Source organism: Medicago truncatula, chromosome 5 (assembly GCF_003473485.1).
Source record: "Medicago truncatula cultivar Jemalong A17 chromosome 5, MtrunA17r5.0-ANR, whole genome shotgun sequence".
Taxonomy (NCBI): domain Eukaryota; kingdom Viridiplantae; phylum Streptophyta; class Magnoliopsida; order Fabales; family Fabaceae; genus Medicago; species Medicago truncatula.
The window spans coordinates 13230033-13353506 of record NC_053046.1 but is presented as its reverse complement, the minus strand read 5'-3'; the positions used below and the strand labels follow the sequence as shown (position 1 = coordinate 13353506).

Genomic DNA, 123474 nt, shown 5'->3' with positions numbered 1-123474 from the left:
CCAATTAATGGCTTGGCACCCAAAAACCATGATAACAGAAATGGCGACTTCACTGGGGAACTTTTTTAGCGGGTCACGCCTAGCTTTCCTTAATTTATATTTACGCTTTGTTTTATTGCTTACATATGTGAATACTTGTTTACTTTCATTTGATGTGTGGGGTGAGAATATCAAAAGTCCTATACCCGGGCTGAGTGAACTTATGTTTAGGTAGAGATATAATCGACAATTCGATCCGGGGGTTGCCTCGTGTATTGGATTATGCGATCAATCTCACATAGCTGAGGCATTTTGAAGGTGATATTGTCGGCGTGTGTTGTCATGCTTAGGCACTTCACTTTCAATTGTTCGACGAAGCTATGAACCGTAGTTACCAAACCCATCCTAGCCTTTTTAGGACGTAGTGCGGTGGCTAAATTGAGTGTTGTCTCAAACTTTAGTCGTCACGCGATACTACACTCAAACTAGACCTTCTCACAAATAATCATGGAACGGGTGTCGTCCTGTACTACCATGATATATGTGAGAGAGGTTGCAGTTTGGGAACTGTGTTAGAACCTTGGTTACTACTATCCAAAGCCTTAGTTCACCGGATGCCGTGTCCATCCGTGGCCCTGTTACTTTGAATCTCAACCCACCTTGTTCTTTGTAACTAAACAAAACAACCATGCATACATGCATTCATGCATAAGTTTTTTTTCACGCATACATCGAAGATTTTTTTAGACAGATCGAAACATTGTAAGACACCGCAGGTGTGAACTTGTATTCATAAGTTTACCATTGTAAAACCTTATTTTGCTTGTTTAACAGTGTTTACAATGTTTCGAATTTGTTTAAAAAGTCCTTCGATGACATTAAAAAGAGTCGTTTTTGCATTTGCATCTGCATATCATGCATCATATGCATCATACATCGGTCACAAAGGCTTCCAATTGCTCACTACTTCCTGGTTCCTCTGCCACAGTTTGAAAAGTGGCTCGTGCTCAGAAGGTCTACGAACCTGATAGAATCAATCGAACCAGAGAGTACAGAAGAAGGAAAAAGGCTATGGAAGAAGAGAACGCTCAGCTCCGTACCGAGTTAGCCACTCTAAGGGAGGAATTGGCTAAAGCTAATGATGTCATGACTGCTCTGCTAGCCGCTCAAGAACAATCAGCTACGGCTATCCCTATAGCCACAGCTGCATCGGTGACTACAAGCGTGCTCCCAACCACATCTGCAGACGCTCGCTTTGCTATGACAGCTGGGTTTCCGTATGGGCTTCCACCGTTCTTCACTCCCAGTACTGCAGCTGGCGTTTCTGGTACTGTCAATAATGGCCAGATTCCTGGGAAGAACCATGTCTCTGTCAATACCACCTTGCCTCAGACAACGGCCACTCTGGATCGATTGAGCTATCGGGGAACTCCCTTGGGAATGAGCACCTTTCTGGTTAAAGCCTTCGACGGATCCCGTAAGAACATTCTTGGGGAGATAGATCTGCCAATAACTATCTGTCCCGAAACCTTTCTGATCACGTTCCAGGTCATGGACATCAATGCTGCTCAGCTACCTCCGTCGTACACGTATGCGCAATACTCTCAGCATCCCTTCTTTCCACCATTCTATCATCAGTATCCTTTGCCATCGGGTCAACCTCAGGTACCCGTTAATGCCGTCGTCCAGCGAATGCAACAACAGCCTCCAGCTCAACAACGACAGCAGCAACAGGCTAGACCTACCTTTCCTCTGATACCAATGTTATATGCTAAATTACTCCCGACTCTACTTCTCAAAGGGCACTGCACAACCAGACAGGGCAAGCCTCCACCTGATCCATCGCCTCCCAAGTTCCGTTCGGACCTCAAGTGTGATTTCCATCAAGGTGCTATGGGTCATGATGTCGAAGGATGCTACGCGTTGAGGTACATTGTAAAAAAACTCATAGACCAAGGAAAATTGACCTTTGAGAATAACGTCCCTCATGTCGTCGACAATCCTCTTCTGAATCACGCTGCTGTAAACATGATTGAGGTATATGAGGAAGCTCCCAGATCGGACGTTTGTAACGTTGCAACTCCTCTGGTGCCTCTACACATCGAGTTATGCCAAGCCTTTCTGTTTGACCATGATCATGCCAGTTGCCCAGAATGCTTCCATAATCCTTGGGGTTGCTACGTTGTTCAGAATGACATCCAGAGACTGATGAACGACAATTATCTGACTGTCAATGACATCCAAGAAGGACAAGCTGCCGGCTGGGGCAAGTTAATACAACTCCTTGAGAATAAGCATAAAGAGGGTCTCGGATATTCCCCAACTTCAGGAGTCTCCACAGGAACCTTCTACAGTGCTGAGTTTGTCAATGCAATTACTGAAAAGGCGACTGGATTTGATCCTAGGCCTATGTTTGTTATACCAGGAGGCATTGCGAGAAATTGGGATGCCATCATCATTCCTTCAATCATGCATGTTTCCGAGTAATGTGTCTTGTTGCTTAAGTGTTTTGTTTTTCAAAAATAACAATCCTCTCGCTCTGCCCGAAGCGACAGTGATATTTTCTGTAAGGGCATGTTTGTTTCGGCATCGCCGTAAAAATTGTCGTTTCTTTCACGACTTTTTTTAGTGCTTTTTTCCTTGGAAATAATGGTAATGCCAGAAAAAACCAAAACATCTGTATTTTTCTTATTAATTTCAAAAATCTGCATAAAAACCCTTTTTCTAAAATCATTCAACCATTCTATGCAGTTTGAACCATAATAAACCCGTTGAACACAGTAATCCTACGGTTCCTCCAAATTTTGAATTCCCTGTGTATGAAGCCGAAGATGAAGAGGATGATGATATACCATATGAGATCACTCGACTGCTTGAGCAACAATCAGCCTATTGTATGGAACGATGAATGCCAGGAAGCTTTTGATAGCATCAAGAATTACCTGCTGGAACCACCTATCCTTGTCCCACCCGTGGAAGGAAGGCCTTTGATTATGTATTTGGCAGTATTTGATGAATCCATGGGATGCGTACTTGGTCAACAAGATGAGACTGGAAAGAAAGAACATGCTATCTACTATCTAAGCAAGAAGTTCACCGATTGTGAAACTCGGTATACAATGCTTGAGAAGACTTGTTGTGCTTTGGCCTGGGCCGCTAAACGCCTGCGTCATTATTTGGTAAATCATACGACTTGGTTGATATCCAGAATGGATCCGATAAAGTATATCTTTGAGAAAGCTGCTGTCACTGGGAAGATTGCACGCTGGCAGATGCTTTTGTCTGAATATGATATCGTGTTCAAAACTCAAAAGGCAATCAAAGGTAGCATTCTTGCCGATCATCTTGCTTACCAACCTCTTGATGATTACCAACCAATTGAATTCGACTTCCCCGATGAAGAGATCATGTATCTGAAATCCAAAGACTGCGAAGAACCGTTGATTAATGAAGGTCCAGATCCCAATAGCAAGTGGGGTTTAGTCTTTGATGGTGCTGTCAATGCTTATGGTAAGGGAATTGGGGCAGTCATTGTATCCCCGCAGGGGCATCACATTCCTTTTACCGCCAGAATCTTGTTCGAATGTACCAACAATATGGCTGAGTATGAAGCATGTATCTTTGGGATCGAGGAAGCAATTGACATGAGAATCAAACACCTCGACATCTATGGAGATTCTGCGCTCGTCATCAATCAGATAAAGGGTGAATGGGAGACCCACCATGCTAAGTTGATTCCTTATCGGGATTATGCGAGACGTTTGCTGACATATTTTACAAAGGTTGAGCTGCACCATATTCCTCGTGATGAGAATCAAATGGCTGATGCTCTTGCTACTCTGTCCTCCATGTTTCGAGTAAACCATTGGAATGATGTGCCAATAATCAAAGTGCAACGCCTTGAAAGACCTTCGCATTTGTTTGCTATTGGGGATGTGATCGATCAGGCTGGTGAAAATGTGGTTGACTATAGACCCTGGTACTACGACATCAAACAGTTCTTGCTGAGCCGTGAGTATCCGCCGGGTGCTTCCAAGCAAGACAAGAAGACCTTGAGAAGATTGGCCAGTAGATTCCTGTTAGATGGAGATGTTCTGTACAAGAGAAACTATGACATGGTATTGTTAAGATGTGTTGATGAACATGAAGCAGAGCAGTTAATGCATGATGTACATGACGGTACCTTCGGGACCCATGCTACAGGGCATACTATGTCAAGGAAGTTGTTACGAGCAGGTTACTACTGGATGGCCATGGAGCATGATTGCTACCAGTACGCCAGAAAGTGCCATAAATGTCAAATCTATGCTGATAAGATTCATGTGCCTCCGCACGCTCTCAATGTTATTTCATCCCCATGGCCGTTCTCAATGTGGGGCATCGACATGATTGGAAGAATTGAACCGAAGGCTTCAAATGGTCATCGTTTCATCTTAGTGGCAATTGACTACTTCACCAAGTGGGTTGAAGCAGCATCTTATACCAATGTGACCAAGCAAGTGGTAGCTAAGTTCATCAAGAACAACATCATCTGTCGATATGGTGTTCCCAGCAAGATTATTACCGACAATGGTACCAACCTGAATAACAATGTGGTGCAAGCTCTTTGTGAAGAATTCAAAATTGAGCATCATAACTCTTCTCCCTATAGACCTCAGATGAATGGTGCAGTTGAGGCCGCCAACAAGAATATCAAGAGAATTGTCCAGAAGATGGTAACCACTTACAAGGACTGGCATGAGATGTTACCCTATGCTCTGCATGGCTACCGTACTACAGTGCGCAGTTCAACCGAGGCAACCCCTTTCTCTCTTGTATATGGTATGGAAGCAGTTCTTCCTTTGGAAGTGGAGATCCCGTCTCTCCGTGTGATCACGGAAGCAAAGTTATCTGAGGCTGAATGGTGCCAAAGCCGGTATGATCAGTTGAATTTGATTGAGGAAAAACGTATGGATGCCATGGCTCGTGGACAGTCATATCAAGCAAGAATGAAGACTGCTTTTGACAAGAAAGTCCATCCTCGAGAATTCAAGGTAGGGGAACTGGTATTGAAAAGGAGGATAAGCCAGCAACCCGACCCAAGGGGCAAGTGGACGCCTAACTATGAAGGTCCTTATGTTGTCAAGAAGGCCTTCTCCGGTGGTGCTTTAATCCTTACACACATGGATGGTGTAGAACTTCCAAATCCAGTGAATGCTGATATAGTCAAGAAATACTTTGCCTAGAAATATGAAAAGAACAGCGTGGTAGGTCGAAAACCCGAAAGGGCGGCCTAGGCAAAAATGCGCTTCCCGGTGGATCGAAAACCCGAAAGGGCGGTCCAGGCAAAAATAAGGGACAAAAAAAAACAAATATGAAAAGCTCGCTGAGATTGTACACAACTCAGGCAAGAATGAGCGTCTCGATGAGCCGAAAACCCGGAAGGGCGGTTCATGCAAAAATGAGATTGAAACAAAAGGCAAGTAACTATATCTGGCCAACCACCGTCTCCCTTGGGGCATCTGCAGCTGTTAATGACTATCTTCAATCAAAAGCTCCTATGCTTGCGAATTCAAAGTTTTCAGGAAATGTAATGATTGCTGTGTTCAATGTACCACCAACCAATAAAAATTACCATTTTCCAAGCTTTGTGAATCCGTGGAGTCACGCCTTCGGCTGACCACCACTCTTATACATCAATTTGAGCTTGTGCTTTTGTTTGAAACTCTATTTTTTCTTCTACTTTCAAAGCTATATACAAAACATTTTTCTTTCTATTTTGATAATGGCAACGCTTGAAACAAACATTTTTTTTGAAAATTGAAAACTTTTTGTCTATTTTGAAAAGCAAACCTGAGCAACAGGGTACATTCAAATGAAACATGCATGAGCGAGAGTATGTTGATGTCTATTTCAATATATATTACAAGCAGGTTCTCCTCCAGGATAGTCTGTGGTCAATGGCAAGAATGAAAAAAAAAACAGAATAAAAATGCATGAAAATAAATGAGCTCGCTAAGTTGAAAACCCGAAAGGACGACTTAGGCAAAAATGAGCACCCCGCTGGATTGACAACCCGAAAGGGCAGTTCAGGCAAAAATGGGGCATTGAAAAGAATTTATTTCCCCGGTGGATCGAAAACCCGAAAGGGCAATCCAGGCAAAAATGGGATGCAAAAAATGAAAAATGAAATTGAGAAAATAACATGCAAAAAGCATTGACCACAGATGCAATGTCTACAACATACCCAACGCTGAAATGCCCAGCACAACGGCGTTTTCCCCGGTGGAGTCTCTCAAGATTCTATCCCCAGCAAGTTGCATACCTACCAGCCCTCAGCCTTGGCTCTGATACGTCTCCCAATGACGTCATCTCCAAAGAGGATTTCCAAGAATGTGTAATATAGCACGAGCCACTACGTGCCCAATACTCTGATGTCTTGTCTTCCCCGTGAAGTCGTGCCTACAAAATGCCAACAGTCATGCATTACAAGCATTCATACATGCATAATCATGCATATTACGTGCCCATGCATTTAATGAAACTGTTATATCATCCGTGCATATTGCATTTCCAATGTCAACATCAGTCTCAATTCGATACTCATGTCAGGTTCTCTGTCAAAACCTTGTGAGCCAATAATATCGGTCAATTTCTACCTTTCAATTCAAATCGACGTCAAGTCAATCTCAATCTATATTTTGTCAAAAGAACAAACCAATCCCCAGTGAATATGTTCATGTTTGGTCAAGTGGCTAGTTCACGTCCAAGACCAGCTTGTACCTATCATTTTGCTTATGTTATCGGTCGAGTGCCTAGTTCAAGTCCAAGAACAGCTTGTACCCGTCTATCTGTTTCTGTTCGCTCAAGTGGCTAGCTCGATCCAAGAGCAGCTTGCGCCTGTTTATTTTGTATTTGTCCCCGGTGGAGTAACCAGTTCGCATCCAAGAACAAGCTCGCACCTGTCTATTTGCCTTGCTTTCAGTCGAGTAACCAGTTCGAATCCTTAAGAACAACTCGTACCTGCCAATTTTACATGTTTTCAGTCGAGTCACCAGTTCGAATCCATAAGAACAACTCGTACTTGTCAATTTTCCCTTTTTCCAGTCGAGTCACCAGTTCGAATCCATAAGAACAACTCGCACTTTCCAATATCCCCAAGTGAGTTACCAGTTCAAATCCATAAGAACAACTCATGTTTGTCCAGTAACCTCTATCCCCTGTGAAGTTACCAGTTCAAATCCATAAGAACAACTCGCAGTTGTCTGTTTGTTTCATCCCCGGTCAAGTGGCTAGTTCGAATCCAGGAACAGCTTGTACCTGTCCAACTCGTTTCTAGTTTCCCGTTACTCTGATATTCACTATCTTTGTCAATGTCTACCAATCCCGCAATGGATACGACATGTTTTGTTAATTCCAATCCCCATGAGGTCTTGCATTCATAATCCAAATGATGCATGGCATGCATATTATTTGAAAATGGGTAGGCGTATTTTTACGTCCAAACACAGCGCAAATGCTAATATTTAAGTATCTTCGTCCTGTCAAGCCAAAGATTCCGTCTCTTGACTCTCCAGACAAAGAAACTTAAATAGGGGCAGCTGTTATACCCCGTTTTTGGACCTAAAAATACTGGGCCCAATTTCATTTCAAACTTTGTCAATTATCAAATTTCAACTGTACAGTTCAAATTGTCTCTGCTTCGCGGTGTTTTCAATCACAATTTCACCTATGTTTTTCTTGCATAAAACCTTTTGAAATGTCTTTACTTGTCTTGTAAGTCATTCAAAAGTGTCTCTGAATCATTACATTGCTTTTTCTACAGTTTATTTCAAAATTCGCAAAAAAATCATACAGAAGGGTATTTTGGTCATTTCCTGCAGTGGGACCCATTTTCATCCTTGTGACTGTCTCTGAGCCTTTTCAGATTATTTTTAAACATTTCATCAGTAAACCTTGTTAAAATTCATTTCAAACTTGCGTCTGAGTCAGTGTCGGGTCAATTTAAATCTGTTTAGGTCGTTTTTAGCCCCAGGGGCATTTTGGTCATTTCCCACAAAATTTTGGCATAGAGAGGTTACTTTGAAGTACCTCATTTAGGTCATTGGTTCGTTTTAGTCCGTTTTGTCAATTTTATTTTAGTTTCACTTTACGTTTTGTCAGGTTGTCAATTTTATTCCAATTTTATTTTTATTTTACATTTTGGTCCCCAAAGAGGTCCAAAATTGCGTGTCAGTCCAGAATTTTCTTTTTTTTACATTTCAGTCCTTTTTGGATTATTTGCAGTTTAGTCCTTGAAGTTTTATTTTTTGCAGAAAGGTCCAAAGTCCATTTTAAGTCCAAGGCCGTGCCCCTCCCATACAAATCCAGATGTCACAATTCCATTGGCTCAAGTGTACACATGTCAACTATATAAACAGTGAGTCAGATTCAAAGCCATTAATCACTCGCCAACTCATAAACACAAACTCAATTTTCTCTTTCTCAGCTATTGAATCAAAACAGAAAATCTCTCAAAATTTCTCAAGAACACCAAGAACATTCAAACCCTAACCGTTTCTGAACCAACCCCAAATCAACTCAAATCAACAAAAGAACCACAAATCAGTGCAGAATCATCAAGATTCCTCACAATTCTCAGAGATTCTGCATCAAATCTTCATCACCGAATTGATTTCCTTCGCAATTCAAAGTGAGAATTCGCCATTGGCGAACTCCAGCACTGATCACGAAGGATTTGAGAGTTTGAAAAGAAGAAGGAAAGAAGCAGAATCTGCAGAATCTGGACCGGTGAAGCAAGCAGAAGAATCAAGAATCATCAAGAACAGAATCAAAGTTTTCCAAAGATTTCCTCCATTCAAGGTTTCAACCAAAACCTTAGGTAAAACTCATAATCTCTTTTCAAAAGTGTTAATCATAGTTTAAACCTGTAAACAATCACGCGAGCAAAGCATATCAAAAAATTTCCAGAATTCAAAGAAAACCGTAACCGTAAACACGAAACCTAGATCCATAAGGATCTAAGTTTTGAAAGCAAGAACGAGTACTAGAAGCGTAATCAAACAACGAAACGATGTAGATCTTTAAACGATCTAAACATTTCTTTTCAAAAAAATCAAAAATCAGTTTCAAAACCGTACGGAACTTTTTAGATCTACGTCGTTTCAAACCGTATTTGAAAAAACAGCTGCTGGATTCGTGTTTAGGGTTAAAGGACGAATCAAAAGAAGTAAGAATCTTTGAAATCTGGAAATTTAGGTCACCGGAAACTGCATGAACTCGCCGGAGAAGATGAAGTTTCCGGCGGACCTTCAAGGTCTCCGCCGTAGCTTCATCCTCGCCGGCGGCGAGGTTAGAGAGAGGTAGGAGATGAGAGAAGAGAGAAGAACTTAGAGAGAGAAAGGAAAGTGGAAAATGATTTAAACCGGTCCCCCTTCACTTTTATAGCCAGTGAACCGGACCGGTCCAGAACCGGTCCATTCCCCTTTGATTCCTGGCCGTTTGATCTAGGGTTTCAGGACCCTGGATCAATCGTGTGGCTCCTGTGCATCCGGACCTTGTAGTTTTGGGCTTTGGGTTTGGGCCTAGTCTGCTTTCACGTTTTTTGCTTTTTTGCTACTTGCACCATACTTGCCTGCTGTTTGCACCCTTTGTTCATGTTAATTTTTATCAATAAATTCCAAGAAATTTACTATGTCATTTTACTATTTTTCTTGATAATTTTCAGTGGTATTTTACTTGGAAAAGTTGATAAAAATTTTAGTGTTGTTTTGTCAAGGGTTTTTACTATTTTAAGTCATTTTTCTCGCATTTCTACCCGTTACTTCATGTGCATAATGTTCGTGTTCGTCATGTTTGATTTGCATACTATTCCATGTGAATTTTGCTACTGTTTGCTATGCATATGTCACTGTTTTGATGTGTTGAGTTTTATTCTTGCATCATGCGCATTATTCATCACATGTTTCCGGCTTATTTTCATCGTCACTTTACCGTCTTATGCCATACTTTCTTCTATCGCTTCATGCCATATTCTTTTTTTTACCATTTTCTACTAACATTTCCTTTCATGTTGATTACTTCATAGCACTTCATTATCTTCACTATTGTCTCCGTTAGTTTAGTTTTCTTTTTTTTTACAAATTGTAATTCATTCGGTGATGTAATATTTTACCATTGGTTTGTAGCTTGGCAAAGAGGCCATAGAATGTATTTAGGCAATGTTGTAATATGGACTATGGACACTATGACGCACCGACACGCACACACTCACCTTAGATGTATGCATAGGATTGTATGGTTAGATAAGCGTTTAGGTTTGAACACTTAGATAAAAATCCAACCTTTTTCCAAAAAGAACATGCAAATAACTTCACTTGAAAATCTTTTTTTTTGAAAATAAAATGGAGTCAAAACTCCTTATTTCCCCTTTTATCTTCTTAAGTAAAACTTTCAATGAATCTTAAACCCTTCTTGGACTTTATTTTTGCAAAATGACTAAATCCACCTCACACTTTCCAAACCTTATGCCCTTGAGGCCTCTCATCTCTATTCTTCAAAATCTCTTTTCAAACCTAAAATCAACCAACAAACACAAAAACTATTTTTGAGAATGAACTACGAACGGTTTTGATCCCTTAAAAGGGTACGTAGGCAAGGGACTTTAATCCCTCCAAGCCGAAATAAAAATCAAATTCTACTTCTTCTCACCCCCCATTCTTCACTAATCATACCTTCCTTTTTTCAAAAATAAGCAATAAAACTAAAGCGTAGAAATAAACTTAGGAGAGCGGTTCTTATGGAATACCATAATCGCTCCGGGTGCCTAACACCTTCCCGTAGCGAAAACGACCCCCGAATCTGGAAACTCAAGGGTTTTTCTCCTTTTACCCTTCCCAAGAAAAAAGAGAGATATCAACGGTCAAAAGGTTCAAGTCCAATTAATGGCTTGGCACCCAAAAACCATGATAACACACCCACACACCCTCTGTTCTTGGCTTCACACCATCACCCTCCACAATTCCCATTTAAAAACTCACCACCGTTGAAATTCAAAAATCAAGAGCAAATGAACTTTGTTTTAACTGTGATGACAAATTTATCACTAGTCATCGTTGTCGTGCAAAGCAATTGATGATTCTCTTGGTGGATGATTTGGAATCGACGACATTGATGTCTTTCAAAGCGATCAAGTACATTATCGAGGTGTCACTGCAACAAACACAACCATTCTTCTTTTTCACAATTATGAAGGTTCATTTTGTGTGATTCGGTGAACACTATATATTCTCTCTTTGTAACAAAAATTTATCCCATGACCTGCCTTCAATCCGATGGAACCCTAGGACATTGACACCAACTCACTACCTCTAGATATACCTATTTTTCTCTAGGGGTTTCCCTTGGTTTTCATCATATCTTTGGGGATTTATCCTCATTGTAATTAGGATCACCACATCCACTTATCTCAAGGGGAAACACCACTCGACATTAGCCCTTGTCGCGACCCACATTTCACAAAGAGGTCATGACACAAATGATCAAAGAGATGTTAATTAATGGAATACCTACCACAAGCCTTTTCTCTTCTATGGTGCTTCTTGTTTTGAAGAAAGAAGACTCTTGGATTTTTTGTGTTTATTATTAGAACCTCTATGAAATCACAATTAAGGATCAGTTCTCGATTCTGAATGATGCGTTATATGGATCCAAGTTCTTGTCTAAGCTAGAACTACGCACGGGATACCACTAGATCCTTCTTGCATCGGAACATACCTTCAAGATGCAATTTCAAACAATTGAAGGGCATTTCATATTCCTTGCAATGCCTTTTGCGATCTCTAACACCCCTTCAACGTTCTAACCACCATGAATGAGATATTCTATGACTTCTTACATTAAGTTGTTTTATTTTTACGATATTCTTTTATACAATAATGATGAGGGCTTCACTTTTGACACATATACGATTGGTCATGCAAACATTAGTGAATCATAAACTTTTTGCCAAACCATCTAAATTTTATTTCATGGTTTCAAAAGTTAATTATCACAGTCACATTATATCAGAAGCATGTGTTGAGTTTGACTTAGATAAATTCCAAGCAATTATGAAGTGGCTCATAATGAATCAAACTATACAAATCCCAACCCAACGATGATTGACAAAACTTCTAGGCTACGACTTTGAAATATTTTACTTCTCAGGTCATGGAAATGTGGTTGTCGATGGTTTGTCCCGCTGCCAACCCGTTGGTCATCTCTTTGCTGCTATTTCAACTTATCAACCTATCATTATCACTGAACTCCAGAACTTTTATGTTTCACATTTGGTGGTAACAGTTTTTGCTAGTAATTTCAGCATTCCAAATAATTGTTTGTTTTCTAGCAAGTGGTTTTGTATGACAAAGATAAGATTTTAATTCCACAATTGACAAGTTTGAAACATGTTATGCTTCAGAATTACATGGTTCCCCTCAGGGGGGTGACTTCGGCTCGCCTCATTGTCGCGTTTTCTTGTGCATGAAACAATTTATCAAGGAATGCATCACCTATCAAACCAGCAAATATAAAAATGGCTAAATTTGATATATGTTCCCTTCACTTATTTAATGCTTTCATATTCGTCCCTTATTTAATCAATGTTATGTTCTCCTTTAACATTAAATCTATTAGTCAAGTTGGTCTCATTTTATTAACTTTTAACTCTAATGTCTAAGATACACACACATTGTAAGTGGTCCACCAAAGACTTCGTTAGTTAACTAGATCTAATAGTACACTACTAACATCTAATTTTTCTTCACCTTTCTTCATCTTCTTTCCTCATTCTATTCTCCATCTTCATCATCATATTCATAAAAATCATCCAAGCAAACCCCAGAAAAAAAGATTATACCAAAGATTGATTCGACAACACGAGTTGATCCTTCACAACCTTTATATACCAAATAACATCAACAAAAATACAATATCCTTAAATCCAAACTAGCAACAATTAACATCCATCCATTTTTCCAAAAGCACATATGGAACAAGAAATCCTCTTGAATAAGAATTAGTACACTCGGAAACAAAAACTCCGACCGAAACATAAACAAACCACACGACAAGACCGGGAAAAACCAAAAAAAAAAAAAACAAAACCCCTAGCATTTGTCAAAAAAAAAAAAAAAAACCCCTAACCAAAAACTCCTAGACATGTATGATCTAATGATTGAATTTTCAAAAAAAAAAAAAGATCAAACAATTAACTTAACAAATTAATGAGGTCTTTTATGGATTGTCCATATTCGATATTGAAGTTAAAATTTAATGGAATTAGACCAAATTGACTAAAATGTTAAGGTACTTAAACATAATATTAATTAATTAAGGGACCAATATAACACAACAACAATAACAACAAAGCATTATCCCCTTGTCAAAAAAACAAAGCATTATCCCATTAAATGAGGTTGGCCACATGAATCAAATTAACCTATAAATCTTATTAACCTATAAATCTTTCATATTGTTTCTCTAATAATTTTTATAAGTTTTCCTCTACATTTTTTTATCTAACTCTCCTGCACCTGATCTACTTTTCATACTACATCATCTCCACCAGTTGGGGCCAGATATGAAAACACTAAATAAGTTAAAAGAGTACTATACCTGAAATGGGATATTTAAAAGACCAATATAAAAACACTAAATAAGTTCCTTAAAAAAGACACTAAATAAGTTAAAAGAGTACTATATATTCAATTTAGCTCATAAGTTCATGGGGTACCCATTGGTGTGGCCCGGTCTGGGATAAATGTTAGTGTCGATCGATTTTTCATAGGTTGGAGCGTTTTTTAGTGCTGGCCAGATCATCAAATGACAGATAACGGACGCTAAAAAATTTCTATGAATGCGTCTCAGAATGTCGGCCATGATTATGTACTATGTCGATGCTAAAGCCAATTTTTTATTGTACATGCATGCGTACGCTATTGCATTATTTTAAATCACATGTATTAAATTAAAAGTTGATAAAGATGTTATAGGCTGGACTGAATCAGGAAATAAATTATCAAATAAAAAAGAAGCAATCATGAAAATGTTTATAACTTGGAATATGTCTTTTTTTTTTTTTTTTTTGAAAGGATTGGAACAGTATGTTTATAAAAAATGTTAACAACTGTAATTTAATAACTTAACATTAAATATTAAATTTTTGGTTTAATAGCAGTTTTGGCCCCCTATATTTTAAGAAGTTGCAATTTTGACCCCTAACAAAGTAAAATACAAAACCATCCCTTAAGTATTGCCCCTTTTGTAGTTTTGGCCTCCAAACCAATTTTGACCAAGTCAAAGCTGACATGAACGCCACGTATGTAATTTATTTAATTTTTTTAAATATAAAAAAATAATTTTTTTATTTTATATTTTTAATAAAAAATAATAATTACACACGTGGCGTCCACGTGTGCATTGAGTTGGTCAAAATTGGCATGGGGCCAAAACTGCAAAAGGGACGATACTTAGGGGATGGTTATGTATTTTATTTTGCTAGGGGACCAAAACTGCTAGTAAGCCTAAATTTTTAGAGACATTTATGTTTTTTTTTTTTGTGTCCGGGATTCGAACCTCAAACATTGCATATATTATATGCATTATCGTTACCAACTAAACTGAAATAATCTCACATGCACAGAGACATTTATGTATTTAATCCAATAGAAATTAAATTATACATTTTTTTTATGAATAATATTAATTAGAAATCTCTACTGAGTGTCTTTATTAAATGACTCGTTAGCAACGCTTATTAATGTACTATATCCTTATACTTTGAATTTGATAAAGGAGCAAAGTGCATGTGAATTTCATTTCATGACAAAAGAAAAAGTAAACACAACTTTGACCAAAATAACATGTTATGATTTGATTATGTGCAACACGCTATAGATAACGTCATCAAATGCGTAAACACAATACAAATAGCCATTATAAATATCTCCAAAGTACCTCCCACATCTTAGTACTAAAATATTCCATAACTTTATACTATTTTCTCAATAAATACTACAGAAGCTAAGTTTTGTACAAATCATTGAAATAATAACAAGGATTTGAAATGGCAACAGAAGCTAAAGTATTCGAACATCCTAAGAAGGCCTTTGGTTGGGCAGCTAGAGATTCATCTGGTGTTCTTTCCCCTTTCAATTTCTCCAGAAGGTTTACTTCATTAATCAACTCATCTTTATTTAATGGGATGTTTTAATTTAATTAATATTTGATGTTTATATACATATATGTTTTTTTACTTAATTTAGATCTATGTTGTTAGCTACTAATTAATTTAACTTTGATGCATCAAAACTTTAGGGAAACAGGTGAGAAAGATGTAGCATTCAAGGTGTTGTATTGTGGTATATGTCACACTGATCTCCATATGATGAAGAATGAATGGGGCAATTCCATCTATCCATTAGTTCCAGGGTATGCTTCCTACTCCTACTACAATTATAGTTTATTTCTACGTTATTTGGATCAGAGTTAAGATCCTCTCCATTTATAACTCTCTCACTTTAATGACGAGAGAGTAAAAAGTTGAATGAGTCAATAAAAAGCAAGAGTATATTTGAAATTTTTATATAATTAATAAAAGATATTTTTTAATTTGTACAAAATAATCTTAAGAAATGAGTAGTAAATAATTATTCAATTTGTTTATACTAATTTATTTAAAAAATGCAGGCATGAACTTGCGGGTATTGTAACAGAGGTTGGAAGCAAAGTAGAAAAGTTTAAAGTTGGAGACAAAGTAGGAGTGGGATACATGGTTGATTCATGTCGTTCATGCGAAAATTGTGCGGAAGATCTTGAGAATTACTGCCCCCAACAAACAGTTACATGTGGTGCTAAGTATCGTGATGGCAGCGTCACATATGGAGGTTATTCCGACTCAATGGTTGCAGATGAGCACTTTGTGATTCGCATTCCTGATAGCTTACCTCTTGATGTTGCCGGTCCTCTTCTTTGCGCTGGAGTCACAGTGTATAGTCCTCTTCGTCATTTTCAACTCGACAAGCCTGGTATGAATATAGGCGTTGTTGGTCTTGGTGGACTTGGTCATATGGCTGTGAAATTCGCCAAAGCTTTTGGTGCTAATGTAACAGTAATTAGTACATCGCCTAGCAAAGAAAAGGAAGCGATAGAACATTTAGGAGCTGACTCGTTTCTAGTAAGCCGCGATCCAGATCAGATGCAGGTATATGATTCATTTGATTGATTTGCGAATTTCATTATTTCAGAAATCGAGAATGTTAATCAAGAAACTAATATTGTACAACGTTTTAATAGGCTGCAATGGGTACTTTGAATGGTATTATCGACACTGTTTCGGCAAGTCATCCTATCTTACCATTGATTGGTTTATTGAAATCTAATGGAAAACTTGTAATGGTTGGTGGGGTGGCAAAGCCTCTAGAGCTTCCTGTATTTTCTTTACTTGGAGGTAAGCATATGAAAAATATTTCCATATATACTCCCATAGTATAGTTTAAGACTAAAATACTAAATACGCAGTTTTAAATTCAAATTATGCAGAATGTTGATACTTGTATTAATTTCACATTATTTGTAGGGAGAAAGTTAGTAGCTGGAAGTTTGATTGGAGGGATAAAGGAGACTCAAGAAATGATTGATTTTGCGGCCGAACACAATGTAACACCTGATATTGAGGTTGTTCCTATTGATTATGTCAACACAGCAATGGAGCGTCTCGAGAAAGCAGATGTGAAATATCGATTCGTTATTGATATTGGAAATACACTAAAACCAAGCCCTTAAACATTGCAGGATATATCTCACAGAATGATTCACAGCTTTAATTGTATCACTTGTCAATAATGTTTTGGATTTCCCTCTTTATTGTATCTGTGTGATGTAATTTACAAGAGTAGAAATAATAAGTTTCGTATGTTTTCTAATAAAAATCTATGTCTTGTACTTGTTGTTTTTTTGACAAAACTTATGTTATCATCCAGAAAATTAGTTTTAGTCGTTTTGGACGAACAATCGAGTTTCCTTATCAGCCGAATCAGGGTCGGCCAATCTAAATTAGTCGAACTGCATCAGATGAGTCGAATCCAAAAGCAAATCATTATAAAGAGTTTGATCTTAAATGAGGTGAAATTATTAGTCAATCAAGTAGCCTTTGGGTGAGGCCTCTAGTTTCTTGGAACCACAGCATAAAGGAAATGATGTTGTCTAATTTAAAACTCAAAAAACAGAACTTACAGACCCATGATTAGAGGGACATTTTAGAATTAGCCAAATTACTACCAGCTGGGGCGTAGTTGTTTTTGAAAATTTCTCTTTAGCCACTTTGGATTGCTCACAAGCATATTAAACTTTTGAAAATACCCCCATTGAGACTTACGAACCGGTCGGCTGTGAACAGGAGCAAGGTTTTAAAATATGGTCCATTACCGAGAAAAAGACCGCGAAAAAAAGGTATAGGTAGCCGATGTTACTGTTTTTACGGAGTGAACAAAATTCATGACGAAATGTCGTTACAGCTGCAACATGACAGTAGACATAGAATCCGGATATTTTTTCAATTGAAATAAATGAAAATAATATTTTTAGTACATATTTGATCATAAATCACGTAAGTTATCTCCTTAATCTATTTTAGAATTCTAAATCTTTCTCTATTTTAAGTTATTTAAGTTTCATTATTTAAGAGTTGTGCAATGTTGTGATTAATTCACACCACGACAACTACAATCTGTATGCCACACCCATAAGAGTCGAAATTGCAAAATCTTATACGCGACTGCGACCTTGACCGCGACCGTTATTTAAAACTTTGAACACGAGTTAGGAACCTTTCGCTCATGAACGGGAGTTAGGAACCGTTTGGGATTTCGAAGCACATGCAATATGTCTTTGAAGCTTTTGAAGCATTTGCAAAACAATTACATCTAAGGTCGTCGTCTACAAATTGTGGCTAAAAAGCATAAGTAGGTGTTTACAAACTAAAACATTAAAGATACAACATAAATTCCATGTTTGTTAAATATAATGCACACAAGTCACACATGTCAGCCTTCATTAATATCAACGATCATCACATCAATGAGCAACTTTATTTTTGTTAAATTGAATGATTGAATCAAATACTACAATCTTATTGAACTTTGAGTACTTGCTTGTTAGTTCCATAAATCATAGACAAGAGGGCCGTCCCTGTGAAATAGGAGGCTCGGCTCTCTTTTTAAAATAGGTCTCTAGTAAGATAAAAACTAATTTTTTTGTGTAGTTAAATTTCATTAAAAAAAATCAGAATCAGAAGAACTTTTAAACATGAAAGGAATTAAAAAAAAATTAAGTGAAAGAGGTGAAATTTATCGAACGGTGTCGTTTAGATTTGTCACTCCTCTATTGTGGAAAAGGGTAAAACGAATGGTTTATGCGAAGAAAAAAATGATTGTTGTGATTCTTTCAATGAAATAGCTTTCTAAATTGATTGATTAAGTGATTATACAAATTAGGAATGGTTTGATAGGATCCGATTTATGTACAAAAAAGAGAACTAGAGTCTAAAAAAAAAAAACTCATACGTGTGCTAAAGAAAGAAAAGGATATAACATATATATTTTTTATTTAAGTGGGAGATAGGTATTAGATTTAATTTTTCGTTAGAGGCCCGTAACATTTGGAGGCCCCGCCTGGTTGAGCACCTTGCACACCCTCAAGGCGGGGCCTGATAGACAAGCAATCTTAGTGTCAAAGCTACAAAGGCATGTTGCAAATGCATCAAAGTCCCAAACAGTTCCTAACTTCCGTTCACATATGGTTCGTAATTCTCCATGGAGGTATTTTCAAAAGTTTGAGGTGCTTGTGGGTAATCCAAAGTCTCAAAAGAGCAATTTTCATTGTTGTTGGACACTACAACTGGGTCAGAATCACTTCAGAACTTGCAAATCTAACCAATTGCCTTAGTGCAATCTCCATTATACAAACACCCTTAATAATAACGTTACTATCGAGTAGAAGTTGAAACAGTCTTTGTAGATACGAATCTTATAAATTTTATTACTTCAATATAGTTTAGTACACTTACTAAAATTTGTATCAAATATAACACAACAACAACAATAACAACCAAGCATTGTTCCACTAAGTGAGGTCGACTGCATGAATTAAATTGCGTCGTAATGTTCTATCAAACTCAATAACTTATAAATCTTTCATAATTGTTTTTCTTCTAATTTTTGTAAGTCTTTCTCTACCATTTTTTGATCTAACTATCCTCCATCTGATCTACTCTTCATACTACAACGTCTCTATCAATTGTGGCCTGATATGAGATATTTCAAAGACCAATATAAAAACACTAAATAAGTTCCTTAAAAAAGACACTAAATAAGTTAAAAGAGTACTATATGTTCAATGTAGCTCATTGGTGTGGCCCGGTCTGAGATAAATGTTAGTTAGTGTCGATCGATTTTTGATAGGTTAAGATTTTTCTTTGAATGCGTCTCAGAATGTCGGCCATGATTATGTACTAGGTCGATGCTAAAAACCAATTTTTCATTATACATGCGTACTCTATTGCATCATTTTAGTTCAAATGTATTAAATTAAAAGTTGATAAAAGTTATAGGCTGGACTAAATCAGGAAATAAATTATCAAATAATAAAGAAGGAATCATGAAAAAGTTTATAATACCATCAGGCAATAAAACATATATTTTGAAGATAAATATAATTCTAAGAAAAATTATAAAAAAGAGAAGGAATCATGAAAAAGTTTATAATACCGTCAGGCAATAAAATTATTCCTAAATAGTACCCCTCCTCCATAATAACTGATCCTTTTGTAAAAAAAATATTGTCATAAAATAACTGATTCATTTCACTTTTCAATACAATATTAATTATTATTTTTAATTATAACTATAATTAATATTACTTTCATCACTCTCAATTCAATATATTTTGCATGTATGATAGTGAAGAATGCACAAATACATAACGAAAGCACTTAAACCATTTTTCTTTCTCCTTCATCAATACATTTTTCTTAATATGTGTGAAATGAGTATATTACCCGCTTAATCCGAGACAGAGGGAGTGATTACATACCAAATAACTGAATAGGAAGAATATGTTTTTTTTTGTTGACAAAAACAAAATGATATTCATTCATTCAAATTGATAGATACATCATATACAAACATCGCTAAAAACGTAAAGGATGAATATGCGAACAAACTCACAACATCCAAGTTAATAGCATAAAACGGAAAAATGCCTACATATAATATGATAAAATATAAGTCACCGAAATACACATGCTTCAGAATCTGCAACATTGACGCCCAAATCATTGATTGAATTTGTAATTGACTGATGTCGATCTTTCAATAGGAACTAAATGAACACAACGACAATACGCGAAATCAAATACCGCACAAGACGACGAACAACACAACATCACACTTAGACGAAAAAATCACAAAAAGAAAAACTTTATATATGGGAAAACCACTTATTTAGATTAAAAGAAAAGGGGGAAAAAGATGTAGAGGGTGATTCTATGTCAAAAAATGACCTAAAATCATTCATACTCATGAATGAAGAAGAAAGAAAGTTTAAAGAGAAGTTGAAGTTTCTCTCACTAGAAAAACTAGGATCGGCTATATTTGAATACATTATGTTTTTTTGTTTGTTTTTGAAAGGATTGAAAGAATACATTTATAAAAAATGTTTCCGATTGTCTTTAAGACATTGTTTAATAACCTAAAATATTAAATTTTTAGAAAAATTTATGTATTCAATCTATTAAAAATTGAATCATTTAATTTTTCTAATGAATAATTTCATAATTAGAATTACCTATTAAATGTCCTTAGATGACGGTTAACAGATGACTGTTAACAACGTTTATTAATGTATCCCTCAAAAAAAAAAAAAAAGTTTATTAATCTACTATATCCGTACACTTTTTTTGAGGGAACCATATCCGTACACTTGAATTTGATAAAGGAACAAAGTGCATGTTCATTTCATTTCATCACAGTGCATGTGAATCACAAAAGAAAAAGTAAACACAGCTTTGACAAAAATAATATGTTATGATTTGATTTGTGTGCAACAATCTATAGATAACGTCATCAAATGTTCTCTCAAAAAAAACGTCATCAAATGCGTAGACAAAGTACGGACATCACTTGTGTACCATTAAGGTATCAATGTTATATAACATTGATCAATAAGAGTGTATCAAATATCAATGTTACTTTATAAATGCTTTATTTAATATATGTTTTTTAAAGTGTATGCCACATGACACACCTTACTTGACTAATGTTATATAACATAATGGTACACAAGTGCTATCCAACAAAGTACAACTAGCCATTATAAGACCATCTCCATTGTAGGGTCGTAACTATTTAAAATTTGGTATTGTAGGGTCGTAACTATTTAAAATCCGGTATTTATTATGTAATAGAATAAGGAGAATCTTTTTCAGAATCTTATAAGACTTGGAGTCTTACTTAAGACCCACTTTTAATATTAAAAAATTGAAATATAATTATATAAAGTTATTGATAGTTGATTAGTGAGTCCCATTTAACAACTTTGTGTGAGATCTAAGTTGGAGTGATCGAGTGATTATTAAGTACCACTATTAAAAATTACAAATAAGTGATGTATATACGTGAAGACCCATTTAAGAACCCAAAAATAGGTGTCATTGTTGTGGATGCTCTAAATATCTCCAAAGTAGCTCCCACATCTTAGTACTAAATATTCCATAACTTTATACTCCCTCCGTTTTTAAATATAAGCAAATTTGATTTTTTAGGTTCATTTAATTAATGATGTATATGGTTTATATTATGGATCACATACATTATTAATTGAATGAACCTAAAAAATCAATTTTACTTATATTTAGAAACCGAAGGAGTACTATTCTCTCAATAAATACCACAGAAGCTAATTGAATTATAATAACATAGATTTGAAATGGCAACAGAAACTCAAGTGTTAGAGCATCCAAAGAAGGCCTTTGGTTGGGCAGCTAGAGATCCTTCTGGTGTTCTCTCCCCTTTCAATTTCTCCAGAAGGTTTTCTTCATTAATCAACTCATCTTTTATTTGATGGATTGAAATAATATTATATATATATTTATATATATATATATATATATATATATATATATATATATATTACTTAATTTAGATCTATGTTGTTGGCTACTAATTAATTCAATCTTGATGCATCAAAACTTTAGGGAAACTGGTGAGAAAGATGTAGCGTTCAAGGTGATGTATTGTGGTATATGCCACACTGACCTCCATATGATGAAGAATGAATGGGGAAATTCCATCTATCCATTAGTTCCAGGGTATGCTTCCAACTCCTTCTACTACAATTATTGTTTATTTCTACGTTACTTGGACCATATCTTTGTACTTATTTTAATGATGAGAGAGTAAAAAGTTGAATGAGTCAATAAAAAGTAAGAGTATATTTGAAATTTAATTTGTACAAAATAATGTTAAGAAATGAGTAGTAAATAATTGTTCAATTTGTTTATAATTTATTTAATAAATGCAGGCATGAACTTGCGGGTATAGTAACCGAGGTTGGAAGCAAAGTAGAAAAGTTTAAAGTTGGAGACAAAGTTGGTGTGGGATACATGGTTGATTCATGTCGTTCATGCCAAAATTGTGCTGACGATCTTGAGAATTACTGCCCAACATTTACAGTCACATGTGGTGCAAAGTATCGTGATGGCACCGTCACATATGGAGGTTACTCCGACTCAATGGTTGCAGACGAGCACTTTGTGATTCGCATTCCTGATAGCTTACCTCTTGATGCTGCCGGTCCTCTTCTTTGCGCTGGAATCACAGTGTATAGTCCTCTTCGACATTTTGAACTCGACAAGCCTGGTATGAATATAGGTGTTGTTGGTCTTGGTGGACTTGGCCATATGGCTGTGAAATTTGCAAAAGCTTTCGGTGCTAATGTGACCGTAATTAGTACATCGCCTCACAAAGAAAAGGAAGCAATAGAACACTTGGGAGCTGACTCGTTTCTAGTAAGCCGCGATCCTGATCAGATGCAGGTATATGATTCATTTGATTCATTTGTGAATTAAAATATTTTAGAAATTGGCAATGGTAATCAATAAACTAATATTGTACAACATTTCATAGACTGCAATGGGTACTTTGAATGGTATTATTGACACAGTTTCGGCGAACCATCCTATTTTACCATTGGTTGCTTTATTGAAATCTAATGGAAAACTTGTAATGGTTGGTGGAGTGGCAAAGCCTCTAGAGCTTCCTGTATTTTCTTTACTTGGAGGTAAGCATATGAAAAATATTTCCATATATAATCCCATAGCATAGTTTAATACACAGTTCTAAATTCAAATTATGCATAATTTTATACCTGTATTAATTGCACATTATTTGTAGGGAGAAAGTTAGTAGCTGGAAGTTTGATTGGAGGGATAAAGGAGAGTCAAGAAATGGTTGATTTTGCAGCAGAACACAATGTAACGCCTGATATTGAGGTTGTTCCTATTGATTATGTCAACACAGCAATGGAGCGTCTCGATAAAGCAGATGTTAAATATCGATTCGTGATTGATATTGGAAATACGCTGAAACCAAGCCCTTAAACATTGCAGGATATATCTCTGAGAATGATTTACAGCTTTAAGTGTATCGCTTTTGCCAATGATGTTTTAGATTTCCCTCTTTATTGTATTTGTGTGATGTAATTTGCAAGAGTAGAAATAATAAATTTTTATGTATTCTGATAAAAATCCGTGTCTTGAACTTGTTGTTTTTGAAAATTTCTCTTTAGCCACTTTGGATTGCTCACAAGCATATTAAACTTCTGAAAATACCCCCATCGGAACTTACAAACCGGTCTCGGTTGTGAACAAGAGTTAGGAAACGTTCGCTCATGAAAGGGAGTTGGGAACTCGTTCGGGACTTCTAAGCATTTGCAATATGTCTTTATAGCTTTTGAAGCATTTGCAAATCAATTGCCTCTAAGGTCGTTGCCTACATACAAACTAGTGGTGAAAAACATAAGTAGGTGTTTACAAAAAATACAACATAAATTCCTTGTTTAATTTGTTAAATATAATGCTCACAAGTCACAAATTTACAACATAAAAGGGAGATGGGGGAGAGACTTTGAGTTCAAGTTGGTTTAAACAGAAAGCAGAGAACATATAATGCACACAAGTCACACATGTCAGCCTTCATTAATCTCAATGATCATCACATCAATGAGCAACTTTATATTTGTTAAATTGAATGATTGAATCAAATACTACAATCTTATTGAACTTTGAATACTTGCCTGTTAGTTCCATAAATCATTGACAAGCAATCTTGGTGTCAAAGCTACAAAGGCATGTTGCAAATGCTTCAACGTCCCAAACGGTTCCTAACTTCCGTTCATAGATGGTTCATAACTCTCGATCAAGGTGTTTTTGAAAGTTTGAAGTGCTTGTGAGCAATCCAAGGTGCCTAAGAGCAATTTTCATTGTTGATAGACATGTAGTTACAACTGGGCCAGAAGTACGGCACAAGAAGGAACATTATATCATGTACCCCTACATTTAATCCTTCACTCCAATAAATTATTAAAAATGTTAAATTTACCATTTTTCGTTTAACTTCACCCCTCAAGAAGGCCATATCCAAATTCTCAGCAGTTGGCCCATTGAATTGGATGAGAAGAGGATCAGGAAACCTTTCATCAAACAAAAGGATTTCGTGTGATTACTGCAGCTTCTAGATACTATGGGTAAGTGAAGTCACTTAGAGCATCCACATCGGTAGGGTCTTTACCATTTAAGATCCGGTACCTAATATGTACCTCCAATGTGGAGAAAAAAATTGGGAGTCTCTTAAGACTCAGGGTCTAACTTAAGACCCCCAATGTTAAGTGGACCCCACACCACTTTTCAATAAAATAATCATTATTTGAATTGATTTGGTTGCTTTTCATTAATAAATAGTTATTGGTGGGACCTATTTAGACCTTTTGATAGATGATCTCTATTGGAGTGGTTGAGTACCTATTAGGTACTATTGTTAAAAAATAATAAAAAAGTGATGTGTCCATGTGGAACCCGTTTAAGACCTCAAATGTGAGGATCTCCATTGTAGATGCTCTTAGGATCCGTTTGGTGCGCATGATAAGGATACATGATATGATTAAATTATTATATCCTGACTCAATCCGCGTTTGGTGCACCAACAGAAAAAGATAAGTTTAACCTATTTCTAATCCTAACCTACTCCTAGTTTGTTATTCTTACTCCTCATCTATTCCCAGTAAAACCTTCGACTCCCACTTTTTCCATGTTTCTTCATGTTTTTTTTTCCTTCCCAATCTTCCAACTTCCAACGAGAAAATTGTTTCTTTGTTATTGTTTTTTTGTTCCCTGAATTACAAACATGATATCTTCCCAATCGATTTTCTTGGTTTTTTTTTGTTCCCAATCTACATCTTCCCAACCTGATAGCATAAATTACACCCTAGTTTCTTGTTCTTCCCAATCAAGTTTCTTCATGTTAATTTTCGTTTCTTTTTTCTTGTTCCTAATTGATTGAGAAAATTGATTTCAATTTTTTTGATACCAATCAATTTCAACCGGATGAAATTAAAGGATTTGAATATGATCTAATTATGTGTGTAAAATTAAAGTTGTGTATAGAAAAATGGGTTGCTGCACATGAATTAGGGATTTGACTGTTGAATCATGAACTATTTTGACACCGGCAACACGAGACCATTAATTGCACATGAATTGGGGATGAATCTGGTATGATCGAATGACAAAGGGGACAGACTTGTCATTCGATGGAAATGGATGTGTGTATCTAATTTTTTATTTATTTATCATATCAATAACAAACACATGATGAAATAAAATAATGCTATCATCTTTCTTATCATATGTGCACCAAACACATAATAGGATAATGTTTATCATGTCACTATCATATCATATCCTTATCCAGCTTTTTTATCCTATCTTGTTTATATCATATCATGCGCACCAAACGGGCTCTTAGTAGTTTCCTTAAGTTTTTGTCGATATAAATATTTTAAATTTTGATTTTCGTTTCTCTAAAAAATTTCATCAAATTTTGATTCTCTGAATATTTACTATTACTTTGTATTTTGATTCTCTCGAAGTGGCGGTCTCCCATGACTCCCCTAGTGACCCAACAGTGGTATCAGAGTCCCGTTCGTCGAAGGGTACGACCGAGGCAACCGGTCCGTTTGCGCAGAAAGCAGCAACGGCGGTGCAAGCAGTCTCGGTCCGTTTGCGGAGAAACCATCAACAGCGATACAAGCAAGTAAGAGCTTCCGCTTGAAGGGGGAGCATGCTGAATAGATGGACTCACACTTGAGGGGAGTGCTGTTGTGTGCAAGTGTGAGTTATATGTCCCACATCGGATAAATTAGTAAAGGTTGAACACCTTATAAGTAAGAGGACCCATAAACCTATTACCTTAAGGTTTTGGGTAAGAGTGTGGCGTCTCTCTTGCTTGTGCGGTTGTTCTAGCCTCGAAATGGCGGTCCCCGTGGCTCCCCTGGTGACCCAACAAAATCTAACCCTAAGACACTTAACCTCTAACCTCTAAGTTCCCTCCTTAGGTTTCTTAAATTGTACTGAAGTTGAATTTTTGGCGAACCTTCATCACCAAATTTTGTGCCAATTTTCAACAATATTTTTTAATGGGAATAATTTTGATGTTAGGTTTCTTACATAGTACTGAAGCTGACCATTGCAAAATTGTGTCATGATTCTCCTCAATCTTGTTGTGAAATTTTTGGCGAACCTTCATCACCAAATTTTGTGCCAATTTTCAACAATATTTTTAATGGGAATAATTTTGATGTTATGGTAGTGCAATTTCTCTGATTCAACAATCAGAATTCCTCTTATAGATGGTGTCCGGCGTCGCATTTGCATTAATCTATTGTCACTCTTATCAATCACCTTAAGATGAGTGTTTGGCAAGTTACTTTTAATCACATTTACAAGCCAAAAATTCAGATGACTAACTGACTTGCAATTTATGCTCATTCTCGACCTACATGTATTAGTTAATCGTCGTATTCATCTGTAATTTGGTTTAGAGGCATCTCTTTCATAAATAATAATAAAAAAGAAAATAAAGAAGAAGTCCTTTTTGACAAAAGTATAGTATATCCATATCACCCTATATAGTATTATATGATGGGGCCAGAGGCAGATGCCTTAATCGCCTTAGGAGTCAATGAGTCATGACCCAATAGCAAGGACAATGTGATCAAATTCATGGTCCCAATACAACAACCCTGACAGCTCTTATAAATATCTCATCCATAACTAGCACTGGTAGATGTTAGTAATAATATCCATAACTTAATGCTGTATCCATTTTTCTAAATAAATACCGTATAACACAACCTGAATTTGAGCATATCATTGAATTATCATAACATAGTTTGAAATGGCAACAGAAGGTAAAGTAGTAGAGCATCCTAAGAAGGCCTTTGGATGGGCAGCTAGAGATCCTTCTGGTGTTCTCTCCCCATTCAATTTCTCTAGAAGGTTTATTTCTTGATCACCTCTTCATTTATTTAATGCATATTTCTAACATTATTTGTTGCATCATATTCCCCTCTACTAGTTACAAGGAAATTAATATTTTTGCCTTTTCTTTTTCCACCGATAAAAGATTAAAAATAGGAATTGGATGGAATGTGCTAATTGAATGAATATATTTTATCTTTACTAGGGTTGTTCTAAAAATTAAAACCCTAAAAATCACTCAACTAATATTTCTTGAATGTGTCTAGACCAAAATAAACAAGAATAGATCTGTTCGGTTTAGTTTTCGGTTCATATAACTCTAATACTAAACTAAACTGCACCATTAAAAATTAGTGAGCTACCGCTACTAATTAACTTTTTGACACATATCAAAGGACCTTCTAACATCTCGATGTCCGTAATTAAAATCTGTTAGTTTTGTAATATATAATTTTTTAAAACTGTAATTTAGATAACCGAAATTACATCTAAATTAAGCCCACATTATCATATTCTTTTAAAGAGACATCGAGAATGAACCAAACTAGAAGTATTTTAATAGTATTTAGATTGAATTATTTTTTGTCTCATAATTAAACCAAACTTCAATGGGAACACCCTTAAATGTTTAGATCTTGTTTCTGGATACAAATTAATTCAACTTTGGTACACCAAAATTTTAGGGAAACTGGTGAAAAAGATGTAGCATTCAAGGTGTTGTATTGTGGGATATGTCACTCTGATCTCCATATGGCTAAGAATGAATGGGGCACTTCCTTCTATCCACTTGTTCCTGGGTATGTTTTGAACTCCTTTTATTGTTATCATTAGTACTACCCATGTTTGTAAATATACTATACTAATACTCATTCTAAATTATGAGATTCATCAACTATTTTTGCACAAATTAACAAGTAAAAATAATTGACTATTTTTACTGAGTCTTATCTATCCGATGTGGGACTTGGGTTTTTCCCAATACATCCCCCTTACGCCCAGCACTCTTTGGGCTTGGTGCGTGAATAGGTTTAGGCAGTCCTTGAATTCGAAAGCTCTGATACCATGTTGAAATTTGGGGCCTAACTCATCCTTACAAAACCGGCTTGTAAGGTGAGGATTGCCTCCTCTTTATAAACTCTTCTCAAGAGTCTTATCTATTTGATGTGGGACTTGGGTTTTTCCCAATAAGCGGTGCAGCTTGTTGCCCGCTTGTCTCCTATTGATGTGTAAGTAATTTTGATAGTAAATATACAAATATAAATGAAAGGACAATTTTAAAAAACTAAAACATAAAATAGATAATTTTTCTGTAATTGGTGTAATAAATACAGGCATGAGCTTGCGGGTATAGTAACAGAAGTAGGAAGCAAAGTGGAGAAGTTTAAAGTTGGAGACAAAGTAGGTGTTGGCTACTTGATTGATTCATGTCGATCATGCCAAGATTGTAATGACAATCTTGAGAATTACTGCCCCAAATTTGTAGTCACATGTGGTGCCAAGTATCGTGATGGAACCGTCACTTATGGAGGTTACTCCGACTCAATGGTTGCAGACGAGCACTTTGTGATTCGCATTCCTGACAACATACCTCTTGAATTTGCTGGTCCTCTCCTTTGTGCTGGTGTCACCGTATATAGTCCTCTTCGATTTTTTGGACTCGATAAGCCTGGTTTACATATAGGTGTTGTTGGTCTTGGTGGACTTGGCCATATGGCTGTGAAATTTGCCAAAGCTTTCGGTGCTAATGTTACCGTAATTAGTACATCGCCTAACAAAGAAAAGGAAGCAATAGAACACTTAGGAGCTGATTCATTTCTGATAAGTAGTGACCCAAAGCAGATTCAGGTGCCATACAATATATGATTCATTTGATTTTGAGATGCATTATTTCAGAAATCGACAATTATAATTTATAAACACATTATTGATAAATTTTTAGGGTGCAATTGGTACTTTGGATGGTATTATTGACACAGTTTCAGCTGTTCATCCTCTCTTACCAATGATTGGTCTCTTGAAGTCTCATGGAAAGCTTATAATGCTTGGTGTAATAGTACAGCCTTTGCAGCTTCCTGAATATACGTTAATTCAAGGTAAGCATATGAAAAATATTTCCATATATATTTTCCCTTAGAATAGTTCAGGAGAAAATGCTAATTATGCACTTCTATTTAATTAAATATTTGAACCATGTTAATTTTATGCTCACGTTGTGTTAATTTCATATTATTGATAGGGAGAAAAATATTAGCTGGAAGTCAAGTTGGAGGGTTAAAGGAGACTCAAGAAATGATTAATTTTGCGGCAGAACACAATGTAAAGCCGGATATCGAGGTTGTTCCGATTGATTATGTCAACACAGCAATGCAGCGTCTTGCTAAGGGAGACGTGAAATATCGATTTGTGATTGATATTGGAAACACACTGAAACCAAGCTCTTGAACTTTGCAGGATACATTAGCATGATTCACGGGTTAACAAATAATTTAACAAAAACATGAGCTTAAGTGTATCACTTGCCAAGGATAATTTAGATTTCCATCGTTATTGTAATGTTGTTATGCAATTTTCTATGTCCTGTGCTTAATGTTAATCATGCTATTTTTAATAAAAAATTCTTTTGCTTTTAATATATATATTTTTCAACCAAATATATCGTATGAAAGGGTTCTCCCCTAAGAACGATTCCCTAAATACTTCCCTACATTGTATGAAATGAATCTTTTTCAAGCCTTATTTTTATTTGATCTTTTAATTTGTAATGCCCACGTCTCATCATGGGTAACACTTGAATATAACGCAGAACAAAATCTAAAATATGTTTAATAAAATATATACCAAAAATCAATGGATTTCTGATCTTGTAGATAATTTCAACCAACAATAGCAATCATATTACAATAGAAATATTACAAGTAAAAACTTTGCAAATGTTTATTTGGAAAGATCTCAAATGTAGATAATTACTTATACTTATTACTTATTGAAATTTAAGGGCTTGTTTTAAGAGTGTTTCTAATGTCAATCACAAATCGATATTTAACATCTGATTTGTGGACACGCTCCATTGCTGTGTTGACATAATCCATAGGTATGACTTCAATATCAGGTTGTACATTGTGTTTAGCAGCAAAATCAATCATCTCTTGAGTTTCCTTCATTCCTCCCATTCCACTACCAGCTACCATTTTTCTCCCTGCAATACATCAAAACATTAATTTAAGTTTAATTTAATGTTATTATTATTTATTATCTAATGTCTAAGCATACGAAGTACACATGTTCTACAATAATATAAATTTCATAATGCTTACCCACTAGTAAAGGCCATGCTGGTAACTCAAGAGGCTTCTCTGGGGCACCAACCAATACAAGCTTTCCATGAGATTTTAGTAAATCAATTAGGGGTAAGAGGGAATGATCAGCAGAAATTGTGTCAATAATACCATCCAAAGTCACTACACCAACAATTTCGTGCCTGTATTTCTTATAACAATTGTTAGAATGGAAATGAATTTGTTTTGGCAACCGGTAATCCTTTGATAGTACTTATTCCGTCTCAAATTAAGTGGTTTAGTTTGATCATATGCATTATTCCTATAACATATTTCAATCATATTTTTCCGCTAATATACAACAAAGACAAATTGTAGTATATAATATGTTGGATTTATCTCGATGAATATATTCAAATTATCAACTTTTTACTAATAAATAATTAAAGATATTAAATATCAAAATAATGCATTAACGTGTGTTGAACAATAATCATGTCACTTAATATAAGACGGAGGAAGAGTAATGTTTAATTTATGGGAACTTCTACGGTACATCCGCAAATTAAGGTGTACCGGTACTCTCGCTTACAATTTTTATAAATTAACTATCATTTTTTATGAAAGAAAATTGGTGTTTGTTGACATATATATTTTAGAAAATATCATTTTATAAAAAAGAACATCATTTCATTTTTTAGAAAAATCGTACTAAATTTTTCTACATTTTATTGTAAAAAATAATAAAAATTCTCTATTATGAGTATTATGAATTCAGAAAAATTGAATTTTATTGTGTTGACATTTTTGGTAGATAAGATTTAGTTATTATAATTATAGGTGATGGAAAATATTTTTTCCTACAAAAAATAACTCATTTAACTATTAATTTAAGAATTTGGTGTACCAATACACTCAAATTGTTGGATGTACCATAAAATTTACCTTAATTAGGAGTGAACATTCATTTTAATACTATATGATGATTTGGTACACTCTTGGTACTTACCAAAATCATAATAAATATTACATGTAAGGTGGTCCTATGAATGCAAAAGAAGACAAAAAAAAGTAGTTCATTTATTGGGAAACAAATTTAATTAAAACCTTTTTCTGTTGTAAGTGACAGATTGTCAATTTTTAATTAGTGTTAGTGATATAATTATCCATTTTGTGATGGTAGTTTAGATTAAGTTGTAGTTTTTTTTGGTTTAATTACAATTTTTTTCCATCAATTTTCACTTATTCACGAATCGGTCTACTAGTTATATAAGTATTTAATTTTGATCTCTCAATCACAATTTTTTATTTAAAACTAATGATTTAAAATATTTTAAATGATGTGACATACGACCTTATGATTGCGGATTGATCGACATTCATGAAATTAGCAGAAAATCAATTAAAAACTTTAGTTTTAACATTTTTTAAAGTACAAAAATTTGATGGAGGACCAAAACTTGATGATTTAAAAATGGGGAAACCAATTTATGAATGAGTAAAAAAAGAAGATAAAAAGGGATAGATGAACGTTGAATTCACACTTTTTCTCATTTTCTCAAATATCTATCTATTAGAAAGGAGGGGAGCAACAGGATCGATAGCGGGGTACGTTACATCAAATTTCTCTATGTTTAGTCAATTATAAAATGGGGGACCAAAACTTTATGATTTCTCAAATATCTATTAGAACTCGAACTTTTTCTCATTTTCTCATTGACTAAAATAAAGTTTTCATTCAAATATTAGATAAAGAGGGATCGTTGAATTTGAACACATACACAAGTTTTAATTTGAGATATTGAGCCATTGTTTGTCATGAGTATGTATGTATGACTCATTTATTCCGTTAACTATATATAAATTTTTTTGGTCGGGGTTTGAACTCCGGACCTTGTATATATTATGCATTGTTCTTATCAACTGAGCTAAACTTACGAAGACATGGCTAAAACAATTAGCATACATTAAACAAAATGTTAATAAAGTAGGAAGTTTACTCTAGAACCCTGAACCTTGCATATATTATGCATTGTCTTTACTAACTGAGCTAAACTCATAATAAGATGGCTAAAACAATTAGCATGCATTAAACAAAATGTTAATAAAGTAGGAAGCTTACCTGGAACTAATGGATAGGTGGATGTGCCCCATCCGTTCTTGGCCATGTGGAGGTCTGTGTGGCATATTCCGCAATACAACACTTTGAATGCCACATCTTTCTCACCTGTTTCCCTAAAGTAAATTTAATAGGGTTCAAATTCATTCTTATGTTGTCTTGTAATAAACATAATGATTATAAGGGAGACCCAAGGAAAAATTTATCACAAAGGAAATCACTTTAGATCTAAATAATTTGGTGAATAAAAGAGTTACATCTTTCAAAAAAAAAAAAAAAAGAGTTACATGTGGAGGTATTAAAATGGATTATCCGGCCAACGTTAGACCGATCGATGTTGGGTTGGGACTTTTTTAGATTAGGCTAAGAAGGCTCGATTCAAACTGTATCTCAAACATTGTTATTTGTTAGCCTTGACAAAGATTAAATGATTTAACTTTATTATCCATCGAAAAATAAATGATAATTGTAATTTTTGCTAAAGAACTTTAGAGGTTTTGATAATAAAATCCAAACAAAAATGTAATAGTACCGGTTAAATGTTTATTATGAACTTTAAAAAAGCTCTATGTCAAAATTTAACTTATATTCCTCAAAATGTTTTGGTTAGGTATTCACATGAATATACTCCCTTTTTCATTTTTATCTATCACTTTCGTAGAAAAAATTTGTTCCTATTTACTTGTTACTTGAAATTTTTGTCACTAATAATCTTAAGTTGCTGAAATTAAATGCAACTTGGGTATTGTTTTGAAAGCTGCTGCAATTTGTGTTTATTAGTTTGCTACTATTGTATTGGTTTTTGCATGGCGTTATTACTGTATTCCTTGCAGATAGTGTGTATTTTCCACCTCTAATCTTTGCATATCTAGTGCTTAAATTAAAGAAAAAAGTATAAACAAAAATAAAATTATTTGACAATAATAAGGGTTAAATATGTTTTTGGTCCCTACAAATATAACAACTTTTCGTTTTAGTCCCTCTAAAATTTTCCTTCAAGTTTTAGTTCCTATAAAATTTTCAATCTTTATTTTTAGTCCCCCGTTTAAAGTAAACTCATATGTAAAATTCATATTTTTAAATAAAATTTTGCAGAAAAATGCATAATATTATAAGTATCTCTCCCAAAAAAAATTTAGAATTTTTTACCAAAACATGAATTAAATATGAATTTTATGTTTGGCGGTAAAAAATTCATATTTAATTCATGTTTTGTTAAAAAATTCTAATTTTTTTTTGGAGTGATTTTTACAATATCCCATACATTTCTGCACAATTTCATTAAAAAATACAAAAGTTTACTTAAAAATAGGGACCAAAAGTAGTGATTGAAAATTTTATAGGGACTAAAACTTGAAGGAAAATTTTAGAAGGACTAAAACGAAAAGTTGGTATATTTATAGGGACCAAAAATATATTTAACCCTAATAATAAATGTATAAAATGAATAGGTAAATGAAGTGAACCTTCTGGAGAAATTGAAAGTGGAGAGAACACCAGAAGGATCTCTAGCTGCCCAACCGAAGGCCTTCTTTGGATGCTCAAATTCAGGTTGTGTTGCCATTTCAATTTGTCAAAAGCAGAAAGAAAAAAAAAATGTATTTGGCCGGTGCCTTAGAACTCAAAGGACGATAATGTGAAGTTAAGATGCATGTGCCAAGCTAGAGAACTATATTTATAACGATTATCCTGAGAATAGTGCAGAAAATATAAATATAAAATTAAGGACGACTTCAAAAAAAGTGAAAACAAAAAAGTCTTATCGGTGTTTAATTTAGTTTAACTGACAAATATCGATATTGTTAAGTTTCACACTATGAAACTTTGGATACTCCAAAATGGAGCCGTACCTGTACCGGATATGTATTGGATACCGATACATTGGAATTAATTATTTTAATTTTTAAAAAATATTTTATCTGATACTTTTTGGATACTCCATTAATACACAAGAATATTTATAAGATACGTCACAAATACGTATCCTAGAAAAGATGAAGGAGAAAAAATTGAGACAATGTTGTAGAAATTCAGTAGAAACTTATATGATTCAATTTTAGATATACATCAGTATAATTGTTTCTCGATGAACCAGTTAAAATTATACTTCTTATGAATGGAGCTAATGAGAGAGAGAGAGAGAGGTGATTTAATTAATCAACATTTGATAAAATTTGTGTTGAATATTTCTCTTGATATCCCAACAAATTAAAATATGGTATGGTTCATAAGAAAAATTTACATACATATGATGATGAAGGATACTCAATGTTTATTTTCTTCAAATATTTTACATATATAAGTCTTAGTATAAAAAATTCGTTGACGTATCTTAGCTGTATTGTATCCTAAAGTTAAAAAATTCGCATATCCACGTACCCGTATCCTATCGTATCCGCACTCGTACCCGTATCTGGACTTCATAGGTTTCACACCTCTATTTAATTCGATATTAAGTCTTACAATTGTGTATGTGAACTTCCTAACACTTGATTTACAAACCCAAAAAAAAAAAACAAAAGTTTGATTAGTGGCAAAGATATAATAAAAAAAATAATAAATACAAGTGAAGAAGTCATCATTAAAAAGAAAACTGATAAATTAATACTAAAAAATAAAAAGCATATGAAAGTGATATCATCATCATTAAAAAAAAGTCATATAATAATAACTTATTTATATGCGCCGTGAGCAGGTCATGTTGTCTACATTCATTCCTCAAGAAAGAAAAATAAAGAAACAAGGAGAATCTTATTTTAAGTATTTTTTACATAGTGAAGGAGTTAGATACAGATAAGAGATGATTGAGGCTTATTTTAAAATATTTTTAAAGTTGATTCCCAACAATTTTTATTTGTATGTAGATCTGTCGTAAATATAATTATTCATTTTTTAAGAAACTGGGAGAATCTTAAATCACTCGTTCATGTTAGTGATGTATTTGGTGACAACATTGACATTAATGTATCCTAGCAGATATTGGGTTTTTAAATAAAAATTAGGTATCGAGCCAAAGCCTCTAGACAAAAGAAACGAACAAAAGGGAGGCTCCTGATTCAGATGTTTTTCTTAACCAAATTTGTTGTACTTCAAAAAATTATACTCATTGCGTGAAAAAAATAAATTATACTCATGTGTTAAATATAAAAGTTGGTGCTTGCTTGGGATAGAATAGAACACATGCAAGACCTAAAAGTCATGTAAGGGACTTAAAATTAAATGAATGAAAGTACTTTATAATAGAGTAGGTGGTGTTCTAAGTGGTTATTGAGTACCATGATGTTGTTTAGAAGAATTTGAATTTAATTTTTAGATGGACAGTTCTTGATAAGACTTTACTTAATTCCTAACTGAACTTCAAATTAACGGTATCTCTTTCCATCGAAAAACGTTGGATTAATGCACACAAAAAGTTGACAATATTCTTACGTTTTTCTCATTATTTTGTTTATTATGGGTACGTCTATGCTCTTGGCGTTTATGGTCCTAAGTTTTTTTCTTCTAAAAGAAACACACATAAAATCACCTAAAATATATTACTTTTTAAAAATATTATTGAAAAGCTAAGAATCCATTAAAATAATACTTACTATGTTGAATCCATCACCAAGAAAAGAACAAACCAAGGGGTTAAAAAAAGTGTGTGATCTACACCAAAAGAGGCTTCGACTAGTCGACTCTCATCTTTTTGGGAGCGAGTTGATTTTCAATTTTCTGATAGTTAACCGTTTGTTAGCCAGTATTTTCGACAACGAAAATCAAGGTAAACATGTTGGAACAAAATGTGTTTTACAATAAACCTTAATGAGTTTTGATGATAACAAGGTATTAAAAATTGTCAATTGGTTATTGCTAATATTTGTTTCAAGTGTACAGGACCATAGACAAAGTTGATCAATTTAATAGGTCTTGGAAGAACAAAAGAGAGCAAAGGAATCAATGTGAAGAGAAACCTAGAAGCATCTGAAGAAATCTGCCTCTGAAGACAAAATGCATCTGATGACATCATTAGAAGCAAGACCTTCGGAAGCTAATTGTTCAGAAGCTATATATAAACATCAGAAACTGAAGTTGATCAGGAGATTCAACCTGAAGTTTCAAATAGTTGTCTATTGGATTTAACCTCGTCTAAGGGAGCGAAATACTAAAAGGAAGGTGCCAACGTTCATTAGAAAAGCACTGGGTGCTTGTCCTTCATTGAAGAGTTGACAAAGTACAATTGTACAACCACTACCTCCACGACTCTGATTGTGTCTACGCTACAAGACAAGATAACAGCTCTGCCTGCAGAAATGTTCCTTCAAGAAAGGAATGGATTTGAACTTGATCCTTCATTGGACAACATCCAAATCAGGCAAAAGATCATTGGTATTTGATCAAGGTTTCTCAACGACTCTTTGACGTGCTAAAAGATCTCAACGTCTCTCTCACACCTCTATATAAAGGAGTGAAGACTTGAAGATCTGTAGAGACAATACAACAAGTTAAAAGCGCCCAAACTCTGCCAAATTTGTTTCATACAAAGCACTTTGAATTTCTGTGTTGATTTGATATATCTTAGAAATTCTTAAGTCTAGAGAGTCTTTCAATTGCATTGTATTGTGAACACCACTGATAGGTGGCATTTAATTTGGGAACGGACTCTTTTTTCCCACCATGGGAAAGTTGGGTTCTTAATCATAGATATATTAGTATTTAAATTAAATGGCTGAGATCAAATACTGGCTACCTGAAAGCAACTGTTTGGTCTTAAAGACATAAAAAAAGATACCCCACAATATTGTTTACAATTTAATTTATTAATATTTTTTCAAAGAGGAAGATGGAGAATGGTGTTAAAAACTTTCAGACTAGCTGCAATCTCTGGAAAGTAAAGTTTGCCAAAGCTATGGTGCATATGGGTTGTTGACAGGTTCTGAAGGTGAGAGTAGGGAGTGATGCAACGTTGTCAATCAATTAATTAATTGCAGCAGCTTCTTGATCTTCCGAAAATTTGTTCATAGATGCAAATATAGTTTTCTTTTTTCATCAATTCTTTGATATTGTTATTGCTTTTTCGGATCCTATCAATCAATGATAGTCAAATGAAACAAAAAGAGAAGGGTGTTAGTTTTAAAGCAAACAGATTACAAAAGAGGAATGTGGAGCTGTCATGATAATAATCCATCATTGTTATACTAAAGAGATTGAGTTAAACTTGAGTTATGAGAAGAATGATGAAATGGGTCGTTTGCCTGCAGCATTCATGATGGATGATAGAAAATAGTAGTATTCTTTGTGTTGATGGGGAAAAACAGGAGTAAAGAGATAAGCGTGTGAATCAGTTTTTTATTCCAGCAAGGAGATGAAATAGTATAAAACATAAAACAGAATAAAATAAGTAATAAGATTTTTTATTTATTTTTAACTAGCAGGTTGAAACCGCCACCTCTCATTAATGGTCCCACTTTCCCATGGTGGGAAAAAAGAGTCTGTTTCCAAATTAAACGCCATCCCACTGATAGTATATCAAGTGTTCAAACTCAAACAATTTTTTGTGTAATTCTGTTTGATTAGAAGTCTCTTGCTTTCGTGCTTGAGCATAGGAAGTCTCTTGCCTGCGTGCTTGAGCATTTGTGAAGTCTCATACTAGGTGTAGTATTGAGCAGTTGTAATCTGTGTGATTATTTTTCTCTACTCTGTTTTTTACTCCGCTGCGTATCCGATTCTGAACAATACATCAGAAGCAATTTAATTGCATCTGAAGTATTATTACATCAGAAGCACTCTCAAACAGCTTCTGAAGTAATATCAGAAGAAGATTTTTTTTTAAGAGAAAAAGAAAACACAATTCAACCCCCCCCCTTCTTGTGTTTTTCTCACGTTCAAAACATCGTCACAAACTAAGTCTTCATTTCCGAAAAGGAAAAGTGCACGTATTGGAAATACATCGTATCCTCCGGTTTCATTGCTGACTCGCGATACCATAATCATAATTTACCATATATGGATCATACGCCAAAGTTCATGAGACCTCACATTGAAAAAAATTGTGAATGTTAAAGGGAATGAAAATTGTGGATTTCGGGTTGTTGCTCGACACACGGGTATGGATGAAGAGATTCATCCTATGGTTCGCAGAGCACTTATTCTAGAGTTGCAAGCTATTAAGAGTGACTACATGCCAATACTTCCGAGGAGCGTTTTAACAATAGAGTTGACGTTACTAGACATGTGTCACATTGTTGCAACTTGTTACAACAAAGTTGAGTTTGTTGAGGCTGAGAAATAGGAATTTGAGTTTATGGATAGATAAAGTTTGTTCCGAGACCTCATGGCTAAAGTAGAGAAACCACCGAAAAAATAATCAAATCAACTCAATCCAAATTTATGTGATACCCCTTCATGAGAAAATGAAAAATTTGAAGTTATTCGAGAGGATGAAGATGAAGTTTCACTAGATAGGATATGATACTTTTTTGTTGGAGTTCATATTTTGTTTGTTAAATAATGCACCGACATATTTTTATGGTCGATAATGTAACGCCATTTCTTTGTGGCCATTTTATAACTACCATTATATAAATTATATAAATATATGATATGATTTTTATACGGTGGACAAAGCACCAACAATTTATGTGGTTATTATTGCTCGTATTTTATATAAATATATGTCTCCAGTTAATCAACAATTTATTTTATCTTTCATTTGATTTTATTATGATATTTTCTATTATATCTACTTTTGTAAAGTGAATTATGTCTCAGAATGGAAAAAAGTTGAAGCTCATGTCAAGTACTCCGCCTTTAAGAGGATAGTTAAAGTTTTTTTAGCCCCCACTAACAAGTTGGATGAGTTGAAGACACAACTTAACAAATACTTTGTCCATCTTGGTGAAAATCAAACTACGTCTAGGCATGGCAATGGGACGAAGTGGGGACAGATTTTACCTTTCCCGTCCCCATATCTGATTCTTATATACTTACCCGTTACCCTACCTATACCCAACGGGGATGAGAAATTGAATCTCATCCCCGTCCCCGATGGGTTCGGGTATCCCCACCCTATCCCCATCCCCGTATCGAATAATTTTTTTTAATAAAAAATAGAAGTTTTTTTGCATCCCCAAGAGCAATGTTGTAATACATTATCCAACAATATGCTCATTTTAACATTTGTTAGACGAAATGATTTAGTTGATCCTTTAAATATCAATAGTAGTTTTTATTAACATGACAATTATCAAACAAAATAACATACATATCAACATAAAGTAATTTTTTACATTTGGGACGGGTATCGGTTGGGTTCGGAGTGGGTACCTAAATACCCGTTACCCGTTCCATACCCGTGTTTGAAAATCGGGAAAAACTCATACCCATACCCAAACCTAGTCAAAACGGAAAAAATCCGTCAAATTGGGTTTGGTTCGGGCGGGTAACCGCGGGTATGGGTTTTGTTGCCATGCCTAACTACGTCTCATATATTTGTACAAGTACCATGTGTAGATATGAGTGCAAATAAAGATGAAGACATGTGGAAAACTGTTTATTATCCTCCAATTATTAATAATGATGGCGATGTAGCATCCATGTTTAGGTTAATGATTGAAAATAATAAACTATATCTTTGTGTTCGTTTCAACTGCGACGGCCAAAATTATCACTAAAGATTTGGTATCATTTTATGGACTTTTAAGTTGTTTATATATATATATATATATATATATATATATATATATTATATTTTTTATGTTTTGATGTGTAGTATTATGTAATTTGCATTTTTATTGGATTTCAATCTTTTGAGTATTATGAATGTATTGTCAAATTTGTGTAATTTTGTTCAATTACGAATGATTATGTAATGATGTGACTTATGAGTGAGTTTTGTTGTCAAACTCTTTGTATTGTTGATGCAAATTGTGTTCATAAGTAACAGGCCATCAATGTCCTGGTGTTAAGGTCATAAATGATGTCTGACTGCATACTGAAATTCAGCGGCGGTTAACTACCGTTGAAGTCGAGCGAAAGTTAACTATTGTTGGGGGGTATTAGTGTATTTTTCTGGCGTGAATGAGCAATTTCATAAGTTAGAAGAGCAATTTTCAGAAAAAAAAATGAGTACCTATTATTTACCGGCAATTATTCAAATAATATTTTTCTTTAGCAACTAACGAGTCTCATGATTAAAATATAAAAGAAAGTAGATAAAAGATGTCCCATCATATCAAATTCATATGATTCTTGGACTCTTCACTTTTTTATCTTATTTCCAAATGCATATATTAAAGTATATATTATTGACTTTTTTCATTGAGTTATTTATAGAAAAATTTATAAAAATTATAAATAAATAATATGTACACATATGACCATTTTAAAGACCTTTTTTTAGTTTAATACCATTTTGGTTGTTTTTTTTAAGTAGTCTCGTCCCTAAAAAGTCAAAGACATTAAAATAAGGGATAATAGTCGCAATAATCGTTTAATGTATAGCAATTACAAAATAGTTCATGATGGTACACTTCTTTTCGTAACTAGTAACCATTGACAGACTACTGAGATTATTATTAGACATTTGGAACCAACATGATTATTAACCCCCTTAAAATAATGACAATCTTAGTTTTTGTCAAATGTATAAATCCAATGATCTCTGGGAGTGGTAATGAATGTGTATTAGTTCACACTTTAAAGTGAAAATCCAATGCTAGTATTTTGTCACTATTAACCTGTGACAATGACAATGTTAGTATTTGTCACATGTACAAATCCAGAATGGGACTTCGGTAATAACCTTGTGTTTCCCTTATTGCGATGTTCAAGGTTCTTGAGACAAAGAAAGATTGTTCATAGCGCTTGTTCCAATCCAATGGCATATTTTTCTTCTGGAGCCTCTCCAACAATATATGCTGTAAATACTCTGCTTATCAATTTCAAATTTTCGTTACAAATTAACGCTAATACTTTTAGATTTATCAATGACATTTTTATGCAGAAATGTTTAACTTTGCAGAAATTAGTGTGAACTGTTATTTTGGTCCTTCAAATCAAGAATTGAGAATTAAAAAATTCCTCACGCGTTGCTCCTATTAACAACTTAGAGTTATAACAACTTATATTTGCCTCTAATTGAGCTTCTGTTAATTTACATTTCCTCAGAGACAATACAGGCATTCTGAAAATAAGGCATTGCCATATGGAATTGTTGCTGCTAGAACATCTAACTCGGAAATGCGGCCATTATGGGACTTTGGTATAAATAATGTATGTGAAATATGTGCTGCTACTCAATCAGTTATAGTATAAAAGTTCAGTGAAGACTCTTGTAGCTAGCATTAGTCTTTACTTTCAATCCTTCACCGAAATATACATTTTTTGTTTCTACTTGAATTTTGTTAATTGGAGTTTAGTTTTGGACCAAGAAACTGATATTTGAATTTGTATTGAAACTTTATCTATAAAAGCATAAGTGGCAGCATGAAATCGAAGGAACATATATCTGTTAAATCCTGCTAATTTTATAGGTTGATGATTTGCATCTACTTTATTAATTTTTTTTTCTTGCATCATTTTTCTTCTTCTATAGAGAATTTCAAAGCACAGGTTAAACTTGCTGGCTATTGCCGGAGTTAAGAAGAAAGAAATGGTCCATAAAATCGTCACAAAGGTGATTGTTTCTTCACTCATACAATTTAACACTGATCTAAAGTTCATATTATATCTTCTGTTCTGACTAATATTGCTATTCCAGACTTCGATGTTATTCAGCAAAATGTCACCAAAACAATCCTTTTTAATCACTTTTGGATAATTAAGTAGTAAATTTTTTATGAAGAACTAATTATTTAGGAAGAAACTAATTAAGTAGCAAGTTTTTGATATAATTACCTGGTCTTGCTATATTTTGTTTATGTTAAAGAGATCTCACCCAATTTTTCATGAAGAAACTAATATATTTTTTTTTGTTAATAAGTTGAAGGGTATAGCTGAAAAAGCAGTGTCAAGAAATGCTCCCCAATCAATATACGATGTTTTTGTAAGCTTTAGGGGTGAGGACATCCACCACGGCTTTCTTGGCCATTTGTTTAAGGCTTTTTCTCAAAAGCAAATAAATGTCTTTGTTGACGACAAACTTAAGAGGGGAAATGACATATCACATTCACTTTTTGAAGCAATCGAAGGATCATTTATTTCATTGATCATATTCTCAGAAAACTATGCTTCTTCACGTTGGTGTTTAGAAGAACTTGTGAAAATAATTGAGTGCAAAGAGAAATATGGACAAATTGTAATACCTGTTTTCTACGGAGTAGATCCCACCGATGTACGACATCAAAAGAAGAGTTATGAAAATGCATTTGTTGAACTTGGAAAAAGGTATAATTCGTCCGAGGTTCAGATATGGAGAAACACTTTAAAAATATCTGCTAATTTATCGGGAATTACATCATCAAGTTTTCGGTTAGTTCTTTCCTCTCCATGAATTTTAAATATTTTATAGTAGCTATATATTTACTTGTTTCATGTATAGATAATAGTAATGCAAGCCAGCATTAGCTCATTTGCTTAAATAGCAAAAAGTTGTAATCTTTATTTTCTCTATTTTACTAGAGTGCATGCATATGAATTAATTTTTTACTTTCTTAAATAGTTGTTAATGCTACAACCTTTTTATGCTGGGTTTAATATGAATCTAAGTATTTTGAGGGGTTAATCTCTGATTCCCGATCAGAGATACTTTGTGTTCACCGAAACAAAAATGGCTTGATTGTGATTATTGTGGTTTTAATTTGGGCCAATGTAGTCTGTAATTAATGTTTGTTGGAAGCTTCTATAGACGAAAAATGTAGACCACATCGAATATTTAACCCGTGATCCAAACAAATAAGTTTATAGTAGTTGCTTTAACCATAGAGCACCGACACTTCAGGTTGAAAGCGTGTCTGGTGTTCAACGTGTGTTGGTCTTCGGCATCTATACAACACATATGGCTACATTTAATCACTTCTATTTTCTTAAATTATTACCAATGATATTTGTGTTATGGCTTCTTAGGCCATTAATATTCATACATTTTTATCTTTTGTTGCATAGGAATGATGCTGAGCTACTTGAAGAAATCATCAAGCTTGTGTTGAAGAGGTTGAATAAGCACCCTGTTAAAACAAAAGGACTTATTGGAATTGAGAAAGCAATTGCACATTTAGAACCATTGTTACATCAAGAGTCAGAAAAGGTTCGCGTAATTGGTATTTGGGGTATGGGAGGTATTGGAAAGACAACTATTGCCGAAGAAATTTTTAATCAAATTTGTTCTGAATATGAAGGATGTTGTTTTTTGGCAAAGGTGAGTGAAGAATTAGGAAGGCATGGAATAGCGTTTTTAAAAGAAAAGCTTGTTTCTACACTATTAGCAGAAGATGTAAAAATCGATTCATCAAATGGGTTGCCTAGTTATATTCAGAGAAGGATTGGCCATATGAAGGTTCTTATTGTTCTTGATGATGTTACGGAAGAAGGTCAGCTGGAGATGTTATTTGGAACTCTTGATTGGTTTCGATCTGATAGTAGAATAATTATAACAACCAGGGATAAGCAAGTACTTATTGCTAATGAAGTTGTTGATGATGATGCTTTATATGAGGTTAGGGTATTGGATTCTAGTGAAGCACTTGCGCTTTTCAATTTGAATGCCTTTAAACAAAGTCATCTTGAAAACGAGTTTTATGATGTATCAAAGAGGGTGGTCGATTATGCCAAAGGAATCCCATTAGTTCTTAAAGTTTTGGCTCATATGCTTCGTGGAAAGAATAAAGAACTATGGGAAAGTCAGCTAGACAAACTTAAAAGACTGCCAATTCAAAAAGTTCATGATGTAATGAGACTCAGTTTTGATGATCTTGATCGTTTAGAGCAGAAGTATTTTTTAGATATTGCATGTTTCTTCAACGGGATGAGTTTGAAAGTGGAGTACATGAAACTTTTATTGAAAGATTATGAAAGTGATAATTCTGTAGCTATTGGGTTAGAAAGGTTGAAAGATAAAGCTCTTATAACTATTTCTAAAGATAATGTTATATCTATGCATGACATTCTACAGGAAATGGGTCGCGAGGTTGTTCGCCAAGAATCTAGTGAAGACCCTAGAAAATGCAGTCGATTATGGGATCCTGATATTATCTACGATGTATTGAAAAATGACAAGGTAAAAAAATTTGGCAATTTTAGATAACATTTGTCATTTTGGTAAAAAATATTTTGATTTTCTTTTATAATAATGACAGGGTACTGATGCTATTAGAAGCATAAGTGTAGACTTGTCAGCAATTAGGAAGCTGAAGTTAAGCCCGCCTGTATTTGATAAGATGACCAACCTGAAATTTTTGTATTTTCATGATATAGACGGTTTGGATCGTCTTCCTCAAGGGCTTCAATTTTTTCCAACTGATCTAAGATATCTTTATTGGATGCATTACCCTCTAAAATCATTCCCAGAGAAGTTTTCTGTTGATAATCTTGTTATACTGGGCTTGCCATATAGCCTTGTAGAAAAGCTTTGGTGTGGAGTACAGGTAATTGAATACGTGTCTTTCAGATTAAATTTATCTTAATTCAAGGAATTATAAATTAATTACTTAATCTTATATTTGATCGCACCTCACACCATTTTTTTTTAGCAGGATCTAGTTAATTTAAAACAAGTTACACTCTGCCATTCAAAATACCTGAAGGAGTTACCAGACTTTTCAAACGCCACAAATCTTAAGGTATTGAATATGAGATGGTGTAATAGGTTGATCGACAAGCGTCCATCCATCAATTTTCTCTCTTGACAAGCTTGTGCATTTGGACCTAAGTTTTTGCTTTTCCCTTGCAACTTTTACAAGAAATTCCCACTTAACCTCCCTCAAGTATCTCAACCTTGGATTTTGCAAAAATCTTAGTAAATTCTCAGTGACTTTAGAGAATATAGTAGAACTAGATCTATCTTGTTGTTCTATCAAAGCACTGCCATCATCTTTTGGATGTCAAAGCAAGCTAGAAGTTCTGGTTTTACTTGGCACTAAAATTGAGAGTATACCTTCAAGCATCATCAATCTTACACGACGAAGAGTACTAGACATACAATTCTGCTCAAAGCTTCTGGCTGTACCTGTGCTTCCTTCATCACTTGAAACTCTAATTGTTGAATGTAAGTCACTGAAGTCTGTAGTGTTCCCTTCAAAAGTTACCGAACAATTCAAGGAAAACAAGAAAAGGATAGAGTTTTGGAATTGCTTGAACTTGGATGAACGTTCTGTCACAACTCATAAATATTTATCGGCACTGGAACATGATTACGTTGAATATTACACCAGCAAAGCACATTAAATACGAAAAAGACAAGTGTAGCGTATAGTACAAGTAATTAGTGAGTAGTACAATTTAGTAGTACAAATCATCTTGTATACATATATACTCTTGTACATTCCTGTTTCAATCTGATGAGAATTTTCCTCTTTTCATTCATTTCATATTATGGTATCAGAAGCTCTCTTTAAGAGAGTTAGTTACGATCCGTAAACATTTTTCTTTTCCATTGCGTTTTCTCATATTTTCTCGCAGTTTCTTGTGTTTTCTCGCTGCATGCTTTGTGAATTCATCACCTTTTCTCATCGTTTCTTCGTATTTCTGAAGAACATTCTCTCTCTCTTTTTTTGCAGTTTCTTGTTCTGCAAGTTTCTTTACCTTCCATCTTCTTTCATGATTTTCAGTGTTTGTGATTCACGTTTCTCATTTTTTTCACCATATTATCATGCCTCCTCGTCAGAATCCTGCTATAATTCAGTTAGGGTTACTTCTCTTCTCATAGAATCCAACTACCTAGCTTGGAGTAGATCTATGCAACGTGCTCTTGGTGCAAAGACCAAGTTGTCCTTCATTGATGGATCTATCCGTGTTCCTGCTATTGATGATTTAACCAGAGGTGCGTGGGAACGGTGCATCCACTTGATTCATTCATGGATTCTCAATTCAGTTTCTCCACAAATTTCTCAAACCATCATTTTTCATGTTCATGTTATTGATTTTGGGAAGAACTCAAAGAAAGATTTCAAAGCAGATAGTATTCGTGTTTCTATATTACGTTATGCAATCAACAATCTCAAACAAGGATCAAAATATGTCCTTGATTACTTCACAAAAATGAAAACCCTATGGGAGGAGCTTAATTCTCAGAGGCCTACACCTAATTGTATATACATCCATCCTTGTAGATGTGACGCTATGTGTTCTGCACGCATTTTTCGCTTAGAGGGTCAAGTCATACATTTTCGCAATTTCCAAATAATAAAACCTCTAATCCTGCTATTCTTTCTCATCAGGAAGCCTCTACTCCAGGTATAAACACCATTTTCTCCAATACTTTAAAATTTCAAACTCCTATATGGCTCATTGACTCTGGTGCAAATGAACATATATGGCTCATCTTGAAAAGACATTTTATATTTAATCACAATCAGTGATTATATATGCTTAGGTAGATATTATTGACATATTTAGAAAATGGGGTAAACTCGTGCAAGACACAAGTTCTTGCACTAGTTGTAACAAGTTGAAATTCACATCATAAAACACATACATTATTCTATAACAGAAAATACATTATTCATTCACATATATGTGAATAGTGCTGAATTTGAATCCCTATGATTTTCAACCGCAGACGCTCTCTGTCCAAGATCAAAAACCTTTATTGTATACAAGAAGAAGAAAAAACAATCGACAATATTGGATAAACAAACATCCTTAAAAAAAATTGGATAAACAAACAAAAATCGTAATAATTGTGATGGTGATCCGAACAACAGACAGTGGAGTTGTACAAAAGTTAAGAACTAGGTTTTAAAGTGTTTCCGATATCGAGCACAAATCGATATTTGACATCTGCTTTGAGGAGTCGCTTCATTGCTGTGTTAACATAATCCACTGGTATGACTTCGATGTCTGGTTTTATATTGTGTTTAGCAGCAAAATCAATCATTTCTTGTGTCTCTTTCATGCCTCCAATGCCACTGCCAGATATCGTCTTTCTCCCTGCCAATAAATAATATCATAAAAATGTTTATACATTTATTTTCATAGGTATAAAAGGGTTTAAACCGTGGACATATCGATCACAATCAATCATAAATTTAGAGATAGTTATGATAAAATTCAAACACTAGAGCCGTGGGAACATTTTTCATATATACACACACAATAACTTACCCATTATTAAAGGAATGTGAGGGAGCTCCGGAGGCTTGTCAGGTGCACCGACCATTACAAGTTTTCCGTGATATTTTAATAAACCAACTAGAGGTAAGAGAGGATGATCCGCTGAAACTGTATCGATGATGCCATCCAAAGTACCCATCGCAGCCTATAAAATCATCGACATTTATTAATTAATCAATTACCATTTCCAATTATGAATATTATTCTAACTTTGATTATGTATTTGTACCTGCATTTTATCTTGGTCATGACTTATAAGAAATGAATCAGCTCCTAGGTTTTCTATTGCTTCTTTCTCTTTGTTGGGTGATGTACTAATTACTGTTACATTAGCTCCAAAAGCTTTTGCAAACTTCACACCCAAGTGACCAAGTCCACCAAGACCAACAATACCTATATTCATACCAGGCTTGTCGAGTCCAAAATATCGAAGAGGACTATACACAGTAATACCGGCACAAAGGAGAGGAGCAGCAGATTCAAGTGGTAAGCCATCAGGAATGTGAACTATAAAGTGCTCATCTGCAACCATTGAGTCAGAGTACCCTCCATATGTGATGCTTCCATCACTGTATTTGGCACTATATGTATTTGTTTGTTTAGGGCAATAATTCTCAAGATTTTCCTCACAGTTTTGGCATGCACGACACGAATCAACTAAGCATCCCACACCCACTTTGTCTCCAATTTTGAACTTCTCTACTTTGCTTCCTACCTCCGTCACTATACCAGCAATCTCATGCCTATAATCAATCATATATCAATTAGAATAAAATCGAAGTAGTGGAAAATGGTAAAAAAAAAATATTCCTAAGATATGGTTTGTTAAAGTAGTTCAAAGCAAACGTACCCAGGAACTAGTGGATAGGTAGACATGCCCCATTCATTCTTTATCATATGAAGATCCGAGTGACATATCCCACAATACAGTACTTTAAATGCCACATCTTTTTCACCCGTTTCTCTGAAAGTTCATGACACACAAAGAAATAAGTATTTAGCCAACAACATTGTTCTCAACATATTAAAATATTTCTGTCTTTACAACAATTGTTAGCATTTTCTTAGTTAAAAAGATGTATAAAATGAAGAGGTGGATGGAAGAATGAACCTTCTGGAGAAGTTGAAAGGGGAAAGAACACCAGAAGTGTCTCTAGCTGCCCAACCAAATGCCTTGTTTGGATGTTCAAATTCAGGTTGTGTTGCCATTTCAACGTGACAAAAATTAAGTAAGCGAATGAATTGTGTCTCTTTGAGTAGTAATGAAAGTATATGTTATTGTCGATATTACAAACATGTGGGAGCTATAAGGAGTATTTATAGTGACCATGAATGTGTTGTGACGTGTGAGAGTTGTTCTTCTATTGACATATTTGGTGACGTTATACATACTTTTGACATATCCAGTGACGTTTTTGCTTCCCCTTAAACAAGTCTTCAAAATAGTTCACATTTAAAATAAGTCACTTTATTACTAGTGTGAACTAACACATTAGATGGTCCACACAAAAGACTACTTTGCTATTTTGTTTAGTACCACTCATTCATGTAAGTCCATCATATATTTAATAATACGTGTCTTGTACTAGAATATATTTCTCCTTTCTCTTTTCATCATTCATAGCATGAATCGGGTTGTAAAAAGCACAAACAAAAAACCATAATTGTCTCTTCATAACAAAAAAACTCTTCTTTTCCCACCTTATTAATTTCTTGTGTCTTATTTGTTCGAATTATATAATTCAAATGGCATGATATCCCTTATTTTTTCTCTTTTTCTTTTATTGAAATAAGAAAGTTAGAGCCTTGCTAAGCGAGAAAGTAGGCTAAGTGAGCTAAATCCACGCCAAGCGAGATAAGGTGATAAGTATCAAAAATCATTTAAATATTATATTATTTTAGGCTTTAGTTACTTGTTTCACAAGATATCTCATGAAAAGCTCAAAATATTGAATAATTTCAATTTTATGCTTTTTATATCTTATACCAACCTTTTGTGTAGGAAATTGCTTGCCAAGGCATTTAAAGAGCAAAGAAAGAAGAAGAAAATTTAAGCTAAGCTGCCATGGCGAGCCCTTGAGGACCACAAAACGAACATAGGCATAAAGCACCAAAATATGGATTTCCAGGGTGTGGCCAAGTGAACTTGAAGCGAGGCCATGGCAAGAAGGCTCGCCACAGCAAGCTTGAAGCGAAGTCAAGGCGAATATAGGCAGAGATAAAGTTTTTTATTTTTTATAATCAAAACAGGGTGTGGCTAAGCAAGCCTACTCTTCGCCATGGCGCGCAAAGGCGGTTTCTGGGCCACTTTGCTGATGTGGCAGAAACCCACTGGTGAATAAACCCTCGCTCGTCATGGCGATCCTTCCGTCGCTCGGTGAGCAAACACTTTGCAAAATATTATTAATAGCATAGTTTGTACAATACACACAAAGCTAGTTACATACTCCCTCCTGTCACTGTTATAAGCAAAAATCAACTTTTTAGGTTCATTCAATAAATTATGTATTTAGTCTATATTATTGACCAAATACATCATTTATTGAATGAATCTAAAAAGTTGACTTTTACTTATAATAGTGACCAGAGGGTACAAGTTCAAGTTCATCACTGAATTAACAAATTTCCGTCACTAACAGTTTAGTGATGAAAATGGAATAATGTCAAGAGATCCCTCAAGGGTTGGACAACGCTTGAAGAATCACTCTCAATCCAAATATTACGCCAAGTATTTTGTGCTTAAGCTTACAAAATAAAATCATATTTTTTAGGGACAAAAAAAGTTGATCAATTTTTTTTACAATGACTAAAACTGGTAATGATTTTTCTTTACAAGGACTAAAAATATTGACAGAAAATTTTATAGGGACTAAAAAATGTGATTTTATTTTGTAGGAAAGATATTATAGATGTTTGTAAGAATTATTTACTAAATCAACCCTAAAATATATTTTATTTAAAGGCTTCAGCAATATAATCGAACAACAATTAAAATTTGGCCCCAAAAAATTAAAATTTATAAAAGTTGCCCAAAAATGATGACAATGAAATTTTTTAGTACTCCATCCAAACAAAAGTATTGAGAAATGAAAGTAATTTAAATTGCTTAGAATTCTAAATTCTTTAAAATTTCCCAATTACCTCATCCAAACACACTCTTCAAGATAGAATTCCAACGAGATCAAATTTGGTGCGTCGTCATGTTATTCAACCAGCTGACAACGTTTGTGTTGGCGGTTGCGGTGACCCTGAAACGGCGGATCATCTCTTCATTAGGTGTGATCTTTTTGGGAGAACTTGATATCTTGTTTGTAAGTGGCTTGGTGTTCCTTGTGTTTTTCCAGGCTCGGTTAAGGAACATTTTCCTCAGTTTATTCATTTGGCGGGTATGCCGCGATCTACTCATTTTTATTTAAAAGTTATTTGGCAGGCTTGTATTTGGGCAATATGGAATGAGAGAAATAACTGTGTCTTTAACAATATGGTTATTGATCCTCTTAGTATTGTAGAAAAGGTGAAGTTGAATTCTTTTTTATAGCTTTCGTCAAATGTTGTTCCTCTTCCGTTTGGCTTTCACGATTGGTGAAGATACCCACTACCTTGTATGGGTATCATGTAAGTTTTTTTTAGTTTTTTTCCTTCTTGGGAGCGGGTATCCTTGATAGGTGCATGTTGTTTGTATCAGACTTTAGGTGGTTCATCACGTTAGCACATCTTGTGCGGGGTGAATCACTTCTCTTTTGAGCTATATATTCCATTTTGATTTGTTAAAAAAAAAAAAACAACAACAGAAAATTAACATTGGCTAAACAAACTAAAACATAAATTGTGACCATTGTTTGAAAATTGTCCTAACTGCAGATAGTGCAGCTGTAACAAACCAAAGAACTTTTATTCAATAAATAGAAATTAAGTTTATTAATAACGGTAAAGACATAACATCATAGTAAGAAAACTCCTCCCACCTTCAATGAAGATTAGCAGAAGACTCATACAATAACGTTCTAAAAAAAAAGTTGCACAACACCTCACAAGTTTATTACAAAACGAAGTAGTCATAAACACGAAAATTTAAGAACTTGGTTTCAAAGTGTTTCCGATATCGAGCACAAATCGATATTTGACATCTGCTTTGAGGAGTCGCTCAATTGCTGTGTTAACATAATCCACAGGAACGACTTCAATGTCAGGTTTTACGCTGTGTTTAGCAGCAAAGTCAAGCATCTCTTGAGTCTCCTTGATGCCTCCAATATTACTTCCGGCTACCAGCTTTCTCCCTGCCAATGAATGTTAGCATCATCAAAATGCTTATTCATATATGAATTTTATTTTTGCTTCAAATCAAACAAGAGATCAATGGAAATGTAGTTCATATTTATGCTAGCTTACCCAAAATTAAAGGAAAGACGGGGATCTCCAAAGGCTTGTCAGGTACACCAACCATTACAAGTTTTCCATGAGACTTCAATAATCCAATTAGGGGTAAGATAGGATGATTTGCTGAAACTGTATCGATGATACCATCCAAAGTACCCAATGCAGACTATAAAAACATTAACATAATTAGTTCATGAATTGATTAGCAATAGCATTGTCAATTTCTGTATAATAGAAAATTGAACAATTTTTTTTGTACCTGCATTTTCTCTTGGTCACGACTTATCAGAAATGAATCGGCTCCTAAGTGTTCTATTGCTTCTTTCTCTTTGTTGGGTGATGTACTAATCACTGTTACAATCGCACCAAATGCTTTGGCAAATTTCACAGCCATGTGACCAAGCCCACCAAGACCAACAACACCTATACGAAGACCAGGTTTATCGAGTCCATAATATCTAAGAGGACTGTACACAGTGATCCCAGCACAAAGGAGAGGTGCAGCAGCTTCAAGTGGTAATCCATCAGGAATGTGAACCACGAAGTTCTCATCTGCAACCAATGAGTCAGAATAACCTCCATATGTGCTCGTTCCATCGCGATACTTGGCACCACATGTGAAAGTAAATGTGGGACAGTAATTTTCAAGATTGTCAACACAATTTTGACATGATCGACATGAATCAACCATGTAGCCAACACCTACTTTGTCTCCAACATTGAACTTTTCTACTTTGCTTCCCACCTTTGTCACTATACCAACAATCTCATGCCTGTATTTATTATATAAATTAGAATCTAAATACAATGACTTTAAGACTTCTATAGGATGATTTGATTAGAACATACCCCGGAACTAGGGGATAGGTAGATATTCCCCATTCATTCTTCGCCATGTGGACATCTGAGTGACATATCCCACAATACAATATTTTGAATGCCACATCTTTTTCACCAGTTTCTCTGAAAGTTTTGTTACGGAAAAGGTGAGTTATATATTTAGTTAACACCAATTTTACTCTTAACATATTAATCAAATATTCACATATTTAGGACAACCTATCCAATTCCTTGAATGGATCATAGTGTTGTGAAGTGGTAAAAAATGAAATATAGAATTAATGAATTAAAAGTGTAAAAATTAAAAGGTGGATGAATGAACCTTCTAGAGAAGTTGAAAGGGGAGAGAACACCAGATGTGTCTCTAGCTGCCCAACCAAAGGCCTTGTTTGGATGTTCAAGTTCAGGTTGTGTTGCCATTTCAATGTGAACAAAAGGAAGTGAATAACCTGTATTGCTCTTTGTGAGTAGCAATGAAATATATGTTGGTAATTGTTATGGATATTACAAGCCTAATTAAGGAGCTATGACTATTTATAGTGACATTGTGTTGTAAGGGTTGGTTGATCTTGTATTCACATATTCAGTGACGTTTTTCATTTCCTTCAAATATTTCCTCAAAATAGTTAATATTTTAAAGTTTAGCAAAGAATAGAATATTTGATTTGGTTTTGCAATAATATGTGATTAATTCATACTAGTTTTTGTCAATTTTCTTTTTAATAGTATTCCAAAATATGTTGTTTGGCATTTCCCCAACTAGATAGGTAATAAAAAAGGAATAATAAATATTTTTGATTGACAAATATCTCGGTAAAATTTGATTGAAAACGTATTTTTCCAGAAATGATCTGATTGCGATTCTCCTTGCTAAGGTTGGATTAAAAAATTGTTTCAATATCCTAAAAAAAATAAAAAATGGTAGTATTTAAAAAATTTATATAGCATTCAATTCATGTTCGGGGTTTGAAACCTCTAACCCCTACATATATTATACAATGTACCAATTGAGTTAAATTTACGGAACACAATCAATTCTTTTGATGAAAGTATATTCTTAGGTGCGTATAATTGACAATGTTTGGCCACAAATATTGAAGCTTAAGAATTTATCTTCACTTAGTGCATCTAATAAGTATCTTTTGTACCAAAGACATGAACTTATCAATAACTTGTCATTTCTTCAGTATATTAATTCCAAGTGCGGCCTTTTTAATGTTGCAGATAAGTTATTTCATTATTCTTTGCAGAATGGTATAGGACCTAAGACTTATATATCTTGTGGGATTAGTGATAATGTTGGCAGAGGTATTATGAATGACATGGTATATTTCTCTATCCTTATTAACACAAGACATGAAAAATAGTCATTGCATCTTGTTCACTTTTGAATTTGAATGCACAAAAATATTTTACAATCTGCAACTCGAATTTAGATTTTAATTTCAAGTGCCTTAATTTGATTGATTTGATATTTCAGTGTTATAATTTATACTTATATATCTTATGTGTGCCTACATAATGTGCTTCTTAGAAACGCTTTGACATCACTCTAATTTAGGAACGACTCTTAATCACGCTAATTTGCATTCAATCTCGCTCCAATCTCAATCACGATCATTTGCTCTCAATCTTGTTCTTAATTCGCTCTTAGAAACATATTCTTGAAATCGACTTGCGTTGTATTTCGTTGATTTGCGCCTCTCTCTCCTTATGATTTGCACTGCAACATCTGTTTAGGTACAAGTCATGAATATGCTATATGTGCTTGTATTTCTTATTTTTAGTTTTTGCATTTTCTCTTCGCTCGATATTTTGTTTTCTATGCACATTTCTGGTTCGCACGCTATGCATATGTTCAATTTTGTATATATGATTCACATTTGGACAAATTTTAACAAGCATTTTGTCTTTGGTTGACATTTTGTTTTCTATGCGCATTTCCTATTCGCACGCTATGCGTTACCTATTTTTATATTTGTATATAAGACTCACATTTGGACAAATTTTACCAAGCATTTTGTCTTCACATAGAAGCACACGGCTAAAAAAATGAATTTAAAGATGGAACAGGTTCATCACTAAATTACCAAATTTCCGTCACCATCTAGTTTAGAGATTGATTTATCGACACAAAAATTCATAATGAAAATTGGCTTCACAAAATATTAGCAAGGGATTTTGATATTCATCGCAATTTATGACAAATTATTTTTGTCACAGAGTAAAAATCCACAGCTATAATTGGACAAAAGTTTAGGTTTTGAGAGCCAATTTCTGCTAATAATTAGGAATTTTGTGACAGACATAATTGTGACGGACTAAACATATGGTTGTAAGGAAAAATAGAATAAACAAATGATTGTAAACCTTAGTAACATTTGAAAAATGTTTCTAAATCATAAAACATTTATATATGTTTAGATTCAGCAGACCATAACCTTTATTTGAGTAAACAAACTAAAACATAATTTAGAAACTGTCCCAACTCCCAACTGCAGACAATGCAGCTCTGGAAAATTTAAGAACTTTTTTTCAATACATAGAAAGTTTAATAATAACAATCAAGACTTAACAACATAGCAAGTTACACAACACATCACAAGTTTATTAAAGAACAAAGTTGCCACAAACACGAAAATTTAAGAACTTGGTTTCAGAGTGTTTCCAATGTCGAGCACAAATCGATATTTGACATCTGCTTTGAGGAGTCGCTCAATTGCTGTGTTAACATAATCCACAGGAACAACTTCAATGTCAGGTTTTACATTGTGTTTAGCAGCAAATTCAAGCATCTCTTGAGTCTCCTTAATGCTTCCAATTCCACTTCCAGCTACCAGCTTTCTCCCTGCCAATAATTGTTAGCATCATAAAAATGCTTATTCATAAATTAAATTGATATTCTCATGTGCATTATACTATATATATATATATGCCTTATAGCTTTTAATCATATAAGAGATCTATGGAAACATAGTTCATATATATGCTAGCTTACCCAAAATTAAAGGAAAGACGGGGATCTCCAGAGGCTTGTCAGGTACACCAACCATTACAAGTTTTCCATGAGACTTCAGTAATCCAAGTAGTGGCAAGACAGGATGATTTGCTGAAACGGTATCAATGATACCATCCAAAGTACCCAGTGCAGACTATAAAAACATTAACATAATTATTTCATGAATTGATTAGCATTGTCAATTTGAGTATAATAGAATATTGAACTATTTTTTTTTGTACCTGCATTTTATCTTGGTCACGACTTATCAGAAATGAATCAGCTCCTAAGTGTTCTTTTGCTTCCTTTTCTTTGCTAGCAGATGTACTAATTACGGTCACATTAGCACCAAAAGCTTTGGCAAATTTCACAGCCATGTGACCAAGCCCACCAAGACCAACAACACCGACATGAAGACCAGGTTTGTCGAGTCCAAAGTATCTAAGAGGACTGTACACAGTGATCCCAGCACAAAGGAGAGGTGCAGCAGCTTCAAGTGGTAATCCATCAGGAATGTGAACCACGAAGTTCTCAGCCACAACCAATGAGTCAGAATAACCTCCGTGTGTGATGGTTCCATCACGATGCATGCCACCAACTGTAGTAGTGTATGCGGGGCAGTAATTTTCAAGATTGTCAACACAATTTTGACACGATCGACATGAATCAATTATGTAGCCAACACCTACTTTGTCTCCAACATTGAACTTTTCTACTTTGCTTCCCACCTTTGTCACTATACCAACAATCTCATGCCTGTATTTCTTATATAAATTAGAATCAAATCAAAATAGTAGAAAATGGTAAGACTTTAAGACTTTTCTAAGATAATTTAATTAGAACATACCCCGGAACTAGTGGATAGGTTGATATGCCCCATTCGTTCTTCGCCATGCAGACATCTGAGTGACATATTCCACAATACAATATTTTGAATGCCACATCTTTTTCTCCTGTTTCTCTGAAAGTTTTGACACATCAAACATGAGTTATATATTTTCCTAACAACAATTTTACTCTTAAACATTATATATGATCCATCAAAGTGTAAAAATAAATTAATTGAAAAAAAAAAAAAAAAAAAAAACTGAAGAGGTGGATGGAGGAATGAACCTTCTAGAGAAGTTGAAGGGGGAGAGAACACCAGAAGTGTCTCTAGCTGCCCAACCAAAGGCCTTGTTTGGATGTTCAAATTCAGGTTGTCTTGCCATTTCAATGTGACCAAAAGGAAGTGAATAAAATGTGTCTGTCTAGTTAGTGAGTAGCAATGTTGCTATGGATATTACAATCATAAGGAGCTATGGCTATTTATAATGACATTGTGTTGTGAGGATTGGTTTGATCTTGTATTGACATATTCAGTGACGATTTTTTTTCCCTTCAAATACATCCTTAAAATAGTAAATATTTAAAAGATTAGAAAGAATAGAATATTTGATTTGGTTTTGAAATAATGTGTGCTTAATTGATACTATTTTTTATCAAAAAAATTAATAGTATTCCAAAATACATTGTTTGGGATTCCACCAACCTAGGTAAGTTTTTAAAAAGATAAACAAATATTTTGATTTTTTTAATGACTAATCAATATTTTGATTGAAAACGTATGTTTCCACAAATGATTTTTTGCGATTCTCCTTGTTAAGGTACGTTTTCTAAAATTTATAGGGCATTCAATTCATGATTTTGTATGTCTTAGTGTATGTTCTAAAATAAAAATAATTACATCCTAGTATCCTACCCTCATTATTGTATGCAACAAAAACTCCTTTATTTAATAACTTATGTATATGATCTCTCAAAAAAAAAAAAAAACTTATGCATATGAGGGAGGAGATTCTCTCAAGTTAAATTTCCTCATGTTGAGAAATCTCAACCCTTAAACTTATTTTCCCCTTTTTTATCTCAAATTCTCTTTCCTTTTAATTCTCTTACCTACCAAATCAAAAGCTTATTTCAAAGAACTCTTATGTCATGTGACATGAGACAATAATTTACATACACCTGATTTATAATATTGGTATATGCATTATTTATTTAATGAACCTAAGAAACGGTTTTTTATTTAAAATAGTGACCCTTGAGGTATCCTTATATAAGTTAACTTAAATACATAATCAAACTTTGTTTCCTAACTTATATCAAATTCTAAATCATTTCAACTAACTTTTCACGACTTCATATGAGAATATTTTACCCTGCATTCAATGTATCTCTAACATTGAAGGTGAATTATTACATTCATTCAAAAATTTAAAGATAATTTCAAAGAAAATATTATTAAGTTTATAATTAGCAAATGGAATGAGCCTATGATTGATTGAATTGAAGAGAAATGATTTAACCACGATGTTTAATGTGAAATGAATTAGCCATCTACCAATCTATTTAGAGATGAGTGACAACTAAACTTCCTACGTAATGGTTCAAATTATAAGATATATTTATCTGAAACCTTGACATTTTTAGAATATTAAATTTAAATATATTTTAAAATTGATAGGGAATTGTTGGATTTTTTCAAAATATTTGTTTGGAACGTTTAAGTCTTTGTAAAGTGGACAAATGACACAATGTTGGTGTACCCCTTGCAACCCCATTAATAATATCATATTTAGTAAAAAAACAATATTGTTGGAATCAACTCTTTTGTCTTTGAAGTCTTTATTTGTGTGTTACTATTTAGGGTTTTTTGAATTGTAATTCATGCATGTATCTATATGTTTTTTTGAATTGTAATAAAACTAAGTTGATCAATTGTACTCAAAGGTAACTATTGTAACTAGCCTGATTAGTCTAAGTTTGCAAAACGTGTTTGTTTCAAATCTTATGGAACCAAATAGACAGGGCCGGCCCTAGGCATAGGCCGCGAGTGCGACGGCCTAGGGCCCATGCCGTTAGGGGGCCCAAAATTTTTTTTAAGGTAAGGGGGTGCATATAGAAATATTTGGATTTTGAGGGATATATATAGAAGAATTCTCTTCAAAGGCTCAAACTTTGACATGATAAAGGAATGAGCTGACATCTGTTAGTATTTTTGGCCCTTTTAGTGAGATTTGCTATATATATCCCATGTAACACAAAATTTTCTATATACACCCTCCTATAAAAAAAAATTGGTTGTTCTTGATAATATGCTCAAAAATTTATTATCTAAGAAATTGGTGATATTTTTTTGGGCCCTTTACTCCTAATAATGTGCTTCACTAATATTAAAAATATCGACGATATTTATTATCCAAGAAATTGGGATAATTTTCGTAACAAAGCAAATTCTATTTTAGTTGAAAATAGGGTGCCAAAATTTCATTCTACTTCACATGTGCTATTTTTCTCTACTTCTACGGTATTTTTATTTTGTTTTGGTGTATATAGAATATTTAATTTATTTTCAGATGTTGTCTAAAAAAAACATTTATTTTGTAGTGAAAAACAAAATAAAAAAACGAAATGAAAAGCGAAAAAACACAACATTGAGCTAAAAAAATTATGATCCATTATGTAAGGGCCCTTTTTTCATATTATGCCTAAGGCCTGTAAAACTCTAGGAACGGGCCTGCAAATAGAAAAGAATGGAGAAGATTTATTATGAAAAAATTCAAATGCTAAGGATGCCTCTAATATTTTATCAATACCGCTTTATAAGGATGATCAAGAAGATATAGTAAGTTCAAAATCTAGTCCTACCGGAATTTATTGCGAAAAGTTGGGTTACTATTGTACAATGGAACACTTGATAGACAATAGAATACCAAACGGAACTGAATTGGAAAAGATATGGGGTTTGAAAATAATGCAAAGAATGAAGGCTTTTCTTTTAAGGGCTTTGATAGGAGTGTTACCTACTCGACAACAACGACTTCAACATCAAGGGGTAAAATGCACAGGTAAATGTGTTTTTTGTGAGCATGATTATGCGAATAATTGGCATGTCTTCTTTGGATGAGAAATGTTAGCAACACTTACTTTTGAACAGTCTCTCTACAACTCATTTTTTATTGGACGGAATCAATGTATTTCCCAAGACTTTGAGTGGGTTCTATTTCCAAAACGTAAACCTATAATGATTTAAATCAATAAAAAAGTGAATATTAAAAATATTGTTTAAAAGAGAGTCCAGCAAAAATATTGTTTCCACAAATTACACAATCTCTTGGACAAACCACAACTCGCGACCACTAAGACGTGGTCGGGTTGGGAAGCAACCTCGCACACACACTAGACAAGGTTCTTATGCTTAGGTGGAGCTTTGATTTTTCAAATTAAACTTTAACACCTGGTTTGTGCAAGATTATCAACAATTTCGTTCACACAAATTCCATTTTATTAAACACTAGACTTCCAATAAATAATTAACCAACAGTTACCGTAAACAAGTCCCCGTTAGAAGAAGTGGGATGCTCTCAGCCTTACTTCAGCCACATTTCCTAATCCGTTCATCTTGCATTCAAATATGAGAAGAAGATCAAAATATGTATGTACAACTAATATTATTTAGAGTTTAAAAACAAATTTTTTTTGGGGTCAAAAAACCTCTACTTGAAAAAATCTATTTAACAAAATTACCAAAATACACTAATTAATACAAGTACAAATCAAGATACGTTTTGAATAAAATAAAGGGCAATTCTACGGTGCGGTCAGTAAACTAACTATTTTAGAAAAATTATTTTGTTTAGTCAATAGTATAACTGTTGATGTCATGTCAGCTAGTGTTCTGCTGGTGGACCTCTCTAAGGCTAAACTTTACCTTATTATAAATCAATCCTCATACAAAATATTAATTACTTTTGATTTTACCTTAATTACTGATTTTATATAAATGATGCTACAAACTGGAATTGCATTGTTTTGAACTGTTGAGATAGATGATGTTTGTAAAGTACATATTTTGTTTGAGTTTGAAAATAGAGCTGATGCCTCCAGTTTTGTATGTTGGCCATAAAGTATTCCTTATGACTTCCCTTTCTTTCGCTTGATGTATTTCATAGTTTTGGTTTTGTGTCTGGCTTACCAAAATTACATTATGAAAGTTGTAACTGATAATTATGCCACACACTTTGTTGTTATATTGTGGGCAGTTTTCTCTTGTTTGGAAAAATAAATAAAAGGCGGCAATTCATGAAGATGAAGAGATTCAGACGGATGAAGATGAAAGGGATTCAAAGTTGGTGTTTTACCAAATTTTGATTTACGATTACAAAATAAAATAATAATAAAAATGTTTAATTTTGATTTAATCAGGGATACAATTGCAATAAATAAAGATATAATGACATATTTTATGGGTAAATGTGCAATACACCATGTAGTATGACGTTATAAAGATTAAATACACAAATACTCATTAAGTGATCATAGGGTTAACTTCACTAGAAAAGTCATTCTCATGACTTCACCATAAAATTTGCCTAAAAAAATTAAATGCATATACTTTTATTTGTTCACTAATTACTTCGTTGGTTTAATAATAAGAATGTGACAATAGCTCTTCATGGCCAAAAATAGAAGAAAAAGAATTTGATCAATAGCACTGACCATAATCTAAGGAGAGGTGTATTATTATGGACAGTTCTCTCAATCCATTGACAAAGTCACCCACTCACCCAAGAAAGTAGCACGTATGATATGGTTATAACATCTACCACATACTCTTGTTATATAACTTGTGGATTTTGGTTCTTACCATTTCATCAATATCCTTTCACTTTCTCTGCAATTGAAATGGCCTCAAAACCAGAAACTGAACATCCCAAACAAGCTTTCGGCTGGGCTGCTAGGGACACATCTGGAGTCCTTTCTCCTTTCAAGTTCTCTAGAAGGTATGTAACCACTCATGTATTCCTTCATCAAACATTGGCGATGCATATAAAACTTCCCAAGATTAACTAATTGCTTAAACAATGCTAATCAAGGTGGTTTTCACTTGGTATGATGATTTATGTTGTTTGATTGTTGAGTGATAAAGTAAAAGATAACATCTCATAAACGATGGGGACTGGATCATCTCTAGCGAACGGAGAGTCCGGTGCAATTTAGGTCATCAAAAAGTTAAAAGATTTAAAGACAGGGTGAATTGTCCTGCTTGAGAAAACATAAGAGATTTTCTTTGTAGAGATTCATCCTGAATGATGATGTGTGATGTAAAATCCTGAATTTTTTTTTTTTTATGGATAATGATAAAGATCGAGAAGCATTGTTATAGCGAAAATCACGATTGACATATGATTTATTTTAATTGGCTCCTTGTATGGTAAGAGGGTGCTGACTAGTGGTAATGCAGGTGCTATTTGTGGCATAATGCTAATTAACACGAGCACATCACTCGCGAGAAATAACACTGCTCTTTTTCATTCCTTTTCAGGGAAACAGGGGAGAAGGATGTGGCATTCAAAGTACTATTTTGCGGTATATGTCACTCGGACCTCCATATGGCGAAGAATGAGTGGGGCAGTACTACTTACCCAGTAGTTCCTGGGTACTCTAACATCACAAAACAAACCATTTTTTATTTTATTTTCAATGAGTTAAACATTACTCTGTTATAAAACAAACTAATTTTTTGTTTCTTTCTCATCTCATTTGTGTAAAGACATGAAGTTGCTGGTGAAGTGACAGAGGTGGGAAGCAAGGTGAAAAACATCAAAGTTGGAGATAGGGTTGGTGTGGGGTGCATGGTTGGATCCTGCCATTCATGTCAAAGTTGTGGCGAGGATCTCGAAAATTATTGCTCAAAGATGATTCAGACATACAGTTCCAAGAATGTTGATGGCACTATCACATATGGAGGCTACTCTGACACCATGGTTGTCGACGAACACTTTATTGTCCGTATTCCCGATGCCTTATCACTTGATGCTGCCGCTCCTCTCCTTTGTGCTGGGATCACAGTGTATAGCCCAATGAAACATTTTGGATTTGACAAACCTGGACTGCATATAGGTGTGGTTGGTCTTGGTGGATTAGGTCATATGGCTGTGAAGTTCGCCAAAGCCTTTGGTGTTAAGGTAACTGTGGTAAGTACTTCTCCTAACAAAAAGAAGGAAGCCATTGAACGCTTAGGAGCTGACTCATTCGTGGTTAGTCGCGAACAAGACCAGATGAAGGTGCGTACCAATAATTCGCTTTTAATGACTAATTTAGAAAACAAATTTATTTCTATATAGTAATCGATTTATCGACGGTCTGAAAAATCTACCTTTAATTCTAATGTTGTTCAATATGTTATAGGCTGTAATGGGAACGTTTGATGGAATCATCGACACTGTTTCAGCACTCCATCCTCTAATGCCTTTGCTTGGTCTATTGAAGAATAATGGTAAACTTGTTATGGTTGGAGCTCCAGAGAAGCCTTTGGAGTTTCCAGTATTTTCTTTGATTGTGGGTAAGCATATGATAAAAAAATTCTATACAGACTATGTTATATTAAAATATGAAGGTTGTTATATATAATACATCACATTATTTTTTGTAGGGAGAAAGACAATTGGTGGGAGTATGATTGGAGGGATGAAGGAAACACAAGAAATGATTGATTTTGCAGCCAAACATGGCGTAAAACCTGATATTGAGGTTGTTCCAGTGGATTATGTAAATACTGCAATGGAACGCTTAGTCAAAGCTGATGTGAAATATCGATTTGTTATTGACATTGGAAACACAATGAAGGCAAGCTCTTAAATAACTAGATGGGTTTATAAAAAATTAGTATTTCTTTCACATTGTATTCATTTTTGGGAGGGCTTTGTTTTCATTTTTGTATTTCTATTTCTTTGCAAGACATGTATTACTTGTTCCATTTTTCGTTTTTTTAACTTTTTTTATCTCTCTCGTTGAGAAAGAACACATTTGTGTTTGTTATTGAGTCTTTGTTTTAGCCTATGAGTATTTAAGTTTTGTTTGAATTTTGTTTCTTCTTTGTTTTGGTTGAATTCATAACCTCCAACTTCTTATCCCTTAACTCAAATCTAATCACCCAAATTTGTTTGATCGTTATAACATGAAAGACATATGATATGTGAGCATAATTAAGTTTAATCATGTGGTTAATATATTTTTTACAAGATTTAATGTACGTATGTTAACAAACTAAATCGCTTTTGAAAACCCTGGTGACCGTCTAAATAGATAATCGAGGTTTATTCGGCTCTGGTGTCGGTTTTAAGGCTGGAGCTTTGGCAGTGTTTTTTTTTGTTTGGACCGTGTGGGAGTGTTTCTTGCGCTTTTGTTTTTAAGATGGAAAATGTTGAACACAGCGACAAAAGAGCTCGCGAGAAAACTACGAAGAAAATTTAGTGCTACAGTACAGTCCACTATACCCCACCACCTCCATGTTTTCCGGACAGGCTCTGATTTAATTGGATAGACCATAATTCGTAAGTACTTCGTTATAAAAAATGTCGCTACAAATAGCATTACTGTTTTAAGATTGACCAAATTGTATATTTTTTAAAATTGAAGAAAGGGAAATTATTTATAAATTAATGTGACACTAAGAATTATTTTACAGATATTTTTATTTAAATTTCAATCCTTCGATATTGTGAGATCAAACTCTTACTACTATGCTGATATACAGACAATTGACCAAGATGACAAAGTTTTTTTTTTTTTTTTTCTAGCAAAAGATGATAAAGTTATCATTGTAACATTTAATTAATTGTTAAATAATTTTTATTTATATCACTTTCATATTTAAAAAATTTATATTAATTTATTTTTACTTTCTGGAAATATATTTAAATGTTTTATGTCGTATATTATGGCTAAATTATCCTTGTGAATAATATGAGGTAATTCCCCTAAAAAAAACAAGGTAGTAATAATAAGAATTCAAAGCAACTCCAATGTTGTTCTATGATATGTTCTTGAGGTCGTAAGAACTTGATTTTATGTTCTATCTCATTGGAGTGGAATGACATGGATGCCATGTTGGAGAACGGATTCTCCCTAAAGAACATTGGAGGACACTGATATGAGGACCCACTTAAAATAAATTAAAAACAAACATTATATTTTTGCATTAGAGTAAAACTACATGGTTGTTCTTGAATGATCCCATGAGACAATGATGGACCCACCAAAATATTTGAAAAACATAAATTTTGTTCTAATATGACAATAAGACTAACATTGATTGGGTTGTGTCTTGACATTTCACACAACCCATTGACTAAGTCATCCCCTCATACATCAAAAGTAACACACATGGCTATCACATTGCCACATACACTCTTGTTATAATAACTTGTGGATTTAGGCCCTTCCCATTACATGATAGATAGACACATCCTTTCACTTTCTCTGCAACTGAAATGGCTTTACAACCAGAGATGGAGCATCCTAAAAAGGCTTTCGGATGGGCAGCTAGGGACTCATCTGGAGTCCTGTCTCCATTCAAATTCTCTAGAAGGTACCTATACACATGACACATGTATTCATTCACCATTTGTTTCTGTTTTCAAGTAGTCCTTTCCTTGTTATAACCATAAAAAGTTTATCAACAAGGTTTCCTTAATTTTACCTTCATCAAGCATGGGTGATGGGTGATACACTCATACTTTTACCTCATGGTATTTGAGTTAATTTTAATATATCCCCTATATATTTTATTTAAACATTGTAATTTAAAGATTTTTTTTCTTTTATACCTTCATCGCATACAATTTTAAAATTAAAGATAATTTTGATCCATACCATTTGGGTAAATTTTTATTTACTCCCCTTGCTACAATACAAATTCTGTAAAATCATATTTCACTAAGGTTTAAAAGTAAATAATCTTTTAATTACAAAATTGGCATCTAAATTTCTTTTACGGATGGCAAACTGGAATTTGCTCCATTAACATGGGACAAAAGTACCTCTAACCTTGCTATTTTTGTCAAAAATGATATTTTTATATGTCTATGGAGTAATTTGAACACCATCGTTTGATACATATACAAATACCCCACATCTATTTAAAAAAAAATAAAAAAATAAAATACCCCACATCTTGTTTGTTTGTTTATTTTTCTTGGAGCCGATCCGTGTACATTACAATAGTATACTTTTTTCTCCCAGAAAGAATAAAAATAATTTAACTACACTTTTTTTTGAAGGACAATTAACTTCACTTGAAATTGTCTAAAAAAGTTTGTTTCGCATCCATAAAAAGATGAGAAATGATATTTGGATGAGTATTATGTAACTATTTTGTGACAACTTTTTTTTATCATATTTATATTATATTATATTTTTATTTTCTCTCTATTGTTTTAGTTTTTGTGTCAATAGTGTCAATATCTACTTTTCTCTGTAAATTTATGGTTATCCCAAAAGTTGTTTCATAAACGAATTGTTCAAATAACACACCTCTAAAAAGATATCAAATTTTTGTTTTAGTCCCTCTAAAATTTTCCTTCGACTTTCAGTCCTATAAAATTTTCAATCATTTTTTTGGTCCCTATCTTTTTTATAAAGGAAAAACAAAACATATTATGAATGATGACATGTGATGTCAAATGTTGATTTTATTTTCCTATATTATAAAGGCTTAAAAGTGGTCCCTGTAAGTTCGCGCATTTTTTGTTTTCGTCCCTATAAGTTTTTTTCCCTAAAATAAACCCTGCATCTTCTTAACCTTTGGAAAATGGTCATTGTCGTCAGCTTCTGTCAACAAAAACGCCATTGTGGCTAACGGAGCACATGTGGCAGGTCATGAGTTGGCATGAGAGATGATTAGTTGTGTAAAGACAGGGACTAAAATAAAAAACGTAAAATCATAATTTCAGATTTAAAATCAAGATCTTATTCTTCTTCCCTCATTGTCTTCTTCATCTTCATCACCATATTCATAACTCATCAACACCAAACCCAGGAAAAGAAAGAAAAAACAAACAGATTTTTTTTAAACAAAACTAATAATCATCAATCAACAACAACAAGACCCACTCTTCATCAACACATTAAAACAACACAAACTCTCTTCATCAATTACATAAAAACACAAAATTACACAATTCAAACACATGTTCAAATTACACAGTTGAAAATGGCTCTGCTTTCTCTCCCTTTGTCACAATGAAACAACATTTTCTCTTCACCTTCTCCATAGAAGATGTATCAAACCCAACAACAACCTCAATCTCCTTCCTTTCTCTGACCCGCGTTTGAAAACGCCGCATCTTTTTCATTGTGACCAGAATTGAGAAATTGATTCAAAGATCGTGGATTCTACAATTTCACAATTAATAGGAATGATTAGAACTAATTTCACCCAATAAAATGATTATGTGATAGATTCGTTACTAGTTTGATATTTCAAAAGGATGAGTCATGGATCACTCAGATTACTGTTGTTGCTTGTTTGTCTCTTGCTACTAAAATGGAAGAAACACATGTGTCACTTCTTTTGGATTTTCAAGTATGTGTATGTTGAAATGCCTCTTACCACAATCTGGCGTTTTCAACATATGAAAATTTGAGAAATTAGGGTTTGAATTTGAATGTGAGTGAGAAAAGATGAAAGGGGATCTGACTATTTATGTATGGTAATTGGTAGCAATCTCGAAGAATAAGAGGGAATTGTGGAAAAAAAGAGGGATGAAAAAGATGTATTCTTGCCTTTATTATCTACAAACTTTATGAATGAATTTGCAATCAATTGCAACAAACATCACTAAATTAATCAAACTTAAGTAGCATACAATGTTTCAACTTAACATTACAATCAAAACATACAATATGATTGAGTAATGGAATTAGAATAAATTGTTGAAGGATTTGGATTTTGGTTCAAGGTCGCAAGGTATGGGATAAATTGGGGAAAGTTTGAGAGGAAGAAGACTGAAATTTGAGAGGAAGAAGAAGATTGAACGTTTTTTTAATTTCATCCCTGTGTCAATTTACGTTTTTTATTTTAGTCCCTGTATTTTAACAACTTATCATCTCTCATGCCATCTCATCAAATGTGCCAACTCATGAACTGCCACGTGTACTCGGTTAGCCACCATGGCGTTTTTGTTGACAGAAGCTGACGGCAAGGACTATTTTCAAAAGGTTTAAAAGATACAGGGTTCATTTAAAAAAAAAAAAATTACAGAGACGAAAACAAAAAATGGACGAACTTACAGGGACCTTTGACATATTTAAGCCTACTATAAAATTACATAATGTTGCTGTTGCTTTTCAGGGAAACGGGAGAAAAAGATGTGGCATTCAAAGTACTATATTGTGGTATATGTCATTCGGATCTCCACATGCTGAAGAACGAGTGGGGTAGTTCTATTTACCCTTTAGTTCCCGGGTACTCTTAACATCATAAAACAAACTAAATTTTATTTTTCAATTATTTAAACAAAACTCCTTCACAAAATAATCTTTTCCTTTCTCTATTTTGTAAAGGCATGAAGTTTCTGGTGAAGTGACAAAGGTTGGAAGCATGGTGACAAAGTTCAAAGTTGGAGACAAGGTAGGTGTAGGGTGCATGGTTGGATCCTGCCACTCATGTCAAAGTTGTGGTGATGATCTCGAGAATTATTGCTCAAAGATGATCCTCACATATGGCGCCAAGAATATTGATGGAACAATCACATATGGAGGCTACTCTGATACCATGGTTGCCCACGAACACTTCGTGATCCGTATTCCTGATGCCTTACCACTTGATGCCGCTGCTCCTCTTCTTTGTGCGGGGATCACAGTATATAGCCCTTTGAAATATTTTGGACTTAACAAGCCTGGTTTACATGTGGGTGTGGTTGGTCTTGGTGGATTAGGTCATATGGCTGTGAAATTTACCAAAGCTTTTGGTGCTAATGTAACAGTGATAAGCACTTCTCCTAACAAAAAGAAGGAAGCCATTGAACACTTAGGAGCTGACTCATTTGTGGTTAGCCACGAACAAGACCAAATGCAGGTGCGTACCAATAGCTCGCTTTTAATAACTAATCTATATATGAAATCAGTTATAAACTTCTAACACTGTTCATTATGTTATAGGCTGTAATGGGCACCTTTGATGGTATTATTGACACTGTTTCAGCACTCCATCCACTAATGCCCTTGATGGGTTTATTGAAGAATCATGGTAAACTTGTTATGGTTGGAGCTCCAGAGAAGCCTTTGGAGCTTCCTGCATTTTCTTTAATTGGAGGTAAGCATATAGAAAACAATGTCATTATACCCTTTATTTTAAGAAAGTTGTTAATTCTTCAAAATGCTGGCAGGGAGAAAGATAATTGGTGGGAGTATGATTGGAGGGATAAAGGAGACACAAGAAATGATTGATTTTGCAGCCAAACATGATGTGAAACCTGATATTGAGGTTATTCCAATAGATTATGTGAATAGTGCAATGGATCGTCTACTCAAAGCTGATGTGAAATATCGCTTTGTTATTGACATTGGAAACACGTTGAAAGCAAGCTCTTGACCTAACGAACCTGTTTAGAAAATATAATTCTGTTTGCTAAAAAAAAATAAAAAATATTTTTGAATAAAAAAATAATAATTCTATTTTGACCCTTTTACATTATATATACTCTTTACTACTCATTTCATTTTTCTTTTATTTATCTACTTTTTTTATTATTATCTTGTACAGAACGAAAATATTTTATTTGTATATTGCTATCTTGTTGAGAACGAAGTAATAATATTAAATTTGTATCCACAAGTATTGTTGTTAATTTTTATTTAGTAATTTCATCGTTATAAATGATGTATAAAATTTGGGGGTTGCACAAGGCAAATAGTTTAATTTGATAACATTAACTAATAGAAAAAGTGTAGTCAAAGTTGGTTTTATAAATTTAATGTGGAGAATGATTAAGTTCACTAAATCCTCTAATGCTTGTTATATGATAATTTGCACCTCTTTCTTATCATTCTTTCCATAGTCTAACGATAAATTAACAAAGTAGTTTAAATCAATCTCTTGACTTAGAACTCTCCCCTAAAGTCACAATCCCTTAATCTCTTAAGTGAATTAAAAAATGTTGGAGGTTTTAGTCGTTCGTTAATCTATAAATCATAACTTAAGAGTTGTCTATCTATAGCTTAACCAGTTAAGTTAATCAGATTACCTAGGTCACATTCAAAGGCTATGACTAGTTGTTATTCAATGTCTATGATCAATTCATACAGTTAAGAAGCTAGGGCTAGTAGTTAATCATAAACATATATAAGGCATTACATTCAAGGAAATCTGAACAAGACTAGATCTTCAATGATATTCAAGAATGTCCATACAAATTACATGGTCATATAGCTTACAAAAGATTCATCGCAGGCTTAACCACAAGGAAATTAGTTACTCATAACTAATAGAAAAGAAGGATTCATTACATAGATTGGAAGTGGGACTATGAGTTTTGATGGTCTCCCACCGGTTCTCTAGTTCTTCCGCTTCAAAAACACCTTTTTCTCTTCAAAATTTTGAACCCTTGGCTCCGAAACACATATGGCTTATATAGAATTAGAAACAAGAATTTAAATAAGCTTGTTTTTGTTTGAAATCGATTCATAAGTTCGACTCGTTCAAATTGATATTTTCATATATACTTGTAGAATGCAATAAATGCATCAATATTTTAATATTTCTACACTATTATAAAACAAAAAGCGACAATGAAAATAACAAAGAACAAAGAGAACCGAATGAAAAATAAAGATAAAAAATTATGATCAAAATTTTGTGCAATTTTACCCAAGTTTGTCAAGTCCATCCAACCGAACTCTGTATCATTTCAATTTTATTGAAATTCAAGTTTTTAACGAGATCAACTCTAAATTGATACATATACTTGTTTATGAAACCGTACGATTTTCACAAGTTAACTCACAATTTTAACAACTTTGTTGCGATTGATAATAATAACATAATGAAATATAAGCACAAAACTAAAAACATCAATTTTATTCTTTAATACGTATATGTACACAATACAACTAATAACAGACTTTTGATTATATACAATGACCAGCTTTATTATTTTCCTAAAATCTATGCTTTCTAGCAAATTATTCCATAATTTAAATAAGAGAAGATAATTTATTCCTAGTCAAGCAGTCACACTTCCAAGTAAATTTTCCTTCAATACTGCAAGAATCACACTTTCAACTTGGTTGTTGGAGGACTCTCTAACCGGATATAATCATATAGAACTCCTTGCCAAAATGAGTCAAATCTTGATTGTCTCAAAAATACTGTATTTTTTCCTTTTACCAAATGAATACTAGGTACTTCTATGGTAAACAACCAATATAATCCATGGATTCCATGCCTTGGTATGGCATTATCATCTCCTATTCTCTTTGTTGTGAAGTAGGGAGTATTGGCATTCATGTTATTGAACCAAACCTAATCACACATCATCCAAAAAAATACAAGTATATATTAATATTGTGAATATCAAATAACTTACATCGGTGTATACTTTATTGGTAAAACTTTCTTTGTGGCTTACATAGCACTCGACTATGTTTGCCACATAGACATACATGACTGACACGCATCTTAGAGAGGGATCAATTGCGCGTGATCATTTTCAAAAACAAAGATAACAAGATAATGAAATTATTTTAAAGGACCAAAAGCAAAAACTACCGTATTTCAAGGACTGAAAATATATTTAGGGTTAGATATTGTATTGAATAAAACATATTTAATGTACCTGCACTTCAGCATTAGAGGCACTTGCTAGGGCAAGTTGTAATGTGTAGTTTCCACTTATTACAGCACCATGTTCAAATATAATCTTCCATGTGGTTGCTTGAAATTTATTATTTCCTGTGCTCCTGCATATATAATTGAAGTTTAGACCAATAAATGGAACTTAAACAAGACAATTATTATAACAACAAATCAACAGAAAATTAATTACCTGGGAACATGAGCATAAAACCAATCCTTTCGATAGTTACTAACACCAACTGTGTAAACAAGATCCTGAGTTGGATATAAATCGCTGTAACGGCTCCATATTCCATATTGCCTAAACCTATCATAGAATATATATTTCATCGAGTTAGGGGAAAGTGAAATAAGCTTATAATTTGGGACAGAGGTAGTAGATGCAAAGCGAGTCAAATTATTCGATAATGGTTTAGAGACTAACTGGTCTGGGATGTCATTCGTGAATAATCTGTTCAAGAGGTTAGAGTAAGGCTTTGGTACAAAAAATTCTCCAGCTGAGCGATCTGGAATGCCAATTTCCCATACAGTTGGGCCATTTCTTGGAGGATTATAAACAAGCGAATTCAAGTTGATGGTGCCTCCTACATATATACACATTATTACAAAGTCATTTTCTAATGCAATATAGTTATAATTACTTTGGGTAAGAACCAAAAACAGTCACAATATAAATTTTCTAACTTCATTAGAGATGTAATTAGTTAGTAAATTAATAACTAACTAATCATAACAAACTATTAACTAACATATTAACTAATCACGTCTTTAATAATAATTTTTCGGTGACTTATTGGAAATTTATTTGCAAAATTTACCTGGTTTAATTGTAATTGGAGAATTATATTTGTAATCTCCAATGTAGCCAGGAACCCATGCAAACAAGTTGTATGACCCAGGTACAATGTTTTTTATAACAAAGTTTCCGTTTTGGTCTGCTCTAATCCAAAATTGATATCCCTGTGAATTTGTATATAATTCAAAACTTTTTTAGTTACATACATATAAATATTTCTTCAAAGTTTAAATCAAATTTCAAATTTACCTTGCTTTCTCTCTGCCATGATCCTGCATCCCCAGGCAAAGCTAGACCAATGTATGCATTCTTAGCATTTTGAGATTTGCCGCCCCTAATGAATATGGTAAAGCAAGAAATTCAGCTCACATCGAGTGTGTGTGTGTGTGTGTGTATAGTTCATTTTACATAAACAAAATTCGTTAATGTTTACCCGTCTTGGACTTGTAAATGTCCGGTTAGGGTTCCACGTTGATTAGGTGGAATGAAATCTTTTGATTGAATAAAATTATAAGGCCAACTTTTGAGTTCATTCGATAGCTGATTAATCAAAGAACAATTAAGTATGTCATTGCATACTAAGAAATGGAAACAAATAAATCATAGATGATTGTAAGAGAAATATTGACCTTTTGTTTAGCATCTGACCATAGAGATTTAAATTGATCTTTACTTGGAGCAGAATTCAAGTAAACAAAGATAGGCCCGAAAACCTTTTTATGAGTCTCTCCTTGTTGAAATTGGATGGCTACGTCTTTACCAGCATAGTGGGTGCTTACAAACATCTACACACACATAATTGCATTTTTTTTTTTTAACTTTTATAATACATTCTCAAATTTTTATTTTATCGGTTAAATTGGAAACATGAAAAACCAAAAATAAACGGGCGATAAGTAAGAGTCAAATTTGAGTGCGACTTTTTAGACCCTTCTTTGATACAAAAAAAGTCTTCAATTTATCGGAATATATCTATTGATTAGTTTATTTAGTTTTATTAAAGTCTATCGAAATCTATCTTCCGATCAACTTTTTTTATTTCCTTTCGAGATTGAGCAACATGTGTTGAACTTACAGAGAGGCAAATTGGGCCAACATGAGATGTGAGATCTTGCTTAACGGGCCCACCATTACGGAACTCATTACTCGGTGTTATGATCCAAAAACCCACGGGTTTTTCAGAATCTGCGGTAATCCATCCATTAACTTGATTGTATTGATTCTCAACGGAGTATTGATATTTATCATCAACCTAAGTGCAACACAAACCATTCATAAATTTATTCCCATGCTTTTTAAAATCGAATTTATAACTATGTACCAAATTGAGTAGAAATGGCACCCAAAAATAAAGCATAAACCTATTTATTTATGGTTACCTCTCCCTTAAATTGTGGATTAGATGGACGTGTTAAGAGAACAGCTTCAGGATAAGCCAGTTTTTGACCATCATCTCTATCTTTCATTGATGCCATTCTTCTTTGCCTAATATCTGATATGGCCATATAGTTGAAGCTACATGCATCATTGGTTCTTCATTAGTTAAGCATATATTGTGTTTTTTTATCTCTCTTTCAAAATGTTAACCTTCTTATTCAAAAAAACCTAAAACTTAAGAGTTCAATAGGTTTCACTTGTATAACAAGAGCTAATATTTGGTTTTAAAAAATAAAAAGAAATTATTTTCTTTCATTGAACACTTTTTGATACTCAAGTTAGTTACCTGGCTTCCTTAGGTTTAAAAACGGTCCTTATTTGATCAACTTTAATAGCAGGGAATCCTTTTGGTCGTTCAAATACCACGTAAGTGTAAAATCCAGAATCGCCTTTTCTCACTATATACCTATAAAAATATATTTTTTCAAACAAAGAATTATTATTAATCATCAAAACCAAGAAACATGTTCATAATTAAATTTCACAAACAGTGCCAAATAATTGGGACTAGGATTTCACCTTTGGTCTATGTTTATAGGGACACTTGAGACACCCATAGAAGAACTCCATGCCCTTAAAAATGAAACCTCCACTATATGCTCGTTTTGTGTTACGACTGAGAAACTTGTCCCATGAACTCTGCAATGGTAATTTCAATTATAAATTAGTCTCTTCTATTAAGTTTGTTATAAATTTAAAACATCATTAGTGTATCAAATTATCAATAGAATAACATGCCAAACAATTAAATTATATCATTATACCTTTGAAATGTTTTGCCAAAAACAACGTCAAAGTACCTATTAATAATAACAAAGCATAATTGTGTCAATGTATCATATTTTTGTGTCATATATATTAATGGATGCTTGTAGAAATTAAGTCTCAAATTGAATAGAGTTTATTTAATAAGAAATAGATACCCTCTATCATCAGCTTCATTTCCAGCTTCAAGTACATTTTCCATTCCAGCATATGATATTCCTAAGACATACCCCCCTGGATTTGCCAAAGTAAGGGACATGATGCCATTGCTAATCACCACCTGAAAATCATTTAAGAGAATTAGAATAATAGTTTTTCCTTTTAGATCTTCTTTCGAATAATTTTTTTTAATGAACTATATTTGAATCGCAGTTCGAAGTCACAATTGTGGCTGCAAAGTAACAAATTTAAACGTTTCTACAACGACATTGCAAGTGCGATTGCGACCATGTTCGTTGGATTTTTCCAGCAATATAAAGATTTACAATGCAACCACATTAATATGTTTATAGTTAAAAATAACCAATCAAAATATTTCTTCACTAGTAGTTAGTATATAATTAACCTGCTGAGAATTTTGACGATTTATAGTGACTGAAGATTGAGCATTAGGCAATCCTCTTACGCTTCTTCTGCAAGTGGAAACAATGCAAGGAAAATGAGTAAAAATAAATTAAAAAAATGTAACAATAGGAAAGGGAGAAACAATAGGACAAATACACAAAAAGGACAATTTGAGCACCACAAAAATATTAGATATTTTAATTACGGGAAGGGTTCAATTTTCTTTTCTTATTAGTTGTAGGGAATGCTTCTTTTGCCTCCAATTTCCCTTTAAATAAAATACCCTTTTTAGCAACCTATATTGGAATATTGGAATCTAAGACAAACAGAGAGATCCACCCCTTGAAGTGACAGAATAACGATATTTGCACTTGGAAATATTCCTAGTACATATTTAATGACTTTATTTTTAAAGCAATAAAATAAAAGCTTTCTTTCTAAATTTATACAAACAGTTAAAATATATAACAAATTTAATACATAGTAATTTATTAATTTAAATTAATATAAGGACACATACACTCACCATTCTTATATTTGTTTAACTGCAATGATTTGACAAGTAAAATAGTTTTTATTTGAGTGAAATCAAATGAAATATCTCAATTATATATATGGACACACACTGTCAGATGGTGCAGGGGAATATTTGGATGAAAACTTGTTAACTAATAAATTTGTAAATTCATCACCACAAAAAAAAAAAAAAAATAGAAGATAAATAAAGGAATACAAGTGAAACGTTGCATGCAGGTGGAACCATAAAAAAATCTAAAATAAAGGACATGAAATTCTTAAGCTTAATTTTTTTTTCTTAGAAGACATGGGAAACCACCATATACTAATACCATGACTCTTCTATTTTATTGGATGTTCTTTCTCTCTTTATGCAATCCTTCTCTATTCTTGGAAGGAAGATAAATAAGTAACAATATAGCATTTTTAAATAAAGGTCAGCGGCTACAATCTGAACCGTAATGTAGTGGTTGTTGAAATTGAACCACAATCACGAATGAGGTTGTATCAACCACATTTGATTGTGATTCTCTACAATATCTAAAATCACGATGCCATCGCAATTGTTAGTGTGACCGTTTTTTAAAACTCTTAAGAGGAATGTCTTTCTTTTAAATGCTCTTACCTTTTGATTTTATCCGTCTCAATCAAAATGAAAGCAACATTGTTGTATAACTAAAGAAAGAAACAAGATCAAGCAAAATATGACAATTAAAAAAAGAAAGATTAAGAAATATGGAAAACCTGAATGAGATATATTCTAAATAGGAACCAAACGTGAAACAAAGTTGCAAAGCCATTATGTACCACCACAACAAGAGAACCCTTCCACTCATGTTCATCTTCATCTTTAAATAATATGAACCTGAAAATAATTTGAAAACTTCATTACAAAGAATGCCAACATAAATTTTGATACATAACTCTTCTATAATGGTAAAACATAAGTTATATATATATATATATATCCTGAAAGACACAAACTAAGAAACCTTGATAATGATCAACAAAGTTGTGATAAAACCAAGAATGAAATCAAGCTGATCAAGTTTATTTGCTAGCTATTGGAATTGTTTTTTTATATTCCTATGCAAATTGCAATGCATGCATTACTATGAATTTATGAAAGATAGAAATCTCTATAGAACCTCAATATATAAGCACATTTTCAAATCGAACACGTGCAAGCATTTACACTAGGCAAAGGGAATGACCTCATATATTATTATATAAAAAGACTAAGGTTCCATGACCAACTTTAGCAAAAAAATTATAAAGCTTTTTCATACATAGAAAAAAGTTTGACAACGACTATAATTAAACCTCTCAAAAAAAAACAACGACTATAATTAAGATTGGATCAAAGGTCGACTTTTTTTTTTTTTTTTGAATAAAGATCAAAGGTCGACTTAATAGTATTATCATTGATGATTGATATATATAGGGAAAAAGGTTTTTTTACTAATGAATGTTTTTCTGTAGTTTTACAAAGGACCGCAGAATCTGAGGCTTTGAATTAATTAATTTTGATAAACTTTTTCTATTTTGAATTTGAGAATTGGTTAATTTTTTAACTAAAGTAAATTAATGGTCATTTTACGACCATATGGAAGGACCCAAACCCACTTTAAGTAAAGTATGATAAAAAGTTGTTCATCTAGAGATAAAAATTGAGTTTTTTTGAGAGATTCGTTCTTTGTTAAAAATTCATTAACCACCTGAATTAAATCATTCGATTATCTATTTACCATAAGCATATTCTTATATTCTAATGTTTAATAAATTATCATATCTTATCTTAATTTAATGTTTAATAAATGATAAGTTAGTTAATCATGTCATCTCATCTTTCATATTAGTTAAATTATTAACATGAGTAACCTACTTAGGTTGGTCTGGTGATATTAACTTAGGACTTAGGAGTGTGCTCCTCGATCTCCGGCAGAGTCTATTATAACAAGATTATTTCTTCATTACCTTATGTAGAATATAAACATATTGAAAATAAATAACATTGTTATCAAAATAATGGTTAAGATATCTTATAATTGTGTTAAGATGTCATATTGAAAAATAATGGTTAAAACAACGACAAGGTAAGAAGTCACCGCTAAAAAAATCACGCAACTCTCCCCAAACGAGACTTGTCACCATATCAAAAACAATTGAGAAGTTTGCACCCCAATGACTTCTCACCTTGGAAAATTTAAGCTACAATTTTAGTATAATTAAAGTTAGGAATGGATATAATTAATTTAGAAAAAAGTTATTTAAAAAATAAAGCGTTTCTATAATTAAAGGCAGGAGCGGTTATGGTGCACAAGGAAATCCTTATGCACCGTGCATAAATCCCAGTCCATTAACCGGTAGCCCAACATAATTGTTTCCTACACCCCCAAGCGAAACAAAACGAAACAACACTACAACCGCGGAAATCATCATTTTAGTTCAATGATGATTTCAGAGTGTTGATTTGGTTGAATGACAGTCATAAATGTCCTTATTATAGTATGTTTTGTATAAAACTATGCCAAAACTGTTTTGCTGTGGAAATGGTTTCTGTGAATTGTACTCCAAAATCATTAGATGTACTTAATGGTTTCCAGTTGTTGAAAAAGTTTAAGGACCTAGAGCCATTGCCATCATTCAGTTTTGGACTGACACAATTGGAGAGGAGGAAAGAAATGGTTTATGTGAGTTGTACTACAAAACAATTAGATGTACTTAATGGTTTCCAGTAGTTTCCCAGCCATAAATCCCTCTAACATCACAAAGATTTCGAATCCAATAACAACTTCAGATCTGAAACCGTGAACACAAATAGTGACGAAACAGTAACATACAGCAATCAACACAGCACCACTAGATCGAAGAAGAAGAAGAAAACGCGAGGGAAGAAGAGGAGCGAACCGGCTCAACAACAAGTGAAGCAAAGAAAATTTCGTTTGTGTTTTAATCTTTAGATCTACTCCTTCTCGTTGTGTTTTTGCGCGATCCGAGTTCAGATTTGACTTTAAAACGAAAATGGATGTTGAAAAATGGCTTTAGTTTTTAAAAAGGGTGAGTTTGGTTCTCAGGTACGGCGCCGCCGCCACCTCTGGCCGGCAACCACCGCGCCGGAATCATCATGTGTGGCCGGAAGAGATAAGACTCATTTGAGTTCTTCGTTTTCTTTTCCAGAATGTTGAAAATTGTAGAGAGAGAGAGACAGAGGGAAAGCTTTATGTTTTAGTGAGAGAAATGTTTGAAGCAAATGAATTTTGATTTGGTGTAGTTTGAGAAGCCTATGATTATTACACGTATACACTAGATCTGATGGTTGTGAAGTGTTTATGCACGGTGCATAAGGATTTCCTTATGCACCATAACTTTTGTCGTTTCTATATACTCAGAAAAGTTCACACCACCCAAAAAAAATACTCAGAAAAGTCCATCATGTGTAACCCAATAACATGCATCAGCTAATACTTGACAGTACTATATATAAATGGTTTAAATATGTATTTCATCATTGCAATTAGGGGTCGTTTAAAAATTGGTCCTTGTAATCGCTAATCATGGCAATTTACCCTTGCATTGTTTAATCATTTAAAATTTAGTCTCTCTCCCCACTTAATCACTGCTACATCACTAATTTGATGACGTGGCAATCACTGCCACGCATGAAATTCCAATTTTACCCCTAGGTTATCCAATTCTTTCTTCAATATTTTGTCCTCTTCTTAAGGGCAAAATTGGAATTTCATGTGTGTCTGTGATTTGCACGTCATCAAATTAGTGACGTGGCAGTGATTAAGTTGGTCAGAGGACGAAATTTTAAATGATTAATGATTGCAAGGCTAGTTTGCAAGGATTAAAACGACCCCTAATTGCAAGGATGAAATACATATTTAAACCTATATAAATATATGCCTATTTCAAAAAAAAAAAATATATATATATATATATATATATATGCTCATTGTATGCTATACTTTACACTGGATGTGGTTGCCAAGGAGGTTGAATTATTAAAAGATATATTATATAGGAAGAGGATTAAGAGAAAAAAAGGGGGGCAGCCATCAATAATGTTATTTCCATTTTCGTATATCTTGGCTTATTTGACATTTAAAAGCGTTTGGTGAACTATAACAATCAGTTCTCCATTAATTTTTTTGTGATCTTTCAATGAGAATTTGAGATTCCTCAACAAGCACAATATGAATGTATGTACATTGACCTTTACTTCAAGTGTGATGCTAAATTATTGTTACTTTTTATATTAAGTGTGATATAATTTTTTTTCGATGGCCAAATGTAATACTTGAGACTTTGATGAGGAGCATATTCCAAAGTCTCAAACCAATATCACCGGACCAATCCGTGAGTTAGTTTTATTTGTTAGTTAACGCTTAAATGAAAATTAGTCACAATCTTTTTAAAAACATAAGAACTTATTTTTATAGAAAAAACATATAAACTATAAACTTAAAAAAATCATTTAAAATATATATCTCTCAAATGTTAAATTAATTTTAAATAAAATAAAATACGACATTAATAAATAAAACAATATATTAATTTTTAATTGAATGTTTAAAATCCGATGTCATGAGTTGTTTCATATTTCATCCGTATATAGAACATATAAACAAACGAGAGATCCAATAACTTCAATGTATTTAGTAAAATATTTGACATAAAACATTTGAATTTTTGGATAATTTATTTTATTATGGAAGGGGTATTTTTGTTTTTTTGACGAGAGGAAACAAATTATTGTATTACATTAATAATAATATTCTGACACATGTAAGAACATCAATGAAAAGATGGTAATAGCATTTTGGCTTAATTGCAGATCTGCTCATCTATTTTCATTTTTTTTGGAATTGGTTCCTTTATTTTAAAATTTGACAGTTTTAGTCCTTCCATCATATATTTGAATTATAAAAATGGGATGTGATAAATTTTAAATGTAGTGGAATATGATATGAAGATAGAAAAAGATTAATATCGATGAAATTGTAACAAAATTCCTTTAAAAATTTCATTTAAAACATATCGTATCACAATATTTTAGACAAAATATGTGATAGAGAGATCAAAATTGTCGAATTTTAAAATAAGGAGATCAATTTCGCAAAATAATGAAAATAGAGGGATCAAAACTATAATTAAGCCTAATATTTTATAGTTGGAAGCTACGAAATACAAATGGACAACATACATGCAATATTATATAGTAACATGTTTTGTTATTTGAGAAGAGTCAAGGAATCATTGTAGAATAGAAAAATGACAAACTACCAAACGTCAATATCTTTGACTTTGTTTTCTAGAAAGACAATGGCAAATGGATTTAGCACATAGTGGAGCATAGTTCTTTGAGGAAATAACTTGATAGAGTTACTACTTGGTAGAACTATTATTTAGTTTAGTAAAAAGTTTGATTCTCTCACACCACAAGTGCTAGTAGCAAGGAAAAGAAAGATAAAGAAAAAAAAAGTGTGATAAATAATGTAATGAAATGAGTGTATGAGTTTTGTAAATATATACCTGATATTTGTGTTTCTAAGTGGAAGTAACACCATTCCGAGTCTTCAAGTCTCTTTCACTGGACCCATGCCAATAAAATCAATAAAAAAAAATATGTCACTAACTCATAATACAAAACCCTTCATAAAATATCATAATACAAAAATGGCTATAATGCAATTTTACCCCCCTATTTTGATTGAATCTGAATTTTACCTCCTCTATTTTAAAACTCGGAATTTTACCCCCTCTATTTTTATTGATTCTGGATTTTTCCTCCCCTATTTTAAAACTCGGAATTTTACCCCCTCTATTTTATGTTTTTCAGGATTTTGCCCCCTCCCCCTATTTTATCCACATAATTAATTATTTGTATTAAATGTTTTTAATGAAAAAATAAAAATAAAACCAAAAAAATACTAAAAAAATGAATAAAAAATACTAGAAAAAAATGCATAAAACTAGTATGATCTCTAAAAATAAAATAAAAAACTAGTATGAAAATAGAAAATATTTAGAGGTGCAAACTAGTTTTTTCATGTATTCTTAATTGAATTTTTTCTTGTAATTTCATTGTTTTTCTATTTTTTAGTTTTTTTTCCTTATATTTTTTTACCAAATTAATATTTTCTAATCGTTTCTTTATTTTTCTATTATTTTTTGGTTGTTTATTTAAAAATAGGGGGTAAAATTCTGAAAAACATAAAATAGAGGGGGTAAAATTCCGAGTTTTAAAATAAGGGGGGCAAAATCCCGATTCAATCAAAATAGAGGGGGTAAAATTCCGAGTTTTAAAATAGGGGGGATGAAATTCAGATTCAATCAAAATAGGGGGGTAAAATTGCATTTAAGCCTACAAAAATTAATTAACAAATATTGATGTGAAGAAAAAGTATACAAAAAATAATTAACAAAATATTGATGTGAAGAAAAAGTGTTAAATGAATGGAGAGAAGCTAACCAGAGAAGAATGTTTAATTTTTTTTGAAGTTAATACAATATGAATGTATAATAAAAAAATGTTAAGATATTTGGACATCAAGGCTGTGTTTGATAACACAAAAAAGCTAGCATATAGCTTGTTGGATTAGCTTATAAGCTTGTTAGATGAAAACGTGACGTGTTTGGTAACAAGCTTTTTTCATGAGCTTATAGCGTTTTTTGAAAAGCTATTTCAAGTAACTTTTTAGCTTATAGCTGGTAGCTTTTTATATTTTCTTCCAACTTTAACCCTATTAATTTAAATGAATTATTTTTTTAATTAAACAACTACCTATGTTCATCTTTATAACCGCCCCATTTTGTCCCTTAAAAAAAATGCCACGTTGTATTTTTTTTTTTAAGGAAATGCTTTATATTTAGATTCATTCATTTAATGATGCATGTGGTTCATAATATGGACCACATACATCATTAAATGAATGAACCTAAAAAGTCAATTTTGCTTATATTAAAAAACGGAGGGAGTAATTAATAAATAGAAATAAAATGAAATGCAAAAATGCTAAAAAGAAATAAAATGCAAGACAATACAAGATAGGGACAAACGAAGGGAAAAACGTACCCGAATGGACAAAATTTCGAACGGACTTTTTCTGAAGAGACAAAAATAATTAGAGGTGGAAAAGAATAGCTCGTCAACACAAGCTAAAGGAGAAAGAAGAGAGAGAAACTCTTTGACAACTCAAGAGGTTTTTGGTGTGTGTAAAAGTGAGGAATGAAAGCTATATTTGTAGTTGAGGGGATTGATGAAAATGGAAAACTGATTTAATGGTTTTTTATGGTGATTAAAAGGTTTTGATGATGATTTTTGGAAGAGGAAAGGTTGACATTGCACTGATTGTGGCGTGGAGCAAAAAAAGTTTTGGACCTTGAACATATTTTTATTGGACTTATTCTAAGTAATAAATAAAATAAAATAAAATAACCTAAATAGAAAAACAAAATAAAACCAAAATAAAAAATAAATTAAAATATGGAAATAAAAATAAATAAAAAATAATAAAAATAAAAAGATAAATAAATAAAAAAAGACTAATAATAAAACAAAAACGCGGGCCTCAAACCGAACCAAAAATGAGGTATTTTAAAGTACCTCTCTGTCGAATTTTTCTGTGAAAAGTCAGATAATATTCCGTATCAGAGGGTGTATGAATGTAGGGTCTTAGGTCAAAAATTGGGATATGATATGACTAGGATTACCCCCACTTATAAACACATTGTCAGCCAATCTCCTATCTGATGTGAGACTCTTAACACAAACTCCTACGAGGAACATTTATAATTTAAAATATTACTTATGATGTGCGTATCTTGAGTGTCTTTGAGTGACGATAGTAACAATCAAGATTCAAACCGAGAATTGGAGTTTAAAGGCTAATGAGCTCCATTTAAGAATTCGAGAATTGGAGTTTGTAGAACAAATCTTATTTGGGTTTAATTACCTTTAAACTGAACTTTAAATTATTAAAGTCTCATTCCCTTAAAAAAAAAGAGGATTAACATGCCAAAATTTAAAAATAAGAACACATATTTATAATATCCGTTTTAGGGTTAGAACTCTCGGACATTGTTAAAGTTTATTTTTTTTATTCTTTTTATCTCTTTAATTGCCCCTTTTTTAAAAAATATTTTTAGATTTTATAGAAAAATATTCTTCATTATTAAACATGAACTAGACATTTTCTTAAATTAAACAAAAAATTGCTAAAGGTTTCTTCTTCTTTTTTACACCAAAAAGAGTTTTATCTCAAACCACCAAAAGTCACATTTTAATGCAAATGTTTTTCCTATATTTTTTTATTACAGTTATATAATTGTCTTACATTTATAAGCTAAAAGTAGGAATAAGACGAGCAATAGTGTGCACATTTTTCCGTTAATCTATCACACTTAGTTGTATATTTATTTTTTGTTAAGGTAACCCAGTGGTTATCCAATGAGGAACATTTTTTTGTTACAGGACTAACCAAAACAAACAAACAAAACGAAAAAAGAAAAACAAAATGAACAAAAACTACTTTCTAGAAAAGAAAGTGGCAGCCGCGTCAATTTTAAGGAGGCTCAAACGATTTGTTGGCGGAGAGTTATGGAGGAGGAGTTATATGTCTGATGAAGCACAACGTTTAGCCATAAAATCTGCACATTGGTTTCCCTCGGGAAGAGTGTGGCAAATTGTGACATTGCTTTGCTCAATAAGATCTTTGATGTCTTGAATCAAAACAACATAGACATGGAATATCATGTTGGGACCTTTAATAAGAATGATACAATGTAAAGAATATGAGTAACAAACTAACTTTGAGATGTCCATCTCTCTGGCCAACATCAGACCCTTGGAAATAGCAAATAACTTAGCATGAAGAATGTCAGACAAATGTTGGATGTAGTAAGAGAAACCTGATAAATAAAACCCAACATTATTTCTTAAGACTCCGACATAGCAAGCTCTAATAGGAGAGCCGAGACAACTAACATCAACATTAAGAATGATGTTGGAGTGATTGTTATTGTTCCACTTGGTAAGTTAAAGTGCCATTCGAAGCTAAAGGAAAGCAAACTGATAAAGTTTCAACCATACTGTGAATGTTCGAGGAGATATGGTTAATATTGTGAATGTTAGGTCTCATAGCCAATGAGGAACATTATTGATACAATTACATATTTATTTTATCGCATATTGCAAATTTTGACATATATATACCTTAATCAAACAATTTTGGAAAATATGATAAAAAATTCTTTATAGTACCATATATTATTGGCTTAATTGCACTTTTGGATCCCCTATCTTTCCAAAAGTTGCGGTTATGGACCCCTAACTAATTTAAATACAAAACAGCCCCCTATGTTTTGATTCTTTGGTAGTTTTGGACCCCCAAGGCAAAAAAAAAAAAAAAAATTGACACATGGCACCTCACTTAGGGTGCCACGTCAGTGTTGACCGAGTCAACAATGGGCTCGGGGTCTAAAACTGCCAAAGAATCAAAACATAGGGGGGTGTTTTGTATTTAAATTAGTTAGGGGTCCATAACCGCAACTTTTGGAAAGATAGGGGTCCAAAAGTGCAATCAAGCCTATATTATTTATTAGTCTTTTCTACCATGGACTAGACTATCACTACAAGAAATTTTCCATTTCGCAACGGCAAAAAACCGTTGGCAAATGTCCAACATCCGTTTGTATATGTCTTAAAACCTATACCAACGGACACTTGCTACCGTATATTATAATTCTCATACCAACAACAAAATGCCGTCCCAATAGCTTATACCAACGGTAAATTAGGATGTTGGAAAAATATTTCGGAGCTATACATTTAATGTTGTTGCTACTAGTTCTAAAAAAAATATACACCCTCCGGTCATTATTATAAGCAAAAATCTACTTTTTAAGTTCATTCAATAAATGATGTATGTGGTTCATTAAATAGGCCACATATATCATTTATTGAATGAACCTAAAAAGTAAAATTTTGCTATTGAATGAACCTAAAAAGTAAAATTTTGCTTATAATAGTGACCGGAGGATGTATGTTGTTGCTTCTTAGAGGGGTTGTTTGAGTTCGCTTTTAATTTACTCTTTTCTCTTCTTCTTTTTTTCTTCTCGATACCCATAATAGCGGTACATCCTTCTTTAGCAGAGGAATTTGCTTAATCTAAGTTGTTTCAAATTAAAAGGTAAATCAGATCATCAATAGTCTCATTGTTCCACCATTGTTCTTCAATAAAAATGTTTCAAGGAAAATATTTGAGTGAGTAGGTTTCAAAATCAAGATTTTGAAACCGTTTCGAGGCGCAGCCATTTGTCATTTAAAATGTTAATAGATTTGACTATACCAACGGGCCAACACAGCTTCCATTCTAAATAATCCAAGTGGCTTGTGTTAATGTTGAGTGAATCAATGATGAATAGAAAACAAAGAAAAATGAGAGAAAACATAGTGTATATTAATTGTATTGAAATCTCACATAATGAGTGAATTTGCAAGCTTACAAGTATTCATACTATCTTAGTGATGGATCACACTAGGCTAAACTCCACACTAGCATACAAGATAAAACTTTCCAAGAATATAGGAAAATAGTTATGGAAGCTTTCTAACTAAAATAGCTCAAAGATAGCAATAGCTTGCACTACAAGTTACTGCAAATTATGGTGTTCCTCTTCTATATCCTCAAGCAAACTAAACTCTATCTTGTTTTTATTTAATTCCAAAAGCCTCCCACAAGTTGGAGTATGATATATCTTGATCATGCATCTTGGAAATGGAAGAATTGAATTTTGGAGGAGGTAATGCTTCTGTGCTGAAGTCTTATATTTGTTCTTAAGTGGAGATGGGAAGCAATCCGAGCACTCTCTTTTGTCTCGCTCCCTTATCTATATCTATTTTTGACGTTAGTTGATGGCTAATGATACTGACATGGCAACTTTAGTTTGAATTTAAGCTTAATTAACAAAAGGACGAATAAAATATCGGTTCTTATCATATGGGCACAAATGAGCTTTGAAGTTATGAATATTGAAAGTAATAATTTAACTCCCCAAACTTCAAGAGTTACTGGTTATTACAAGGCTGATTCAAAAGACCAATTAATGATATCATGTGTTTCAACCAGTTCTCCTGTAGTTGCAGAGAAACCTATTCTAACCCATTCAGGCAAAACACTCCTTAGATCAACAACAACTGAAACCCTAGTGGAATTCCACTGAGTCCCAGGATAAGCCACAAACACACTCAATCTTTTAGACTCTGAGTTATAGTTTATGTTAGCTTCTCCTAAAGCATTTCTTGGCACAAAATTAATAGGCCATTGTGCATATTCAAGGGAAACAATTGACCCAACATCAATTCCAATGTGAGGAGATTGAAATGATGAAGGAGGGTCCCATTCATTTGTAAAACCATCAAATTCAATAGCTAATATTGGGGTTTTGGATGGAGGAAATGCATTTTCTGGGTCGAAAAGACCAAGATACCCTCCGCTTGAATTTTTTGGTACGTCAAAATGTAGTGGTCCCAGATAGAAAGCGAATCCGTCTCCATGGAGATCTGAATCGTTTGTGTTCACGATAAAGGAGAAACTAGTGGAGAAATCAGCTAGTTCTCCACTAGTTTTATCCCAAATATGAATTGGCGTGAGGTATGTCGCACGTCCAACGGTATTAGGGAGTGGTTTACCAGATTGGTCAGTTTTTGTTAGTCTTAAAATGCCGTCGGAGATTGAGGTGTCACCCCTTAAAAATATGTCGGGATTTTCTTTCTCGAATTCCGTTATGCTGAAAGCAACGGTTTCTGATCGTGGTACTTGTCGTGATTGCCATGATGATTGTGATTTGATATTGTGGTATTGTAGGAAGAGGGAAATGATGAAGATTGTGATGAGTGATGAAGAAAGAGTTCTGTTAGATTTTAAGTTGGAGAGAGCCATTTTGTGATGCTTGAAACTAAGGGAAAATGTGTTTTTATTTTATAGGAGGGTGTTATGTTGGCCGGCTAGGAAAATAGTTTATAAAGTATATATAGTAATCAATTGCCGAATGAATACGACAAGCAACTTGCATAGAGGTGTGTTGCCATTTGCCAACTAATTTAGGTGGAAAATCCAAGGAAAAAAAGCTAGATATTAAGTCCAAAAAATGTTGTTAAAAAACACTGAAATTTTCATGTTTCTTTTCAAAACGATCATGGAATACGAGGAGAAGGGGGTATAATTGTGGAGTGCTTATTTATTGGTGAAAATATGTTTACAAATTACTGAAAGTTTATCATTTTACAACAAATACCTATTACCAGCAAGTCGATGTACTATGTGGTGATCATTTATGAGAAATCGTCTGATTATTATTATAACTAGTTAAAACCCGTGCTTCGCACAGGTTGAATAACGTATTTTGTAAAAAAATTGTTTTGAAGGAAAAATAATCAAATTAAGGGAAATAGTTGCATTTTTCTAAAAGATTGTTGTTGATTATAAATGTGAGAATTAAGTAAACATATTACACAAACATTAGAAATGTGCACCTTTTTAAAATATTTATCAAAGCATCAAAAGAGCATATACTACGATCAATATTCGAGATAGTAGTCAGGTCTATCTATTTAGATACACCACTAATTATCTCAAATAGCTAAAATCGACCCGTGTATATACATTAGCGACATCGAATAGATCTAAAGACAATCGAATTTTAAAGAGTAAAAAATCAGTCACCCCTTAAAAAATAATTGCTACAAAGACTTCCTTCCTTTTGAATAGTATTTGAAGTTGCATCACACAATTTTGTTATATTCTGATCTTCAATTACAATACTTATTTTTTGAGGGACTTTAGATTACTGAGCAGTATTAAAACTTTAGCTTGTATAATTGTGCACGATTATCAGGTATGGGTCTGGAACACACATATATAGTTGTGTTTGATCTCTTCCCCATCCATGTTATTTGTGTAGTAATTTCAAAATCAGAAGAGTTGAAAAGATTGTTGATTTAGGAGTATGGATTGTGGACGTAGTACTCCAACATTCTTTTTTTTTTCAAACATCATAAATTGAGTTGTTTCCTTCTTATTTTTATTAACTCATTTATGGATGTGTAAGAACTATATTTTGAACCTTCATTTTAGTTATAACTCAATGATATAGTGGTGTCCTTCATCTCAAAAAGACAATAATATAGGAGTATGGACACTCACATTTTTAGAATTTTTCTTCCCTAAAACTCAATGCAATATTTTTATGAAGTCTCAACTTAAAATACTTTCAGAAGGTATGCAAATGAGCAAAACAGCTACATATGTTTATGGTATTCAACATTTTATAAGCAAAGCTAGAAGATTCAGAAGACAAGACAATTATGTTAATAGAAAATAGAAAAAGATACATTTAGATTGCAGGCAAGCAAAGTTATTCGCTGGTTATGTTATGTAGGAGAGCCATCAAAAACAACTTATACAGGAGAAGTGGCAATGATCCTAATCCTACTTGAACAATATGATGAAACACATTAGAAACAATTCAACATGTTAACTATGATGATTCAATTAACAATCAACAATACTCAACTTTGGAATTTTCTCACACACTTTTAGGCTTCCATAGGATGGTGAACTCAAGGAGTAATAACTTCCCCACAAGCATCCCTATATCGTTTGTTTTCTATATTTGGTCAAACCTATTGAACTCTTGCTGCAATTACTTAATCTATGCTATTCAACAATTCAAACAATTACGCACCATGGATGAAACTAAAACTTATTTTAGACCAAACCCAAATATCATAAATTAGTAATATTGAATTGTTCTTTATCTATCTAGTACTAATAATCATTCTTTCTCGAATGAAATTATTATGGATAATAAATTTAAATGGATAATAAATTTAAAGTCCTTTAAGTGGTTTGAGTGTTGGATTGGTTGCAACTATCCTAGTAACATACACTTGCCCACGCGTCACATCTTGAGAAGAATCCCATCACCTTCACTCATTGACTTGATAAGCCAGTTAACCTTAGCAGATATTTAACTTTACTATATCTCTGCAGTGAAAATTAAACCAGTCAGTCTCATTATAAAATGTGTGTCACCCTCCAATTCTTTATTCATGTGATTTTGCAGCAGAAAAATTTCATGAACGACTTTCTAAGGCACTAATCAGATATTTTTCAATTGCGGTCTTTTGATTGGATGAGATTTGAACTTGCAATAACAAAATAGATTCAATATTTGCTCAAAGTAATGATATAACAATTGATTTTATTCATCCATTAAATCATTTGATTGAAACCCGTATTGATTAAAAAGTCTTGGATGGAAGAATTGAATGTGATGGCTATTGAAAAAGGAAGCTAAGTTATCAAAAGTAGAGGCGGAGAGTTAGTACCGAATTGGAAGGAAAAGCAGGAGAACCAGAGCTGAAGTCATATGTTATTGCCCTTCCGGCCAGTTGCAACAATAATGTCTTGCAAATGAATACATTGCAAAAGAGCACACAATGAGTTCACTTAATCACAAGTATGATAAATGTGAATGTTCAACTATCAAAGCTCTATAATTCAATTTAAGTCATATTAATCCTTACAAACTTTGATTTTTTTTTTTTTTTTTATGTTGTCCGGGGTTCGAACCCCGAACTTGGCATATATATATGCATTGTTCCTATCAACTGAGCTAAACTCATGAGGACAAAACTTTGAATTTATTATGAATTAACAGAATAAATAAATAAATGTTAAAGATATTTTTTTAAGGCTAAAAAGTTAAAAAATAAAAGATATTTTTTTGACAAATACTATATTTACTCAATAATGTTTATTTTGTGTAACATGAATACAAATTTGTATCATCATATAAATGACTTGTTAAATATTTGAATATGAGAAACAATTTAAGGAGCCTCAAATAATAACATAATAATATCAAAATAGTTAGTTTTTTCTATTTTAATTATATACTCTATAACAAATTTCGTTATAATAATACCATATTTTTGGTGTCTTTCAAAAAGATAAAAATTTATATTATATGATATTATATTTGTTACATTGTTGGTGTCATAGAAACATATATGTTTAGTTTTTTTAATAAGAAAAGATATGCATAAATTTTTTTTTTTTACGAAAAAAAGATATGCATAAATTGTTATAATATAAAGGTGCAATATATATATATAATTTTTTTAGGCATCTATACCTTTATTGAAGAAAAGACATGTACAATTTTACTTTTAATTAAAATCAAAATTTTATAAAAATAATCATACACATTATGCAACGGCAAAAAAAATTATACGCATTAGAATAACAAAAACCTAGACATACATAAGGTATTACTCTAAACACTAATGTGTGTGTGTGTATATTTGCGAGGTTGAAGAAAGAAAATAAAAATATTTGGTATCTCGTTCAACAAAAAAAAAAAAATTGGTATCATTAAATGACAGCGTGAATAAAAATATTTGTAAGGTTGTGATGATTAAACGATATTGAAATTAAATATACAAGTGATAAAAAGATAATAAAATTCTTTTGAAAAAAAGGTAATAAAATTAAATGGAACCTCCTTAAAAAAATTAAATGGAACGGTTAAAAAAAACTAAATTAAAGAAGCAATTGAATTTGGAAGAAAAAAATTGGAAAATAGTTAAAAGTTTTTAAAAATATAAAAATTAGAAAATAGTTAAAAAAAATCGGTGAGGTAGCACTCAACCAAACAACACTAAAAAAATATGCATTAGCGTAACAAAAAAAACAAACAGACATACATAAAATATTACTCTGAACTTTAATGTGTGTGTCAATATATTCGCGAGTTTGAAGAAAGGAAATAAAAATATTTGGTATCATTAAATGACAGCGCGAATAAAAAAATTTGTGAGGTTGTGATGATTAAAGTTGAAAGATGATAAGGTAAAGAAACGATAATGGTTGCTAAACCTATCACAATCTTTGTTGTCAAAATCACAACTTAAATCCCAAAATCCAAGATTTTGCAACTTTACTCACCTTCATCGACCCATATCCGTTACAAAATCCAAAAACAGACAAAACTCTAGTAAAATCACATCAAAATCGCACAAAGTTGTGAAATCCTTGCAAAAGGTTCTTTTTACATGATTTTGAAGGATTCTATAGGTCATTCTGGTTCGTCCGTTGACTCGGTTTGTAAATTACCACGGTTCAATAAATTTACTTAAATGAATGTTTTTTTCTCTCTTTCACAACCAGTGTTGTTTCACCGTACAATTGTTTCCTTCCATTCAAAATGAACCAAACCTAACCAGATCGTTTCCTTCCATTTTCTCTTCAATCATCACTGTTTGTTTTGATTATTTCTTCAATCAGCTTCGTCAATCTTCCGTCTTCAATCAACTTCATCAACCTTTAAGTATTTTGTGAATAAGAAATTGAGTTATTTATAATTTACTATTTTGTCAGGCATCTAGTCTTTACCTTGAAACTTAAGAGTCACTTATGATCATGTATTTTGTTAGGCATCTAGGATTTTATTGTAAGTATTTTGTCTTGGTTGTTCAACATTATTATGACTACAAATTAATATTTGGCAGTTATACTTTGAGTCATTTATGTATAAGTATTTTGTGGACTTCAAACTGAGTCATTTATGAAAATTTAGCATTAATTTTGTGGACTATATATAATTTGGGCAATACTATCCAGTGCCTCGGGGATACTAGTTAAGGAACAATAAAATTAATGTGTCCCATTTAATTAACCTCAATTAAAATGAAAATCTGGTCAACTTAATTAACATAGGAAAGGTTTCTATTCAATACTCTTTAAAAGTCGGCATCAATATACACGACTCAATACACGCATTGTTACCGTTGCACTTTAACCTTCCTTCTATTTCTAGCTTCTCAATTTCTTAAAGTAACATACAGCATCTCTCTGCGACCACTTTTCAACAAGTTCCCTTTTACACTTTTTCTTTGATTAAATAAAATTCACAGAAATAAAATTCATAGAAAAACAAAATCGGTTAGAGCAAAATTCACAGTAAGAAAATTGTTGATATAAAAGAAAGCAAGTGGATTCAACAAAAAAAAAAAAACAAAAAAAATTCACAAGAAAAACAAATGAAAAGAAGCGTGTGTTCTGTAACTATCTTTTCAAAGAGTATTAAATGCAGTGTTTTCCTATTTTAATTAAATTGACTAATTTTTCACTTTAATTGTGGTAAACCAGTGCCCCAGGCTGGTTAGCAACACCCATATAATTTATAAAATAATATTTTGTGGACTATATGCAATTTATAATATATATTTTAACATTATTTTTATTTTGATAGAATCCATCGATTTTACTATTTTTGATTTTGCTATCCTATATATTCTACAAAACTAGTTGAGTAAAATCCTTCGATTAAGATTTTACAATTTTCGATTTTGTTGTTCCTTTTCTAAAGCAAAATTCCAATTCCGACAACCTTCATCACAATCTTTTAAAAGAAGGGCAAAAGCTCTAGCAACATGAAAAGGTGCATAATGACGACAATAAGGCTCAACATGATTATGCAACATAACAACAATCATAACTCGTATGAGGCAGCTACTAATTAATGAAGAGACTATTAATATAGAATCATCAACTGAAAATCAAACAAATATACTTGCAAATTTTCCCAGTCCCATTAAACATTATATCTGTTTTTGTCCTTGCAAATTTACTTCTTGCTTGCCTCCAGACTTTTCCTACTAGTCAAGAACATGTTGCCCATTTTTTTTCATTCTTTTTATACAAAAGCCCTAAGGAATGAGTCATTTTCACGTGGTTCTTTGTTATGGCCCTTGCACACAACCTACATATATACTTGAAAATGTAAAAATGCATCCAAGCATTGACACGGCCTTGTGCCTGTCATACAACCTTACATATGCTATGCTAACCTAAGGTGAACCAAAAATACACTTTATTACTTGCAAATTCCTTTGGTATATTGATAGGACGATTTTTGATAGACACCTTTTAACCCTACCACTCTTGTACCACCCCCTTACCATCCTACATGGCATTTGTTTTTATAATTTTTTTTTTACTTTTTCTCTTCCCGTTTCCTCTTTCCTCTTCTCTTTGCCTTTACCTTCACATTCTCTCTTCCCTGACAGACTCTCTCACAGCCGCCGGAAAAGCCATGACCGGAACAAGAAGCGTGAACACGACGACGAAGCCACGAAGGTGAAATCTGAGAACACGACATCGATATTTGAGATAGACGACCTGATCTACAGGTCACGATATGAAGGAGGTGAGGTCGGCGTTAGGTAAGATGACGGCGGTGACGGTGGTGATGAGTTCGGAGATGGTGACTGAAGCGACGATGGTGGAGTGTTGTGAGCGGGAAGGAGAGTGGTAGTGTTGTGAGGTTGTTAGATCTGAAATGACGGTGGCGACGGTGTTGATGAGTTCGGAGATGGTGACTGAAGCGACGATGGTGGAGTGTTGTGAGCGGGAAGGAGAGTGGTAGTGTTGTGAGGTTGTTAGATCTGAAATGACGGCGGCGACGGTGTTGATGAGTTCGGAGATGGTGACTGAAGCAACGGTGGTGGAGTGTTGTGAGCGGGAAGGAGAGTGGTGGTGGTGGATGGGTGTGCTGGTAATGTGGTGGGACTGGCCGGTGAAGAAGAAAGGGTAAAGGAAGAAAGGGTAAAGGAAGAAAGAGAAAGAAAGAAAAGAGAGTTAAAAAAGTAAATGACAAAATTGCCCCCATTAAAATACTATTAAAAATGCCACTTGAGGGTGGTATAAGAGTGGTATGTCCACCTAAGTGTGTATGCCTATCACTACTCATATTATCGGAAAAAGATAGGTAGACACCCTTTTTCATACACTTCTTATGTACACCCTCATGTATTAGGGGTATTTGAGTAATTATACATCATATCATCACTCTTTTTCATCTATTCTTTCAATGTTTTTGCCACGTGTCACAAATGTGTGTGGGTGTAAAAGGGTGTATGCCACCTAAGGTGGTTCATGTATAAAAGCTCTATTGATATGGAGGGTCTTGCATGGCTCTAGGAACTTGTACCTCTTGCGGAAAACGTGTAACTATGTGCGGAAAGTTCTTAACTCATAACTTGTTAAATCATTGAATGCTGGTAACAAACTACTTTGCAACTTTCACTAGTTTTTTTTCATTTGCTCCCCAAAATATAATTTTGCAAGTATATATGAGGAATAAATAAAAATGTGTGGAAAATAAAGGGTAAATACCCTCTTAAAAATCTTCAAGAATTGAGTCTATCAATTATCAATTATAACTTTCAATTGGACTATGCACTCATCTGATAAAACAGGAAAAGGCTAATGCTTAATACAGCGAATTTCTTCCCACGACAGGTTCACTGAGGTACAATTTTTCACTGCTTTGACCAAACTTAAACAACATCTGCGGCTTTTATTCCACCAAATCCGGAATTTGTAACCAACCACCGTTTACCACATCAGCTTCCGTGATTTTTCACGATAGATTCTTTCCCACTATATAGCACTGCTCAACAGGAAAATTAACAATGGTCATTTTTGGAACAATAATAGTAAACACTGTTGAATTTAGTGACTTTGCTTATATTTGAGGTCACCAAATTATTCTCTTTTTTTCAAATAGGTTCAAATGAGGTATATAAACAGAAGAAAAGCTTACAATCATGAAATCATCGATATTTTTTAAAAATACACATGCAACGAAGAAACATTTTTTTATTGAAAGTAATTATTAAACTCCCCAAACTCCAAGAGTTATCGGTTACAAAGATGATTCAAAAGACCAATTAATTATATCATGTATTTCAACCAACTCTCCGGTAGCAGCAGAGAAACCAACTCTAACCCATTCAGGCAGAACACTCCTCAAATCAACAACAAATGAGACACCAGTTGCTTTCCTCCCACTCCCAGGGTAATTGACAAACACACTCAATCTTTTAGACTCGGAGTTATAGTTTATGTTAGCTTCTCCTAAAGCATTTCTTGGCAAAAAATCAACAGGCCAGTCCACAGTTGCAACTGAATCAATAGAACCAACATCAATTCCAATGTGAGGATATTGAGATGGTGAAGCAGGATCCCACCCATTTGTAAAACTATCAAACTCAATAGCTATTATAGGATTTTTAGAAGGATCGAATGCAGTTTCTGGGTCGAAAAGACCAAGATAGCCGCCACTTGAATTTTTTGGTACTTCAAAATGAAGTGGTCCGATATAGAAAGCAAATCCATCTCCGTGGAGTTCTGAACCATTTGTGTTCACGAAAAAGAAGAAACGAGTGGAGAAATCTGCTAGTTTTCCACTAGTTTTATCCCAAATGTGAATTGGTGTGAGATGTGTTGCTCTACCAACACTCTTTTGGATTGGTTCACCGGACTGGTCGGTTTTTGTCAGTCTTAAAATGCCACCAGAGATTGAGGCATCTCCCCTGAGAAATATGTCTGGATTTTCTTTCTCGAATTCTAATATGGTGAAAGAAACGGTATTTTTCGGTTGGTGCGATGGTGATGGTGAATATTGTGAATTCACATGGTATTGTAGGAAGACGAAAGTAATGTAGATTTTAATAAGTGCGGAAGAAAGAGTTGATCGATTAGGTTTTAAGTTGGAGAGAGCCATTTTGTGATGCTACAAACCAAAGAGACTGGTTATTTATAGTCTTGTGTTTGTGTTAGACGTCTAATAAAAAATTGTCGAAATGAATACGACATACAATTCTCATAGAGTGTTGCAAAACTGACAACTAATTTATAGGAACTTCCAAGGAAAAATTTCGGAAGCTTACATCGTCTAAACTCCAAAATCTTCATGTCTCTTTTGTAAACCATCAGCCATATACATACAAGAAGGGGGGTGTAATATTTGGGAATATTCCAACGAGGATAATGTTGAGAAAATATTTGCAATATCGTTGAAAGTATCGGTTACCATTGCAAAATGATTGTTTAGATTCATGCATGTAACAATTTTGAAGAGAGAAAATCAAAGTTCTATCCATGTTTTCTCTTCCTTTCTTTATTCACTATAGAGGAGTGGTTTTAGGTCATTTTTTTTACTTGAAATCATCATTGATTTGTATCATTTCTCCCCATCTTTTAAACTAAATGAGTGGTTTTCGTAAGGTATTTTCTTTTTTGTGAATTTATTGTTCCATTGCGGCGTTGTTTGTTCGTCGTCTTGATACGGCCGTATTTGATTTTCCATGATTATTTAAAAGAAAGAGGGCATATCATGGCATAATATTGTGTCATAGGTGCGAAATAAGGAGATTTACCTTTTTTAGTAGAAAATAGGGTGATTTGTTATTATTTTATCAAATGAGGCGTTTTTATTTTTCCAATCAGGACAGTACATTGGAATGGACATACTCTTGTCAAATGGGGCAATATTTAGTTGTATTTCATGTATCATTGGCATAAAGTTTATATTTTTAATTGTTTTGTTTGTACTTTGTTTTTGACTTTTATGTTGTGAGTGTTTTCTATTCTTCGTATTTTGTCTTCATGACTGTATGATTGTATTTTGTGGTTTAGGGATACTAACACCTTACAACGAATATTTTAGATATTGATAACTTTGAATATTTGAAGCAAAAAACGATGGATTGCTTGTACGTGTTTGGGGAACCAATTTGGGTATTGTTGGATTGTAATTTAAAATAATTTTTGAAGTTTATTAATTTTCATCTTTAACTTAGCTCAAAACGCTAGGTTTCGAGTTAAATTATTTTAATAATTTTGTCTAAGGTTTTTTTAGGAATTTATTTTTAATGACTATTTTTAAAATTAAAACGTAGTAAAAAAAAGAGTTAAATTTTAATTAGTTAATAGGTAGGAAATGTTACATTTCAATTTTCATGATTAATTTCCTAAAAAAAAAATCATGATTAATTAAATCCATTTATCACTAAGTGTTAATTAGTTTCATTTTTAAAATAACATACCCAAGTCGTTTTTAGAAAAGTTTAATGACAAATATTTTTAATAAAAATATGCTTAAAAGAAATTAAATCATTTTTAAAACTAAAATTGTCGCATTTTTTAAAGGAAAATGCTACTTATCTAGAAAAGATTTATAGCGACAACATCACGACTTTGTTAATAGTCAGTCCCCTTCCACCGCTTTATCTTCCAAACGTCCATGTTTTCCAATAAGGATCAGATCAAACGGCTAAAGGATATTCGTGATTTTTCAGTCGCGATCAATAGCATGGCTCTTTTTTAAAATACGGAAAGTTACAAAAACTAGTATTATCAAAAGCTTTGTCACACGTAGTAACATAATTGCTTTCTACACTTCATTTCTTCAACTCATGTAGAATAATAAACCTATGACTTGGGATTGGGACTTGAGACAAATTTTTCCAAGTTTTTTGCAATGAAAATAAACAAAGAAAGCTTCCCAATGGTGTTGATATATATGCTCCTGCATTTATTTTTAATTCTTCCTTTCCTCCAAACTTTTTCACAAGCCAAGAACATGTTGCACATATTTTCCCTTTCCTTTTATACCAAAACCTAGGGAATGGATCATTTATGCACGGGCCTTAGGTCTTCCCTACATACGTGAAAATGCATAAATGCATCTAGAGCATTGGCACGGCCTTGTGCGTTGCATGTGACTGTGTTAACCTAAGGAGGGTTTAAAATGCACTTTATTACTTGCATGTGTTGCAACCAAGTTGGTTTGAAGAACAACTGTTGTGAATTCCGGTAACAAAGTCACACTAATACGAACTATGATGTGTGGAGCAAAGGAAAGTAGTAACCAATAACAAAGTGAATGCAAGCAATAATCAACAATAACAACACCTAGATCTAATCTAGGAATCAAAGTGAAAAGCACAAACCACAAGCAAAATATAAAAGGAGAGAAGAGAGAAACAAACACATCAAAGATTGTTCACCCAGTTCGGTCCAAACATGACCTACTCTGGAGGAGAGATTGAACTCTCCAATCCACTATCAATGAGTTCTTCAAAGAGATACAAAAGGATTACAAGAAATTAGCTTTGACAAGTTCACAAAGAACAACCCTAATTTCTACCCTTTTTTCCCAATCTCACCAATGAACAAGACACTCAATGATTTTCACTCACCAAGGTGTTTACAATGTTTCCCAACCCAAGAGAACTCTAATCAGAGACCCTAAACCCTAAAGTTGCTTCCTTTGATTTCCCAAGTTTCTCTCTCTTCAAGCTCTCCTTCAAAATCTGCAAAGAACACTTATATAGCTGTCTTCTGCCTCAAAATCGTGTCACGTTTTTCCCCAATCGTGCCACGATTGATGCGTACGATCTAAGGTACGACCAACCTTATCCTGAAAATCTTGCCCAGCAAGCCAAAAATCGTGTCACGATTGGACGCCCTAAAAACCAGCTCTCGACATTACCAAAATCGTGTCACGATTGGCAAATCATGTCACGATTTCTCTGCTTCCCAGCTTTACAATTTGAAGACATACACAACAACAACGATCTTTCATTTTGGTTTTCATGATAGCATAGTATATAAAAGAATGATTTTGGTTTTCAGTATTGAAGTTAAGGAAAACAGTGTTGGAAGTGAATAAAATTACTAAGAGAAGTGAAGTTGTGAGTCTAATATAGTGGTAACAAATAGAATGTTACTTCGACAGAAGAAACCAATATGATTCCATCTTCTACAATACCTTTACAAATTCCACCCTTCCCTCTAGCTTCTCTAACTCGGATGAAACCAATAGAAGCTTCTGCATAATGTGAGGAATTTCTTCTATCTGTAACAAACTGGATTGAATTGAACAAGGTTTTTGGCAATTTAGTAGCTGAAAGAAACCCCTTGGCATTTCAAAAAACTAGGGAAACCTTATGCACAAAGTTTGAAGTAAGGAAGGACAGCCAAAGGTATCAAAAATCTTACTTCATTTGTTCCAAATGAATTTTTTCCCTATGGAATTAATTCATTTGACAAAGCTTTAGTTCCTGACTTCATTCTTCATGACACTGAAATACAAGTGCATGCACCTACATTCATTGTTGTCAAAATCGCGATTTAAATCGCAAAATCCAGGATTTTTGACTTTACTCACCTTCATCGATCCAAATCCATTGCAGAATCCAAAAACTAGAAAAATCTTAGTAAAATCGTGAAATCCCTGCAAAATCGGAAGTTTCACGGAATTTTGAAGGATTTTAGGGAAAAAAAATATTATACGGGACCATTTTTGTTACGATTGCATCTAGGCATTGCTTTAAGTATTTTGTGGACGTGAACTTTGAGTTATTTATGATTAAGTATTTTGTAAGACATCAAGTCTAATTTGCCTTGAAACTTAAAGAGTCACTTACTCACTTATGATCAAGTACTTTGTAAGGCATCTAGGATTTGCTTTAAGTATTTTGTCTAGGTCGTTTAGCATTATTATGACTCCTAAAGAATATTTGGCATTTAAACTTTGAGTCATTTATGTATAAGTATTTAGCGGACTTGAAACTTTGAGTCATTTATGACTATCCATCGATTTTGATTGCGATTTTAAAATTTTTGATTTTGCTATCCTATATCGATTCTACAAAAGTAGTCGAGTAAATCCTTCAATTTCGTTTGCGATTTTACGATTTTTCAATTTTTCTATTCCCTTTCGATTTGAAGCAAAATCCCGATTTTGACAACCTTGCCTACATTTCAAGCTCCTATAGAAATTCCTCACATGGAGATTCCTCTGATGGAGAACTCCTATGGAACCTTATCATGGAATGACTCCATTTGGATTGGAGAATCCTTATAAGGCATGTGTCTAAAGCTACTGCATCTTATTGGAGAATCCTTGTGATTAGGGAAGAATTTAATATATTGTCTGTCGACACTGATGTAAGCGACATGATGATGTTATCTCTACCTAGTCACAGATTAAGACAACTCTTGCACTTATTCTTGAAAAACTTTCCAAACCTTAGTTTTTTAATTAATTCTGTTTTATGCGCTTTTTGAGATTTTGTATGTACTTGAAATACTTGGTTATTATGTACTTCATTTGTGATTTTTAATGCATCGAACTTTGTATTGTTGTATTCATCTTATTTAAATATTTTAGTTATTTTCTTAAAAAACTTGTGAATCACTAAAATCTTGTAGCAAACTACTAAAGCTTGCAACTTTCACTAGTTTTTCTTATTTGTTCTCCAAAATATAATTCTGCAAATATGAGAAATAAATAAGGATAAGTGAAATCAAAACCATAAAATAAGATTAAATAGAGGGTTAATACTTCTTAAAATTCTACAAGAAATGAGTTTATCAATTATCACATTGAATTTTCATTAATCTTAGAAAATAGAAGAAATAACAACGGGCCTCTTTGAAAAAATAAATAGTAGAGTTGAATTTAGTGACTTTTACTTATATTTTAGGTCACCAAATTATACTCTTTTTTGCTTATAAATAAGGCCTAATGCATTATATAAACATAAGGAAATCATGGCATCATGAAATCATTGATATTTCAAAAATTCACAACAAAGAAACATACTTTTATTGAAAGTAATTATTGAACTCCCCAAATTCCCAAGAGTTGCTAGTTATTATAAGGCTGCTTCAAAAGACCAATTAATGATATCATGTGTTTCAACCAATTCTCCAGTAGCAGCAGAGAAACCAACTCTAACCCATTCAGGTAGAACACTCCTCAAATCAACAACAAAAGAGACACCAGTTGCATTCTTACCACTACCAGGATAAGCCACAAACACACTTAATCTTTTAGATTCAGAGTTATAGTTTATACTAGCTTCCCCTAAAGCATTTGTTTGCACAAAATCAAGAGGCCAATTCACAGTTGCGCGCGAATCAATGGAACCAACATCAATTCCAATGTGAGGATATTGAGATGGTGAAGCTGGATCCCACCCATTTGTAAAACTATCAAACTCAATAGCTACTATTGGATTTTGAGATGGAATAAGTGCAGTTTCCGGATTGAAAAGGCCAAGATATCCTCCACTTGAATTTTTTGGCAAGTCAAAATGAAGTGGTCCAAGAAAGAAAGTAAATCCATCTCCGTGGAGTCTTGAACCGTTTGTGTTCACGATAAAAGAGAAACTAGTGGAGAAATCTGCCAATTCTCCACTGGTTTCATCCCAAATGTGAATCGGAGTGAGATGTGTTGCGCGTCCAACACTTTTTTGGAGTGGTTTACCAGAATATTTGTCGGTTTTTGTTAGGCTAAGAACGCCATTAGAGATTGAGGCATCTCCCTTGACAAATATGTTGGGACTTTCATCATCGAATTTTGTTATGGAGAAAGAAATTGTACTTCCTAGACTTGGTTGTGGTTTTGATGGTGATGAATATTGTGAATTGACATGGTTTTGTAGGAAGAGGAAAGTAATGAAAATTTTAATAAGTGCTGAAGAAAGAGCCATTTTGTGATGCTACATACGAAAGAAATTGTGACTATTTATAGGGTTGTGTTTTGTCTAAGAAAATAAATTATAATTAAAATTTGCCGAAATGAATACGACATGCAACTCACATAGTAAGTTTGTTTCCAATTTGCCAACTAATTAAGAGGGAAATACCAATGAAAAATTAGTTGGAAGCTTACATTGTTCCAATTACCAAACACCAAAATCTTGATGTTTCTTTTGTAAACGATCAACCATATACATACAAGAAGGGAGTGTGATATTTGGGAATATTATAACGAGGATAATGTTGAGAAAATATTTGAAAAATCATTGAAAGTATTGTTGCCAATTGCCATTGCAAAATGATTGACCTTTAAATTTAAATTTTACTGCTAATCATAATCACTCTAAAACAAAGTCCATGAACAATAGTGCAACTCTTTGTTGACAATGGCCTATGTTTACCCGTCTTCCATTATATGTAACTTGAACATAATATTACGATTTGTTGGTTCAATTGTGAGTGACTAGTTTTTAACCGATTATGAATGAGTTCAACGTTGGATATATAAGACATGGTATTCATATTTCAACTACCTTAATGATTTAGGCAGATCAGGCTGGATGATATGTTTTGTGCTGAAGCCCAACAAAATTATTTGACCCGTATTGTTTCAGCATAAAAGCAAGACATCAAGACCTAATTAGTTATTCAAGACGTTATTTCTAAAAGGCTAGTTTTAGGGTTTTGAGTCTTTGTGTGTTCTTCTCTTGTATCGTGTTGATGCAAGTTTAGTACCTTTTATTGTGAGTCTTTCTTATATCAGTTTGATACATGTTAAGGACTGTGTTTTGAGTTGTAAACTCTTGTGTGCTACGCCAAAGCTGTTAAGTAAGGTTGTAGTTGTTTGTTTGAAGGTAACTTCACTGTTTGTTTATTTTTTAGTCTGATAATCACAAGGGTTGTGGTTGACTGTAGGATAGTGAGATGAGATCTCAGATCTAGGAGTTCCTAGGTAGAAATCAATACCGGTATGTCCTAGGTCTTTAGTGTAAACGAGGAGTTTGCTGAGAGTTATAGAATAAGGATTACACTAGTGGATTTCCTTCCTGGCTTGGTAGCCCCAGAGTATGTGTGTTTGTCACCGAACTGGGTTAACAAACTCACTGTGTTCTTTACTTTCTTGTCTTTTATTTTCTTGCATTTTTATTCGTTTATTTGCATGAAGTTGGAACATTAACTGGAACATTCGCCTACTGTGTGTTTGATGTTGAAACATCGCGTAATACATCTTAAAACAATTACGCTAGAATTTCAATTGACATCAGAGCAGCCACCCTGCCGGTTTTAGGGTGAGCTCCAGGGTAGTTTCATTTTAGCATTATGGACAAAGAAGGTGGATTTTTGAACAGACCCCCTCTGTTGGATGACTCAAACTATGACTATTGGAAATCACGCATGAGTGCTTTCCTCAAATCCATTGACAGCAAGACCTGGAAAGCAATTCTTAAAGGTTGGGAACATCATGTGGCCCTTGACAAAGATGGAAACAAGACAGCTGTCTTGAAACCAAAAGAAGAGTGGAACACTGCTGAAGATGAACTGGCTCTTTGTAATTCCAAAGCATTGAATGCATTGTTCAATGGTGTAGACAATAACATGTTCATATTGATCAAACAATGTACTGTGGTTAAAGATGCTTGGGAGATTCTCAAAACTGCACATGAAGGTACTACTAAGGTAAAAAGTGCTAAATTTCAACTTCTTACTACAAAATTTCATTATTTTGAAACAATCTATTTTGAAATAAAAGGTTGCAAAAAGTTACACACAATTCAGTCGCCTCCTCACTTGTGTTTTTCTCACTTTAGACATGGTCTTACATATAGATATGTATGACCTTGAATTGTGTCACGAAATATGTACATCTTTCTAAGAACTTATAAAAGGTTGCAAAAAGTTACACACAATTCAGTCGCCTCCTCACTTGTGTTTTTCTCACTTTAGACATGGTCTTACATATAGATATGTATGACCTTGAATTGTGTCACGAAATATGTACATCTTTCTAAGAACTTATAACTAGTTGTCGAAATATTTAACTTTTCTTAAAAACTTGTAAATATCTGAAAGCTTGTAACAAACTACTAAAGCTTACAACTTTCACCAGTTTTTCTTATTTGTTCTCCTAAGTATAATTCTGCAAAATATGAGGAATAAATAAGGATAGTGAAATCAAAACCATAAACCAAGTTTAAATCGAGAGTTAATACCCTCAAAAAATTCTACAAGAAATAAGTTTATCAATTATCACATTAAATTTTCATTAATCTTAGAAAATAGAAGAAACAACAAGGGGCCTCTTTGAAACAATAAATAATGCCAAATGGACTATATAAACATAAGGAAATCATGTCATCATGAAATCATTGATATTTCAACAATTCACAACAAAGAAACATACTTTTATTGAAAGTAATTATTGAACTCCCCAAATTCCCAAGAGTTGCTAGTTATTATAAGGCTGCTTCAAAAGACCAATTAATGATATCATGTGTTTCAACCAATTCTCCAGTAGCAGCAGAGAAACCAACTCTAACCCACTCAGGCAGAACGCTCCTCAAATCAACAACAAATGAAACACCAGTTGATTCCCCAAGCCCAGGATAATCCACAAACGCACTCAATCTTTTAGACTCGGAGTTATAATTTATTCTAGCTTCTCCTAAAGCATTTCTTGGCAAAACATTAAGAGGCCAATCCGCAGTTGAAACTGAATCAATAGAACCAACGTCAATTCCAATGTGAGTATATTGAGATGGTGAAGCTGGATCCCATCCATTTGTAAAACTATCAAACTCAATAGCTACTATTGGATTTTGAGATGCAATAAGTGCAGTTTCCGGGTTGAAAAGGCCAAGATACCCTCCACTTGAATTTTTTGGCAAGTCAAAATGAAGTGGTCCTAGAAAGAAAGTAAACCCGTCTCCGTGGAGGCTTGAACCGTTTGTGTTCACGATAAAGGAGAAACTAGTGGAGAAATCTGCCAATTCTCCACTGGTTTCATCCCAAATGTGAATCGGAGTGAGATGTGTTGCGTGTCCAACACTTTTTTGGAGTGGTTTACCAGAATATTTGTCGGTTTTTGTTAGGCTAAGAACGCCATTAGAGATTGAGGTATCTCCCTTGACAAATATGTTGGGACTTTCATCATCGAATTTTGTTATGGAGAAAGAAATTGTACTTCCTAGACTTGGTTGTGGTTTTGATGGTGATGAATATTGTGAATTGACATGGTTTTGTAGGAAGAGGAAAGTAATGAAAATTTTAATAAGTGCTGAAGAAAGAGTCATTTTGTGATGCTACATACGAAAGAAATTGTGACTATTTATAGGGTTGTGTTTTGTTTAAGAAAATAAATTATAATTAAAATTTTCCGAAATGAATACGACATGCAACTCACATAGTAAGTGTGTTTCCAATTTGCCAACTAATTAAGAGGGAAATACCAATGAAAAATTATTTGGAAGCTTACATTGTTCCAATTACCAAACACCAAAATCTTGATGTCTCTTTTGTAAACGATCAACCATATACATACAAGAAGGGAGTGTGATATTTGGGAATATTCTAACGAGGATAATGTTGAGAAAATATTTGAAAAATCATTGAAAGTATCGTTGCCATTGCAAAATGATTGACCTTTAAATTTAAATTTTACTGCTAATCATAATCACTCTAAAACAAAGTCCATGAACAATAGTGCAACTCTTTGTTGACAATGGCCTATGTTTAACCGTCTTCCATTATATGTAACTTGAACATAATATTACGATTTGATGGTTCAATTGTGAGTGACTAGTTTTTAACCGATTATGAATGAGTTCAACGTTGGATATATAAGACATAGTATTCATATTTCAAATACCTTAATGATTTAGGTAGAGATATAACATTTGTTTCTTTTATAGTCTTGGAGCATTAGTCGGATTATGCTTTCGTGTTCCCTCGGATTCTTCAACTAGTGATATTAGAACCTTGGTTCGGCTTTGTGGGAGATCGGAAGTGGGATCTTGGTGTTATCAAATATTAGGATGTGGAAGACCATGAACAGATCCATAAACGTGAGACGGGGGTCGAAAATATTTTAATTCATAATACTACATCCGTCCCTAATTATAGGGTCCTTTTGAAAAAATAACGAAAAATAAGAAAATGGAAAGTGATAATAAATTTGTTTGTAATTAATATTGCTTTTACAATTTTATCCTTTACGAGAGATGATTATTGTATGCTTTGAACATAGTATTTAATGCTGATTGAAGAAAAAGATATAAAATAAATAGCGGTATGTTGGTAAAAATTAATTAATATACTTGGAAATACCAAATGGGTCTTATAAAAGAAACAAAAAACATTCTCAAAATGATCTTATATTTAGGGACCGAGGTACTATATTTTTTCATATATAAATGAAAAACTTTATAGAAAATTATAGAAGTGTCGAATGTTTGTGACTTAAAAGGATCAAAATTGAACAAAGGTTTGACTCCTACAACATGGCGAATTAAAGTTTGAATTCTAACCAGAAAAGGTATCCACATTTAATGTCTAATACACCTGGAATAATTTTCTTCGATGAAGAAAGCTTAAAGGTATCAAAGTAAAGTACTTAAAAATAGCTTAATTTTTTACGAAAAAAATTAATAATAAATATTCCATAACTATTAAATCATAGTAATTAAAGTGTGTGTGTGTGTATATATATATATATATATATATATATATATATATATATATATATATATATAAAATATCTTGTATATTAGTAATATACAAAGAAGATGTTATTGGTGAGTTGAGTGAATATGTATAGTTTTTCTTTAGTTGCATATCAAAAAGATTAGAAATACCCCTAAAAAAACAAGATTAGTAATAATGATTTAACCTAATAAAAATTATTGTATTAATATTGGTGAGTGGGTAGGGGAGGGGCTTGAGGTCACCTTGCCCTCCCCGATGTCTCTGTTGAAGACAAATACTTGAGAGAAATTGTTAGATTTAAATGTGAGTAGTTTCTTTCTGCGCTCTAGATTTTGTAGCACAACACAATTGAATTCATTTTGTTTAACGAATGCACATGTTAAGGATTTCACAGATAACAAATGTATTGTACAAGATTAACTATTAACTTTTTGATAAATAAATTGACACAATTTCAAATACATAATTTCTATAATTTTTATACGTATTGCACAACAATTTTCCGGTAACTTCTTTGTCAAGCTAGTTTCAACCCATGAAAATTAACTTCTTTGGGATTAATTATATTTTCATTTTCTTATCCTTATCCGTTTTATGATGCTCAGCATCTTATTAGCAAGTGCATAAACATGCTGAAATTAAAAATTAAACTTTATTTATCTAGTGAAGTACAATTTGTTTAATAATCATAACATATTCATATCATCCATTAAGTTCATCCTTATTAAGGAAACATAAACATTATAACTATAGAAACATAAAAGAACTTAGCAATAGTAATATCCTTTGAACACACACTTTATTTTCTTCTTCCATATGTGATGCTCTCTACAAATTTGAAGTGAAAGACCATGAAAGAATGTCATGTGTTTCGGCAAGTTCACCTGTGGCACCGGAGAAACCAACCAGGACATATTCGGGCAGAATAGCCGCAAAATCAACAGTATAAGATACAGCAGTTTCCTCTATGACAGGACCATTTAGATAAGTTACCAGCGCAGTCAATTTTTTCGAGGCAGGATTATAACTTATGTGTGCCTTTCCTATCGATCCTTCTGGTACACGATCGATTGGCCATAGAGCAGTAGCTGAAGACCTAATCGTGTTGATGTCGATTCCTATATGAGGTGAGTTACCTGCGATTTGAGGATCCCATTCATTTCTAAAACTATCAAACTCAACCGCAACAATGGAGTTTTGGGAGGTATTGAACGCGGATTCTTTATCGAAAAGTCCAAGGAATCCACCATCGGATGATTTCTCTGGGAACTCATAATCTAACGATGCGATAAAGAATGTGAAACCGTCACCATGAAGTTGTGAACCTTTTGGATTCACAACAAAGGAAAACTCGGTGGTAAAGTCAGCGACTTTACCACTTTGTTTATCAGAAAGGTGGATGGCTCCCAAGAAGAAGGAGAGGCCAAAACTGTGTGGAGATGGGTTGCCAAGTTGGTCCTTTTTAGTTAATTGTAGTACTCCATTCGTTGTGTTGGCATCACCATCAATAATGATGCTTTTAGTATCGGTGTCAAATTTGGGGAAGTTGAAAGAAAATGAGTCTGATTTGACATTGGTGATTAACAAGAGAAAGGTTAAAAGGAAAACAGAGAAGGGGTTTTGTGTCACAAGGAGCTTTGGGTTTGAGTTGGCCATTGTAGTAGTGTTGTGAATGATGCAAAGAGCAAAGGGGTTAATCCATCTATATATAGGCTTTTTGTATTTGGATTTTATAAGGTTGTTTTTTTGCAGAATAATTATTAATATTGGTAAAACTAATGCAACAATATTGTTTGCATGCACACCAGTACTTTGTTGGTGTGACTATTGATATAATATTTTCTTAATTATTATATAGATAAGTTACAAAATATGAATTATAGATTCATCATATAAATTAGCATGATCAATATGTTGTGCAAAGTGAGTTAGAAGTCTCACATTAAATGAAAATGTGAATGTTGAGCAATAAAAGACTTATATATGTAATGATAATGTAGGTTTTATGATATGCCACCGGACACACCTCTAACGCACCCTTTAGATTTATTTTATTTTTTTGTTAAAATTACAATTTCTAAATTATAGATTTTGATGCACGTTTTGTATGTTTTGGATTATAGAATCCATACACATCCTATATACCATTTGAACCCTCATGTTCCCCCACACTTCTGCATTTCAGTTTCTAACACTAAAAAATACACAACTCTACAAATCGAATTTGTGAAGTTTCAAACTACTAAGCAAGATGTTAAGTACACATTTTCTCAAAACTTGTTTTTTTCAATTCTTTTTTTTCACATTGGTTTAGATTTTAGATTATAAATTTGTGCTACATGTTTTCGGATTTTAAAATACGAGAACAATCTATAGTTGCAAAATCGTTGATTCTTTATGCAATTTAATGGTTTTCTCGTGTTTTCTCAATATTTTTACAAATGGAGAGACGTCTTGGTCTTGTTAGGGGAACAAAAAGAATGATATTTTGATAACCAATTTTAAACAACTTTTTATGATAATTTTTTTCTTCTCTCTTCTTATTGGACAATAACAATAATAGAGGAGAAAAAGGTACAATGAAAGTATGAGAGGGAGTTATCACAAAAGTTATTTAAAAATGGTTGTTCAAATATCATTTCTCGAGGAACAATGTCTCAGCCAATGCCTAGACAAGTTCATGGGGTGACATTGTTATACCCTGTTTTTGGACCTAAAAAATACTGGGCCCAATTTCATTTCAAACTTTGTCAACTATCAAATTTCAATTGCACAAGTTCAGATTGTCTCTGCCTCGCAGTATTTTCAATCACAATTTTACCTATGTTTTTCTTGCATAAAACCTTTCAAAATGTCTTTACTTGTCTTGTAAGTCATTCGAAAGTGTCTCTGAATCATTGCGTTGCTTTTTTCTACGGTTTATTTCAAAATTTGCAAAAAGTCATACAGAAGGGTATTTTGGTTATTTCCTGCAGTGGGACCCATTTTCATCCTTGTGACTGTCTCTGAGTTTTTTCAGATTATTTTTTAGCATTTCATCAGTAAACCTTGCTAATTTCATTTCAAACTTGCGTCTGAGTCAGTGTCAAGTCTGTTTGAGTCAGTTTAGGTCATTTTTAGCCCTAGGGGGCATTTTGGTCATTTCACATAAAATTTTGACATGGGGAGGTTACTTTGAAGTACCTCATTTAGGCCATTGGTTCGTTTTAGTCCGTTTTGTCAATTTTATTTTTGTTTCGCTTTACGTTTTTGTCAGGTTACCAATTTTATTCCAATTTTATTTTTTTTATTATTATTATTTTGTTTTTTGCATTTTGGTCCCCAGAGAAGTCCAAATTTGCTTTTTAATCCAGAACCTTTTTTTATTTCGCATTTCAGTCCTTTTGGTCATTTGCAGTTTAGTCCCTTAATTTTTCAGTTTTGCAGAAAGGTCCCAAATTAATTCTAAGTCCAAGGCCGTGCCATTTCCATACAAATCCAGGTGTCACATTTTCATTGGCTCAAGTGTACACATGTCAAGCTATAAAAGGTGTACAGTGCCACACGTTTTCCCATTCATCACACGCCAACTCATAAACACAAATTCGATTTTCTTTTTCCAGCCACAAAATCAAAACAGAAAAATTTCTCAGATTCACCAAGAACACCAAGAACACAAAACCCTAACCGTTTTCCAGAAAGCAAGAATCATCAAAATTCGTTGGATTTTCCATTGATTCTCAGAGATTCTTTAGGAATCATCATCATTGAATCATCTCCTTCGCAATTCAAGGCACGGATTCACTGCAGAAGCAGCAAATTCCAGTACCGATCACGAAGAAGGTTCAGCGAGGAGAAGAGGGAAAGAAACAAGGTTCTAAACCGGCGAAGAAGATGAAGAAGCAGAACCGGTGAATCACCGATTTATTTTCGGTCCAACAGCAAGCAAAATCATCAAAACCATCAAGAACAGAATCAAAAGTTTTCCAAAGATTTCCTCCATTAAAGGTTTCAACCAAAACCTTAGGTAAAACTCATAATCTCTTTTCAAAAAGTGTTAATCATAGTTTGAACCTGTAAAATCACGCAAGCGAAGTATATCAAAAATTCCAGAATACAGAAAACCATAACCGTAAAAAGCGAAACCTAGATCCATAAGGATCTAAGTTTTGAAAACAAGAACAAGCTCTAGAGAGGCAATAAACGACGAAACGATGTAGATCCGTAAAGATCTAAACGTTTCCTTTCAGAAAAGATCAAAATCAGTTTCAAAACCGTGCGGAGTCTTTTTCCGATCTACGTCGTTTCAAGATTCGTTTGAAAAAACCAGTGCCAGAATCATACTTAGAATAAGAAGACGAATCAGAAAATGTAGGAATCTTAGAATTCTGGAAATTTCTTCGCCGGAACCCTAGGAGGTTCATCGGAGAAGATGAAGTTTCCGGTCACCTTCATCTTCTCCGGCGACATAGCCAGAAACCGGTGGAGGTGAGAGAAGAGAGAAGAGTGAGTTTAGAGAGAGAAGCTCTGAGAGAAGAGAGAGAAAGGTTTTGTAAAATGAAAAAACCGGTGCTAGCTTGTTTATATAGGCAACTGAACCGGACCGGTTCAAGACCGGTCCAATCCCTTCAATCCTGAGCGTTGGATCTAGGGTTTCCCCCTCTGGATCAATCCAACGCTCCCTGTGCATCCGGATCTTATGGTTTTTTGGGCTTGGGCTTTATTTCTTTGCTTTTTACGTTTTTGTTTACTTTTTTGCTATTTGCACTGTTTTCTTTGCTATTTGAACCAATGTCTTGATTAAAATTGTGATAAAATTCCTAGAAAAATTCATACATGTTTCTTGATTTTTTCTTAGTGTTTTTATGACATTTTTTGCACATTAAGGATCTATGAAATTTTTGTATAATTAATTCATAGCATTTTAATTCTCTTTGAATTATTTGTTATGGATTCTTCTTCACACATTTGTCCTTGATGTGAGAATATGTGATAAAAGCTACTTGATGTGTTAATATGAGAGATTTGTGCCTATAATTTCATGTTGATTTGCTGTTTTGATTTGGTTCATGAGTGCTTGATTTTATGAACAATATATGCATATTTTGAAAGATATAAAATGCCAAGTTTATTCTAGAAAATATGGCATGAAACCATGCTTGCATGTTTCCAATAATTCCATGCTATAACTTGAGATAAAGAAAACTCTTTCAAAATTTGATAAAGCATGAGAATTAGAGGCCAAGAATGCTTTAGGTTTCATACCTAAGTTTTTAGGGTTTAATGTCATTTTGTTAACTTTTTGTGCCATCTTGCATGCTTTTATTTCTTAGCACTTGTTATGTTTTTTCTTTTTACTAACAAGTTTATTTCCATGTTTCATGCACCTCATTTAGTATTCCCTCCACCTTCTTTAGCCTAGCATTTATTTTTGCAAGTTTTAATTCATTTAGAGATGTAATTTGTCATCACTATTTTGTAGCTTGGCAAAGGGGCCATAGAATGTATTTAGGTAATTTTTGTAATATGGACTATGGACACTATGACGCACCGACACGCACACACTCACCTTAGATGTATGCATAGGATTGTATGGTTAAATAAGCGTTTAGGTTTTAAACACTTAGAGAAAATCCATCTTCTTTTCAAAAAAAATAATAATTGAACTTCACTTCAAAAATTTTCATAATAAGTATGAAGTCAACACTTCATTTTTTTTCTTTCTTTTTTCTTAAGAAAAATTCAATTCATCTTAATCATTTAGACTTTCTTTCTAATCACTAATCAAACCTCACTTTTTTGCTAAATCTAATGCTCATGAAGCCTCCCAATCTCCTTCTTCAAAACTATTTTCAAAACTTAAAATCAAACAATTAAAACAAAAAAGTCCTTTTTTAGCAAGAACTACGCCGGTTTTGATCCCGTAAAACGGTACGTAGGCAAGGGACTTTAACCCCTCCAAGCCGAAATAAAATCAAATTCTACTTCTTCTCACCCCCATTCTTCACTCAAATAAAACTTCTTTTCTTTCAATAAATAGGCAATAAAACTAAAGCGTAGAAATCAACTTAGGAAAACGGCTCCTATAGAGGACTATAGTTACTCCGGGTGCCTAACACCTTCCCGTAGTAAAACCGACCCCCGAACTTAGAATCTAAGGGTTTTTCTCAATTTTGCCCTTCCCAAGAAAAATAGAGAATATCAACGGTCAAAAGGTTCAAGTCCAATTAATGGCTTGGCACCCAAAAACCATGATAACAGAAATGGCGACTTCACTGGGGATTTTTTTAGCGGGTCACGCCTAGTTTTCCTTAGTTTATTTACGCTTTGTTTTATTGCTTACATATGTGAATACTTGTTTACTTTCATTTGACGTGTGGGGTGAGAATATCAAAAGTCCTATACCCGGGCTGAGTGAACTTATGTTTAGGTAGAGATATAATCGACAATTCGATCCGGGGGTTGCCTCGTGTATTGGATTATGCGATCAATCTCACATAGCTGAGGCATTTTGAAGGTGATATTGTCGGCGTGTGTTGTCATGCTTAGGCACTTCACTTTCAATTGTTCGACGAAGCTATGAACCGTAGTTACCAAACCCATCCTAGCCTTTTTAGGACGTAGTGCGGTGGCTAAATTGAGTGTTGTCTCAAACTTTAGTCGTCACGCGATACTACACTCAAACTAGACCTTCTCACAAATAATCATGGAACGGGTGTCGTCCTGTACTACCATGATATATGTGAGAGAGGTTGCAGTTTGGGAACTGTGTTAGAACCTTGGTTACTACTATCCAAAGCCTTAGTTCACCGGACGCCGTGTCCAGCCGTAGCCCTGTTACTTTGAATCTCAACCCATCTTGTTCTTTGTAACTAAACAACACAATCATGCATACATGCATTCATGCATAAACATTTTTCATGCATTCATCGAAGGGCCTAAACAAATGGAAATTTTTGTAAATAATCACAGGTATGAAGAAGACTAAGTGCTACAAGTTCAAGGAAGTGGATTTGGTCAGTTTAAGAGAGTTGGCACTCAAGGTCAAGAGTCAAACAGGGTTCCGACTCCGGTATGGGGGATTGCTTACTTTGCTCCGAACCGATGTGGACGAGAAGCTAGTGCACACTCTAGTGCAATTTTATGATCCAAGCTTCCGTTGCTTCACCTTCCCGGACTTCCAGTTGGTTCCTACTCTCGAGGCTTACTCCAATCTAGTGGGTTTACCTATAGCCGAGAAGACGCCTTTCACCGGTCCCGGGACTTCTCTTACTCCTCTGGTTATTGCTAAGGATCTCTACCTCAAGACTTCCGACGTCTCCAACCATCTTATTACCAAGTCTCACATCCGGGGGTTCACTTCAAAGTATCTTCTTGATCAAGCTAATCTCAGTACAACTTGTCAGGATACGCTCGAGGCTATTCTTGCTTTGCTTATCTACGGGCTCATTCTCTTTCCGAACCTCGACAATTTCGTGGACATGAATGCTATCGAGATCTTTCATTCCAAGAACCCGATTCCCACTTTGCTAGCGGATACCTACCACGCCATTCATGACAGGACTCTCAAGGGCCGTGGGTATATTCTTTGCTGCATATCTCTTTTGTATAGGTGGGTTATTTCGCACCTTCCGAGTTCCTTCCATGATAACCCGGAGAACTGGTCCTACTCGCAGCGGATTATGGCCCTCACTCCTAATGAGGTCGTCTGGCTCACTCCTGCCGCTCAAGTGAAGGAAATCATTATGGGTTGTGGAGACTTTCTCAATGTACCTCTTCTTGGTACCCGTGGAGGAATCAACTACAATCCCGAGCTTGCTATGAGACAGTTTGGTTTCCCTATGAAGTCGAAGCCCATCAATCTTGCTACATCTCCAGAGTTCTTCTTCTACACGAATGCTCCTACCGGACAAAGGAAAGCTTTCATGGATGCTTGGTCCAAGGTTCGAAGGAAGAGTGTGAAGCATCTAGGTGTGAGATCCGGTGTTGCTCATGAGGCCTATACTCAGTGGGTGATAGATCGAGCTGAGGAGATTGGTATGCCTTATCCAGCTATGAGATACGTGTCTTCATCCACTCCGTCTATGCCTCTGCCTCTACTTCCCGCGACTCAGGATATGTATCAGGAGCATCTAGCCATGGAGAGTCGTGAGAAGCAAGTGTGGAAAGCTCGGTACAATCAAGCCGAGAATCTAATCATGACTTTGGATGGTAGAGATGAGCAGAAGACTCATGAGAATCTAATGTTGAAGAAAGAACTAGCTAAGGCCCGGAAAGAATTGGAAGAGAAAGACGAGCTGCTTATGAGGGATTCCAAGAGAGCTCGAGGACGACGAGACTTCTTTGCCAGATACTGTGATTCAGATTCCGAGTCCGATGATCTTCCGACTACTTCCTATGCTTGAGAGCTTCATTTGTTTACCTTGTTGAAAATGTTGTGTAATTTTGTTTATTTGCAAGATTTCTAATTTGTTTAAAAATCCTTCGATGAAAAATGAGTCTTTTGCATTTGCATTTGCACATCATGCATCATACACATCATGCATTGGTCACAAAGGCTTCCAAGTGCTTACCACCTCCTGGTTTCTCTGCCGCAGTGTGAAAAGTGGCTCGTGCTCAGAGAGTTTACGAACCGGATAGAACCGATCGAACCAGAGAATACAGAAGAAAGAAAAGGGCTATGGAAGAAGAGAACACACAGCTTCGTACCGAATTGGCATCTCTAAGGGAGGAATTGGCCAAAGCTCATGATGCTATGACTGCTCTGTTGGCTGCTCAGGAACAACCAGTTCCTGTAGTTTCTACAGCTGCAAATGTGACTCCTACCGTAACAACTGATCCCCGTTCCATCATGCCATCCGGGTATCCTTACGGACTTTCGCTGTACTATACTGCTAATACAGGGGCAGGGACCTCTGGTACTACCAACAGTGGCCCAATCCCAGGGGCAAATTTAACTCCTGTTAGTACCGCCTTGACTCAAGCCGCAACGACTGTTACCGAGCCCATTGTGAATGCGGTGCCTCTATTTGTCCATGCTAATGCGCACCACGGGAGTATTACCACAACCGGAACTATGGAAGAGAGAATGGCAGAACTTGCCAAAGAGCTCCGACGGGAAATTAAGGCCAACAGGGGAAATGGAGACTCCATTAAAACCCAGGATCTCTGCTTGGTATCGAAGGTAGATGTTCCAAAAAAGTTCAAAGTCCCGGAGTTCGACAAATATAACGGGCTGACTTGTCCTCAAAATCATATTGTCAAATACGTCCGGAAGATGGGCAACTACAAGGACAATGATTCCCTTATGATCCATTACTTCCAAGACAGTCTGATGGAAGATGCTGCAGAGTGGTATACTAGTCTGAGCAAAGATGATGTCCATACCTTTGATGAGCTAGCCACCGCTTTCAGGAGCCACTACGGGTTTAACACTCGATTGAAGCCGAATAGGGAGTTTCTCAGGTCCCTATCTCAGAAAAAGGAGGAAAGTTTCCGTGAATATGCGCAAAGGTGGAGAGGGGCAGCTGCCCGTATCACTCCTGCTTTAGATGAAGAAGAAATGACCCAGACATTCTTGAAGACCTTGAAGAAAGATTATGTTGAGAGGATGATCATCGCCGCCCCGAACAACTTTTCGGAGATGGTCACTATGGGAACCCGTCTTGAGGAAGCCGTCAGGGATGGAATCATTGTGTTTGAGAAAGCTGAATCCTCTGTGAGTGCATCGAAGAGATATGGTAATGGACACCACAAGAAGAAAGAAACGGAAGTGGGGATGGTGTCAGCTGGAGCTGGTCAATCAATGGCTACCGTTGCTCCTATCAATGCAGCTCAAATGCCTCCGTCATACCCATATATGCCGTATTCTCAACATCCGTTCTTCCCACCGTTTTATCATCAGTACCCTTTGCCACCGGGCCAGCCTCAAGTGCCCGTCAATGCAATTGCCCAACAGATGAAACAACAGTTGCCGGTTCAACAACAACAACAACAACAACAACAGCAGCAGCAGTATACTAGACCAACTTTTCCTCCTATACCAATGTTGTATGCAGAACTTCTTCCAACTTTACTCCAGAGAGGACACTGCACGACTAGGCAGGGCAAGCCTCCACCGGACCCTTTACCTCCAAGGTTCCGCTCTGATCTCAAATGTGACTTTCATCAAGGTGCTTTAGGTCATGATGTCGAGGGGTGTTATGCTTTGAAGTATATCGTGAAGAAGCTCATTGATCAGGGAAAGCTGACTTTTGAGAATAATGTTCCACATGTCCTTGACAATCCTCTTCCAAATCATGCCGCTGTGAATATGATCGAAGTGTGTGAGGAAGCTCCTAGACTTGATGTCCGCAACGTCGCAACCCCTCTGGTGCCTCTGCACATCAAGCTGTGCAAAGCTTCTCTGTTCAGCCATGATCATGCCAAGTGTCTAGGATGCCTCCGTGATCCTTTGGGTTGCCATGCTGTTCAAGACGACATCCAAAGCTTGATGAATGATAATCTTCTGACTGTCAGTGATGTTTGCGTGATTGTGCCAGTTTTTCACGATCCGCCTGTCAAGAGTGTACCTTTGAAGAAGAATGCTGAGCCTTTGGTGATAAGGTTGCCAGGACCAATTCCTTATGTTTCGGACAAGGCAGTGCCATACAAATACAATGCTACTATGATAGAAAATGGAGTAGAGGTGCCTCTAGCCTCCTTTGCCACAGTAAGCAATATTGCCGAAGGGACTTCTGCAGCGCTAAGAAGCGGGAAGGTTCGTCCGCCATTATTTCAGAAGAAGGTAGCTACGCCAATCACTCCACCAGTTGAAGAAGCAACTCCAACCGTTGTTTCACCCATTGCTACAGATGTGAATCAGCCAGGCAAATCTATAGAGGATTCGAATTTAGATGAGATTCTGAGAATAATAAAGAGGAGCGACTACAAGATCGTTGATCAGTTGCTGCAGACTCCTTCAAAGATATCCGTCTTGTCACTACTCTTGAGCTCTGAGGCTCACAGGAATACCTTGTTGAAAGTGCTGGAGCAGGCTTATGTTGACCACGAAGTCTCGGTAGATCGTTTCGGTGGCATAGTGGGAAATATTACTGCTTGTAACAACCTCTGGTTTAGTGAAGAAGAGTTGCCGGAAGTGGGAAAGGGTCACAATCTGGCTTTGCACATCTCGGTGAATTGTAAATCAGACATGATATCAAATGTGTTGGTGGATACCGGTTCCTCTCTCAATGTAATGCCCAAGACAACTCTAGATCAGTTGAGCTACCGTGGGACCCCTTTGAGAAGAAGTACTTTCTTGGTCAAAGCTTTTGACGGATCTCGAAAGAATGTGCTGGGAGAGATAGACTTGCCGATAACCATTGGCCCTGAGAATTTCTTGGTTACCTTCCAAGTGATGGACATTAATGCATCCTACAGTTGCCTGCTGGGAAGACCGTGGATACACGATGCAGGTGCGGTTACTTCCACCTTACATCAGAAGTTGAAATTTATGAAGAATGGAAAACTCGTTACAATCCATGGTGAAGAAGCATACTTAGTCAGCCAGTTGTCTTCTTTCTCTTGTATTGAAGCAGGGTCTGCTGAAGGGACTGCTTTCCAAGGTTTGACCATTGAAGGTGCAGAGTCTAAGGAAGCTGGGGCTGCTATGGCTTCATTGAAAGATGCTCAGAGAGCCATCCAAGAAGGTCAGACTGCCGGCTGGGGCAAGGTGATACAGCTCTGTGAGAACAAGCGTAAAGAAGGTCTCGGGTTCTCCCCGTCATCAAGGGTTTCCTCGGGAGTCTTCCACAGTGCAGGGTTTGTTAATGCTATCTCTGAAGAAGCCACTGGATCTGGTCTCAGGCCTGTATTTGTTACACCAGGAGGCATTGCGACAAATTGGGATGCCATTGACATTCCTTCAATCATGCATGTTTCTGAGTAATGTGTCTTGTTGCTTTAATGCTTTGTTTTCAAAATAACAATCCTCTCGCTCTGCCCAAAGCGAGGGTGATATTTTCTGTAAGGGCATGTTTGTTTCGGCGTTGCCGTTGATTAATAAAATTTTGTCGTTTCTTCCACGACTACTTTTTTTTAAGAGCTTTTTCCCTTGGAAACAATGGTAATGCCAGAAAAAACCAAAACGTCTGTATTTTCTTATTAATTTCAAAAATCTGCATGAAAAAAAAACTCTTTCTAAAATCATCCAATCATTATATGCAGGTTGAACCATAATAAACCCGTTGAACACAGTAATCTTACGGTTCCCCCAAGTTTTGATCTCCCTGTATATGAAGCTGAAGATGAGGAAGGTGATGATATACCATACGAGATTACTCGGTTACTTGAGCAAGAAAAGAAAGCCATTCAGCCTCATCAGGAAGAGATTGAGCTTATCAACATAGGTACCGAGGAAAACAAGCGAGAAATCAAGATTGGTGCTACTCTAGAGGAAGGGGTTAAACAGAAAATCATCCAGCTCCTCCGGGAATATCCGGATATTTTTGCATGGTCCTATGAAGATATGCCAGGTCTAGACCCTATGATTGTGGAGCATCGGATCCCTACCAAGCCTGAATGTCCTCCCGTCAGGCAGAAATTGAGAAGGACTCATCCTGATATGGCTCTCAAGATTAAGAGTGAAGTTCAAAAGCAGATTGATGCGGGTTTCCTCATGACAGTTGAGTATCCCGAATGGGTTGCCAATATTGTGCCTGTGCCAAAGAAGGATGGTAAAGTCCGGATGTGTGTTGACTTCAGAGACCTGAACAAGGCCAGTCCAAAAGACAACTTTCCATTACCTCATATTGATGTGCTTGTTGATAATACTGCTCAATCTAAGGTGTTCTCCTTCATGGACGGTTTTTCCGGTTATAATCAGATCAAAATGTCTCCTGAAGATAGAGAAAAGACATCTTTTATCACTCCATGGGGTACTTTCTGCTACAAAGTGATGCCGTTCGGCCTAATCAATGCTGGTGCTACCTACCAAAGGGGAATGACCACTCTGTTTCATGACATGATTCACAAAGAAGTTGAGGTATATGTGGATGACATGATTGTGAAGTCAGCAGATGAAGAGCAGCATGTTGAATATTTAACAAAGATGTTTGAAAGGTTGAGAAAATACAAGCTGCGATTGAATCCCAACAAATGTACATTCGGTGTCAGGTCCGGAAAGTTATTAGGCTTCATTGTCAGCCAAAAGGGCATTGAAGTCGATCCTGATAAAGTCCGGGCCATCCGAGAAATGCCAGCTCCACAGACAGAGAAGCAAGTCAGAGGTTTCTTGGGACGTTTGAATTACATCTCCCGATTCATATCTCATATGACTGCAACCTGCGGGCCGATCTTCAAGTTACTTAGAAAGAACCAGCCTGTTGTATGGAATGATGAATGCCAAGAAGCTTTTGATAGCATCAAGAATTACCTGCTGGAACCACCTATCCTTGTCCCTCCCGTGGAAGGAAGGCCTTTGATTATGTATTTGGCAGTATTTGATGAATCCATGGGATGTGTACTTGGTCAACAAGATGAAACTGGAAAGAAAGAGCATGTTATCTATTATCTAAGCAAGAAGTTCACCGATTGTGAAACTCGGTATACAATGCTTGAAAAGACTTGTTGTGCTCTAGCTTGGGCTGCCAAACGCCTGCGTCATTATTTGGTGAATCATACAACTTGGCTGATATCCAGAATGGATCCGATAAAGTATATCTTTGAGAAAGCGGCCGTTACTGGGAAGATTGCACGTTGGCAGATGCTTTTGTCTGAATATGATATTGTGTTCAAAACTCAAAAGGCGATCAAAGGTAGCATCCTCGCCGATCACCTTGCTTATCAACCTCTTGATGATTACCAACCAATTGAATTCAATTTCCCTGATGAAGAGATCATGTATTTGAAATCCAAAGACTGCGACGAACCATTGATTAATGAAGGTCCAGATCCCAATAGCAAGTGGGGTTTAGTCTTTGATGGTGCTGTCAATGCTTATGGCAAAGGAATTGGGGTAGTCATTGTATCCCCGCAAGGGCATCACATTCCCTTTACCGCCCGAATTCTGTTCGAATGTACCAACAACATGGCTGAGTATGAAGCATGTATCTTCGGGATCGAGGAAGCAATTGACATGAGAATCAAACACCTCGACATCTATGGAGATTCTGCGCTCGTCATCAATCAGATAAAGGGTGAATGGGAGACCCACCATGCTAAGTTGATTCCTTATCGTGATTATGCGAGACGTTTGCTGACATATTTTACAAAGGTTGAGCTGCACCATATTCCTCGTGATGAGAACCAAATGGCTGATGCTCTTGCTACTCTATCTTCCATGTTTCGAGTAAACCATTGGAATGATGTGCCAATAATCAAAGTGCAACGCCTTGAAAGACCTTCACATGTGTTTGCTATTGGGGATGTGATCGATCAGGCTGGTGAAAATGTTGTTGACTATAGACCCTGGTACTATGACATCAAGCAGTTCTTGTTGAGCCGTGAGTATCCGCCAGGTGCTTCCAAACAAGACAAGAAGACCTTGAGAAGATTGGCCGGTAGATTCCTGTTAGATGGAGATATTCTGTACAAGAGGAACTATGACATGGTATTGTTAAGATGTGTTGATGAACATGAGGCGGAGCAGTTAATGCATGATGTACATGACGGTACCTTCGGGACCCATGCTACAGGGCATACTATGTCAAGGAAGTTGTTACGAGCAGGTTACTACTGGATGGCCATGGAGCATGATTGCTACCAGTACGCCAGAAAATGCCACAAATGTCAAATCTATGCTGATAAGATTCATGTGCCTCCGCACGCTCTCAATGTTATTTCATCCCCATGGCCGTTCTCGATGTGGGGCATCGACATGATTGGAAGAATTGAACCGAAGGCTTCAAATGGTCATCGTTTCATCTTAGTGGCAATTGACTACTTTACCAAATGGGTTGAAGCAGCATCTTATACCAATGTGACCAAGCAAGTGGTAGCTAAGTTCATCAAGAACAATATCATCTGTCGATATGGTGTTCCCAGCAAGATCATTACCGACAATGGTACCAACCTGAACAACAATGTGGTGCAAGCTCTTTGTGAAGAATTCAAAATTGAGCATCATAACTCTTCTCCTTATAGACCTCAGATGAATGGTGCAGTTGAGGCCGCCAACAAGAATATCAAGAGAATTGTCCAGAAGATGGTAACCACTTACAAGGACTGGCATGAGATGTTACCCTATGCTCTGCATGGCTACCGTACTACTGTGCGCAGTTCAACCGGGGCAACCCCTTTCTCTCTTGTATATGGTATGGAAGCAGTTCTTCCTTTGGAAGTGGAGATCCCATCTCTCCGTGTGATCATGGAAGCAAAGTTATCTGAGGCTGAATGGTGCCAAAGCCGGTATGATCAGTTGAATTTGATTGAGGAAAAACGTATGGATGCCATGGCTCGTGGACAGTCATATCAAGCAAGAATGAAGACTGCTTTTGACAAGAAAGTCCATCCTCGAGAATTCAAGGTAGGGGAACTTGTATTGAAAAGGAGGATAAGCCAGCAACCCGACCCAAGGGGCAAGTGGACGCCTAACTATGAAGGTCCTTATGTTGTCAAGAAGGCCTTCTCCGGTGGTGCTTTAATCCTTACACACATGGATGGTGTAGAACTTCCAAATCCAGTGAATGCCGATATAGTCAAGAAATACTTTGCCTAGAAATATGAAAAGAACAGCGTGGTAGGTCGAAAACCCGAAAGGGCGGCCTAGGCAAAAATGCGCTTCCCGGTGGATCGAAAACCCGAAAGGGCGGTCCAGGCAAAAATAAGGGACAAAAAAAAATATGTATGAAAAAGCTCGCTGAGATTGTACGCAACTCAGGCAAGAATGAGCGTCTCGATGAGCCGAAAACCCGGAAGGGCGGTTCATGCAAAAATGAGATTGAAACAAAAGGCAAGTAACTATATCTGGCCAACCACCGTCCCCCTTGGGGCATCTGCAGCTGTTAATGACCGTTTTCATCAAAAGCTCTTATGCTTGCGAATTCAAAGTTTCTGGGAAATGTTATGATTACTGTGTTCAATGTACCACCAACCAATAAAATTACCATTTTCCAAGCTTTGTAAATCCGTGGAGTC

At 34.3% G+C, this 123474-nt stretch overlaps 15 protein-coding genes and 1 pseudogene across 15 annotated transcripts; 6 read left to right on the top strand and 10 right to left on the bottom strand.

Annotated features, from left to right (window-relative positions):
* Window positions 1-14962: 14962 nt before the first annotated feature.
* On the top strand, window positions 14963-16941 carry LOC11413451 (probable mannitol dehydrogenase). The gene is made up of 5 exons (XM_003612936.3): window positions 14963-15165; window positions 15316-15429; window positions 15688-16201; window positions 16294-16447; window positions 16577-16941. The coding sequence occupies exons 1-5, from the start codon at window positions 15065-15067 to the stop codon at window positions 16780-16782; spliced, it is 1089 nt and encodes a 362-aa protein (XP_003612984.1). The 5' UTR covers window positions 14963-15064; the 3' UTR covers window positions 16783-16941.
* Window positions 16942-21904: 4963 nt separating this feature from the next.
* LOC25494598 (probable mannitol dehydrogenase) lies at window positions 21905-23800 on the top strand. The gene is made up of 5 exons (XM_013598241.3): window positions 21905-22082; window positions 22250-22363; window positions 22576-23089; window positions 23181-23334; window positions 23448-23800. The coding sequence occupies exons 1-5, from the start codon at window positions 21982-21984 to the stop codon at window positions 23651-23653; spliced, it is 1089 nt and encodes a 362-aa protein (XP_013453695.1). The 5' UTR covers window positions 21905-21981; the 3' UTR covers window positions 23654-23800.
* A 3652-nt stretch (window positions 23801-27452) lies between these two features.
* Window positions 27453-30221, top strand: LOC11426262 (probable mannitol dehydrogenase). Its single transcript, XM_003612935.4, has 5 exons — window positions 27453-27607; window positions 28273-28386; window positions 28921-29434; window positions 29529-29682; window positions 29826-30221. Exons 1-5 carry the CDS (start codon window positions 27507-27509, stop codon window positions 30029-30031), a joined length of 1089 nt encoding a protein of 362 aa, XP_003612983.2. The 5' UTR covers window positions 27453-27506; the 3' UTR covers window positions 30032-30221.
* Window positions 30222-30431: 210 nt separating this feature from the next.
* Window positions 30432-34635, bottom strand: LOC11426261 (probable mannitol dehydrogenase). The gene is made up of 4 exons (XM_024783454.2): window positions 34450-34635; window positions 32987-33099; window positions 30904-31068; window positions 30432-30785 (listed from the first exon to the last, which is right to left on the bottom strand). The coding sequence occupies exons 1-4, from the start codon at window positions 34545-34547 to the stop codon at window positions 30580-30582; spliced, it is 582 nt and encodes a 193-aa protein (XP_024639222.1). The 5' UTR covers window positions 34548-34635; the 3' UTR covers window positions 30432-30579.
* Window positions 34636-41708: 7073 nt separating this feature from the next.
* On the top strand, window positions 41709-46342 carry LOC11415509 (disease resistance-like protein DSC1; annotated as a pseudogene).
* A 1209-nt stretch (window positions 46343-47551) lies between these two features.
* On the bottom strand, window positions 47552-49518 carry LOC11416510 (probable mannitol dehydrogenase). The gene is made up of 5 exons (XM_003612930.4): window positions 49341-49518; window positions 49080-49193; window positions 48459-48972; window positions 48221-48374; window positions 47552-48046 (listed from the first exon to the last, which is right to left on the bottom strand). The coding sequence occupies exons 1-5, from the start codon at window positions 49436-49438 to the stop codon at window positions 47841-47843; spliced, it is 1086 nt and encodes a 361-aa protein (XP_003612978.1). The 5' UTR covers window positions 49439-49518; the 3' UTR covers window positions 47552-47840.
* A 2730-nt stretch (window positions 49519-52248) lies between these two features.
* Window positions 52249-53920, bottom strand: LOC11407843 (probable mannitol dehydrogenase). The gene is made up of 5 exons (XM_003612929.3): window positions 53769-53920; window positions 53456-53569; window positions 52866-53379; window positions 52619-52772; window positions 52249-52506 (listed from the first exon to the last, which is right to left on the bottom strand). The coding sequence occupies exons 1-5, from the start codon at window positions 53864-53866 to the stop codon at window positions 52301-52303; spliced, it is 1086 nt and encodes a 361-aa protein (XP_003612977.1). The 5' UTR covers window positions 53867-53920; the 3' UTR covers window positions 52249-52300.
* Window positions 53921-56088: 2168 nt separating this feature from the next.
* Window positions 56089-57666, bottom strand: LOC11407842 (probable mannitol dehydrogenase). The gene is made up of 5 exons (XM_003612927.3): window positions 57558-57666; window positions 57292-57405; window positions 56687-57200; window positions 56445-56598; window positions 56089-56294 (listed from the first exon to the last, which is right to left on the bottom strand). Exons 1-5 carry the CDS (start codon window positions 57653-57655, stop codon window positions 56089-56091), a joined length of 1086 nt encoding a protein of 361 aa, XP_003612975.1. The 5' UTR covers window positions 57656-57666.
* A 4379-nt stretch (window positions 57667-62045) lies between these two features.
* LOC11405462 (probable mannitol dehydrogenase) lies at window positions 62046-64258 on the top strand. Its single transcript, XM_003612925.3, has 5 exons — window positions 62046-62266; window positions 62809-62922; window positions 63037-63550; window positions 63675-63828; window positions 63919-64258. The coding sequence occupies exons 1-5, from the start codon at window positions 62073-62075 to the stop codon at window positions 64122-64124; spliced, it is 1182 nt and encodes a 393-aa protein (XP_003612973.2). The 5' UTR covers window positions 62046-62072; the 3' UTR covers window positions 64125-64258.
* Window positions 64259-65758: 1500 nt separating this feature from the next.
* LOC11405461 (probable mannitol dehydrogenase) lies at window positions 65759-69915 on the top strand. The gene is made up of 5 exons (XM_003612924.4): window positions 65759-65856; window positions 68620-68733; window positions 68832-69345; window positions 69429-69582; window positions 69656-69915. The coding sequence occupies exons 1-5, from the start codon at window positions 65759-65761 to the stop codon at window positions 69859-69861; spliced, it is 1086 nt and encodes a 361-aa protein (XP_003612972.2). The 3' UTR covers window positions 69862-69915.
* A 1404-nt stretch (window positions 69916-71319) lies between these two features.
* Window positions 71320-77387, bottom strand: LOC11405460 (rhamnogalacturonate lyase B). The gene is made up of 17 exons (XM_003612923.4): window positions 77194-77387; window positions 76946-77066; window positions 75687-75753; window positions 75280-75401; window positions 75121-75156; window positions 74876-74995; window positions 74643-74762; window positions 74299-74434; window positions 73995-74171; window positions 73549-73704; window positions 73353-73459; window positions 73169-73253; window positions 72942-73083; window positions 72548-72707; window positions 72314-72430; window positions 72104-72227; window positions 71320-71790 (listed from the first exon to the last, which is right to left on the bottom strand). The coding sequence occupies exons 2-17, from the start codon at window positions 77047-77049 to the stop codon at window positions 71539-71541; spliced, it is 2025 nt and encodes a 674-aa protein (XP_003612971.3). The 5' UTR covers window positions 77050-77066; window positions 77194-77387; the 3' UTR covers window positions 71320-71538.
* Window positions 77388-86652: 9265 nt separating this feature from the next.
* LOC11405785 (lectin 10-like) lies at window positions 86653-88157 on the bottom strand. Its single transcript, NM_001424619.1, has one exon. It carries the CDS (start codon window positions 88150-88152, stop codon window positions 87289-87291), a length of 864 nt encoding a protein of 287 aa, NP_001411548.1. The 5' UTR covers window positions 88153-88157; the 3' UTR covers window positions 86653-87288.
* Window positions 88158-95986: 7829 nt separating this feature from the next.
* Window positions 95987-96847, bottom strand: LOC11411931 (lectin 9-like). Its single transcript, XM_003612921.3, has one exon. It carries the CDS (start codon window positions 96845-96847, stop codon window positions 95987-95989), a length of 861 nt encoding a protein of 286 aa, XP_003612969.1.
* Window positions 96848-101501: 4654 nt separating this feature from the next.
* Window positions 101502-102637, bottom strand: LOC11407841 (lectin 9-like). Its single transcript, NM_001424624.1, has one exon. The coding sequence runs from the start codon at window positions 102627-102629 to the stop codon at window positions 101790-101792; it is 840 nt and encodes a 279-aa protein (NP_001411553.1). The 5' UTR covers window positions 102630-102637; the 3' UTR covers window positions 101502-101789.
* A 2277-nt stretch (window positions 102638-104914) lies between these two features.
* On the bottom strand, window positions 104915-105976 carry LOC11411930 (lectin 6-like). The gene has a single exon (NM_001424623.1). The coding sequence runs from the start codon at window positions 105966-105968 to the stop codon at window positions 105132-105134; it is 837 nt and encodes a 278-aa protein (NP_001411552.1). The 5' UTR covers window positions 105969-105976; the 3' UTR covers window positions 104915-105131.
* Window positions 105977-108012: 2036 nt separating this feature from the next.
* Window positions 108013-109056, bottom strand: LOC11409371 (lectin 8-like). The gene has a single exon (NM_001401705.1). It carries the CDS (start codon window positions 109033-109035, stop codon window positions 108208-108210), a length of 828 nt encoding a protein of 275 aa, NP_001388634.1. The 5' UTR covers window positions 109036-109056; the 3' UTR covers window positions 108013-108207.
* Between the last annotated feature and the right edge of the window lie 14418 nt (window positions 109057-123474).

Excerpts from the sequence above, each read along its gene's own strand:
- LOC11409371 (NM_001401705.1), bottom strand. The coding sequence starts at position 109,035 with ATGGCCAACTCAAACCCAAAGCTCCTTGTGACACAAAACCCCTTCTCT.
- LOC11407842 (XM_003612927.3), bottom strand. The coding sequence starts at position 57,655 with ATGGCAAGACAACCTGAATTTGAACATCCAAACAAGGCCTTTGGTTGG. Across the intron at positions 57,201-57,291 it reads ACCTATCCACTAGTTCCGGG|GCATGAGATTGTTGGTATAG; the intron begins GTATGTTCTAAT and ends TAAGAAATACAG. Across the intron at positions 56,295-56,444 it reads CGTCTTTCCTTTAATTTTGG|GGAGAAAGCTGGTAGCTGGA; the intron begins GTAAGCTAGCAT and ends AATTATTGGCAG.
- LOC11426262 (XM_003612935.4), top strand. The coding sequence starts at position 27,507 with ATGGCAACAGAAGGTAAAGTAGTAGAGCATCCTAAGAAGGCCTTTGGA. Across the intron at positions 28,387-28,920 it reads TTCTATCCACTTGTTCCTGG|GCATGAGCTTGCGGGTATAG; the intron begins GTATGTTTTGAA and ends TAATAAATACAG. Across the intron at positions 29,435-29,528 it reads GTGACCCAAAGCAGATTCAG|GGTGCAATTGGTACTTTGGA; the intron begins GTGCCATACAAT and ends ATAAATTTTTAG.
- LOC11405461 (XM_003612924.4), top strand. The coding sequence starts at position 65,759 with ATGGCTTTACAACCAGAGATGGAGCATCCTAAAAAGGCTTTCGGATGG. Across the intron at positions 68,734-68,831 it reads ATTTACCCTTTAGTTCCCGG|GCATGAAGTTTCTGGTGAAG; the intron begins GTACTCTTAACA and ends TATTTTGTAAAG. Across the intron at positions 69,346-69,428 it reads ACGAACAAGACCAAATGCAG|GCTGTAATGGGCACCTTTGA; the intron begins GTGCGTACCAAT and ends ATTATGTTATAG.
- LOC11405460 (XM_003612923.4), bottom strand. The coding sequence starts at position 77,049 with ATGAAGATGAACATGAGTGGAAGGGTTCTCTTGTTGTGGTGGTACATA. Across the intron at positions 74,763-74,875 it reads CCTATAAACATAGACCAAAG|GTATATAGTGAGAAAAGGCG; the intron begins GTGAAATCCTAG and ends ATATTTTTATAG. Across the intron at positions 71,791-72,103 it reads CCTCTAATGCTGAAGTGCAG|GTTTGGTTCAATAACATGAA; the intron begins GTACATTAAATA and ends ATGTGTGATTAG.
- LOC11426261 (XM_024783454.2), bottom strand. The coding sequence starts at position 34,547 with ATGGCAACACAACCTGAATTTGAGCATCCAAAGAAGGCCTTCGGTTGG. Across the intron at positions 33,100-34,449 it reads ACTTTCAATTTCTCCAGAAG|GGAAACAGGTGAGAAAGATG; the intron begins GTTCACTTCATT and ends AATTTACTTTAG. Across the intron at positions 31,069-32,986 it reads CACCTATCCATTAGTTCCAG|GGCACGAAATTGTTGGTGTA; the intron begins GTAAGCTTCCTA and ends ATAAGAAATACA.
- LOC11413451 (XM_003612936.3), top strand. The coding sequence starts at position 15,065 with ATGGCAACAGAAGCTAAAGTATTCGAACATCCTAAGAAGGCCTTTGGT. Across the intron at positions 15,166-15,315 it reads CCTTTCAATTTCTCCAGAAG|GGAAACAGGTGAGAAAGATG; the intron begins GTTTACTTCATT and ends TCAAAACTTTAG. Across the intron at positions 16,448-16,576 it reads TGTATTTTCTTTACTTGGAG|GGAGAAAGTTAGTAGCTGGA; the intron begins GTAAGCATATGA and ends CATTATTTGTAG.
- LOC25494598 (XM_013598241.3), top strand. The coding sequence starts at position 21,982 with ATGGCAACAGAAACTCAAGTGTTAGAGCATCCAAAGAAGGCCTTTGGT. Across the intron at positions 22,083-22,249 it reads CCTTTCAATTTCTCCAGAAG|GGAAACTGGTGAGAAAGATG; the intron begins GTTTTCTTCATT and ends TCAAAACTTTAG. Across the intron at positions 23,335-23,447 it reads TGTATTTTCTTTACTTGGAG|GGAGAAAGTTAGTAGCTGGA; the intron begins GTAAGCATATGA and ends CATTATTTGTAG.
- LOC11405785 (NM_001424619.1), bottom strand. The coding sequence starts at position 88,152 with ATGGCTCTCTCCAACTTAAAATCTAACAGAACTCTTTCTTCATCACTC.
- LOC11405462 (XM_003612925.3), top strand. The coding sequence starts at position 62,073 with ATGGTTATAACATCTACCACATACTCTTGTTATATAACTTGTGGATTT. Across the intron at positions 62,923-63,036 it reads ACTTACCCAGTAGTTCCTGG|ACATGAAGTTGCTGGTGAAG; the intron begins GTACTCTAACAT and ends ATTTGTGTAAAG. Across the intron at positions 63,551-63,674 it reads GCGAACAAGACCAGATGAAG|GCTGTAATGGGAACGTTTGA; the intron begins GTGCGTACCAAT and ends AATATGTTATAG.
- LOC11407843 (XM_003612929.3), bottom strand. The coding sequence starts at position 53,866 with ATGGCAACACAACCTGAACTTGAACATCCAAACAAGGCCTTTGGTTGG. Across the intron at positions 52,773-52,865 it reads GTGACCAAGAGAAAATGCAG|TCTGCATTGGGTACTTTGGA; the intron begins GTACAAAAAAAA and ends ATGTTTTTATAG. Across the intron at positions 52,507-52,618 it reads CGTCTTTCCTTTAATTTTGG|GGAGAAAGCTGGTAGCCGGA; the intron begins GTAAGCTAGCAT and ends ATTCATTGGCAG.
- LOC11411930 (NM_001424623.1), bottom strand. The coding sequence starts at position 105,968 with ATGACTCTTTCTTCAGCACTTATTAAAATTTTCATTACTTTCCTCTTC.
- LOC11411931 (XM_003612921.3), bottom strand. The coding sequence starts at position 96,847 with ATGGCTCTCTCCAACTTAAAACCTAATCGATCAACTCTTTCTTCCGCA.
- LOC11407841 (NM_001424624.1), bottom strand. The coding sequence starts at position 102,629 with ATGGCTCTTTCTTCAGCACTTATTAAAATTTTCATTACTTTCCTCTTC.
- LOC11416510 (XM_003612930.4), bottom strand. The coding sequence starts at position 49,438 with ATGGCAACACAACCTGAATTTGAACATCCAAACAAGGCATTTGGTTGG. Across the intron at positions 48,973-49,079 it reads ACCTATCCACTAGTTCCTGG|GCATGAGATTGCTGGTATAG; the intron begins GTACGTTTGCTT and ends GATTGATTATAG. Across the intron at positions 48,047-48,220 it reads TCACATTCCTTTAATAATGG|GGAGAAAGACGATATCTGGC; the intron begins GTAAGTTATTGT and ends ATTTATTGGCAG.